The sequence below is a fragment of the Scyliorhinus torazame genome, chromosome 5 (assembly GCF_047496885.1).
Source record: "Scyliorhinus torazame isolate Kashiwa2021f chromosome 5, sScyTor2.1, whole genome shotgun sequence".
NCBI lineage: Eukaryota > Metazoa > Chordata > Chondrichthyes > Carcharhiniformes > Scyliorhinidae > Scyliorhinus > Scyliorhinus torazame.
This window is the reverse complement of record NC_092711.1, coordinates 294,362,397-294,506,575: the sequence shown is the minus strand read 5'-3', so window position 1 is coordinate 294,506,575 and position 144,179 is coordinate 294,362,397. Positions and strand designations below refer to the sequence as shown.

The 144,179-nt window shown below is 47.7% G+C and overlaps 1 protein-coding gene across 2 annotated transcripts; it reads left to right on the top strand.

Moving 5' to 3' along the window:
- Positions 1-42,645: 42,645 nt before the first annotated feature.
- On the top strand, positions 42,646-123,128 carry slc16a2 (solute carrier family 16 member 2). 2 transcript variants are annotated; one of them, XM_072505761.1, is made up of 5 exons: positions 42,646-42,810; positions 98,914-99,364; positions 104,045-104,188; positions 115,209-115,437; positions 119,460-123,128. In XM_072505761.1, the coding sequence occupies exons 1-5, from the start codon at positions 42,686-42,688 to the stop codon at positions 119,684-119,686; spliced, it is 1,176 nt and encodes a 391-aa protein (XP_072361862.1). In that variant the 5' UTR covers positions 42,646-42,685; the 3' UTR covers positions 119,687-123,128. The 2 variants fall into 2 exon arrangements, with proteins under 2 accessions (XP_072361862.1, XP_072361863.1); XM_072505762.1 differs by lacking the exon at positions 104,045-104,188.
- Positions 123,129-144,179: the final 21,051 nt, after the last annotated feature.

Sequence of the window (144,179 nt, the reverse complement as noted above, 5' to 3'; positions counted from 1 at the left end):
ACCTGACTTTGTGGAGAAAAGCGACATGTTACTTGAAGTTAAATTGATTTGAGTTACAGTGGTCTAAAAACATGGCAATGCTTGGTTGACTTGTTCCATGTCTTGTTTGGTGTATTGTGGAAATTAACAACAGTGCCTAGTACATTTTTTAATTGTAGTTCTACTATTTAATTGGCAGTTATTGCTTTAAAATCAGATTTTGCTCATTAGAATATTTTACTTCTGAGACCGAGTGTGTAAGCCAAATCCTTTTTTTGCCTTCTCAAATAAATGTAAAAGTTCCCCTGGCACTGTTGGAGAAGTTTCAAGGCCGTTATACTTTATCAAGCATAACATAAAATAGCTTATTAGTTACTTTATCTCAGTTATTTTTGAAGACCTTGAGTGCAAATTGGCTGCTGTGTTTCATCACATTGCAAAAGTGTGTCTAAGTACACGACTTCTGTAGTCAGTGCAACAATAATCAGTGCTTGGGATTCAGTTCTTTGCAGTCTGGATCAATGATTTAAAGAAAGGAGCTGAGTGTAATGTGTGCAAGTCTGCCAATGTTACAAAGCTACGTGAGAAAGTAAGCTACGAAGAGGATAGAAGGGTGGCAGAGAGACAATCGTCCCAGATGACCATAGACTGCTTTCCCCATTTGAGGGGGAGAGCTGACTGGTGGTGGTTTAACCTAGGATCACCGCACCTCAGGCAAGGGGAAAGGTTGAGAAGGAAGGGCCTTCATGAATAACCTCAGCCAATAAAAGAAATGAATCTATGCTGTTGGCCTCGATCTGCATCACGAACCAGTTGTCCATCCAACTGGGCTAAACTGGCCTCCAGAGAGTTGAACAGAGTTATAAATAATGCAAAATTAGGTGAGGTTATAGAAAATACAAAGATATGGAACTTAGATTTGGAGTGAGTAAATGCAGGCAGTCTGGTTCGTAAGGTTGATGAGCTGCTGGCCAACTCGCCACATGGGAGTGTGATGTAGTGGAAAAGGCCTGGCTCAAAAAAGGGGGAGATTAGATTCCCACTATTCTTGGTTGCAAATTATTCAGAAAAGATAGGGAAGTGAAAAAGGAAGAGGGGTAACCGGTTTTGATTAAGGAAGATATTACAGTGCGCAAAACATAGAATATTCTTCAGAGACCAAAGACTGAATCTATTTGTTTGGAGTTAAGAACCAATAAAGGAGCTGTTATGTTGCTTGGTGTATTTTATAAGCCACTGGACAGTGAGCAGGCAGTAGAGGAGCAGATTTGCAAGGAAATTATTGAAAAGTGCAAGAACCCCAGAATTCTCCGATCATTGCGATTCACTTTTCCCGCTGGCAGTGCATCTCCCACCTCCGGGTTTCCAGGCGGCCTGGGGTGGGGTTACAATGGGAAATTTTATTGACAAAACAGCAGGAGGCCGAGAAACACATGGCTGAGGGACCGGAATATCCAGCCCAATGAATAGTGATAAAGGGAGACTTTAACCACCATGATTGTACATAGGGCAGAGAAAGGGACGCATTTCTGGTGTATTCCGGAGAATTACTTTGATCATTGTGCTTCCCGTCAAATGAGGAAAGAGGCATTACTGGATTTAATCCAAGGGAATGAAGTGGATCAAGTGGAGAATGTCACTGGGGGGGAGCATCTCGGAAATAGTGATCATAGTATCAAGGTTTTGACACCATAATAATATTAAAGTGGAGGAGGGCTAATTTTAGTGAATTGAGCGAGATATAATACAGATAAATTAGACTCCATGCCTGCAGGCAAAAATGTAATGGAGCAATGGATGGTCTTTTAAAGAGATGTTTCGGATAAAGACTCATTACATTTCCACAAATATGAAAGAAGTAGCTACCAAAGCCAGAACTGTACGACAAAGGAGGTAGAGAGTAGAATGGAGCAGAAAAATGGGGCATAGGGCAGATGTGAGTTTGTAATGCAAAGGAGAATTGGGTTGAATATTAAAAAGTACATAGGATGAGTGAAGAAGGAAATAAAGGGGCAAAGGGACAATATGAGAATTAATTTGTGGATTGAGCGAGTTGGAGGCAAAGTTGTATTGTCACTGGACTAGTAATCTCGAGACCCAGGGTAATGCTCTGGGCAGGTTTGAATCCCACCACTGGATTCAATAATTTGAATGCACGAAACACCTGTAGTTAAGTCTATTGATGATCATGAAACTATTGTTGAAAAACCCATCACTAATGCCCTTCAGGGAAGGAAATCTGCCATCCTTGCATGACTCCAGGTCCACAGCAATGTGGTTGTCCCTTAACTGTCCTATAGCATGGTCTAGCAAGCTACTCCGTTCAAAGGCAATTAGGGATGAGCAACAAATGCTGGTGGTCTTGCCAACGACACCCACATCCCATCAAAATGTTTTTTAAAAGTACAGAGGAATTTGAAGGTTATATATGAAGATAGGCATATCCACAGTAAAAAGAGTGAGGGGACTGTTTAAGGATCAATATGAAGAACTATGAATGGAGGCAGAAGGCATATTTGAGGCATTCAAAAGCCAGGAAATTATACTAATATAAAATTAAGTTTTAAAAGGTTCAGCTCCAGCTGTTGTAAACCCCCCTTCTAGAATGGGCATACAGCCTTTACAGAAGAGATTTACGAGAATGGTTCCAGTGATGAGGGATGACAGATTAGTTGATGGATTGGGAAAGCTGGGATTGCTGTTTCTACAACAGAGGAGATTTGATAGATATGTTTAAAATCGTGAAGGCTTTAGGTAAGGTAAATAAAGATAATTTGTCTCCAATGTTACAATCCCAACAAATCTAAGACCAAGCTTGATTATTCAGCATCCAGTAACTTGCTTTCCAAGTTTCAAAATATCACCACAAGTTGCTGCTAATCAGCATCCAAAAACAATTTCTCCACATTTTGGAATCCTGCAAGAGTACCCCAACTTTACTACAATCCCAGTTGACGTTATAACTGGACGAGAAGATTCCAGAATAGAACCCTGGTTCAAAAGACTAACGTTTACTTTTTTTAAATAAAACGCGGAGGAATAGAGTCTCAGGATCACTAATTAGTTTTGATAACAAGAAAAAAACATATTAACATTAAAAAAGTTGGATTATGATACAATACTCCTTTTACCTCCTGCTTTGCTTACAAATACACACAGATTTTAAGGATAACACAGAATGTAAAATATTTATTTTTCTTTATTCATTCATGGGACCTGGGCGTCGCAGGCTGTGCCAGCATTTATGGGCATTTATTGCCCATTCCTATTTGTCCTTGAGGGGGCAGTTCAGAGTCAACCACATTGTTGTGGGTCTGGAGTCACTTGTAGGCCAGACCAGGTAAGGATGACAGATTTCCTTTCCTGAAGGACATTAGTGAACCATATGGATTTTACGACAACCGACATTGGTTTCATTGTCATCATTGGACATTTTAATTCTTGATATTTATTGAAATCCGATTTCAACCATCTGGAGTTGCGGGATTTGAACCTGGGTCCCCAGAGCATTACTCTGGGTTTCTGGTTTACTAGTCTAGTGACAATACCATTCCGCTACCCCGCCTCCTCTATAATGGTCTCAGGGGAAGTGAATTTAAAAAAAATTTTAAGCGCCCAATTCTAGCTTGGTCACTGAGGAGGGCGACAGCAGCACATTCAAGAGCCTCCCAATGTTGTTTGATACTTGCCGGTACCTTGACAAACCTTGTCCGCTCCTCCGAAATCACCCCCGGCAGACAAGCTCCAAATGATTTGGCAGCACCTTGGCCAACAGTTTAGCATCATTAACAAAGGAATAGGTTGGTACGATCCACACTCGGCTGGACCTTTGTCCTTTTTCAAGATCAATGAGGTTGAAACCTGCGCCAGCGTGGCTGGCAGAACCCCCCCCCCCCCAAGGCAAAGAGTCATTGAAGATCTCCAAAGCGGAACCAGCAGCCCAACAAACTGTTATAAAACACGACAGGAAATCCATCTGGAGCTGGTGCCTTACCCGTCTGCATTAGACGAATATAGCTCAAAATTCCCTCCTGCCCAATCGGTGCCTCCAACTCCTGCCTTCTCTCCCGCTCCAACTCCAGAAAGGTCAACTCTTAAAATTGTACACTGTCGATTCCTCCTCCAGAGGCTCAGACTGATATAGCCCACAGTTAACGGTCACAAACACCTCATTGACCTTTTCTGGGGCAGAAACCAACCCCCACGTGCATCTGAACTATCTCCCGGGAGACAGCCTGCCGCCACAGCTAGTGAGCCTACAAACGGCTGGCCTTCTCCCATACTCATAAAATGTTCCCCTCGTACGACGAAGCTGGTACACTGCCTTCTCCGTTGACAATTCAAAGGTAATCTGAAATGATCAGAACTGAACACAATACTCCAGATGTGGAGTATATACAATTGCAATTGCAACCCTATACAATTGCAACAATATTTCTCTACTTTTTACTTCAGCGCTTTTGTAATAAACTCTCACATTCCATTTGCCTTTCTTATTACATTTTGTACCTGCATACAGACTTTCTGCGATTCATGAGCAAAGACACCCAGATCCCTCTGCCGAGATGCATTTTGAATCTGCTTTCCATTTAGATAATAATTTGCCTGGTGGACTGAGCTTTGTCTTTCAAAATGTTGTCATCTCCTCCTTAATGATTGATTCCAACAACTTCCCCACCACAGAGGTCAAGCTAACCGGTCTATGCCTCACTCCCTTTTTGAATAGGGGTGTCACATTAGCATGTTTCCAATCCATCGGGACCTTTCCAGAAGCCAGGGAAGTTTTGAAATGTCATAACCAATGCATCCACTATCTTTGCTGCCACCTCCTTTAATACTCTCTAGGGTGCAGGCCATCAGACGTATCTGCCTTTAATCCCATGAGTTGATTCAACACCTCCTCTCTAGTGATGGTTATTGCACCAAGTTCCTCTGCATTAACTACAAGAATCGAACAATGATCCGCGAATCCAATTATTCCCCTAACACCGTTCCACCCTCCACCCACACATACACAAGACACAAACACAGTGGAGTTAGGAAGGATCAAAATAATGAGGATTAAACTGGGAAAGAGAGATGAGTATCTTAGCCCCTGAGGTTGTAGTTTTTGAAATTGGCGATCTTCCCGGGACGCAAAGTGTTGAAACCACCAGCTGGTTTGGAACTTCTGGCCAAAACCTTCATTTAGAACTCTCGGGTTGTAAGACAGTCACTTTCACTTCTACTGATGTGGGCCTTCACACAGGAGATTCCCCTCAAGTCTGTGCCTTCAATTAGAATTCGCAAGTGTAGAATTTCCTCTGGGGGGTCACTTTCACTTGACTGGCCCAGAGCAGATACTGAGACTATCTTAGAACTCTCTAACCTGAGTATTTTAAAGAGGGTTTACTGCCCACTCTGCCTATCGAATGCTTGTCTGCTCTTTTTGCAGAGGTTTTTAACTGTAGTGGGAAAAGGGGTTTTCCAAACCATTAGAGGTCTAGGAGAGAGCTATCAGCATTGCACCTTCCTCAGCCTTTCAAATAGAGGTTAGACTTTCACAGACCTTACTACAGAGACTGCTTGCAGCCTTTCAACCAGAGGTTAAACTTTCACAAGACTGGTTGGAGAGTGTTTTTAGATCGCCAGCCTTAGCTGATAAGAGTGTCCCCAAACTTGCTCCTTGCTGCCTTCCACCTCTAAGCAGAACTGAATGCAAAAAATTGAGATACCCTTCTTCCAAAAGCTTCTGAAGCGCCCTACCAACCAAAATTGAGAACTGAATAAGTCCCCGAATTTCAGAAGAGTTGATTGGCTGCTAGCCCAGTCCATCAAATGACATCACTGGACTATGCCACATAGCACTGCAGTTTAAAACCAAAGTATGCAGAATGGTGGAATCCAGCATAACGGGACATAAAGGGGATTACACAGGAAAGCAATGAGGATCCTTACATAAGATAATGCAATTGTCCTTTTTGCACTTTGTGAGGGAAGAGTCACAATTTCTGACAGGCGTCCAATACAAGAGTGCATGTGTGGACATCTATTGAGCACACGTTGGTCTTTGACCTCACTTTGTTGAATTGCCTGCTGTCTATTTGCTGTCTAGACCGATTAGAGTGACTTCACTGACACAACACACTGATATTCTAAAATGGCTTCTCTCCATATGTGCAGTGCCAGAAATGAGGAGATCCCGTGCTAAGTGCAGAGGAAGGAAGAAACTTCTAGAGAGAGTAGGAGAGAAATGATGATTAACTCAGCTCGCTCATTTCAAGATTGATGGTTACATCAGCATTGGGCCTCTGAAAAGCATGGTCACCTGCTGCCTGTCAATGAATTGCGCGTGGTATTAGGATGGGGATAAATAATCCTCCGATGTGATAGAGGGTGGAAAGTGGGTAGTGGTGGCCAGAATTTTATCTGGACATGTATGGCACATATTAGCCACAGTGCTCCTTTATCGTCACTCAAATCCCCAAAATTAAACATGCAATAATAACCTTAGATCTGCAATTTTAGATTTTGTTTTATTTTTTAATGAGGAAAAATACTCACTTTATTCATTCATAAGATGTGAGCATTGCTGGCAAAGCCAGCATTTATGGCCTGCTCCTGATGACCTTGTAGAGAAGGAGGTGGGTGGGTGGGGGGAGAGGGTAGGTCAGGGAGAGGGGAGCTGGAGGGGGGGGGGGGGGGTGGGGGGGTTGTAGGGATGATTGTACGCTGAGCCAGATGGCGACAGGCTGTAAATAGAGAAACCTAAGATGAAGCCTTTGTGCAATACTGTACAATAAACGAAAACGAACGGCAATGTATATAATTTTGAAAATGCAAAGTATTGGCGAAGGTACTGGCGGGTAGGCTGGAGGAGTGCATCCCGAAGGTGATAGGTGAAGATCAGACGGGGTTCGTGAGAGGGAGGCAGCTCTTTTCAAACATTAGAAGGGTATTGAACATCATTATGGCACCGGCTGAGGGGAAGGAAACACAGGTGGTTGTGGCACTGGATGCTGAGAAGGCGTTTGACCGGGTAGAATAGGGGTGCTTGATGGCAGTTTTGGAGAGGTTTGGGATTGGTCCAAGATTTGTGAACTGGGTAAAGCTACTATATAAGGAGCCGACGGCGAGTGTCCACACAAACACCATCAGCTCGAGATACTTTTCTCTCCACCGTGGGACTAGGCAGGTTTGTCCTATGCGCCCCCCTGCTGTTTGCACTCGCGATTGAGCCGTTGGCCATCGCATTAAGAAGTTTGGGATAGAGCATAGGAATAGTGCAGGGGGATAGAGCATAGGGTGTTCTTATATGCCGATGACTTGCTGTTATACGTGTCGGAATCGAGTGTGTCGATAGGGGGAATATTGGAGCTGCTTCGAGTGTTTGGGTCTTTCTCGGGGTACAAACTAAATCTAGACAAGAGTGAGTATTTTGTGGTGTCTCGGCCAGGGGGTGGGGGGGGGCTGCCATTCCATAGGTCAGGGACTCACTTTAGGTACCTAGGAGTGCAGGTTGCCCGGGAATGGGGGGGGGGGACTTCGCAGGTACAACATTTCTAGTTTGGTGAGGGAGAGTGAAAGCTGATCTGGCAAGGTGGGATGGTCTCCCTCTGTCACTGGCAGGCTGGGTACAGGTGGTTAAAATGAACCTGGTGCCGCGATTTTTGTTTATTTTTCAATGCCTGCCGATTTTCCTGCCAAAGGCTTTTTTCAGAGAGATTGAGGGAAGGATTACGTCGTTCACATGGGGAGGGAAGGTGGCCAGAGTTAGAAAGGTGCTGCTACAGAGGGGAAAGCAGGCAGGGGGTTTGGGTCTTCCGAACCTGATGTTTTACTATTGGGCGTCGAATGTGGAGAAGGTGCAGAGCTGTGTCGGAATGGAGGAGAGTTTGTGCAGGGGGTCAGGATTGTAAGCACTTGCAACAGCGCTGTTCCCGATAGCCCCGGGAAATATTCAGGGAGTCCGGTAATAATAGCTTCATTGAGAATTTGGAGGCAGTTTCGCCAACACCGGGTTGGGGGCAGGGTCAAGGGAAATGCCGATTCGGGGGAACCACAGATTTGAGCCAGGGAGGTGGGATGGAAATTTTCGGAAATGGGAGGAGAAGGGGATTAAGACACTAAAAGATTTGTTTCTTGGGGGTCGGTTTGCAGGACTGAAGGAGCTGGAAGCGAAGTATGGGCTGGAGCAGGGGGAAATGTTTAGATACATGCAGGTTCGAGATTTTGCCAGAAAGGAGATACAGAGCTTCCCGATGGAGCCGGCCTCCACATTGCTGGAGGAGGTGCTGACGATCAGGGGGACTGGAGAAGGGGGTAGTGTCAGCGGTTTATGGGGCTATTTTGGAAGAGGAGAAGGCACCACTGCAAGGGATCAAAGCAAAGTGGGAGGAAGAGTTGGGAGAGGATATGGAAGAGGGGTTCTGGTGTGAGGTGCTCCGGAGAGTGAATGCCTCCAACTCGTGTGCGAGGTTGGGGCTGATACATCTGAAGATGGTATACAGAGCAAACCTCACGAGGGCGAGGATGAGCCGATTCTTTGAAGGAGTAGAATATGTGTGTGAATGTTGCGGGGTGGGGTGGGGTGGGGGGGACCCTGCTAATCACGTTCATATGTTTTGGTCCTGTCCAAAGCTAGAGGATTACTGGACGGAGGTTTTTAGGTAATTTCTAAAGTGGTGCACGTGAAACTGGAACCAGGCCCCCGAAAGGCCATATTCGGGGTGTCGGACCAGCCAGGGTTGGAGATGGGTGTGGAAGCAGATGTTGTAGCCTTCGCCTTGTTAATCGCCCGAAGGCGGATCCTGATGGGTTGGAGAGCAACCCCTCCACCCTGTGCCCTGGCGTGGCGGGGGGACCTGTTGGAATTCTTGACTCTTGAGAAGGTTAAGTTTGAACTGAGGGGAAGGATGGAGGGTTCTACAATTCATGGGCATTATTCATTATGCACTTTCAAGAATTGGATAACATCGAAGATTAGTTGGGGGGGATGGGTGGGAGGGTTTGGGGGAGGGGGGGGCGGTGTGTGTTAATGATGACTATGGGTGATTCCTGATTCCTTTTTGTCATTTGTTTATGTGAACATGCGGGCTAATGTTTGGGGTTTGGTGGGAGGCTGGGATCGTTGTTATTGATATGGGGATTGACATATTTGTGACTGATTATTGTTTATTGTTGGTGGGTGTAAATGTGGGAGAAAATGTGAAAAAGGAGGAGAATAAAAAATATTTTATATAAAAAAAAACATTTTGAAAATGCCAATAAAAAGATTTTTAAATAGAATTACTCTAGGTCTGGAGCGATGTTGACACCAGAATGGGTAGGAATGATAGAGTTCCTTCCCTATAGGACGTTAGTGAACCAGATGGGTTTTTAAAAACAGTTCAATAGTTTAATCATCATCTTTACTGATGCTGGCTTTTTAAAAAAAAAAAAAATCCTTTTCTGAGTTACCAAGCCAGGGCTCAGAGTGTGGGTCAGGGGCAAACCCCTAAAACCCCTAATCCAGCTCCTCGCCTGCTCCAAAAAACTAATTCAAATTGAATCCAATTCATGGTCCCCACAAGAGAGACATACCAGATCTGAACCAAAGGCTTGATCTTAGCCAAAAGGCCGAGAAGCGATGATGCTGGCTTTTTTTAGTACACATTTATTTAACTGAATTTAAATTCCCCAGTTGCCGAGGTCAGATGTGAACTCATGTCCCTGGTTCATTAGTCCAGGTTGCTGAATTATTTGTTCAGCAACTTAACCACTGGGCTACCATGCCCTGAAAGCCTTAGTGGATCTTCTGTTGCATTTACAAAATTGGAAACATTTTGCTTTTCCACTCGTTTCGTGTGGCTAATTTCATTCCTGGTATTTTGTAATAAGTAAACTTATTTGCTACTTTTATTTATAAGTTACCAGACAGTACAGATAGGATCTATCAGCCTCAGATAACAAGTATTGACTGGAGTGTTTTGTTTTCCAAGTTGATTGAATTTGCAGTACAGAGGATGGTTTTATCTTTCAAAGGCTTCATTTAAAATATGGGCAACATTCTACCAAATGTCTGAGGAAAACAGCCCTTGCCCAGTGGGCAGGTCTAGTACATGGCCACAGTTCAAAATCCTAAAAATCATAGAATCCTACAGTGCAGAAGGACAATATTCGGTCCATCGAGTCCTCACCGACCCTCTGAAACAGTACCTAGCCCATACATCCCTGTGCATTTAGGGGCAATTTAGCATGACCAATCTGCCCAACCTGCAGATCATTGAACTGTGAGAGGAAACTGGGGCACTCGGATAAATCCATGCAGACATGGGGAGAACGTGTAAACTGCACACAGACTGTCACCCAAGACTGGAATTGAACCCGGGTTCCTGACGCTGTGAGGCAGCAGTGCTAACCACTGTGAATTCTCATTAATGAAGTAATTTAAAACAAAATAAATGCAGGAGGTTTAGAGATTTGCAGATACCTTGCAAGTGGGAGTCCTTCTTAATTACTAATGATTGCTAAAGATCAGGGGTGAAATTCTCCGTTATCGGCGCAAAGTCCGCCGATCGGCGCAAAAAAACGGCGCAAATCTGACTTGCGTCACGTCGGAAAAATGGTTCAAAAGTCTCCGGCCCGAAATGGGCTAGCAGCGACGTGACGGGATCCGCGCTTGCGCACGTGGTTCACGCCGTGCAGCGTCATACACGCCGCATGGCGTGACTGCTCATAAGGCCGCGCTGCTCCCCCCCACCCGACCGGAACACCCGACCGGAACACCCGACTGGATGGCTGGCCGCCGCTCAGCCCCGAGGTTCCAGTCACGGGATGTGGAGGCGCTCCTGGACGCAGTGGAGCAGAAGAGGGACGCCCTGTATCCCGGGCACGGCCGCAGAGTTGCCCCACGCCACAGCCGGCGTCTGTGGAGGGAAGTGGCAGAGGCCGTCACCGCTGTGGCCCTGACACCACGGACAGGCACCCAGTGCCACAAGAAGGTGAACGACCTCGTCAGAGCAGGCAGGGTGAGCCTCCCCCCCCCCCCGCCCGATATCCATATCCCCCCACCCCCATATCCCCCCTCCCCATATCCCCCCTCCCCCATATCCCCCCTCCCCCATATCCCCCCTCCCCATATCCCCCCTCCCCCATATCCCCCCTCCCCCATATCCCCCCTCCCCCATATCCCCCCTCCCACATATCCCCCCTCCCCCATATCCCCCTCCCCCAAATCCCCCTCCCCCATATCCCCCTCCCCCATATCCCCCTCCCCCATATCCCCCTCCCCCATATCCCCCTCCCCCATATCCCCCCTCCCCCATATCCCTCCTCCCCCCATATCGCCCCTCCCCCATATCGCCCCTCCCCCATATCCCCCCTCCCCCATATCCCCCCCTCCCCCATATCCCCCCTCCCCCATATCCCCCTTCCCCCATATCCCCCTTCCCCCATATCCCCCTTCCCCCATATCGCCCCTCCCCCATATCCCCCTCCCCCATATCCCCCCTCCCCCATATCCCCCCTCCCCCATATCCCCCCTCCCCCATATCCCCCCTCCCCCATATCCCCCCTCCCCTACATCCCCCCCAGCTCCATATCCCCCCCTCCCCCATATCCTCCCTCCCCCATATCCCCCCTCCCCCATATCCCCCCTCCGCCCATATCACCTGATCACTGCCTGCGTGTCTAACCATGCATGCTTCAATGTGTATCGCAGGAGCAAACGTCGAGGCACCCATCCCCGCAGATGCAGACCGCCCGCAGGATGCCCCTCGGAGGCCACGGGAGACGGAGAGACCCGGACCCTCCGGCATGCGACGCCCGCAGGATGCCCCTCGCACACCACGGGAGACGGAGAGACCCGGACCCTCCGGCATGCGACGCCCGCAGGATGCCCCTCGCACACTACGGGAGACGGAGAGACCCGGACCCTCCGGCATGCGACGCCCGCAGGATGCCCCTCGCGCACCACGGGAGACGGAGAGACCTGGAGCAACAGGGAGACGACACCCCCGTCACGTGCGGGGAGCGACGACGCAGGTGTGTGCCACCCAGCGACGAGGGGGGCAGCCACAGGACCCCGTCACATCCGAGCCAGGACACCACTACCCAGGACACCACTACCCAGGACACCACTACCCAGGACACCCCTACCCGGGACAGCATTACCCAGGACACCCCTACCGGGACAGCACTACCCAGGAAGACGAAATACCGGACAGTGACTCAGAGTGGATGGGTGGAGACGAACCCCCACCCCAAAGTGCCATGGACTCAGAGTGGGACGAAGAGGCACGACACAACGCCACTGCTGTCACCAACACCCTCCACCATCGCAGAAACACTCATCTCGGTTGGGCACTTTAGTGATGAGGCGTCTGGTACACTCACTGATGCGCACAACACAGCCGTCCCGGTACAGCAGGTGGAGGTAGGAGCAGCAGAGGGGCCGGGCGGTCGGAGGGCAGCCCAGCCCAAGCGAACATCTGCCGTCCAGATGAATCCCGGGTTCCTGGAGTTTCCACACCCACACATAGATCCGATGCAACCACCGACCCGGAGACGAGCGAAGAGGGTGACGGGCGGCTTGCGGCGGCTGCAGTCGCAGGTGGAGGAGTCCACCCGCGTCCAGGAGCTGGAAGTGGTGCCGGTCATGCGTGCCACCTAGGCCGACACCGCACGGGTGGCGTCCGCGGTGGAGGCAATGGGTGCGACGGTGTCAGACATGGGGAACGGTTTGCGAGGCCTGGGGCTTTCCGTGCAGGCGGCGTCTGTGGCCCAGGACATGGCTGCCCTCTCACAGGAGGCCATGAGCCAGTGCCAGCGCCAGATGGCAGAGGCGCTCAACACCATGGCCCAGTCTCAGCAGACCATAGCCCAGTCTCTGCAGGCCATGGCCCAGTCTCTGCAGGGCCATCGCTGAGGGGCATCGGCGCCAGTGGCCATGTGCGAGCCGGCGTCGCACTTTCACAGACAGGGTTTGCCAATCCCCTGGGGCTCCATGGCTACAAACCTGCAGACCCCTGTCGATACCAGCACGGGCCTCCAGGACTGGCAGCGCCAGATGCCGGGAGGGCGCCGGATGGCCAGTCCGTTCGCATCCCCCACCCATGTAGAGGCCTGGGGGCCATCGGGCACCCCGAGGGAGGAGGAGGTGGTGTGGTCCGTCCCGGGTCCCCCTGTAGGGGAGGTCCGGGAACACCGCGACACCTCAGACTCCCCCCCCCCCCCCTTCCGTCCCAGGTGCATTGGGTGGGCAACGGGCAGGACAGGCTGGCAGCTCGCCATCCCAGCCGCCCGGGCCGCAGCCTGGCCCATCTAGGCCAGGACGCCCCAGGAAACGGCCGCCAAAGGGATCCAGTGTCAGAGGGCAGGAATCACAGGAGTCCACCTCCAGTTCTGCTGTACCGTCTGGGGAACCACGTAGACGTAGTCAAAGGGCCCGTAAGGCCAAACAATTAGACACTGAGTAAGTTGGCACGGGTGCAGGGCACAGATGAGCTTTAGGGGCTAGGGCATGTGCATGAACTCGTTTGGTTATTAAAGTCAATGTTACACCTACAGAAGCTGCCTTTGTGCTCTGTCCAAAGCGTGCGGGGGTGTCATGTACGTTGAGCGCAAGTGTGTGTGTGAGGGGTGGTCTTACCTTCCCCCTGGGCCGCCATCAACATCCCCCCGGGCAGAGGACGGGACCGTGCGCTGCAGTGTCACAGCCGCATGCAGGGATGGTCCGGGTGGATGGTGGTACTGTGGCCATGGGTCAGACATAGTCCAACGCTGTGGAGCCAGGAGCTCACCGCAGGGCGGGTTGTCATCATCCTCCATGGCCTGCAATAGACACGCGTCCACCCGCAACTGTGTGAGCCCGGCTGTTGTGCCACAGGTGTATCGGCAATGGGGGGGGTGGTGTGCATGCGGGTGGGGTGGGTGGGGTTGGGGAGGGGGGTGAGGGTGCTGGGTGGGTGGATGGGTGGGGGGAGTGGGTAGTCGGCTGTTGCCATGGTGTGCGGTCTGTGGCCATACTACCCGATTCCCACGCCCATCTAGTCAGTGAAGCGGGCGGCTATCAGTCTGTCCCGTGCCCGCTGGGCCAGCCGGTAACGGTGGACAGCTACCCGCCTGTGTCTAGCCCGTCTGCCCTGACCATTGCCCCCATCCCCCTCATCTGGGGAGGACTGCGCCTCTTCCTGCTGCTCCTCCACTCCGTCCTCCTCTGCCTGCGGCACATCGCCCCTCTGTTGGGCTATGTTGTGCAGGACGCAGCACACCACAATGATGCGGCCGACCCTATCTGACCGATACTGGAGGGCGCCCCCAGAGAGGTCCAGGCAACTGAAACGCATCTTCAGCACGCCAAAGCACCTCTCTATCACTCCCCTTGTCGCTACATGGGCATCATTGTAGCGGTTCTCCGCCTCATTGCGTGGCCTCCGTACAGGCGTCATCAGCCACGATTGCAATGGGTAGCCCCTGTCGCCCAGCAACCGGCCCCTCAGCCGGGGATGGCGTCCCTCGTACATGCTGGGGATGGATGACCGCGACAACACGTATGAGTCGTGTACACTGCCTGGGTAACGGGCGCAGACTTGCAGGATCATCATGCGGTGGTCGCAGACCACCTGTATGTTCATTGAATAGGTCCCCTTCGTATTGGTGAACACGGCCCTGTTATCTGCAGGTGGCGGCACGGCGACGTGCATCCCATCGATCGCGCCCTGGACCATGGGGAACCCGGCCACGGCAGAGAAGCCCACGGCCCGGGCATCTTGGCTGGCCCGGTCCACAGGGAAGCGGATGTAGCGGTGCGCCATGGCATATAGGGCATCTGTCACTGCCCGGATGCACCGATGTCTGCGATATGCCGGACAGGTCCCCACTCGGTGCCTGGAATGACCCCGTTGCATAAAAGTTCAGGGCAACCGTAACCTTGACGGACACGGGGAGGGGGTGTCCCCCGCCAGTGCCACGCGGTGACAGGTGTGCCAGCAGGTGGCAGATGTGTGCCACGGTTTCCCTCCTCATCCGGAGTCTCCTCCTGCATTCCCGGTCCGTGAGGTCCTGGTATGACTGCCGGGGCCGGTACACACGGGGCGCCCTCGGGTGCCTCCATTGCCGTGGGGCCGCGACGTCCTCCTCCCCCTCCTCGTCCTGTCGGTCAGGTGTCCCTCCAGCCTGGGCGGCTGCCGCCTGCCCTTCTGCGGCAGCCTGCGCCACCTCTCTGGCACGCTCCTCCTCCTCCTCCTCATCCAGGGCAACGTGGACATTAGCGGCTGCCGCCACGGCGGCCAACATCGCTGGATGATCTGAAAACATGACGGCCTGGTGGGGTGGGGGAGGGGAACGACGACATGTCATCATTGCCCATATCCCCTCCTTCCCCCCAGCCAGGTGGCATGGACCGCATGGGTCCAACTGTTGGAGACTGGCACCTGGCCAGGTGGACCAACTCACTTGCCCCCCATCCACCTCCCCGGCACGGACCCCCTATCCTCCTCCCCAGCACGGACCCCCCCCCCATCCTCCTCCCCGGCACGGACCGCCCCATCCTCCTCCCCGGCACGGACCCCAACCTCCTCCCCGGCACGGACCCCCCCCCCCCCCCCCCCCATCCCACTCCCCGACACGGACCCCAACCTCCTCCCCGGCACGGACCCCCTCCCCCTCCCCGGCACGGACCCCCCCACCCCATCCTCCTCCCCGGCACAGACCCCCCCATCCTCCTCCCCGGCACGGGCCCCCCCCCCCCCAATCCTCCTCCCCGGCACGGACCCCCCCATCCTCCTCCCCGGCACGGACCCCCCCCATCCCCCTCCCCGGCACGGACCCCCCCCCCCCATCCTCCTCCCCGGAACGGACCCCAACCTCCTCCCCAGCACGGACCCCAACCTCCTCCCCGGCAAGACCCCCCCCCCCCCATCTCCCACCCCGGCACGGACCCCCCCCATCCCCGTCCCCGGCACGGACCCCCCCATCCCCCTCCCCGGCACGGACCCCCCCATCCCCCTCCCCGGCACGGACCCCCCCCATCCTCCTCCCCGGCACGGACCCCATCCCCCTCCCCGGCACGGACCCCCCCATCCCCCTCCCCGGCACGGACCCCCCCATCCCCCTCCCCGGCACGGACCCCCCCCCCATTCCCCCCCCCGGCACGGACCCCCCATCCCCCTCCCCGGCACGGACCCCCCCCCCCCCCATTCCCCCCCCCGGCACGGACCCCCCATCCCCCTCCCCGGCACGGACCCCATCCCCCTCCCCGGCACGGACCCCCCCCCCATCCCCCTCCCCGGTACGGACCCCCCCCCCCCTCCTCCCCGGCACGGACCCCAACCCCCTCCCCGGCACGGACCCCCCATCCCCCCTCCCCGGCACGGACCCCCCATCCCCCTCCCCGGCACGGACCCCCCATCCCCCTCCCCGGCACGGATCCCCCTCCCCGGCACGGACCCCCCATCCCCCTCCCTGGCACGGACCCCCCATCACCCTCCCCGGCACGGACCCCCCATCCCCCTCCCCGGCACGGACCCCCCAGTCCTCCTCCCCGGCATGGAGCCCCCCCCCTCCCCCATCCCCCTCCCCGGCACGGACCCCAACCTCCAGAGCAGGCATGATCAACCCCCACCCCCACACACCGGCCCTGTGTTTCTTAAATCTTTGGCCCAGCTATATCTCAGATCTTTGTTAGCTACAGCAGAAATAATTGGGTGTCATGAGCAGTGTTCTTGTGTGGCTGCATTCCTTTGATGAATTAAGAGTTGTGGGAGGTGTCCGTGAAACATAAAAATGCATTTCCAGCACTTATTTCTCGACAGCCACCTTCACAATCTTTGCTTCAATTGGTTTATGATGGCTAAGTATAAATTATTATGCAGTCCATTTGTGTTATGATTTTAATTCGATAGATTTGAGTTTTAGAAGAAGGTAACATGTGAGGTGATTAATATTTATAAACAGCACAAGGTGTGCATCGTGATATGGAATTTCTGTTTGATTGTGAAGGTAACCAGTGCAGAAGATCACAGAACGCTATGTACAGATATGTTCAATGCCGATCGAGCCTCTGCGATTGTCTTGTGTGAGTTCAAAAAATATCGTGTTATAAGCCGGCCCCACCTAAAAAAAAACTTTAGTCGCATCCCTAGGCTGCATTAATCCTATTTGGGAAATTCCATTGATTAAGCTGATTTGAAGAGCTTCAAGGAGCCGCCAAAATTTAAACCGATTCGTTGGGGCACGAGGGTGCATTTTAAGAGCTTTAAAACATTTTTAAAATTAACTTACCAAGACTGACTACAGTACCCCAATACTGTTGTTAGCTGTTAGTTTTAGAAGTATTTTCAGTTACTTAAACTGGGGTTATTCAGAGGTGGTGGATTGGCCAACAGATTAGAAATGAAGATTTCTGGACTTCCGGGTGCGGCGATGACCAGCTAAGTCGCACGTTTCGGCAGCTCCCGGTGGAACGGACTTTTGGGCTCTTAATAGGCGCCCCATCGGCAATTTTAACGGCAAATAACACTGTGCGGTAATCCAGAAGGGAATCTCCCTCGGACACGGATGGAAAAAAGAGAGGAAAGTAGCCGGATTGCGGTGGATCCTCAAGAGCAGCGGCCAGGAAGGCAGGCACAAAGCAAGATGGCGTCGGAAGAAGGCAGTTTAATATGGGGCCCTGACCAACAAGAGTTCCTGCGGCATTGCGTAGATGAACACAAAAAGGAGATGAAGAAGGAGCTGTTGGCCCCGATATTACAAGCGATTGAGGGGCTAAAGGAGGAGCAAAAGACCCAGGAACAGGAGCTTCGGGTCGTGAAGGCAAAGGCTGCTGAGAATGAGGACGACATACAGGGCCTGGTGGTGAAAACGGAGATCCACGAGGCACAACACAAAAGATGTGTGGAAAGGCTGGAGGTGCTGAAGAACAATGCGAGGAGGAAGAACTTAAGGATTCTTGGTCTTCCCGAAGGTGCAGAGGGGGCGGACGTCGGGGCATATGTGAGCACGATGCTGCACTCGTTAATGGGATCGGAGGCCCCAACGGGTCCGCTGGAGGTGGAGGGAGCCTATCTGGTTATGGCGCGAAGACCGAGGGCTGGAGAAATTCCTCGAGCAATAGTTGTGAGATTTCTCCGATACAAGGACAGAGAGATGGTCCTCAGATGGGCCAAGAAAACTCGGAACAGTAGGTGGGAGAATGCGGTGATCCGCGTGTATCAAGATTGGAGTGCGGAGGTGGCGAGAAGGAGGGCAAGCTTTAATCGGGCCAAGGCGGTGTTGCATAAAGGGAAGGTCAAATTCGGAATGTTGCAGCCGGCGAGACTGTGGGTCACACATCTAGGGAAACACCACTATTTCGAAACGGCAGACGAAGCGTGGACATTTATTGTCGCGGAGAAGCTGGAGTGAGCGGGCCAGAAGAAAAAGAACGTTTGGGACAAAAGTGGGGGGGTGAATTTGTGGGATGAAGGGGGGAAAAGGGGGAAGAGAAGACTTCCCAGATTGTTAAACCTGCGACCCTGTAACTTCTCTCTCTTCCCCATGTCGTGGGGTGGGGGTGAGGGAGGATGAGGAGCTGTGGGCGCCGGCCATTGGGGGCGGGGCCAAAAGGGGAAGCGCGGGCTTTGTTCTCGCGCTATGGTAATCATGGCGGGAACAGGGAAGCAGGAAGGAGGGGGCCTTGCACAGTGTGAGCCGAGGTCACGGGGGGAAGCCGAGGTCGGCCAGATATGATGACTTCTGGGAGTAACATGGGAGGTGCAATTACGCTATCTTGGGATCTAGCGGGGGGGGGGGGGTTAACTGGGTTGCTGATGCTGGGGAGAAGGGGGAGCTGGTATGGGAGGGGGGGGTCGGGGCGGGGGGGCGCCGCCTGGGGGGAATACAGCTACGTGGGAACCGGGTGAGGAGCTGGATTGAAAAAGGAAATGGCTAGTCGTCAAGGGGGGGGTAAAGAGCCCCCCAACCCGGCTGATCACGTGGAATGTGAGAGGGCTGAACGGGCCGATTAAGAGGGCATGGGTGCTCGCACACCCAAAGAAACTTAAGGCAGATGTGGTTATGCTTCAGGATACGCATCTGAAGCTGACAGACCAGGTTAGACTTCGCAAAGGATGGGTGGGGCAGGTGTTTCATTCGGGGCTGGATGCAAAAAACAGGGGGGTGGCCATACTAGTGGGGAAGCGGGTAATGTTTGAGGCAAAGACTATAGTGGCGGATAGTGGGGGCAGATACGTGATGGTGAGTGGCAAACTGCAAGGGGAGGCGGTGGTATTGGTGAACATGTATGCCCCGAACTGGGATGATGCCAATTTTATGAGGCGTATGTTAGGACGCATCCCGGACCTAGAGGCGGGAAAGTTGGTAATGGGTGGAGACTTTAATACGGTGCTGGACCCAGGGCTGGACAGATGGATGTCCAGGACCGGAAGGAGGCCGGCTGCAGCTAGGGTGCTTAAGGATTTTATGGTGCAGATGGGAGGAGTAGATCCCTGGAGATTTAGTAGACCTAGGAGTAAGGAGTTTTTGTTTTTCTCCTATGTACATAAAGTATTTTCACAAATAGATTTTTTTGTTTTGGGAAGGGCACTGATCCCAAAGGTGACGGGGACGGAGTACACGGCTATAGCCATCTCGGATCATGCTCCACACTGGGTGGACCTGGAGATAGGGGAAGAAAAACAACAGGTTCCACCCTGGAGAATGGACATGGGATTATTGGCAGATGAGGGTGTGTGTTTAAGGGTGAGGGGGTGTATTGAAAGGTACCTGGAAATTAATGATAATGGGGAGGTACAGGTGGGAGTGGTCTGGGAGGCACTGAAGGCAGTGGTTAGAGGGGAGCTGATATCTATTAGGGCACATAAAGGAAAGCAGGAGGGTAGGGAAAGGGAGCGGTTGTTGAAAGAACTGCTGAAGGTGGACAGTCAATAAGCGGAGGCACCGGAGGAGGGACTATACAGGGAAAGGCAAAGGCTACATATAGAGTTTGACTTGTTGACTACGGGTAAGGCAGAGGCACAATGGAGGAAGGCACAGGGTGTACAGTACGAATATGGGGAGAAGGCGAGTAGGTTGTTGGCCCACCAACTGAGGAAAAGGGGAGCAGCGAGGGAGATAGGGGGGGTGAGAGATGAGGAGGGGGAGATGGAGCGGGGAGCGGAGAGAGTGAATGGAGTGTTCAAGGCATTTTATGAAAGATTATATGAAGCGCAGCCCCCGGACGGGAAGGAGAGAATGATGTGCTTTCTGGATCAGCTGGAATTTCCTGAGGTGGAGGAACAGGAGAGAGTGGGGCTGGGAGCACAGATTGAGACGGAGGAAGTAGTGAAAGGGATTGGAAGCATGCAGGCGGGGAAGGCCCCAGGACCAGACGGATTCCCAGTTGAATTCTATAAGAAATATTTGGACTTGCTGGCCCCGCTACTGATGAGAACCTTTAATGAGGCGAGGGAAAGGGGGCAGCTGCCCCCGACTATGTCAGAGGCAACGATATCGCTCCTCCTAAAGAAGGAAAAAGACCCGTTGCAATGCAGGTCATACAGGCCCATTTCCCTCCTGAATGTGGATGCTAAGATCCTGGCCAAGGTAATGGCAATGAGGATAGAGGATTGTGTCCCGGGGGTGGTCCATGAGGACCAAACTGGGTTTGTGAAGGGGAGACAGCTAAATACAAATATACGGAGGCTGCTAGGGGTAATGATGTTGCCCCCACCAGAGGGGGAAGTGGAGATAGTGGTGGCGATGGATGCCGAGAAAGCATTTGATAGAGTGGAGTGGGATTATTTGTGGGAGGTGTTGAGGAGATTTGGCTTTGGGGACGGGTATATCAGGTGGGTACAGTTGCTGTATAGGGCCCCGATGGCGAGCGTGGTCACGAATGGACGGGGGTCTGACTATTTTCGGCTCCATAGAGGGACGAGGAAGGGATGTCCTCTGTCCCCGTTATTGTTTGCACTGGCGATTGAACCCCTGGCCATGGCACTGAGGGGTTCCAGGAAATGGAGGGGAGTACTTAGGGGGGGAGAAGAACACCGGGTATCTCTATATGTGGACGATTTGTTGCTATATGTGGCGGACCCGGCGGAGGGGATGCCAGAGATAATGCGGATACTTGGGGAGTTTGGGGATTTTTCAGGGTATAAACTGAAATGGGGAAAAGTGAGTTATTTGTGGTGCACCCGGGGGAGCAGAGCAGAGAGATAGAGGATTTACCGTTGAGGAAGGTAACAAGGGACTTCCGGTACCTGGGGATCCAGATAGCCAAGAATTGGGGTACATTACATAGGCTTAATTTAACACGGTTGGTGGAACAGATGGAGGAGGATTTCAAGAGATGGGACATGGTGTCCTTGTCATTGGCAGGTAGGGTGCAGGCGGTTAAAATGGTGGTCCTCCCGAGATTCCTTTTTGTGTTCCAGTGCCTCCCGGTGGTGATCACGAAGGCTTTTTTCAAAAGAATTGAGAAGAGCATTATGAGTTTTGTGTGGGCTGGGAAGACCCCGAGAGTGAGGCGGGGATTCTTGCAGCGTAGTAGGGACAGGGGGGGGATGGCACTACCGAGCCTAAGTGAGTACTACTGGGCCGCCAATGTTTCAATGGTGTGTAAGTGGATGGGAGAAGGGGAGGGAACGGCGTGGAAGAGAATGGAGAGGGCGTCCTGCAAGGGGACTAGCCTGCAAGCAATGGTGACGGCGCCGTTACCGTTCTCACCAAAGAAATACACCACAAGCCCGGTGGTGGTGGCTACATTGAAAATTTGGGGGCAGTGGAGACGGGGTAGTACAATTAAGAGATCTATTTGTAGATGGGACGTTTGCGAGTTTGGGAGCGCTGACGGAGAAATATGGGTTGCCCCAAGGGAATGCATTTCGGTACATGCAATTGAGGGCTTTTGCGAGGCAACAGGTGAGGGAATTCCCGCAGCTCCCAACACAGGAAGTGCAGGATAGAGTGATCTCAGAGACATGGGTGGGGGACGGTAAGGTAGCGGACATATACAGGGAGATGAGGGACGAGGGGGAGATCATGGTAGATGAGCTGGAAGGGAAATGGGAAGAAGAACTGGGGGAGGAGATTGAGGAGGGGCTGTGGGCGGATGCCCTACGTAGGGTAAACTCATCGTCCTCGTGTGCCAGGCTAAGCCTGATACAATTTAAGGTGCTACACAGGGCGCATATGACTGGAGCACGGCTTAGTAAATTTTTTGGGGTAGAGGACAGGTGTGCGAGATGCTCGAGAGGCCCAGCGAATCACACCCACATGTTCTGGTCATGCCCGGTACTACAGGGGTTCTGGGTGGGGGTGGCAAAGGTGCTTTCAAAGGTGGTAGGGGTCCGGGTCGAACCAAGCTGGGGGTTGGCTATATTTGGGGTTGCAGAAGAGCCGGGAGTGCAGGAGGCGAGAGAGGCTGACGTGTTGGCCTTTGCGTCCCTTGTAGCCCGGCGCAGGATATTGTTAATGTGGAAGGAAGCTAAACCCCCGGGGGTGGAGACCTGGATAAACGATATGGCAGGGTTCATAAAGTTAGAACGGATTAAGTTCGTGTTAAGGGGTTCGGCTCAGGGGTTCACCAGGCGGTGGCAACCGTTAATCGACTACCTCACAGAAAGATAGAGGGAATGGAAAAGAAGTAGATAACAGCAGCAACCCAGGGGGGAGGGGGGGGGGGGTGTGGGGGGGGGGGGGGAGGAATCGGACGGACTCTCAGGGATGTTATTGTATATGTATAGGTATTTGGTATATGTAATTGTATATTGGATTGTTGGACTGTAATTTTGGAGAGTATTTATTTTGGACAAGGCAGTTGCCATTTTGTTTTGTTTTTCTTTTGTTTTTGTTTATATATATTATTTATTTATTTGTTTAAAACTGGCCACGGCTATTTATATTGATTTATTGTTGTGTAAAAGAAACACTATGTATTGTTATGTTTGGCCAAAAAACTCGAATAAAATATATTTTAAAAAAAAGAAATGAAGATTTTTTTTGTGGTCAACCCATTTTTAGTCACATTCATCAAATTGCACCAAGTTACTGTTCTTAAATACATTAAGGAAGATATGATACATTTAAATGCAGCGCTTTGCACATTGGAACTTCTTAAATACCGCACTTTCTCAAACCCCCATTGCTGCTCAAGCTGTTAACATCTGGTGCAACTACATTCCTTTCAGGAACTGCAGTTGCGTCATCTGTGTGATCATGCATGACTATAAACTCACCATAAATAACACCCTAAGATTTTGGTGCTCTTAATGTTATTTTTTTGTGTCCTTGTACTCTCTCTATGAATTCTACAATAGTAGCCTCTGTTTGCTCAATAGTTGGGTAGTGAAATAGCCGAGAGTGCAGAACTTCCCGGTAGACAGAATACCGGAGCGATTTTGCACCTGAAAGCCATTGAACTTAGATATTCGTCCATCTGCCCTGCTAAAGTAGATAATAGCAATATCATCAATTATGATATTTCCTTACACCGCAGCAATTTAAGGTAGATTGTCATGCATGCAGCTCCACTAGGAGTAGAGACTTATTGGCTTTCGCTTCTATCTTCCCTGAATCGAAGAATACGGGCGGTCAGGGGGAGTTGAGGTGGAAGGACAGCCATCGCCTGAGTTATTGAATGGCGAAGCTGGCTCAATTGCCTGTGTGGTCTATTCCTGCTCCTAATGATTTTGTTCTTCTGTTTGAGCTGTTTACTTTAAGTTATTTGAAATGGATGAATGCCTTTGTCAAAATAGCAGTGACCAGAAAATATGTGCGAATACTGCAGGATGTGAAAATCCCAGACATCTTAGTTGTATCTCATTCTATGACCAGATCTATCTGACAAGCCATAATAAGACATGTAAAAATGTCCATTTTGACTCATGGTGATCACCATGGTGCATTGTGCTCACGCACAATCAGACACAACACATCTTTTTAAGGAATAGATAGTCCAGGGTAATCTGTAATTTTGATCGCTCCTCACCCCACATTGGGCCAACTGATAATCATCTGGGACTTGGTGTGCCTCAACCCTTTCAGCATACTAGCCATTATCCATAGGCTGGGTCACGGATGAGCTGGGAAGCAGGTACTCTCAATTGCGATTCCCTACCTCTGGAGCCGACCCAATGTTACCAGGGGTCACTAGAACTTCTTAATCTCACAAGACTGACTGGCAATTCTTGGAATCAGTGGAATAAGGGAACCCCATTGGACACGATAACGACAGGAGTCCAGCACAGCCTCTTAAGAAAATTGCACCTTTTACCCTCCGATTTTTGTCATCTCTCTCTGGAAAATTGATTCCACAGCTACCAGCTGACCTCCAAATCCAAATCCTAGCGACCATCTTCACGTTTTTTCTCTTGTTACACCACAATCAAATCCAATGGAAACATTACCAACTTCTAAAATCAGCCTATTTAAACTCTCAACATCTGCATATGACTCCTTTCTACAAAACTTTGTTTCCTGCTGTCATATTTTTGTCAGAATTTCATGTCAGATTTTCTCTCTCTCTGCATTTCAGTGCAGACTGTCTATATAAACATGTCATGTAGGAAGGGAGTAGGTCAATTAGCCCCTTAGGCTTGTTGCGTCATTCGGTTATAATTAGACCATGGATGATCTGATCTCGATCTATTACACCCTCCTCCTAGTTTTGGGAGTAAATAAATAATTGGTTGAATAGCAAGGCCACTGGAGGCTTATGTATATATTTGTATGTGTGATATCATTCAGCTTATTTGTTGTCAGAGATGTCAATTCATCTTTTTCTTTAAAAAAATATATATTTATTAAAGTTTTTTAACACAATTTTTCACCCTTACAAACAATAACCCCCCCCCCCGTAACAAAATAACAAGAAATCGCACAGAGCAAGATATACACATGGTAAAGTGTACATAGCTTTCTACACTGGCTCTCTCCCGCACGTGCCAGTTTCACCAACCCTTCATGTTATCTCTTGCTCATCGACCCTCCCAGGCAATCCCCCCCCCCCCCCCAGGTTGCTGCTGCTGACCGACCTTCCTCTAACGCTCTGCGAGATAGTCTAGGAACGGTTGCCACCGCCTGTAGAACCCCTGCGCAGACCTTCTCAAGGCAAACTTAATCCTCTCCAGCTTTATGAACCCAGCCATGTCGTTTATCCAGGCCACCACGCTGGGGGGGTTCGCCTCCTTCCACATTAGCAAGATCCTTCGCCGGGCTACTAGGGACGCAAAGGCCAGAATGCCGGCCTCTTTAGCCTCCTGCACTCCCGGCTGGTCCACTGCTCCAAATATTGCCAGCCCCCAGCTTGGCTTGACCCGGACTTTCACCACCTGAGATATTGCTCCCGCCACTCCTCTCCAGAACCCCTCCAGTGCCGGGCATGACCAAAACATATGGACATGGTTCGCCGGACTCCCTGAACACCTTCCACATCTGTCCTCCACCCCAAAGAACCTACTCAACCTCGCCCCCGTCAAGTGCGCTCTGTGAACCACCTTAAATTGTATCAGGCTGAGCCTGGCACATGAGGAGGAGGAATTAACCCTGCCCAGGGCATCAGCCCACAAACCTTCCTCGATCTCCTCCCCCAGCTCCTCCTCCCATTTACCCTTCAGCTCCTCTACCAGCGCTTCCCCCTCTTTCATCTCCTGGTGTATTGCCGACACCTTGCCCTCCCCGACCCTTACACCCGAGATCACCCTGTCTTGAATCTCTTGTGCCGGGAGCAACAGGAATTCCCTCACCTGTCGCCTCACAAACGCCCTCACCTGCATATATCTAAAGGCATTTCCCGGGGGTATCTTGAACTTCTCCTCCAGTGCCCCCAGGCTCGCAAACGTCCCGTCAATGAACAGGTCCCCCATTCTTCTAATCCCCGCCCGATGCCAGCTCTGGAACCCCCCGTCCATCTTCCCCGGGAAAAAACGGTGGTTACCCCTGATCGGGGACCACACCGATGCTCCCATTGCACCCCTGTGCCGTCTCCACTGGCCCCAGATCCTTAGCGTTGCCGCCACCACCGGGCTCATGGTGTACCTTGTCGGCGAGAGCGGCAGCGGTGCCGTCACCAACGGCCCCAGGCTCGTTCCTTTACAGGACGCCATCTCCATCCTCTTCCATGCCGCCCCCTCTCCCTCCATCACCCACTTGCGGATCATCGCCACATTTGCTGCCCAGTAGTAGCTCCTTAGGTTTGGCAGCGCCAACCCTCCTCGGTCCCTACTGCGTTCCAGGAACCCTCTCCTTAGCCTCGGGGTCCTATTCACCCACACAAACCCCATTATACTCCTACCGACTCTCTTAAAAAAGGCCTTGGTGATCACGATGGGAAGGCACTGAAACACAAACAGAAACCTCAGAAGGACCACCATTTTGACCGACTGCACTCTACCTGCCAGCGAGAGCGGTAACATGTCCCATCTTTTGAAGTCCTCCTCCATTTGCTCCACCAACCTCGTCAGATTCACTTTATGTAGGGCCCCCCAACTCCTGGCTATCTGGATCCCCAGATACCGAAAGCTCCCCTCCGCCCTCCTCAGCGGTAGGTCCCCTATCCCTCTTTCTTGGTCCCCTGCCTGTAATACAAAGAGCTCACTCTTCCCTACATTGAGCTTATAGCCCGAAAACTCCCCAAACTCCCTTAGAGTCTGCATGACCTCCACCATCCCCTCCATTGGATCCGCCACGTACAGCAACAGGTCATCCGCATAAAGCGACACCCAATGCTCTTCTCCCCCTCGGACCACCCCCCTCCATTTACTAGACTCCCTCAATGACATGGCCAAGGGTTTGATCGCCAATGCAAACGACAGGGGGCACCCCTGCCTCGCCCTCGGTACAGCCGAAAGTACTCCGACCTCCGCCGGGTCGTCACTACACTCGCCACTGGGGCTCTGCAAAGGAACTTAACCCAACTGATAAACCCTCCCCCGAACCCAAACCAACGCAGCACCTCCCAGAGGTATTCCCACTCTACTCGGTCAAAGGCCTTCTCCGTGTCCATAGCTGCCACTATCTCCGCCTCGCCCTCCTCCGATGGCATCATTATCACGTTTAAGAGCCGCCGCACATTAGTGTTTAATTGCCTGCCCTTTACGAATCCCGTCTGGTCCTCGTGGATCACCCCCGGGACACAGTCCTCGATCCTCGTGGCCAGCACTTTTGCCAGCAACTTAGCATCCACATTGAGGAACGAGATCGGCCTGTACGATCCACATTGCAGTGGGTCCTTGTCGCGCTTTAGGATCAAAGAAATCGTCGCTTCCGACATTGCCTCATTAAAGGTCCTCACTAGTAGCGGGGCCAACAGGTCTATGTACTTCCTGTAGAACTCCACCGGGAACCCGTCCGGCCCCGGGGCCTTCCCCGCCTGCATACTCCCCAAACCCTTGCTCAGCTCCTCCAACCCAATTGGTGCCCCCAAACCAGCCACCTCTTGCTCCTCCACCCTCGGTAATCTCAGTTGGTCTAGGAATCGTCTCATCCCCTCTTCCCCCGCTGGGGGCTGGGATCTGTACAGCTCTTCATAGAAGGCCTTGAATACCTCGTTTATTTTCGTCGCACTCCGAACTGTGGCTCCCCTTCCATCTTTGACTCCCCCTATTTCCCTCGCTGCCGTCCTCTTACGGAGCTGGTGTGCCAGCATCCGACTAGCCTTTTCCCCATACTCGTAGGTCGCTCCCTGCGCCTTCCTCCACTGTGCCTCCGCCTTCCCTGTGGTCAACAAGTCAAACTCCGTCTGGAGCCGTCGTCTTTCCCCAAGTAATCTCTCCTCCGGGGCCTCTGCGTATCTCCTGTCCACTCTCAAAATCTCCCCCACTAACCTCTCCCTTTCCATGCCCTCTGTCTTCTCCCTATGAGCCCTGATGGAGATTAGCTCTCCCCTGATCACCGCCTTCAACGCCTCCCATACCACCCCCACCCGCACCTCCATGTTGTCGTTGGCCTCCAAGTACCTTTCGATGCACCCCCTCACCTTCCCACACACCACCTCATCTGCCAGCAGTCCCACATCCAGCCGCCACAGCGGGCGTTAGTCCCTCTCCTCTCCCAGCTCCAGTTCCACCCAGTGCGGGGCGTGATCCGAAACGGCTATGGCCGAATACTCCGTCCCCTCCACCCTCGGGATGAGCGCCCTGCCCAGAACAAAAAAATCTATCTGGGAGTAGGCTTTGTGAACATGGGAGAAAAAAGAAAATTCCCTGGCCTGCGGCCTTGCAAACCTCCATGGGTCCACTCCCCGCCATCTGATCCATAAACCCCCTCAGCACCTTGGCCGCCGCCGGCCTCTTTCCAGTCCTTGATCTGGAGCGGTCCAGTGTTGGGTCCAACACTGTATTGAAGTCCCCTCCCATTATCAGGCCTCCTAACTCCAGGTCCGGAATGCGCCCCAACATGCGCTTCATGAATCCCGCATCATCCCAGTTCGGGGCGTATACATTTACGAACACCACCCACGTCCCTTGCAGCCTACCGCTCACCATCATATATCGCCCTCCATTATCCACTACGATAGTCTTGGCCTCAAATGACACCCGCTTCCCCACCAATATTGCCACCCCTCTATTCTTCGCGTCCAGTCCCGAGTGGAATACCTGTCTTACCCATCCCTTTCTTAACCTGACCTGGTCCGCCACCTTCAGATGTGTCTCTTGGAGCATGACCACGTCTGCCTTCAGTCCCTTTAAGTGCGCGAACACTCGGGCCCTCTTCACCGGCCCGTTCAGGTCCCTCATGTTCCATGTTATCAGCCGGATTGGAGGGGCTCTCACCCTCCCCGCTGACTAGCCATCTCCTTTTCTAGGCCAGTCCCGTGTTCGCGCCTCCCTCACCCTCCAGTCCCCCAGCCGGGGGACCCCCGCCCCGACCACCTCTTCTGTGCCCCATTGCCTTTCGGCCAGTGCAGCAGCAACCCCCTCCCCCCCCCCCCGCTAGACCCCTGTCTAGCTTTTTTGCTCCCCCATATCACTCCCGTAAGTCAGCTGACACCTGCTGACCCCGGCTTCCCCCGCCGTCCCATTGACCTCCCCGTGTGGGAGTGTCCCAATCAGTATGCGTTCCTTCGATCCCCTTCCTGCCTTTCTTCCCTCGCGCGGGAAAAACCCCGTGCTTTCCAAAGCCTGACCCGCCCCCTCTGGTGCAGCTCCTGTCGCGGCCTTGTCTCTCTGCCCCAGCCCATGTAACATTTCCTGCGTGTGATTGATCCCCTATATACAACAACCAAACCTCAAACATCCCCCCCTACCCTCACAAACCCTCAGTTAGAGTCCAACTTTACGGCTTGTACAAAGGTCCACGCCTCTTCAGGCGTTTCGAAGTAATAGTATTGGCCCTTGTATGTGACCCACAGTCACGCTGGCTGCAGCATTCCGAATTTTACTTCTTTCCGGTACAACACCGCTTTGGCCCGGTTGAAACCCGCTCTCCGCTTTGCAACCTCCGTGCTCCAGTCCGGGTATATTCGGATCTCTGCATTGTCCCACTTACTGCTCCGCCCCATTTCAGGACCCTCTCTCTGTCCGTGAACCGGTGAAATCTCACCACCATCGCCCTTGGCGGCTCATTTGCCTTGGGCCTCCTCGCCAGCACCCGGTGTGCCCCGACTAGGTCCAGCGAAGGGGCCTCCCCGCCCATCATCGCCCCGAGCACCGTGCTCGCGTATGCCCCGGCATCGGCCCCCTCCACCCCTTCAGGGAGACCCAGGATCCGCAGATTCTATCTCCTCGACCTGTTCTCCAGGCCTTCGAGTCTTCCCGCCCACCTCTTGTGTAGCGCCTCGTGCCAGGCCCAAGATCTCGTCCTCATTCTCACTGACTCTTTTCTGTACCTCCTGGATCTTTACCTCGTGGGCCTTCTGGGTCATCCATAGTCCTTCAATTGCCGACAGCATAGGCGCCAGCATCTCCTTCCGCAGCTCCTCGAAGCAGCGCTTGATGAACTCCTGCAGCTCCGGCCCGCACTCCGCTTTGTCCCTTCCCCACGGGTTGTCTTCGAAAAAAATGCCGTTGGGGCTCCTCTAACAAGGCCGAAAGTCCGTAATAGCGGGAGCTGCCGAATCGTGCGGCTTAGCTCCGCATAGCCGCAACCGGAAGTCTCCAATTCATCTTTTTCAACAGTCATGTTCATTGGTTTCCTTCTGCTAAGATGAGGCAGACCAATTTCCGTATTTCAACCATTTTAATTACAACAGCATCATTTTGACTGTGATCACGGGTGGCACGGTAGCACAGTGGTTAGCACTATTGTTTCACATCACTAGGGTCCCAGGTTCGATTCCCGTCTTGGGTCACTGTCCATGCGGAGTCTGCCCGTGTCGGCGCGGGTTTCCTTCAGGTGCTCTAGTTTCATCCCACAAGTCCCGGAAGACGAGCTTGTTAGGTGAATTGGACATTCTGAATTCTCCCTCAGTGTACCCGAACAGGCGCCGGAGTGTGGCAACTAGGGGATTTTCACAGTAACTTCATCGCAGCGTTAATGTAAGCCTACTTGTGACAATAATAAAGAGTATTATTATTATATATGCCAAAAATAATCTAGGAAATTGTGAAAACATTCTGAATTGGTTCAAATCTACATTTTTATTCTTGCAAAATGCTTTTGAATTTAAACGAAGGGCTCCAAAGACATGAGAAGCAGTGCGAGCTCCCACCCGTGCTGTGTCCGCAGGGGTCTGTATTAAAGTGTGTAAAGAACAAATTGTTCTGGTAAAGTTATATTTGTAAATTACAAACTGAAGATTATTAAGTAAAACCAGGCAGTGTGTCCTGAGTAAAAGTTTAACTATCTTTAGGACCTTGTACTTTTCAAACTACCACTGAACTGGTATTGCAAAAGCAGGGTTGACATTTGGTAGCCAGCCTTCACCTTTTTAGTGTTTGGCACAAAATTGGATTTAGATCATCACCAGGCAGCCTGTGTTCCCTTTCCCTCTCCTCAATTCCTTACTTGAACTCTTCCAGCTTTTATTCTCTCTGGGATAGGTTCTGCAAACTTTCTCCATAAACCCCAAAGATAATAAAGGAAAACATCCATCCTGAAACCTCCATTATTTAAGCTCAGCCAGTTGTATTCCTCAAACAACTTTCATGGTTGTCGCAGCATCATATTCATGGGATATTGGATCATTTGTCTGTACTTAACCATATTGTTATACAGATACAAAGTTTATAAGATAGTTAGTTATGGTTTGGGATTGTGCCTCTAATTAAGGTAAAACGGAGGCACGTGACCAGTTCTGAATTCTGTCCGACAACATCTTTATGTTGATAGGTTAAAGGGTTCCCAGGTTATTTTACTGGGAGGAAAGTACGAGCTATTCATGTCTGTAAACAATGACCAGGCAACTGTGCTGACAGTGGATAGACTGTTAATCTCCATGTCCCAGGAACATATTGGGAATGGCAGGTTTTGTAAACGGTTATATTTTAAACTGTCTAGCTAACATCAAGATAAAATAAAGTTTAAGATCTAAATGATAGCCAACTAGTATTTCTACCTGGATACAATACCCATGTGATTCATGCTGCCATGGTGATGGACATTGAGAGGGGAAAAGTCCAGAGGAAGCCATTCTAGGATCGGGCTGCAGGTTTTCCTAAAATATCTCTGAACCTCACAAACCGGAATAGTCTGCAAGAATCCCAAGAGAGAGACAAAGGCGAGACTTTTCTGTTTTTCACCACACAGGATGTAGGTGGAAGCTTTGTGCTTGGATTATAGAGACCAAGTTCAACAGGATTTAAATTGATCTGGAAGATTTGCCAAACTTTGGCTAGAGGGAAGGTTCTTCAATTTCACCCTCATCATGAAAGTTTGGAAAGTAGTATTTATCCAACAAGAAAAGAAAAAAAGTGGCTGAGAAGAGTTTTGGATTGGTTTCTGGAGAATGACTTGTCCACATAAGGGAAAGAGTAATGTATAATCATGGGAGGGAGATTTTTAGTCATCATAAAAATTAAATGGTTATCCTTTTTGCAATTTAGAGTATAAATTCTGTGAAACATTTTATTGACTGATTGACTGCCAGCCCCCCAAGGCAGAACTGCCTTCCAAGGGCGGACGGACGTATTCCTGCTTGTTTGAGGAATACATTCCTGCTGCCGATCAATGCTTAATTTAACGTGAAATGGCAGTGGGTCTGTCAGCGTTGGCAGGGACAGGGGTTACGCGCCGACTCTCCGCCCTTGTCATCTTGAAAACCCAAGCCGTAGTGTTTTGGGCACCAAATATTCGTGGCTGTTCCATTTATTTAGTTAGTAAATGCAAATCTCCCAGGATAAGCGTTCACCGCCTCATTTGCTCAATTAAGGTGATTAGTCCATCACTTAGTCTGTAGAGGGGACACTCCTCGCTAATGTGCAGCACATCTTGCATCTCTTCACAAATAAATTAGGGGTTTGTACAGAGGCCCTATACGGTGGAGGTTGGCTGCACAGGGGTCCTGGCCTGTCCTAATGTGTTTAACAAGGACCGCTGTCATCGCGGCAGTTCAATGTCTGCCATTTGACAGATGGGGTTTGTCACGAGGAACTTGCCCATTCCATAACCCCGGCACAAGGCTCTTTCCAAAACCATTAAAGCGCGACCAGGTTAGCATATTAAAATCAGCATTTAAGTATGCCGAGATTGTTTGAAGCTGGATTCTCCCGGCTCCTGGTATTCTCCCCTCCGCTGGCAGTAATCACGGCTGGTCTCCACTACTGGAGACCAGTCGCGATGAGCCCCGGGGGAGGGTACTCTGAGGACGTTGTAATCCCCAGGTGATCAGGGACGTGGCAGGGCAATGCCATCGTGTTTCCCCCTGCCACCCGGGCAATGCCAGGTTGGCACTGCCGAGGGGTGGGGCCTGAAAGCGATGAGAAATGGAAGGGCGAGGCATGAAGGGGGTGGAGAGATGAAGGGAAGGGGGTGGAGAGATGAAGGGGGGGCGGTGCTGGTCTGTTTAGGCACCCCCCTCAGTGTCGGTGCAGAACCTGGCAAAAACAAAATTCTAAGTGGGTGGATTACGATCTAGATTGCGCCAACCCACCTGGTGGGCATTGGAGACCACTTTAAATTTTTTGGAAGAGTTGCACCCCTTAATTTAAAAAAATTAATAAATTTAGAGTACCCAATTATTTCTTCCAATTAAGGGGCAATTTAGCGTGGCCAATCCACCGATCCTGCACATCTTTTTTTGGGTTGTGGGGGTGAAACCCATACAGACACGGGTAGAATGTGCAAACTCCACACGGACAGTGACCCAGGGCTGGGATTCGAACCCGGGTCCTCAGCGCTGTAGGCAACAATGCTAACTACTGTGCCACCGTGCTGCCTGCACCCCTTATTTCTAAATGGAATATTCTAATCTAGTGAGCGAATGCAGCTTTTCCTGTGATATAATGAATTTTAATGGAAGCCGCATATATTTGACTATGACCATGGATACAGTCCCTTGTGCACAAGTTTAGATCTGCCCCAGGCACCATTCATCTAAGTGTGTCACTTTAGGAAGGACTTGACCCTCTTTTTAAGACACTGCTTTGTACAATGCTTTAACTAGTACATGACTTGACAAGAAAATTAAGTGGAAATGCCTTGGCCGAATGTGAACTTCAATTATTAAGATTGTAATTCTTCGGCTGTGTTTTTGAATTTGCATGCTGCTGCAGCTTACTGAATTCACATGACAACAGTAGGAAGCCTTGAGCTGCTTAAAGTACTTAACCATTATGACTATGCTGTTGTTACACTACTCGTCTGATACAGAACATAGGTGAGCATTCACTACAAGTGCATAGTATCCAAAATATTATATCTGAGCCCCCTAATGCCCTTTGAAGGGGCAACGACAGTCTTATTTCCTTCAATTTTTCCCCAACATTCAGTTCTTGAATAAGGACACGGAGAGTCCACACCGAATAAACTAAGAACGTTTTATTTGCACAAACTAATATATACACTACCCGGTAGATCCCTGTCTGGTTCCTCACTGGTCGGCACCTTATCGGCTGATCTTGTATACATTGGTTAATTGACATACCCCCCCTCCCACACTAGGGGGGGGTGGGGGAACATGGGGAAGACTAAGTTTCCTACCCCGTAGGCGCCATGCGGTATGATAGATTCCTTCTCTCCCCCCCCCGCAAAAGACCACAGGCCTCGGTGAATGATCATGTGGGGAAAGGGGAGCAGGCAGGGGATGTCGGAGTCTCTTCGGCTCCAGCAAGTCACCGTGAAGTGGATAGGCTGGATCTGCCGGCGTATATCTCACTGGTGAACGCTGTCTGCGGCAGGAGGTGACTGAACTAATGTGTCGGTGTCTCAGAATACACAACTTCGGACATGTCGGCTTCAAGAGTGACTTGACGCGTCGCAGTAGGCTGGTTCAGCAATGGAGCCGGAGGATCCAGGATAGGCGCTTTCCGAGACACCGTACGAGGGAGCAACCCCTCCGTGAGAGAATGTGATCCAGGTGCCTTTCCATCAGTTGCCCCCAGACCGTAACTTGTTGCAAGACTGGTCCCGTTTGATGGACGACAATCCCAGAGAGCCAGTGAGTACCTTCGTTGAAGTTACAAACAAACACTTCATCGTCGGGTGCGAAATGTCGAAGAGGTCAGCGTCAAATTGGGCAACGCATTACAAATTTTGGTTATGGCCCACCTTTGCACCGATGTCTGGTAGGATCAAACTCAATGTGTAAAGCCTACGACCTATTAATATCTCAGCGGGGGCCACCCCAGTTACTGCGTGCACAGTGTGGTCCTGTACGAGAATACAAATCGTGCTAGTCTTGTGTCTACTGAGCGGATGTCTGTTTCCTAAACCCTTGTTTAACCGTCTGCACAGCCCTCTCTGCCAAACCATTCGATGCTGGATGGTACGGTCGGTGTGAACGTGGTAAATTCGTTTGCTCTTCACAAAAGAGGCAACTTGTCACTTGTGAAATAGACCCCGTTATCAGTCACGAGTACCTCGGGGATTCCGTGGGTGGAAAAAGAACTGGTCAATCGCTCGATGGTCACCCGGCAAGTGATCATCATCGCCATCTTATGAACCTCCAGCCACTTGGAGTGGGCGTTCAGCAGGATGAGAAACATTGAACCCAAGAAGGGACCGGCAGAATTGGTGTGTATGCAAGCCCAAGGGCACCCCAGCCACTCCAAAGGTGTTGGGGTGTTTCTGCCAGAGGTTCCTGGTGCTCTTGACAGATGAAGCACTACTGGGCCAACGTCTTGATATCCATGTCCAAACCCAGCCACCAGACGTAGCTTCTAGCTTGCTTCTTCATTTTGGACATGTCAGGATGTCTGTTGTGAAGATCCTTCAACACAATATCCTGTCCTTTCGCTGGGACAAAAACCCTGGTGCCTCACCCAGATACCCCACGGTCAGCTCTGACAATTTTGAGGAGAAACTCTACCCTGGAGTCACAGCTGTGCACCGTATCGCGCACGATGTGGCATCCTGGCAAGTACAGCGTCGGTTTGCATCCAGTCATGAACACACGAGACAGTGACGGGCAAGGAGTCCATGAAATTCAGGACAGCAATCATTTGTCTGTCATAGGAAGGTTCACTGATTTGATCTGCAGGGGAAGAGGGCTCAATGCATCCACATGCGCAATCTGGGCCCCTGGTTGGTGCTTAAAAGAGTATTCGTAAGCAGCCAATAACAGAGCCAACCGCTGAATCCTCGCAGGCGCTATTGGCGGAATCGCCTTGTCTTTATGGAGGAAGCTTAGGAGTGTCATGTGATCGGTGGCGATTAAAAAAATGGCGGACATAAACATTATGATGAAATCACTTAACACCGAATATCGCTGCCAGACCTTTTTTCGACCTGGACATATTTTATTTTGGCTACAGCCAGCATCAAGCAGGCAGAAGTGATCAGTCATGGCCGTCGCCATCCGATGGGACAGAAATGTCCAAATGCAACACAGTGAAGCATCTAAAGTGATGGATAATGGTTTTGAAGAGTCAAAATGTGTCAATACTGCTGAAGACAACTGCTGCTTCACCTTTTTAAACGCCACACCCTGGGCCTTACCCACGCCCAAGTGGAAAGGAGCTAGGACGGTAGACAAATGTGGAATAAATTGGTAATGGTAATGAATAAATTGGCCCATGGTAATTTACTAGTCCAAGAAAAGAGTAAAGTTCCGTGGCTGGCTGCCCAATCAGCGAAGCACATAGACCGAATAATGTCCAAACTTTCCAAATGCCAATGTTTGGTCTCAACCTTCTCTGCCATAGCATTACCCTGGATAAGTGGCCAAACGAGCGGCCGTGTAAGCCAAAGACAAGTCTGCATCGCTTGTTTGATAAGATCAAAAGTGCTCTGCACCACCACAGATTCGGTTGCTCCCCTTCCATCTCCATTTGGAGTATATGAGCATTCACTGGTATCGGAACACGAATAGGGGCCACATGGGGTGCTCCCAAACAGTTCAACTGCATCTCACTCTCATCCTTTGCCTATTATGGGTCATCCAGATGCAAGGCCTGGCCCTCGGCCAAGATGCCTGGAGCGCTGGCCCTCCTGCCTGCGGGTACGCCAGGTCCAACGTCCACTTATTGCACACAGGCCGGAATCGCCTTCAGCTGAGTTTGGGAACGTTGCACGTTTTGGGTGGCCGGCTCTTCGTCCAGAGGCCAGAGTCACACCGGCGTTCGGTCCGGGCTGCGGGTATACCATGGGATGGGTGGGGAGGGGGAATTTTCCAAAATGTTCACTTACATTCCCTTTATCTCCTGCACTTCACGTTCCGTGCTTTCTTGGGACAGGGAAATCTGTAGCGCCCGCTGAAAAGTTAGGGAAACTTCGCCCAAATTGTTTTTCCGAGTTTCCATATTAATGATCCCACAATGATCCCAAGCGATCGCGGAGCATATCGGACAAAACAGTTCCATACTTGCAAAACTCGGCTGTCTTCCGTAGCCGAGATACAAACTCGGTGATGGAGTCACTGGTGGACCTCTCTGCATTATTAAAACAATATCTTTGAATGATTATCCATGGGGTTGAGTTAAAGTGTTATGCCACAAGTGCCACGAGCTGGTCGAATGACGGAGTATCTGGCGTGGCCGTTTACGTGAGACTCTGGATCACTCCGAACATTTGCGGTCCACAAGCGTTCGTTCTCCGTGATACTGTTGGCCCGGACGAAATAACACATTAATTCAGTATATTGGTTCCAGTCTTCAACACAGGTGCCAAATACATCTCACCACCCAACAGAGGCTGGAGAGTTAAAGAAATCCAAACCTGTGTCCAGAAAATCAGGGAGGTGGCTCTGCTGAGTAGGCCACAGCGTCCACAGCAAACCACTCGTCGCCAGTTTAATAAGGAAACGGAGAGTCCACACCGAGTAAAATAAGAACAAAGTTTTTTTTTGAACAAACATCACCTAGGAGATCACTGTCGGGTTCCCCTCTGGTTGGTGCTTTACTGGCTGACCTTATATACAATGATTGATTGAGATACCCCGCCCCTGGCGGGGGAGCTCATACTCGGCACGGGGAAGCCGAGCATTCCCACCACAATTTCCTCATGTCCCAAATGGAACTCACATATCATCATAGCTAAAACTGGTGCAAACTTAGTTAACCCCCTGATACCATTGCCCCAAACACTCATTTTCTCCGCAGCAACTCATCGCTTTCTTAAAAAGCTCAAGGCATCCAAGGTTTGAAATGTGTTTGAGGAGACTCTTGCAACCTCTGTGGCATTCTTGACTGGAAGATGACAAAAAGGTTGATGTCCGACCAGCTAGGCTCCTGGTTAAGCAATGCCTCAATTTTAAAATTCACATCCTTCTTTTCAAATTGATCGCTGGTCTCGCTCGCCCGCCCCATCTCTGTAATCTCCTTAATGTGGCTTGGAGTTAAACTGCCCTTTATAAGGTCCCTGTGAAGCACTTCAAGACATTTTATGACTTCAAATTCATATTGCTTTTAAATTCATGATGGGATGTGTCTCATACAGTGGGTGCACATACTGCCCTTTGCAAGAACTGAAACGTGAACAAAGAAAGGCAAATGCCAGAGTTTCAAGCTGTGTGGACCTGCTGGGCAGCAGAGGTGCACCTGCAGTAGCCCAGCTGCAAGTCCCATGTACAACCTTGAACACAAGTGGGAGAAATGCACACTAGGATAACAGCCGGAGAATGTTCTGGACTGTTGGTGCCTAAAGTGGAAAATGGAAGCCTGTGGAAACAAATAGCACTCTGTTGGAAGAAAAGTTTTCCCATTTTGTGCAACAATGGACTTGTTCCTGACATTAAGAGAAAAGCCATTCCATTAGCAGAGTGGAAGCAGCCAGGGCTGATTATTACTTGGCCTTTGATGAGGACTTGGAAACACATAATCAAATTCCTCTTCAGCCTGAGGCTTTTAAGATCTTGGAAGCACTTTTTGCAATTAGTTGATGAAAAGCCGCTATACTCTGCAGACAGCATCCTGCTTGAGCCCCCCTGCTGGATTGTTGAACCGAACAATTCATGCAAGACTCTTAAGTTGAACAAGGACAATTGCAGCTCTCTGGACAATGCGCAGTTGGCCTGTTCAGATTTCACATTTCAGGAATTAGATTTCTTTCTGGTTTAGTTGTGTGTGTGTGTGTTTTTTTGAGGTAATTTGTTTATATCTTTTCAGCCCAACTTAGCACAAAAAATGCAGATACTGAACTTGTCCTATCTAATGTTGCACTTAGTAATGAGGCACAAGCATTGCAGCAAAGACTTTCAGCAGATTTAAAGCTGCCCTTTCTCACTTCCCCAATGCCCCCTACCAAGAAGTTTTAACCACTAAAGTACTGAATCAAATATGGAAAACCCGAACCACACTGCCTGACCATCACCCAATTCTCCTGACGAAGAGTCATCCAGACTTGGAAACGTTAGCTCCCTCCTCTCTCCACAGATGCTGTCAGGCCTGCTGAGATTGCCCAGTATTTCCTATTTTTGACCCAATCCTAAATGTCAAAGAACCAGATTTTGAAAGATGTTGGGGTGAATTCTCTGCTGACGGGAATCTCTGTTCCGCCGGGTTTCCCAGTGGTGTAGGATGGCTACAATAGGAAACACATTGGCTGGCACGGGAATGGAGACCGTCGCTGCCGGTGATGGCACGGGGCTGAGGAACACCTGGCTGGGAAGGCGGCGAATTTCCTTGGCATTTGCTTCATATCTGTGGGTTGAAGCAAACTGTTCCAACTCGCTTTTTAACCATGAAGGTAGATAGTAATATTTAGTAACGAGAGCCTACTTTTCTCTTTCTGTAGTGTTGAAACAGATTTGCAGGAGTAAATTACTCTTCACTATGTCCAAGATTTAGGAGCTGTCAAAGGAGGCCAGGTCTTGCTACTCTTTAGCACTTGGAAAATCTTGCAACACCAAGGCTGCCATTGTGGCCTTGTCCAATGGGATGCCCAAGGATATATATTTTGACACCAAGCTGTAATCAGTAATCCTTTTCTGATATCTTGGGCCACAGCCTGGCCCTTCAGCCGTAGCAACCCCTCCAAGAACGTCCAGGCACCTCCTTTCTAGTTGCTTCTTTTTTTAACCACGTTTGAATTTCATAAATGACTGGAAACCTCAATTCAAAACCTACTAGCTTCATGACGTGCACCTCAATGGCCCACCGAGAAATACTCCTGATCTTGGTGCTTATTATGTTATATTATTCAGTAGACTTACCCGAAATTAGGATCAGTTCATCCTTTTAATGGGCTCACCTTTGATACAGTGTAATATTTATACATTTTTGAAAATGTAGGTGAACAGCAGCAGGTCTAAGGACGAACCTTGAGATTTAATTACATTATGTATTGCTATCTTGGTTTATCCCGAACCCACAAGGCATGTTATTAAAACAGCGTGTTAAAGCACATTTGGCGACCCAGCTGCCACATTCCCCCAAACACTAAGTGAAATGCTGCATCATGTCAGTTGCATAACCTTAAATCTTAAGAAAGATTCATTGTTTTCCTGAAGGCCGTCAATCTCGGACTATTTTGCTACACAAAGTCATCGGGACAAAGGGCTACCAATTTAAGTGGACTTTTACATTGGACACCGGAAAATCATCGATAACCAGTTTGAATTGCAGATTTGATTTCTCCAACACTTTCTTTGCTCTTCCCTGGAGATCTCACCGACATATAGGGTATCTTGAACTATGTTCTGCTCAACTGTCACCTCTGTTCTGATCAGCCTCCACTGACTTTTCCTTCCTAAATAATTGATGTTAAAATTCTCTTCCTAGATTGTTGGACTTTTGTAATCTTCAACAACATTATGGACCGAGATTTTTATCTTTGAGGCGTGCGATAAATGCCCAAATTTCAGATATATTGCATTATATGTATTTGGTGCAGTAAGGGTTAAAGGCCTGGGTTATAGTGCAGTAAGGGTTAAAAGCCTGGGTTGGAGTGTGTATGACTGCTGCAGTAGTATTTTTAAAGATCCTGGTTTGAAAGATGGCTGGGCTTTTGCAGCCAGAGGTGTAATTAAAGCATTGTAAAGTTTGGGCTAATGGACTTTTATCTATATTAATAAGGTTCCCAGCAGAGTAGCTAATTAGTGACACTGTGTTCAGCGAACAGTTAAATGGAGGAGCCAGGGATTGAAGCAGTCAGGTGTTGAGATTTTCAGAGTTAGCTTTTGGCTGGAAGGTGAACTGAGAAGGTTTATGAAGAAATATAGCCAGAGATTCTGCATTATTCTGCATTATGACAGGGGGCCAGGCCTCTATCTTTAAGCAGTCTCAAAAGATCTCTCTTTCTCAAAGTGGAGTATTCAAGACATCTTTATACAGCAAATATTCCTGAGTGCTAACTGTATTTCAAAGTGGATTGGGATCAGAGATGGTTTTGTTGTTTGAGTGGGAATAAAGATAGCAGTTAAGGGTTATGTTACGGTATTGATCAGCATTGTTTAAGGGGTAATTATATGCTATTTTCTTATGTGATGTTAAAGATATTTTAATACTTTGTCAGTAATAAAGTAAATAAAAATAAATAATAATAAAAACAATAATTAAAATAACAATTTTTTTTTTAAATTTAAAAATAAATAAATAAAATAAACAACCTAATTGTCACAAGTAGGCTTACATTAACACTGCAATGAAGTTACTGTGAAAAGCCCCTAGTTGCCACATTCCGGCGCCTGTTCGGGTACACAGGGAGAATTCAGAATTCTCAGCTGGTACAGGAATTGAACCCACGCTGCTGGCCTTGTTCTGCATCACAAACCAGCTGTCTAGCCCACTGAGCTAAACCAGCCCATAGTTTGTTTTAATATATCATATCCCCATTTTGCGTGAAATCGTTCCTGGAGTGAGGTATCCTTTCCACACATCTTGCAAAATTAAAATAAAATACTCTGTCCAGTATCCTAGCCACCTTTGGGGTCTTGTCCCAATCGTAATAGGCAAGTAATGGGAGTAAGAAAATTTCCTAGGTCAGTGTGCTCAGCTAGGGAGAAACTGTCAGCAAAGGCAGAATTTTTGTTTTGGGAGGGGATGGTTACCCAAGAGAGTTCAGAGGCAGCCAGAGGAGCTGCCCATTGTTGAGGTGGGCTGTTTAAAAGGCCCACCATGGTGCTCAATAATGGGTGCCTGGGCTCCCAGACAAGAATGCATTATAAGGCTTTAGCATGTAGAATATGAGGGACCACGGGAGGCGCATTGCTTGCATATGAGGCATGCATAAAACCGTTTGAACATATCTTTCAAAAAGTCCCCTCTCCGGACAATAATTCGAAGTACCTCTGAGATGCCGTGAACCACAAGTCCTTTAAAAGCTAGCCCGACTCCTTGAAAATCCCAAGGACTAGCAGATGCCTGGTGGAGCCAGCCAGGTGGGAAGTGCAGGGTGTGAATCTGCACCAGTCCACACCTTTAACAAGCACTGGTGAAAATTGTGGGTGCTGAAAATGGGGTCTGAAATCTGGAACTGGGTGAATACAGAGTGGACAGTGGGTGAAAGGGCATGGAAGTCCCGTAGCTGGGCACGGAGGAGATGAGTGGCCATGGGGGTGGACCGGGTCCCGGGCACCATTTTTTACACCTCCACGGCTGTCTCCCTGCCTCTGTGATTATCTAGCATTATCCCTTCCTCTCTGCTGAATCTGACCCACTCTGTGATCCATGCATCCCATTGCCTCCAATCAACATGCACCAGCATTCTGGAATCCTCTCCACCGTGCTCCATCTCTCCTCAAATGTAGCTGTTGACCACACCGTTGCTTATCCCACCACCATCCAATTCCTTTTGATTTGTGCCTCTTATCCATTCTCTCGCTCATTGTGAAGTACCCGTAAATATTTACGGCGGCAAGTTGTCATTGTTACAACATATTAACCCATTTGGCTCTTCGTGCCTGACCCACCCGCCTCCGAGCATTGCAATAAATCATGCTTGATCATCTACCTCACTTCACCGCCTTGCAGCGTCCCCCACATCCCTAATCTAAAAAATGTCGGTCTTGAATATACTCAACAACTGAGCATTTATAGCTTCGTGGAGCAGAGAATTCCAAAGATTTACAACCTTTTGAGTGAAGAAATTCCTCCTCTTCTCAATCCTAAATGGCCAACTCCTTTATTTTGAGACTATGATCCTGGAGATGCCGCAGCCAGGGGAAACATTTCCAGTGAGCGGCGAGGCTGTGGAGCAGTGGGATAAGCGGTGGGAGGTGCCATCAAATCCTACAACCGATTAAAACTATTTTCCTGTTTCCTTTTTCCTTGCAGCTTGGGTAGGTGCAGTCTCAATGGGGATGATTTTCTTTTGTTCTCCAATTGTCAGCATTTTCACTGACTGGTTTGGATGCAGGAGGACGGCAATGGGCGGTGCAGCAATGGCTTTTATTGGACTTCTTTCCAGCTCCTTCACAAAGTAAGAACGGATTTTTGTCTCAATACACACACACACACACACAATAGAACATAGATAGAACATAGAAAAATACAGCACAGAACAGGCCCTTCGGCCCACGATGTTGTGCCGAACTTTTGTCCTGGATTAAGAACAAATTAATCTACATCCCATCATTCTACCGTAATCCATGTACCTATCCAATAGCCGCTTGAAGGTCCCTAATGTTTCCGACTCAACTACTTCCACAGGCAGTACATTCCATGCCCCCATTACTCTCTGGGTAAAGAACCGACCTCTGACATCCCCCCCCCTATATCTTCCACCATTCACCTTAAACCTATGTCCCCTTGTAATGGTTTGTTCCACCCGAGGAAAAAGTCTCTGACTGTCTGCTCTTATCTATTCCCCTGATCATCTTATAAACCTCTATCAAGTCTCGCCTCATCCTTCTCCGTTCTAATGAGAAAAGGCCTAGCACCCTCAACCTTTCCTCGTAAGACCTACTCTCCATTCCAGGCAACATCCTGGTAAATCTCCTTTGCACCTTTTCCAAAGCTTCCACATCCTTCCTAAAATGAGGCGACCAGAACTGCACACAGTACTCGAAATGTGGCCTTACCAAGGTTTTGTACAGCTGCATCATCACCTCACGGCTCTTAAATTCAATTCCTCTGCTCATGAACATGAGCACATCATAGGCCTTCTTCACAGCTCTATCCACTTGAGTGGCAACTTTCAAAGAACTATGCACATAGACCCCAAGATCTCCCTGCTCCTCCTCATTGCCAAGAAACCTACCGTTAACCTTGTATTCCGCATTCATATTTGTCCTTCCAAAATGGCCAACCTCACACTTTTCAGGGTTAAACTCCATCTGCCACTTCTCAGCCCAGCTCTGCATCCTATCTATGTCGCTTTGCAGCCAACAACAGCCCTCCTCACTATCCACAACTCCACCAATCTTCGTATCGTCTGCAAATTTACTGACCCACCCTTCAACTCCCTCATCCAAGTCATTAATGAAAATCACAAACAGCAGAGGACCCAGAACTGATCCCTGCGTTATGCCACTGGTAACTGGGCTCCAAGCTGAATATTTGTCATCCACCACCACTCTCTGACTTCTATCGGTTAGCCAGTTCGTTATCCAACAGGCCAAATTTCCCACGGTCCCATGCCTCCTTACTTTCTGCATAAGCCTACCATGGGAAACCTTATCAAATGCCTTACTAAAATCCATGTACACTACATCCACTGCTTTACCTTCATCCGCCTGCTTTGTCACCTCCTCAAAGAATTCAATAAGACTTGTGAGGCAAGACCTACCCCTCACAAATCCGTGCTGACTATCCCTAATCAAGCAGTGTCTTTCCAGATGCTCAGAAATCCTATCCCTCAGTACCCTTTCCATGACTTTGCCTACCACCGAAGTAAGACTAACTGGCCTGTAATTCCCAGGGTTATCCCTATTCCCTTTTTTGAACAGGGGCACGACATTCGTCACTCTCCAATGCCCTGGTACCACCCCTGTTGACTGTGAGGATGCAAAGATCATTGCCAACGGCTCTGCAATTTCATCTCTTGCTTCCCATAGAATCCTTAGATATATCCCATCAGGCCTGGGGGACTTGTCTGTGCTCAAGTTTTTCAAAATACCCAACACATCTTCCTTCCTAACAAGTATCTCCCCGAGCTTACCAGTCAGTTTCACACTGTCCTCTCCAACAATATGGCCCCTCTCATTCGTAAATACTGAAGAAAAGTACTCGTTCAAGACCTCTCCTATGTCTTCAGATTCAATACACAATCTCCCGCTACTATCCTTGATCGGACCTACCCTCGCTCTCGTCATTCTCATATTTCTCACATATGTGTAAAAGGCCTTGGGGTTTTCCTTGATCCTACCCGCCAAAGATTTTTCATGCCCTCTCTTAGCTCTCCTAATCCCTTTCTTCAGTTCCCTCGTGGCTGTCTTGTATCCCTCCAGCGCCCTGTCTGAACCTTGTTTCCTCAGCCTTACATAAGTATCCTTCTTCCTCTTAAGACATTCAACCTCTCTTGTCAACCATGGTTAAACAATGCTTAATATAATTTATTGTTAGGGCGACACGGTGGCGCAGTGGTTAACACTGCTGCCTCACGGCGCCGAGGACCCGGGTTCCATCCCGGCTCTGGGTCACTGTCCCATGTGGAGTTTGCACATTCTTCCCGTGCCTGCGTATGTGTCACCCCCCACAACCCCTAAAGATGTGCATGGTAGGTGAATTGGTCATGCTAAATTGGCCCTTAATTGGAAAAAGAAAGAATTGGGCACTCCAAATTAAAAAAAACAAAATGATTTATTGTTGAATTATGGAAGTGCCTCTCAGTGAAAGCTGTTTGGAAACCATGTCCGCAGCTTTGATAACTGAATGTTCAATCTCACCATGTCCTTAACAAGAGGCTGAGATGTTACTGGAAACTTGAAAGTTAGCTAAGTGGAATTTCCTCCACTCTTGTGTGTTGTTATTATACATCTTCTTATTTAAATCCATCGCTGATGTCATCAGTAAGTGCTGTGCTATCATGATATCCTTTGTTCTCTGTTGTTGCCTGTGTATATTCCTATTTAACTGTTGTTAGTTCCAATTCTGATAGTTATTTCTATATTTAGCTAGTTGCTCCCGTATTTTAAACATCATTACTTTTATATATTAAAGAAGATTGTCTTTATTTATTAATTTCATTAACAACGTGTTTCAACTACCCTTTTGTGGTCAAGTTACCATTGGCGGGATTCTCCGTCGACCGATGCCGAAATCGCGAAAAGCAATTGGGCAGAGAATTGGTTTGGATGCAGAAAACGCGGCAGGCGCCGTGTTCACGCCAAATCGCAATTCTCCGGTGCCTCGACAGTGGTATCAATGCATTCTATTCTGCATGTACAGTAAACTGTATCATTAGTGGGCCTGACTTGGTATTCTCTAGATACTCTGTGATTCTCTGCCTCCACTGGGGGGAATTCCCGACGCCGATGTTAACTTGGGCTTTTAAAAATTTGGAACCAGGCACTGACTGATGAGGGAGGGAGAAGAGGTAGGACATGCTGAGGCGCAACCTTGGACTGCCGGTCCTGACACTGGCCAGGCTGGCTGGGGGTGGGCCCTGCCAGGGCCGGCGGGGGGTGGGGGCCAGGGTGACTCCCCAAGCGACTGGGGCGATGTCCAGGCACGGAACGACTTTGCCGCGACATGCAAAGCAGCCACCTTGCTGCGCACCTCACTGACCACCCACCTTGGTGCCACCGGCTGTATGGTTGCCCCCCAAACGGCTGCCACCCGCCAGCAGGGCCTGATGCAGCCCTCCCAAGGGCAAAGCCCACAGTAGCCTCTACAGGGGAGTGCCGGACAGGGGCCATGCAGTGTAGAGCTGGCAAGGGCTGTGTCAACTGGGGCCACTTGGTATTCTCTGGATACTCTGCGATTCTCTGCCTCCACTGGGGGGAATTCCCGACGCCGATGTTAACTTGGGCTTTTAAAAATTGGGAAACGGGCGCTGACTGATGAGGGAGGGAGAAGAGGTAGGACATGCTGAGGCCCAGTGGACATGATTGGACACGGTGGTACGCACCATGCTAACATGTCAGTACCTTTCACCACATGTGAATGCAACCAGCAATGGTGACCTTCCACCTAGTCACCGTAGACGTGGGGATGCCCTGCAGCTCTATGAGCTGGAGCTGATCGAGGAGGAGGGAGATGCATCAGGAGCCTTCCCCAGAGTAACAGGAGGCAACCGGTGAGGATGGAGAGCCAGCTGTCCAAAAGGCCAAGGAGTGGGAGCAGCAAAGCAGGTGCTGCATGAGACCTCACATGTACCGGCAGCACCTGTCACTCGAGAACCTGCCGGACCGGGCACGCCGATGAAGGCTCCGGCTGAGCAGGGGAACAGTGCGACATATCTGCCGGATCACGGTGCACCTGGCACCGTGGGGGAATGGGGGAGGACACCTGCCGTCAAATTGATGGTCGCCCTGAACATCTACACCAAATGGTCCTTCCCAGCGCTGACAGAACTCCGTGCACAGCTCTTTCCAGCTGTCATGAAGACCCTATATGCCAGTTGGCACACTACATCCATTTCAATGTAGAACAAGCCTACCGGGATTCCCGGGCAGCTGAGTTCACTGCCATTGCCGAGAGATCCGGTGTCCAGGGGGTGATTGATGGGATGCATGTCGCTCTACGAGCACCTGCAGATGACAAGCCGGTCTTCACAAACCCAAAGGGGTTCCACTCGTTGAACATGCAACTGCGCATTATGCACGTCTGCGCCTGATACCCGGGCAGTGTGCATGATGCCTTCATCCTGGCATACTCTACGGTTCCTGGCCTCTTCGAGGCGCAGCCCCGGCTGGGTGTTTGGTTCCTGGGAGATGGGGAGTTATCCACTGCGGTCATGGCTGATCATGCCTCTCCAGAGGCCATAGACCGACATGGAGACCTGCTACAACGACACCTTTGCAGCGACCAGGGGCGTGATCGAATGGTGCTTCAGCATCTGCAGATGCAGTTCAGATACCTGGACCACTGTGGAGGGGCCCTCCAGTATAGCGCTGGGCGGGTCGCCATCATCATGGGGGCCTATTGCAGAAGAGGGGCGATGTGCTGGAGGTGGAGGAAGATGAACGCGGGGCCTTGTCGAACGAGGAGGATGCAGGGGAAGGGCTGGCATGGGAGACCGCGCAACGTGTGTGCCACGGGTCGCTCTGATTGCATCCAGGTTCGCCGGGGGGGGGATTGGCCAGGGGCACGGACACTGCATTCCACCTCCATCCCCCCCCCCCACCCAAAGCTCCCTGCAACCCCTTCCGTGATACCTGCCTCGCTACTGGGTGCGAGCCCTGAATTGACAGTAACAGCGGGTATGGTCCATGGGGTGGAGGAGGATGACAAGTCACTCCGGGATGAGCTCTGGTACTCCACATTGTTGCACAACGTCTGACTCTTGCCCACGGTAGCACTTCCCATATTTCACCTGGCTGATTCCTGCATGCGAGCTGGCAATTCCATCGCGCGGTCCTATCGATTCCCGGGGGTGGAGGCGGTGGGAGGGGGTGGAGGGGGCATTGGGTCACCGGAGCGGTGAGCGCTGACTGAACCGTGGTCCCTGGGCCAAGCCAATCCCCAACGTCCGCCCATTCTCACCTGCACCCCCTCTGCGGCCAGCCCAGGCCAGCCCACCCCTCACACCCTTCTGACAGAGCACCGAGGCAGGTTGTAACGTTGTGCACAGGTGTTTAATGTGAACAAATGTATACAGGTTTCTGCCCTAGCCCTTATTGCTAAACTGCACCCTGCACCCGTGCCAACTTAACTGGTGTCTACCTTTCTGGCTACGTCTAGGTGGATCCCCAGATGTTACATCAGGAGTGGAGGCGGACTGCTGTGATTCCCGCCCTGCCACCTGGGTCCCCTGTTGCGGGGGTCTTCTGGGGCAGTGGATGGATCCTGCTGTTGCTTGGGTGTCCCAGGTGGCATGGTGCTGCCTTGTTCTGCCCATGTAATGCGCCAGGGACAGGAGGGAGGGGGTGGGGGATCCAGGGTCCGAGGTGCTGCAGTGTTCCAGCACCTCCCCTGCGGGAGTCACTGACGTGGGCCCCATTGCCACCTCCTCCCTTGGGGCCTTTTATGACTCCTGGGCTATTCCATGGGATGGGGGTGTGAGCGGTGCTTTCCCCTGAGGCTCCCCTGCCACCTGGCACTGCCAGTCATGTAGGCCCGCTGCAGCCTCGGTCAGGATCTCAATGCTTACGGCCATGGAGCACAGGGAGTGGACCACCTCCATCTGGGACTGCGCCACATCACGCTGCAATTGTGCCACCACCTTCTGGGTCTGTACCACATCAACCAGTGACTGTGCCATCTCCCTCTGGGAGTGGGCCACCTCCCTGCCTGTGCTACATTGGCCAGCGCCTGGGCGATGCCGCCGCCGATCTCAGGCATGGCCCGCTGTGACTGGGCCACGCTCAGGAGGTCTGCTGCAATGTCAAGGTGGCGTTGGGGGGAGGTGGGTGTAGGAGTGGTTGTGGTGGTGGAGCAGAGGTGATGTGGGGAGGGTTGACAACATGCCATGGGGAATGGCTACCCAGCGGGGTTTCACTTCCATTGCCGGATGCCGACCTCCACTCCGGCGACACTTCCATTTCTTCAGACCCGCCACTTCCAGTGCCCTCTGCTCTGCTGCAGTGAGGGGTTGCAGCTTTGGGGGTCCCCCTCCAGTCTTCTCCTGCTCCCGGAGGTTATGTGTGGCCTTCTCCTGGGGGGGGGGGGGGGGGGGGGATGGGAAACAGAAAATGCACAAGTGTTAGAGAGTCCAATGTCTGCAGCCCAGGGGGGTGGGTAGATGGTGGATTCATTGGCCAGGAAACCTGGCCAAGGTGGCCGGCATGTGGTGCAGGGTGGGGGTGCAGGGTGGGAGTTCAGCGGCCCTCCAGATGTGGGTGGGCCAGGGTTACGTGTTTGTGGGGCGGTGGTTAATGCCAGGGGCAGAGTGTTGCCAACTCACTGTGGCCAAACTGAGGAGGTGGTGCAGTGTTTTCTTGCACTGCAGGACGGCGTTGCCCACGGCATGGGCCACCTCTGACACCTGCGTCCAGGCCCGGCGAACGGCGGCTGGCAGTCTCCTTCCCACCCCAGGGTATAGCCTGTCCTCCACGGCATCTAGCAGATTCTCCAGTTCCATGTCGGTGAACGTTAGGGTCGCAGTCTTGCTGCCATCTTGTTGGCTGGGATGGTGTGTGTGGGGAGTGAAGTGGGTATATGCTGCCTCCCGAGTGTCAATCACTGACCTGGCGAATCCGGCACCGTTTCGCATTGGAATAGATTGCGTTCCACGTGGCACCGGTGCTAGCCCCTTAACGGTCACTGGATCGATCTAGGTGTGGCGCCTGTTCTTAATGTTACTGTGCGCATCTGTGGGATTACAAACTCCGCATTAATCAGGTTTCCAAGCTGGATGGCATTGCTGAGGGTAAAAGATATGTTCTCAACCTTTGCAAGATGTTTTCAAAACTGGACATGAGCTAGGCCTATCAACAACTTATTATTTGACAACTCAAAGCAGTATGTGATCATCAACATGCATAAAAGGTTGTTCAACTATAATCGTTTAGTTTTTGGTGTATCCTCCAGTCCGACGATCTTCCAAACGAGAATGGAAATTTCTCATGTTGCAGTTTACTTTGATGACATTTTAATTTTGGGTCAGACTGAGGAGGAGCATCTCAGCAACCTGGATTGAGTTTGTAAAAGGTTTTCAGAGGCGGGACTGTATCCGAAGCAGAATAAGTGCATTTTTCAGGTACCGAGTGTAGAGTATCTAGGCCACAGAATCACTGCACAAGGCCTAACCGATTATTTGACCAATTACAGAAGGTCTAGAGCCCAGGCTCAGGCCATCTGTAGGTTTGATGAACTATTATGAAAGTTTTTGCCAGACTCGTATACAGGGTTGGCTCCACTGTACTTACGTCTGCACAAAGAAACCAAATGGAAGTGGGAGTTTGCAGAGAAGAAGGCTTTCAAAGATGTGAAAGTGCAGTTTCAATCAAAAGATCTGCTAGTCATAGATTTCATATAATCGCGACAGTGCAGAAGGAGGCCATTCAGCCCAACGGGTCTGCATCGATCCTTTGAAAGAGCACCCTGCCTAGGTCCACTCCTCTGCCCTATCGCCATAACCCAACCTAACCTGCACGTTTTTGGACTGTGGGAGGAAACCGGAGCATCCGGGGAAACCCACGCAGACGGGGAGAACGTGCAAACTTCACTCAGACAGTCACCTGAGGTCAGAATTGAACCCGAGTCCCTGGCGCTATGAGGCAGCAGTGCTAACCATTGTGCTACCCATTTTGATCTCGACAGGGAACCTATTCTGTCATGTGATGCCTCGCCCTACGGTGTGGGGACGGGACTTTCTCATGTAATGGAGGACAGATCCGAAAACCCATTGGTTTTGGATCTAGAATAGTGACAAAAGGCTGAAAAGGGATAGTTACAGTTCGACAAAGAAGGTCTAGCTATCGTCCTTGTGCTAAAAGGATTCTTTGTGGTAAAAAGATTCCATCAGTACTTCTATGTTCATTTATTCACCATGTGTACCGAGGGTCGTTGTGAGTCTTTTCAGCGAGTCAAAGTGTATTCCTTCCATGCCCTCAGCAAGAATACAGCGCTAGGTGTTTACAGTGTCAGCGTATCAGGACAGCATAGTGTACAGGGCAGGAAAGGACAATGCTAACAAGTCGTTTCCCTTTACTGGATTGGCCAATCCACGTATTGTATCCTCCCGAGACTATTTTCTTACGAGAGAGACTTGCCCAATCTGCTAAACAAAGTAAGCAGTGGCCGGACAGAGATTCTATTCTGTCACAAGTTAGAAGATTTCTGATGCAATGATGGGAATCTATCATAGAAGATGGTGGGTTGAAGCCTCATGTGAGGAGCCAAGGCGAGTTAAATGTGCAGGATGGTTGCATACTGTGGCGATCGCGAGTGGCTGTTCCATCCCCTGGTCATTTGCTAGTAATGGATGAAACTCATGAGGCTCAACCAGGTGCCTCTTGAATCGTGAGTCTAGCCAGGTTGTATGTTGGTGGCCTAATGTGGACCAGCATTTGAAGATCAAAGTGAAATCCTGTTCTGCATGTCAATCTAACTGGACGGTGGCACCACTAGCACCATTAGATCCTTGGGATTGGCCTGGTCATCCTTGGTTGAGAATTCATGTGGATTTTGCAGGCCCTTTCATGGGCCACATTTTTAATATTTGTGGATGTACATTCCAAATGGTGAGATGTATACATCATGAGCAACATTACAGCTCCCAGTACCATAGAGGAGCCATGCCAAGTGTTTGCAACTACTGTATTAACTTGTTTCCGATAACGATATAACATTTACAAGCAAATTGTTTCAAGAGTTTATGCAAAGGAGTGGAATACACCAAGTGCGTAGCATGTCTTTTCATCCAGCTTCAAATGGTTTGGCAGAGCGAGCTGTTCAGACATTGAAGGAAGGATTGAAGAGGATGGCAGGCAATACTTTAGGGCCCAAGCTCTCAAAGTTCTTATTTCAATATCGTATCACACCACAAACAACCACGGGACTCTCACCAGCTGAATGATGGGTAGAAGACCAAAGTCCCGCCTGGATCTGCTACATCCAGGTGTCAAAGCAAAAATGGGAAGGAGACGAGAAAAGCAGAAGGAGAGACATGATTATAATGAAACCCGAATTGTGTTTACTTCTGGTATTTTGGCAGTAACCAGCATTGGCTACCTGGAGTTATTCTTAACTCAAGTGGTCCAGTATCTTTAGTAGTGAAATTGAACAATGAAAGAGTTGTTTGCAGGAGCTAAGATCATATTTGTCTCTGCCTTAACTCGGACACAGCGAAAGTTCCAGATAACACAATAGAAGGAAATGGGCTGTGAAAATTCAACAAGAAACGGTTCCTGTTGTACCAGGACTTCAGGAGAGGCACACTCATGCACAGATACTCAGTCTACTCCTGCGTCCACAAGTTCAGTTGAACTAAGTCCAGCAACACCAGAGTTGACAGGGTGCCAGTGATACTGCGAAGACCGTAGCATAGTCGCAAAGCTCCTGAATTAGTTTCATTTTATTTCTGTCTTTAAAAGGGGACTAAAATTTAAGGGGGGATGAAAAGGGGACTAAAGTGTAATGGGGGAAGAAGTGTTATTATTATGCATCTTCTTATTTAAATCCATGGCATGATGTCATTAGTAAGTGGTGTGAAGTCATTTGATATTGTTGCCTGTGTATATACGTATTTAACTGCTGTTAGTTGTAATTCTATTCTGTTACTGTTACTTTGATGTTTAACTAGCTGCTTCGCTTTTGTGACCATACTGTATTTTATATATTGAAGAAAATTAACTTCAACTTTTTTAACAACGTGTTTCGACTACCATTTTGTGGTCAAGTTACCACACTGGTCAAGTTATCCTTTCTGAACATCCACCTGATCTACTTAAGTTCACTACACGTTATCATCCATCCAACATAATACTATCCCAAGCAGCCTTTGTATCTGAATACCCAACTTGGCCGTAGTACTTTATTTCTAACCAATATAAGTTCATATGTAACTTTTCATGTAATTATCTTTAGGTGGTCTGTGTATTATTCGTCATCCCTGGGCAATGCACACCCTGCTTTCCAACCTGCAGAGTGCCACTCAAAACCAGCTATCAAGAAATGCTTTAAAGCAATCTGAGATAACTTGCCTTCTAATGTTTTCATCTGAACTTGTGCATTTGACTTGCGCAATGGCTCACCCTGCAGTAATATCGCTTAATGAAGAGAAAAGGATTGGGGACATGAACCCATTTCTTCCTATTTTGTGTTCCTTCATACTAATTCTCCAGTAACCCTTCCCAGGTGCTGGGCTCAGATAACTTAACTGATTATATTTTTTGCTAATAATTAACAAGCTGGGCGACCCGTGTTACGTCAGAGGATTAAGAGGACAATATTCACCCTTTAGGCATATGGACTAAATGACATAGCACTAAAGCTGAAAATCCGACCACAAAAGTGCTTCTATGAAGTAATTTATTTTCAACATTTCTTTTATCCAATGGATTTTGTACAACAATTCACTTAATTACCTTCTTTCGCACAATTATTTTAATTGATCATTTTAATCCCACAAATGTGAAAGCAAATATCAAAATTATACTCGAAACAATATTTCACATAAAATATTTTCACAGTGAATATACATACTTTAATTTGCTTTATTTTATTTTACTTGACTCTAGTTTAATTAGATTTACAATTTTTACTTTGCGATCTTTACTAATCATTCTCTATAGCCTCAGTGTCACTCTCAAAATGCTCAGGGTTGTAATCTAAATCTGCACCTGTTTCTTCCATGTTTGTTAATACTCTGAATATTTCATTATCCTGTCAAAGGCAACATCTGCACCATCACTCTGTACATTTTCCTTTTTAAAAAATAAATATAGAGTACCCAATTCTTTTTTTCCAAGTAAGGGGCAATTTAGCGTGTCCAATTCACCTACCCTGCACATCTTTGTGTGGGGGCGAAACCCACGCAACACGGGAGAATGTGCAAACTCCGCACGGCCAGTGACCCAGAGCTGGGATCGAACCTGGGACCTCGGCACCGTGAGGCAGCAATGCTAACCACTGTGCCACCGTGCTGCGCTTACTCTCTACATTTTCAATGTCACTCTGCATTTTCAGTGTTTGTTGAAACTTTAAATATTTAATGATAGACCACATTCAAAGTTCTTTCTTGAGCCTAAAGAAAGTAATTTCTTGGCAATACTGTTACATTTTCTGATGGTTTTTCAAGAAGTGTTTTGATTTTGATGTTGTCTCAAAAAAAGAACTTTCATTGAGTCTGACGGCTCATTTAAGAGGGGGCAACTGTACGTTGCCATTTTTGATGTGAAAACCGATGTTTACCACCTTCATGTCGCCCTTGCAAGCATCCTTTAAACAGAGTTTTGAAAGCCCTACTGGCTCCGGTAAACCCACCGTACAGAAAATCCTTGGATACAAATCTTTGTTTCTATCCTGTAAACATGTCCAAGCCCAGTAAAGTTGCCTCTGCTTGATTGGGTGCTTGCATAATTGGGAGATTTGTTTTTGGCAGGCTTGCTGCATTTTGTGTTTTTATCCTTCTGGAAGATCCAAAAGAATATGCTGCAAGCAACAAAAGTAAAGGTGTTGAGCTTCTCTTCTTGATAGCTGTTTACGTTGTCAACGTTTGATAAATGTACTACAGTTGCCTGGATTCTGGCAGTGTGTATTGTCATGTGAGAGTACCTTTAATAAATGGGTACTAAAGAAATGTACCTTAAGAAATGGGTGTTTATCAGTGATGTCAGAGTGTGGGTGAAGCTGGGCTGTCTGTCAGCTTTTTACTTTCTTTTTTGGCTGTTTGCTGCAGGGTGTGTTTTAGTTTTGTTTTCAGAGCTGGATAGCTGCAGTCACAGCCAGAAGGTGTATTAAGAGTCTCTCTCTGTAATCTAAAAAATGTAAATCGATCCTTTGGTGATTTAAAACTAATAACTGCTCTCAGTAGTGACTTTAACCTGATGTGCTTCTGTTAAAAGTTATTTTTTAAGTCTTAAGGATGTTAAAAGGACAGCTTAAGAATTACTTAGTGTTGTATTCTTTGGGGGTTGTATTTGAATTAATGGTTGCTAAGATGTTCCTGTACGTTTTAAAAAGGTTAACTTGAGTCCATAGAATAAACATTGTTTTGCTTTAAAAAGTACTTTTCCATTTCTGCTGTACCACGCCTGTAGAGTGGGCCGTGTGCTCCCCATACCACAATCTAGTAAAAGTTGTGGGTCAGGTGAACTCCATGATACACTTTGGGGTTCTCTAAACCCTGGCCCATAACAATGTCCACTGTTTTACAGGTGATTTCCAAGACTTTAGAGTCCAGTCATTTCTGATAATTTGGATGGTTTTTGCACTTGATCTATAATTCCCACCTTTTGGCTTTCACTGCAGCATCAACAAAAGGATTAGCAGCTGCCTTCTCCTCAGCCACCTGCCACTCCACCTGAGAGTAGGGATGAGCAAAGAGCTCCCGCTCGCAGGAGGCACCCACAACACAGCGTCCACAGGCAGAGGATTGGTTTCTGGACATGACCGAGCACCAGTATCTCGGGACGTTTTCCATCAGGTGGTTCCTGACACTTGCTGCCTCCAGGCAGGAGACCACCTCCCAAGTGGAGCAGATGGGCACACATATTTCCAATGTCGGCCAACATCACCACAACCCTTAATTTCTTCATCTCTGGTTCATTCTCGGGATCTGCTGGTGACATTTGACAACACTTCTATTCTGACCCTCACAAAGTTCTTTCAACAATGGAGCTGAAACAGGCTGCAAAGTCTCTCATTGTGGTGGCCAGCTCTAATTGGTCGCAAAAGCAGGAGGTTGGATATAATGATCGTGGGTGGGTTGAAGAACCAATGACAAACACACTGTTGAATATTCCATTTTTCTGACACCGAGCCAAGCTTCCCAGCTGTGAGCTGGTGGAAAGTTACAGGGTTTGATAGGTTAGATGTAAAGAAAATGTTTCCATTTGTGGGGGAGCTAAAAATAGGGATCATAAATATAAGATAGTTACTAATAAATCCAATAAGGAATTCAGGGGAAACGTCTTTAGCCAGAGTGTGGTTAGGACGCAGAATGGAGTAGTTGAGATGAATAGCATAGGTGCATTTAAGGGTAGGCTAGATATGACTCATAAGGTTAAGAAAATTAGGTTGGAGGTATGTGTGGAGCATAAACACCGCTATCGGCTAGTTGAGCTAAATGGCCTATTTCTGGACTGTATTTTCTCTGTAAACGTGATGACAATACCTCATTAAATGTAACAAGCATCCCCTGTAAAATCTTGCCAGCAGAGTCAGATCATTGGGGGGCACAAACTACCTCAGGGAATCCTGGGAGTCATCATTATGTGAATCAAATAAAGAATATGAGAGCGGAGAAACACAATAAAGGACAAACTGCTTTTGGCCATTCTAAGCTCAGTTTTGTTATAAGTCATTGGCTCAATTATCTGACAGCATTTCTTTTTGCTCCTTGACCTGGAACTCAGCAGATAGGTTTTCATATCTGAATTACTGGCAGGGAAGGAAGCCACAGTGGACAGCTAGGGATCTCCATAATTTTACATGTTTTTGATTATTAGACTCCCATTTGTTTTATTGAGTTAATTATTTTTTCAATAGGAAAGCAATGAAACCAAATAAAATTTGCGATGTTACCATTGTCCATTTTACAGAATGCAATGAAACAAGTATGAAATTTAACAAACTACAGCGCCTGCCAGCATTGTATGCAAATCATTTGAAAACCTGCCATTCCTTTGAAATTTGCATTTGAAGGCACTGTGCAATTAAGTTGTTACATAAACCAAAAGCGACCTACGATACATCATATTATTCGATACCTTCTTTCATTAGCTGCTTTTATTTTACAGAGAACAAGTGAACATACAGAGTAAAAGTCACCACCAATTCCACTTGTCTAATGTAATCTTGTTTCTGCCTTTTCAGTAACAGGCATAACTAATAAACCATGTGCCACCTCGCTTTTGAGGAATGATCGATTTGTTACCTTCTTTTGCAATAACTTCTAACGGCAAAAACAGATGCTCTCATTTCAGTTTCACTTGCCTGGTCCCCAGCCTGTACTACATAATCTTTTGTACATCCCCAGACTCCCTCTGTATCACTTTATCCGTTTCTTCATGTTCCCAGTCAGAGTGGGAGGGTGTTGTGGGGAGGTGTAGTATTAGGGTGTTCTGGACCATAAGGGTTAATGTGAGACTGGAGAAATAGCACCACCCACATTTTGATGTAGAGTCACGAGGGAGTATTAGAGATAGGAATCAGCCTGGCAGAAATGAGCATGGAGTTAGCATCTAGTCAGGACTGTATCCCATCTGAATGTAATTTTTAATATAAATTTAGAGTATCCAATTCTTATTTTTCCAATTAAAGGGCAATTTAGCGTGGCAAATTCACCTACCCTGCACATCTATGAGTTGTGGGGGTGAGACCCACTCACACACGGAGAGAATGTGTAAGCTGTGAGGCAGCAGTGCTAACCACTACACCACCGTGCCGCCCCATCCTATATAAATGTATGTGTTATTAATAAGTAGCCATTATTGAACCGTAGAAGCTCTGGACATCTTCATGAGCCAAGGTTCAACCTTACAACAGTTGGTGCTGGCTTTCTGTCTGTTAATGATTCATCGACATGCATATCAATAGTCCCATTGGTGTATTGATGTAAAGAACACATCTGTTGCTCTCCTCAAAATAAATGGTAGCTATCCTGATTTGGGAGCGTCGAATGAAACAATTGCCTCCATGAATTGCACTTGGAGGAAGCACTGAGATGACAAGGGCACAGAATGTGCTCTGCATGGGGGACTTTAAACATCCATCACCAAGAATGGCTTGGTAGCACCACTGCAGGCCGAACTGGTTGAATCCTAAAGGGCATAACTGCTCAAAGGGACTGCGGCAGGTGGTAAAGGAACAAACAAGATGGAAAAACATACTTGACCTCCACCTCACCGCCCTGCCTGCTCCAGATGTGTTTGTCTATAACAGTATCAGAAGGAGTGACCACTGCAAAGACCTGGAGGCAGTTCTGTTTTCATGTTGAAGATATGAATCCAAATGGCTCTACCATCGTGTAAAATGGGATAGACCCTGAATAGATCTTGCGACTCAAAACTGAGTAACCGTGAGACACTGCGGGCTGTCAGCAGCTGCAGAATTGTACTCGACCTTAGTCTGTAACCTCATGGCCCTGCATATCTCCCACTGTATCATTATCATCAAACCAGGGGATCAACCCTGGTTCCATGAAGAGTGCAGGAGAGCATGCCAGGAGCAACACCAGACCTGCTTAAAAATGAGGTGTTAACCTGTTACAAACCAGCACGACTTGTGTGCCAAACAACATAAGCAGCAAGTGATAGACAGAGCTAAGCAATTCCACAATCATTGATCAGATCTAAGCTCCGTGGTCCTGTCACATCCAGTCAGGAATGGTGATGGACAATTAAGCAACTCACTGGAGGAGGAAGGTCCACAAACATTCCCATCCTCAATGATGGGGGAGCCCAGCGCATTAGCAGATAAGGCTGAAGCATGTGCAACAATCTTCAGCCAGAAGTGCTGAGTGCATGATCCAGCTCTGTCTCCTCCAGAGGTCCCCAGCATCACAGATGTCAGTTTTCAGCCAATTCGATTCACCCCACATGATGCCAAGAAACAGCTGAAGGTACTGCAAAGGCTATGGGTCCTGACAATATTCCGCAAATAGTACTGAGGACTTGTGCTCTAGGAATTGCCGCATCCCTTGTCAAGCTGTTCCAAACTAACCCACTTACCCGGCAAAATTAAAAATAGCCCAGGTATGTCCAGTACGTAAAAAGCAGGACAAATCCAATTCGGGCAATTACCACCTCATCAATCTGCTCTTGGTCATCAGTAAACGGATGGAAGGAGTCATTAGCAGTGTTGTCAAGTGGCACTTGCTTAACGGTAACCTACTCATCGCCGCTCAGTTTGGGTTCTGCCAGGGCCACTCAGCTCCTGACGTCATTACGGCTCTGGTTCAAACAAGGACAAATGAGCTGAACTCTGGGAGTGACTGCCCTTGTATCAAGGCAGCACTTGCTCAGCCAACCCCAGCCAGCTCGCAATAATGGCACCCAGGAGACCGGCCCCAAGATTCGGGGATGCTGACCTAGACATGGTGGAGGCCAGGAGGGATGTCCTGTTCCCCTGAGGGTCCCGGAAGGTGAGCCACAAGGCAGCCAGTGCTGCCTGGGATGAGGTGGCGGTGGCTGTCAGCTCGGGGAGTGTGACCAGGAGGACTGGCCTCCAGTGCCGGAAGAAGGTCAACGACCTACACCGAGCAGCACAAGTGAGTAGACACCAACCCCCCCACCCAGGGATCATCCACACCCCAACTCCCCATGTGACCCTCCCTTCACACCCCACCACTGTGAACCACGCGTGTGGCTAACGATGCCCTCTAGGTGTCTCCACAGGAAAAGCTCCCCCACAATTGGCAGGAGAGAGCCCAGACTGGTGGTAGGGTGCCAGACTTAATAATCTTCACCTTCAAGGTGCGTGAACTAGAGATGACTGGGGTGGCTGAGGACAGATCGATCACCCACGCAGAGGCTGGCGAATGCCGCAGAGGTGAGGAACCACTGGGCTCCACCTGGAGGACCTGTCAAACGTGAGTACTAATCGCCTTACTGACTGACCCATCCCTCTGACTGACCACATGTCCATTCTCCCGCAGGTCCCCCACCCGACGGCGCCGGCCCATCTCCGGCGGCAACCCCTCCTGACTCTGAGGAGAGCTCCGAGGATGCAACTGTTATATTGTCGCGGCACAGCTGTCATCCCCACTCCCCACCAGCTCTGATACACACACCTCGGTGGGAAATGTTAGTGGTCAGATGTCTGGGACACAATCTAGTGAGCACCACACTGCTGATGATGAACAGCAGGTGGAGGCAGGAACTCCATGTGAGACAGCTGGATCTCAGCCTGATGCTAAGCCTGTGGTACAGAGACGATAGGGTGCGGCCGGGACATTTAGAGGAAGATGTCAGCGTCACTCCAGCAGGCCCAGAACCGATTGGAGGAATCCCAGAGGCTACGCCGCAGGAGATGTCGCTGGCAATGCGTGGCACCGAGGCCATCACTGCTAGGGTGCCAACCGCAGTGGAGAACCTGATGCACGACGTTGGCAGCATTAGTGATCAGGAGTGAGGTATTGTACCTCACGTTAAACATCGTTTTGCACAACCATTATGATGCCTCTGTCACTTCCTTCTGCAGTACGGCTGACCTCCGGACTCTTTGCCCATCTACCCAGGCATTCCCTCCCCATGGCACTCACCCACCCTCCGGCCGTGGACATGTCCCCATAGCTGTGTCCCATCCCCTGGGTGTTCAGATGTTGCGTGTGTGGTTGCCTTCCACATTGTTCAATCACACAGCCCAGGCATCAGGGTGTGATTGGGATGCTCTGCAATGACCATCACATGCTACATGACCCACTCACCCACGGGAATCCACTTGGCATGTGTGAAGTGCTCAATTAACCACGATTGCCAATTCCCTATTAGCGATAGCCTTCAGCCCGCATGGCCAGAGGCCTCAGCAGTCGGTGGGGGTTATGTGTGATCGTTGGAGCAGACAGGCAGGAACAGATATGCCCCCAGAACGGGTACACACGATCGAGGGGTTGGCATGGTGGTGCCCTGAGCCGTTTCTCTCCCCCCCCCCCCCCACCCCTGGTTGCCCCCTCTGCGCCTCACCCCACCCTCTCATGGCGGCCCGCCCTTGCAGAGGGTCTCCCACCCACAGCCGAGGATCCCTCATCCCCCCATCGAGAACTGGGGTGCAAGCCCCAAGCCCCTTTGTGCCCTTTGACTGTGAGCAAACGTGGCTACTCACCTCCTCGGCTCCCCACAGAAGCCCTTCCGCCAGGTTCACGTTTTTCAAAAGGTGTACTAATCGGAGTCAGCGTGACCACTTGCTGGGGAGGCCACTGAATGACAGGAGGCCGTTGGATATTAGGTGGCTCCCATTAATTGTATGGAAATGAGACTTAAGTGATGATAATTGGTTTCTTGCCACGCTACGGCAAGATCCCGATTTTGTCTATGGGAGCGAGCCGGTTGCATCGCAAACTGTTTGGGACCTGGTGCGGATCCCGTTTTTGGCCTCTCCCTCTATTCACCGGCCTCGTTTCACTCGCACGAGAGCACAGTGAGACCGGAGGATCGCGCCCCAAATCTTCTTTCTGGTCCACACAGACCGTGACCTGGCAAGGAGGCAGGCGAACTGCAACCAAGCTTTTGCGAACATGCATTATTGAGGAGTTCACTGATCCGTTGTTGTAAATGGAGTTCCGTTTGAATGAAGTGCAGGTTGGAGAAGCCTCAACACAGTATTGTAGCCTATTTCCAACCCACATTTGAGTGTGGTTTCCTGTTGAGTGTGCAGAATCTGTGAATTCATTCCAATAACTCAATTGCAAAATAAAGTGCACAAGAAGCACCTTTTGAGTCAGTGTGCCCATTCTTATGTGGCAGCATTCGATCTATATACAATGCATCACTACAGCAACGTGACTTAGCAGGGAATTATGTGTGGGAGAGGTTGTGTTCCCTTCTAGTCAGTGAAATGTTTCAGTATTCGATATCTTGGCAGTTATTTATATTACAGCTAAAACCAGCTGCATGTTTCTCAGGGGCGCAGCATTCGCTGGTGGGCGGGACCCTCTACTCCTGCTGCTTGTTAATGGGATTTCCAATTGAAACCATTCCACGCCGCCGGGAAACCCATGGACAGGGCGTGCGTTGGTGGCAGGAATAGGGAATCCCAATGACTGGAGAATTCTGAACAAGATCTCATAGAAATCCTTTCACTCCCATACAGTGCTGCCTTAGCTATTGAATTTATTTGTAAGTGAAGATTTCAGACGGTTGGGAAGAGGGCGACTCGATCCTGAAGTTCGCTCTTTCTTTCTTACCGGTGATTATAGACTACTCCTGCGCCTCTTGAGCTGGGATGGCTCCAATTGGTGATAGAATCCCGACAGTGCAGATGGAGGCCATTCAGCCCATAGTATCTGCATCGACCCTCCGAAAGAGCACCCACCTAGGCCCATGCTCCCGCATGGTCTTGCAAGCTCCACACAAACAGTTAACAAAGTTGGGAATTGAACCCGGGACCCTGGCACTGTGAGGCAGCAGTGTTAACTCAGCAGTGCTAACTCTTAAAGCCCTCCAGCTTTAAGAGCTCGCCTGCCGTTTGGATGGCAATCCTGCCTTCAGGCATCAATTGGCTTTGGGGAAAATCGTAGGCGACTGACTATTTCCACCCCTCTGGGTGGGTTTTGGACCCAGAAACAGGCTGAACCGCTGTTTCTTGCCCCAGAGGGGAAATCCAGCCCCAGATTTCTGACAGGAAAACACTTAATTAAGGGAGTGAAGTAAAATATCTTTTATTGTGTTTTTTCTCTTGTTGCCTCTCGCCATGCCGCATAGCATCAATTCAAGCAAGGCCTATCCCTAAACCTTCACTAACTGCTAAAGATTAGTCTGTGAGGAGAAGTGACTGGTTTATAATTCTCCCCATACCTCCATTCCTGCTTTCCCACCACGACCACCCTTCAATTTGGTCCCGATAAGAAACTATTTGTCTTCCCTCTCGGTGCTTGTCTCCAATAATACAGCAAAGGTTACGATCTCAAGTTCATTTCCTATCCTCCTGTGACGTTGAATGTTGCCACGGTGATGCACATGGTTATTACTTAATCATTCAGGGCACTAGCCCCACACTGAATGGTCAGTTGTTATGCTGCAGACCCCGAAAGCCTTTACCTTGCAGTGCGATGCACATATTCTGACTTATTATTGCCTCAACTGTTACACAGTCCTGTGAATGCCGCTGCTGCAGCAACAAGTCCTTTGCTTTGTAAACAAAATGTCCGGCTTAGCAGCCAGCAAGTGATTTATACTTTCCTTTCTCTTCCCCCAAACTGGCCTCTCACACACACAGTAGCTCAGTCTACAAAGCACTTCCTGGACGCTTGTTTTTGTAAAATCCTTTGTAGAGTTTTAACTCCTGGTTACCAGGAAGGCTCTTTAACTAAAGATTTATCTTATTGCTGTCAACTACTTACCAACACAGAATGAGGCGAACTGTTTAAATGGACAAAATGTAGGTCATGCCCAGCCTATTGCCCAGCCTATTGCCCCTCTGCTTGTCCGGGAATAGCAGTTTTTAAAATTTGGTTGCACAGCTATCTTGCAAGTAATGTGCACTGGAGCTGATGAAATGAAAATGAAAATGAAATGAAAATCGCTTATTGTCACAAGTAGGCTTCAATGAAGTTACTGTGAAAAGCCCCTAGTCGCCACATTCCGGCGCCTGTTCGGGAAGGCTGGTACGGGAATTGAACCGTGCTGCTGGCCTGCCTTGGTCTGCTTTCAAAGCCAGCTATTTAGCCCAGTGTGCTAAACCAGCCCCTTGTGTTTAATGGTGATGCCAGCGTGTTCATATTTAATCATTTACCCAACGCTACCCAATTGTATAGTTTGTCATCCACCTGAATCTGCTGTTAAAAGTCTGAGAGGAGCTATGTCCTAGAGTCTGACCACAAGAGATGCTGGTGCTGAAACGACTCTACCAGGATTTTAAAAAAAAATCTTTATTGTCACTTCAAGCGCTCTGGACTTGTTTCCCTAAAGGGCATTAGTGAATCAGATGGGTTTTTATGACAATGGTCATCCAGATTTATTGAATTCAAATTTCTGCCATTGTGGGATTCAGACCCAGGGGCGAAATTCTCCGGAAACGGCGCGATGTCCGCCGACTGGCGCCCAAAACGGCGCCAATCAGACGGGCATCGCGCCGCCCCAAAGGTGCGGAATGCTCCGCATCTTTGGGGGCCGAGCCCCAACATTGAGGGGCTAGGTCGGCGCCGGACAAATTTCCGCCCCGCCAGCTGGCGGAAATGCCCCGGAGCCCGCCCGCGCCGCCTTGTCCCGCCGGTAAGGTAGGTGGTTTAATTTACGCCCATCCGGGCCGGAGAATCGCCGGGGGGGCCCGCCAACCGGCGCGGCGTGATTCCCGCCCCCGCCGAATATCCGGTGCCGGAGACTTCGGCAACCGGCGGGGGCGGGATTCACGCCAGCCCCCGGCGATTCTCCGACCCGGCGGGGGGTCGGAGAATCTTGCCCCTGATCTCCAGAGTCTCCTGGTTCTCTGAATCACTTGTCCAGCGACGATAACACTCCGCCCATGCCTCCCCCTTGTGAAGACAAAATGGTCACTACCACAGCAATGAACACACAGCTACAACCCACAATGAATTGGGAAACTGATGATATTGTAGAGGCATTTGAGAAGTTTAAACGGAACAGCAGACTGACATTCCGTATCTTCCTAAAAGATGCCAGTGAAGAGGAAAGGATCAGCTACAACTTTTCAGGGGCAGGAGAATAAGGGTTCAATTTGTTTAATAGCCAGGAGGTGACTGAGGACGAGTAAAACTCCAGTCAAAAGTTTTGTAAAATCCAGAGCATATCTCCAGTCAAAGACAAATCATATCCACCGATGTGAATTTCCAAAACCTGAGGCAGGAACAACAAGCAGGGCCTGTGGACAGTTTCTTAACGAGATTGAAAAACGCAGCCAGAAAATCAAGCAAATAATAATATAGTAATAATTGAAAGGCTAATGGATCAAGTCATTTGGAGTGCTACACGTCCTGATGTGCAAAAGGACAAATTCACAATATCACAGGCTGTAGACATTGCCAGAGCACGTGAAGCCACAAGTAGACAAAGATTCTGGCCACCCAAACGGCTAACTCAGTTAAGTCATGAGAAAGGCAGCGGGGCCAATCCAGGAGCAACAAGGCATGCATACCATAATAATAATAAATAATCTTTATTATTGTCACAAGTAGGCTTACAGTAACACTGCAATGAAGTTACAGTGAAAATCCCCTCGTCGCCACATTCCGGCGGTGTACACAGAGGGAGAATTCAGAATGTCCAATTCACCTAACAAGCACATCTTTCGGAACCTGTGGGAGGAAACCGGAGCACCCGGGGGAAACCCACGCAGACACAGGGAGAACGTAAAAACTCCGCACAGACAGTGACTCAAGCCAGGAATCGAACCAGGGACCCTGGCGCTCTAAAGCAACAGTGCTAACCACTGTCCTACTGTGCCGCCCAAACAGGGAGTAAGATCTGCAAGAACTGGACAGCCATTTCAGTTCATGGACAGAAGCATTTGGATTAAACTGCAGACTGTAAGGAAAAACCCAATCACTGGGAAAAGATATTCAGAACAAAGGAAGAAAATGGTAAATGAGGCCGAGCGATAGGACAAATGAGAAGTAAAAGAAAATGGGCGCGATAAAACCAGAATCTGTTCTGGGTGGAATTAGAGGAGTCGTTCTGGCGCTAACCTCACTTTTTTGGGGGCCTCAACTGGTGACGTCCTGCTGAGGCCGCACTCGGGCATATTTCCTGCACTGAGGAGCCGGCTCCTCAGCACCGCAAGAGAAATGGCACTCTGATCAATTGACTCTTTCTCTGCCCCCCCCCCCCCCAATGCAACACCTGGAATTCCCCAACACCCAACTCACCTTTTGGGGGGTCCTCAAGCCCCCTGCACCCCACCTCATATGGGCAGGGCACCCCTGCGCCCGATCTCCAGCGTGGGCAAAATTCCACCTGGGCAACTTGGCACTGCCAGCCTGGCACCCTGACAGTTCCATCTGGGCACCCTGGCAGCGCCAGACTTGCAGGATCTACCGATCGCGTCCCATCCCGATTCCGGCGGGTGGTAAGTCGTGCCCAATAAAACTTCCATAATCGGGAAGATGACGATGAATTTGAAAATTCAATAGGCATCGGTACCATACAACTGCATGAAATGGCTGGATGTGACGGTTCCCAAAGAAAATGGATTCACACAATCATCCAGTTCAGGGAGAGGGTAAGAAATAAGTCGACACGAATAAATCTGAACCTGAAACTTGATGAAAAACGAAATGAAAACCGCTTATTGTCACAAGTAGGCTTCAAATGAAGTTACTGTGAAAAGCAAAAGCCCCTAGTCGCCACATTCCGGCGCCTGTTCAGGGAGGCTGGTACGGGAATTGAACCGTGCTGCTGGCCTGCCTTGGTCTGCTTTAAAAGCCAGCTCTTTAGCCCTGTGCTAAACCAGCCCCTAGTGGAAGACAGAGTTGGTAGCAGAAGACAGAGTTTAAATAAATATTTCATGGAATTTGGTCTTCGCTGGCTAGGTCAGCATTTATTGCCCATTATTGAGTAGGACGCTGATCCCGAGAGTGGAGGGGACGGAGTATTCGGCCATTGCGATTTTGGATCACGCCCCGCACTGGCTGGAGCTGGAGTTGGGGGAAGAGAGGGGCCAGCGCCCGCAGTGGCGCATGGACGTGGGATTGTTGGCGGATGAGGAGGTCTGTGGGCGGGTCCGGGGGTGCATTCAAAGGTATATGGAGGCCAATGACAACGGGGAGGTGCCGGTGAGAGTGTGGTCTGGGAGGCGCTGAAGGCAGTGGTCAGAGGGGAGCTAATTTCAATCAGGGCTCACAGAGAAAAGAGGGAGAGGACGGAGAGGGAGAGATTGGTGGGGGAGATACTGAGGGTGGTTAGGAGATACGCGGAATCCCCCGAGGAGGGGCTGCTGAAGGAGGGCCGGAGCCTCCAAACAGAGTTAGACTTGCTGACTACGGGGAAAGCTGAGGCCCAGTGGAGGAAGGTACAGGGTGCAGCGTATGAGTATGGGGAGAAGGCGAGTCGGATGCTGGCGCATCAGCTGCGAAGGAAGGAGGCGGCTAGGGAAATTGGGGGAATCAGGGACGGGGGGGAACATGGTGCGGAGTCCAGCCAAAATAAATGAGGTCTTTAAGGACTTCTATGGGAACTTGTACAAGTCAGAGCCCCCGGAGGGGGGGAGGGGGGGGGGGGTGGGGTGGGGGATGCGGCAAGTCCTGGACCAATTGAGGTTTCCTAGGATGGAGGAGGGGCAGGTAGACGGTTTGGGGGCCCCGGTCGGGATGGAGGAGCCGGTTAAGTGGTTGGGGAGCATGTTGGCGGGCAAGGCCCCGGGACCAGATGGGTTCCCGGTTGAGTTCTACAGGACGTTCTCGGAACTGTTGAGCCCGTTGCTGTTGAGAACCTTTAACGAGGCGAAAGAGAAAGGAATTCTTCCCCCGACGATGTCGCAAGCTCTGATCTCGCTTATCCTCAAGCGGGACAATGACCCGCTGCAGTGTGGCTCGTATAGGCCGATTTCGCGCCTCAATGTGGATGCCTAGTTGTTGGCGAAGGTCCTGCCCACTCGGATTGAGGATTGTGTCCCGGGAGTGATACATGAGGATCAGAAGGGGTTTGTGAAGGGCAGGCCGCTGAATGCAAATATGCGGAGGCTCCTGAATGTGATTATGATGCCCTCGGAGGTGGGGGGGGGAAGCAGAAGTGGTGGTGGCAATGGACGCGGAGAAGGCCTTTGACCGGGTGGAGTGGGAGTACCTGTGCGACGTGCTCGGCAGGTTCGGGGAGGGGTTCATACGGTGGGTTAAATTGTTGTACCAGGCCCCGGTGGTGAGTGTATCGAAGGTGGGATTCGCTGGCAGAGTCTTCCTTCCTTCCTGCTCTGGTCTGTCTTCGAATGGTCAAAGTCGCTTACCACGTCGGGTCTTCACTATCAATGTGCCCCAGGTGCCTATTTTTATCCTATTTTCCTTCGCGTCCTATTGCCACTTCCCCAGGCCTCCTGCCAATGAGGCCTCGGGAGGGAGTCCCGGCACCCAATGGTCCACTTGACGGCCTGTTGACAGGACACCTGTGCTCACCCCATGTGTCCATTTTTGATAATGCGGCCTGCAAATAAGGTAATGGCGGGAACTCGGAGCGCCCAGAAGTCTGGCTCAATCTCTGCTGCGGACTACAGACTGGTGCATATCAATAGGGTGCGATGATCTCTTGATGGGCGATTGACAGGTCCAGACATGCCCAGGCAGCCTGTCTGAGTTCTTTGTATTAAAACTTGGCCAAGACCGAATTCCCAGCAGTCCATTTGCTGGATCTGACTAGTTTAATTTAAAGTGTCCAATTCTGTATGATGTCCAATTTTATTCAGGCTCAAAACTAGGCCCGCTAGGTCACCACAACAGTAAACACAGCCAGCAATGAGGCAGTACTGCCCTATCAGAGGTGACATCTCACTGGATATTGGTGTTCTAGCCAGATCCAGAATAATCTCAAACCCAAAACGATGTGAAAGGAATTTCTCCAGAAGATGCATGAAGGCCACATGGGAATTGAGAAGTGTGAACTCAGAGCCAGATCAACTGTGTACTGAGGAGGCATCTACAAAGATATTGAAAGGATGGTGTCTATATGCAGTGTATGCCGGAAGGACAAAATTACACAGCAGAAAGAGGAGTTGGTAACTGCTGAAGTACCACCCAGAACATGGCATACTATGAGAGTTGATTTATCAATACACAATCAAGAGTAGTATCTCATAGTTACGAACTAAAGGTGCCTTTTATCCAAAAGGTAAAAGATTTGAGAGCTACCACAATTATCTCAGTTGTATGAGTTTGCTGAGATGATGATAATATTAGAACCCAATTCACCTCCAGAGAATTTGCTGAACAGTCTGGGATTGGCACCATCGCCTCATCACATTATCCAAGGGGTTATTGGTTTACAGAAAGATGCGTCCAGACAGCCTAAAGAACCCTTGCGAAATGCAGTGAGACAAAGGAAGACCCAAACCTTGCCTTATTGTCACTCCGATCGACAGTCTCAAGGCTGACATGAAATCGCCTGCAGAGTTATTGAATGAAAGAAAGTATAAGACAATTTTGCCAAGTAAGATACTTCCTCCCAGTAACCAGGGGGAAATAAAATGACAACTCACTGATGCGCAGGTAAAAAGAGTTCAACATTTCAACAAGCATGCCAAATCCCTGCCTCAGTTGTTGAAAGGATAGACTGTACATGTACAAAATCCAATCATGACAGCCTGGAATCTAGCAACAATGGTTGAAGTTGAGACTACCAAGTCATACACCATCTTGCCCTCATCAGGACAAACACAAGAATGCCAAATTTCAAATGATCACCCCAATTTATACTACAGGAGAAAAGAGTGCTGACAAGATAGTTGACAAAATTACTCTGATTGGTTGAGGCATTGCCATGGCGAAAGCAAGAGGCTCCTTAGGAGAGTTCTGGATCTGGGAGCATAGCTCCTGCACCTCCAGCTCTACATAAAAGAACTTGCTCTTTATTGATAGCTGCCGGTTAAGCTGCAGCAATCACTGTAAATTCCGTGCCCACGCACACTTTGCTCAGCTCAGTTGTACAGTGCATAAGCAGACACTAACCCTCTCATGAGCAGAGGCAAGGAATCCAACATGTGATTAAGGTGGGCACAGAGGCACCTAAATGTGCCGACGGGCGCATTCAAACGGCCACCATGCGCCCAAAATCAGCTCGCCTTGGCGCAGTATGACCGATGGAAGCCGGGAGACACCCCCCACCCCCCTTCGGGGTCTACCTGGCTCGCAATGCCTCGCAAGATCTAACGTGATCTGGCACACGTGGGGGTCTCCCAGAGGATCGGAGGCCCCATTGCTGCATGCCCTTAGGGCAGGGTGGTACCCTGGCACTGCTGATGCCACCTGGGCACCCACACAGTGCCTGCCTGGCACTGCTAAGGTGTCAAGCTGGTATTTTTTGTGTTCTGCCGATCAGGCCAGGGGTGCCCTGTCTGGGTGTTGGGGGATGCGGGGGACCAGGGGAGTGCGGGGTGCTGGGGGGCGCCCTGCCCGGGTTTTGGGGGAGGTGCCCTGCCCGGGTTTTGGGGGTGCGAGGGGGTCGGGGTGCGGGGACCCTCCCATAGTGCGTGGGAGGTAGGGGGTCACTTCGGGGGCCTTGGAGATTGGGTGCCATTTAAAATTAGTGTCCCAATCTCTCGCTACAGTGATACGTTACGGTGAGCAGAGCTCCTCGGTGCACAAAATGGGGATACGTGCGGCCTCGGCCGCACATTCCCAGCTGTAGCCTCTTTAACGCGAGTGGTGTTTTACAACAGTGCCGGGAAACATGCGGGTAAACGTGCTCGCCATGGGACATTCTTCTTTTTTTAGCTAAATTGCGTGCAACAGATATATTTCAGATGCTTTCAGGATGTGGGACATTACCTGGTGGAAATGGTCAATCGTCACCCAGTTTATTTCCGAGAAACATGTGGTCCATGTCCTAGGCCAGTGTCTCCCAGCTAGGTGTTTTCAATTTTGTCTCAAATCTAATTTTCTTCCATGAACGTGTCAACAGTAACCATGCGTTAAAAAGTGGGACAGACTTCAAAGGCATCAGCAGCATGTGCGACAAATTGATGGGCAATGAATGCTGGGTGTGCCAGCAACGTTCACATCTTATAAACAGATTAAACAATTTAGTGCTGTGATTTACTGCTTCAAAAGCCCCCAGTTATTGCTGGTGACAATGCACAGTCACACAGCACACCTCAGTTTATTGTAGTGCCCATGTCAGTGCTCTGTGAATCAACAGTATTTAGATTAAAGGATTGAACTGCCAATTGAAACAAAGGATGAATTATGTTCTTAGGATTTCAACCACTTCCTAAAATGTTTCGGCTTAAAGCTTTGAATGTCTCCATTCTAACTTATTGCACACAATTCATCACCACTGATCAGTTGCACACCAAAAAAGAAGACAAATCTGTTTACGTAGGTCACAGAGGCTGAATAACAGTACAATCTAGTAAACTAAAGTTCAGTGAGCCAGGGCAATGAAGGAATTGATGTTGAGTCACAAGGTCTTTGCCTGAACCGAGAGTCTCCCTCAACATTCTGGACAACATCTATTAAAAAATAACGTATACACAACCACAATTCTGCTGAAGTGATTGTTTCTGTGATAGGAATCGTAGAATCACGGAATGGTATAGCAGAGAAGGAAGCCATTTAGTCCAACATGTCAGTCGGCCCTTTGAATGAAATATCCAATTAGTCTCGTTCCCTCACTCTTTCCCCACATAGCTCTGCAAATATTTCCTCTTCCCATCACATTCTCTTTTAAAAGTTATTATTAAAGCTGCTTCCATGATTCTTCAGGCAGTGTGTTTCACATCATAACAGTCTGCTGTGTTTTAAAAAAAAACTTTCCTCATTCCACCTCTGATTTTATTGCTGGTAATTTTATCATTTACAATGTGTAACTCTTTGTGTAACTCCTTTAGTAACTCTGCCACCAGAATTTCACTCTCAACTCCATTTAATTGAGTCTCTTTAATCAATTGCTTCATTGATTCAAATATTAATTGTTTGTGGAATATATTTAAATCTGATAGCAGCAGACAAAGATTGCTGATAAGGTTTAACAATCTACCAATTGTAAGGACTCTTGCTGTCGATTCCTTATTTCCCACGTCTTTTACTTTGTTGTTATCATTTTTGATCCATGGATGTTTAATGGACATACACCTTTCAGTCGAGCAGAGGAAGTCAGGATCTCAAAAGTTGCAAAATAGCAACTTTTCTGAGATTTAGATTTTGAACAGAAGAACTCAAACTTTCTGGTACATGATGACCATACCTGAAAACAATGATTAGAGCCTATTGCCATGAATATCCAAGAGATTGGGACAAGGGATTGGATTTTCTACTATTTGCCACCTGAGATCCTCTGAGTGAATCTACAATTAATGCATTCACCTGAGGAAGGAGCAGTGCTCTGAAAGCTAGTGATTTGAAACAAACCTGTTGGACTTTAACCTGGTGTTGGAAGAATTCTTACTGTGAATCTACTGGGTTTAGCCTATTTGACTTGGTTAATGGCCATGAAATACGGGGGTCCATTAAAATTGAGGAAAGAGAAGTTTCTGAAACAACAAGATTTTGTTTATTTGGATTTGTTTATTGTCACGTGTACCGAGGTACAGTGAAAAGTATTTTTCTGCGTGCAGCTCAAACAGATCATTTGTACATAAAAAGAAAATACGTAATAGGGCAACACAAGGTACACAATGTAAATACATAGACACAGGCATCGGGTGAAGCATACAGGAGTGTAGTATTGATCAGGTCAGTCCATAAGAGGGTTGTTTAGGAGTCTGGTTACAGCGGGGAAGAAGCTGTTTTCAAATCTGTTCGTGCGTGTTCTCAGACTTTTGTATCTCCTGCCCGTTGGAGGAGTGAGTAAGCCGGGTGGGAGGGATCTTTGATTATGCTGCCCGCTTTCCCCAGGCAGCGGGAGGTGTAGATAGAGTCAACGGATGGGTTTGTGTGATGGACTGGGCAGTGTTCACGACTCTCTGAAGCTTCTTGCAGTCTTGTGCCGAGCAGTTGCCATACCAGGCTGTGTTGCAGCCTGATAGGATGGAGAGCATTTAAAGCATTTAAAAGTTTCAGGAGCAAGAATGAGATTGTGGGCAGACAAACATGCCAGGTCCATAACATTCCAGGCTGGAAATGAGGTACTAGTATTGTTGCTGTTGCTGGGTGAACCTCTGAAAACAAAATTCAGTGACCCCTGTAAGGTAGTGAATAAGGTGACTTACTTTAAAAAAAAGTGTTTTATTGATTTTCACATTTTATGTTTGACACTTCAGTTCATAAGTTAAATTACATGTTGCATACCCACGCAAAAAAGGGGAAACAAATTAAGGAAAAGAAGACAAAAGGGAAGACAGAGACATACAGAAGTCCTCACGTATATTTACAGGCCCTTGTCTCCCTCCCAATGTGGCCGTGGTCCCCCTTTAGCCAGTCTGCTTCTGTTATACTCCCCAGTGTGGCCCGAGTGCATATTTACTGGTACGTCTTTACTGTTTACTTTGGTTTCAGAGTGTGATTGGGTTTGTCCCCTGCCGTTTTGTTCCTTGTCACTCTCTCTCGCCTACTTTGTGTGCTTTCGCTGCCCCCCCATCTTCCCTTTGTCCCGTGGCTTTTTAGAGACCCCCCCCTCCCCTCCCCCCTACTCCTTGTTACTGGCTATGAACAGATCTTGGAACAAGTTGGTGAACAGCTTCCATGTCCTGTGGAAACTCTCTTCCGATCCACAGATAGCAAACTTTATTTTCTCGAGCCTGAGAAATTCCGCCAGGTCGGGTAGCCAGTCTGCAGCCTTCGGTGATGCTGCCGATCGGCAGCTGAGCAGGATTCTCCGGCAGGCGATTAGGAAGGCTTGCGCATCGGTCCACTTCCCCATAAAGTGTTCTGGCTGCTCTGAAACCCCAAATACCTCCACTTCTGGGCATGGCTCCGCCCTCCCCTCCACAACTTTGGACATTGCCTTGAAGAAGGTCATCCAGAACCCAACAAGTCTGGAGCAGGCCCAGGGCATGTGGGTGTCATTGGCTGGCCCTCCCTGGCATCCTCCACCTCTGGATAGAACCCGCTCATTCTTGTTCTGGTGCGCTCTGTGCACCACCTTTGCTGCGTTAGGCTCAGCCCTATGCATGTGGAGGTGGAATTCGCCCTGTGTAGTGCTTCGATCCAGAGTTTTCCCCCCACCTCTATATCTAGCTCCTTGTCCCATTTTTCACCTTTTTTGTCCAAGGGGGAGCATACTTCTTCCAACAGTCACCCGTACAGGACCTCACAGTTCCTCAACCAGCGAATGTCCTGGTACCTGAGGGTACAACGTCGTTTCCTTACAGAGAAGGTTTTTTAACCTGTATCTTAGTTTGTTTCCTTTTGCTGTTGGAACCTCACCGTGAGTTCCTGCAGTGTCGCTACTCTGTCATCTGTGTACGTGCCCCTAACCGTCAGTGTCTCCTCGTCCTGTCTCCACTTTTTGAAGGTGGCGTCCATTATTGTGAGAGTAAACCTGTGGTTGTTGCAGACGGGAACCATAGTGGACATTTAGGTTAGCCCGAAGTGCTGCCTCATCTAATACCATGTTTGGAGCGTGGCTACCACCACTGGGCTTCTTGAGTACTTGGTCGGTGGTGAGTGGGAGTGTGGTTGTGACTAGGGCTTGGAGGGATGTCACTATTGATAGAAATTGACTTTTCTAATCAGCTATAACCTTGAGAGTAAGGGGAGATGATAGGACTGTATATATCATTGAGAGTGGGAGATCAACAAATAGAATTTCTTATTGATCCTGGAGCTGAATTAACCTGTCTTCCCCAAAAATATGCAAACTTGTTTCCCTTAAAAAGACAGGTGATCGAAGTTTATGCAGCAGGAGGTGATCCATTAACCCTTCAACAAATAGAGCCCAGGTTGCTTGAATTTGGCCCACATGAACTGGCTGCCTCCATCTGGATAGGCCCAGTAACTCAGGCCCCTCTGGGCATGGTGTTGACTTCTTTATTTCTATGTGAACCACAAGATGTTTCTTATATTGACCGAATGACCACACAACCAGTATATTAGTCCAAAAGACAGTTTATTAACAAACACAAGACTTATTTCTATATGCAATGATACCCACGGCTACGCACTAAACTAAAGCTAATAACTAAGATGACCTTTACTTAACTTTGGGGTGACCGGCTCTGTGCGGGAGATAAGGCCTTTATCTGTGTCCACGTGGGTCAGTTGGAAGTCTTCAGGTTCGTCTCGGCTGGGCTCATCCTTCAGGTAGCGATCGCGGGTCCTTGAACTTGGCTGGTTGATATGCTGCAATTTGTCGCACACAGGCACGTCCAAAAGAGGCCGATCCCTCGTGCACAGGGCTTCTTATCCTTCTTCTCTTTCGCGCCCTTTTGGCCAGTCCTAACTCCAGCTCCAATGGATCGATAGGGTTTTGATCACCCTCATTGATCCTGGCCAATTAAGGGGCGGATACCTCGGTGGCTGGGCGGGTCCTAGCTGTCATTGTTCCAGGCACGTAGGCCTTTCTAAATAAGGGGAAGTGGTGCCGTTTAGTCTGCTACTGTTGTAGTTCCTTGATTAGAATTCTATTGTCCTTGGGGAAATGGTGATTGACTTTTAATGGGTACATGTTTCTGGCTTCTTTGCCCAATACACAGGCTGTGTACTTGCCTGTGTCCAAGTTGACCACAATTCCCATCGTCCTTTACAGGTGGCCATTTTAGATGGCTACATTGGATATACTAGCCCAATTAAATTCTCTTAATTTTGAGAATGGAAAAGTCACATGGTCCATCAGACACCTCAAAAAGATCCAACTTGAGCACCACACAGTTTGGGCCAAGGACAAAAATGACTGTGGCCTATTAAACATGGAACCAGCATCCTTCACTGGAGTAGCACCACCATGTACCAAACAGTACCCCATTAATCCCTCCTCAATTGAGGGAATACTACCTAGAAGCAATTGGAAGACAGAGGAGTAGTGGTGCGAGTTCATAGTTCCTCAAACAGTCCAGTGTGGCCTGTCAAGAAGGCTAACGGCACATGGCGCCTGACTATTGACTATAGAAGAGCCAACCAATGCATTGTCAGAAAAGCTCCTTTGGTAGCCGATCCATCTACCATCTTTAATGCCTTTACACCAGACCTTCAGTTATAGACATGGCCAATGGCTTTTGGTCAGTTCCACTGACAGAGGAGGTGCAACCATGGTTTGCTTTCACCATCAGACAACAACAATACACGTGGACCAGACTACCACAAGGGTTTCACAACAGCCCTACTGTTTCTCACATGGCTCTACAGGACCAGCTGAGGGAACCACCTGATATGCCCTCCACCATTATCCAGTACGTAGATGACATCCTGGTGGCCTTCATTGATGAAGAAGACCATGAAAGAGACATCTGTGTCCTTTTAGACCACCTTAGCTACAATGGACACAAAGCCAGCCTCGCCAAAGCACAAATTTCCCTAGATGAAGTTGTCTACTTAGGTCAGAAAATATCTAAAGGCAAAAGAGAACTTACCCAGGACAGAACGGCTGCAATCAAAGCCGCCAGAGAGCCTACAACTGTCCAGGAGATGAGATCCTTTTTGGGACTATGCAACTTTAACAGAAATTGGATGATTCATTTACTCAGATGGCTCAACCATTAAATAACCTCTTAAAAGGCAACCGAAAATCAAAAGACAAGGTTGACCTCACAACGGAACAGAGTCATTCTTGAACCTGAAACAGGCCTTGTGCTCAGCACCTGCTCTCAGAATTCCAACCAATGAAAGCCTTTCACCATGTTTGTTCATGAGAAAGAAGGGTACATGACAGCAGTACTAGCCCAAGAACATGGTGATCAGCTAAGACCAGTAGGATACTACTCCGTCAAACTGGACAACATGGCCCTGGCATATGGCAGCTGCCTCAGAGCCATGGAAGCCACATGTCGAGCTGTTATGGCTACAGCAGGCCTTGTCCTAGACCAGCAATTGGCCATCAAATGTCCCCATGCAGTCCATTCTCTACTCTCCATGAACAGTGTGTCACAAGTCACATCAGCCAGGTGGACTAGCTGGACAGCAGTTTTGGAAGCACCTAATCATTACTTCCACCGTGCAAGCCCTGTAAATCCATCATCTTTGCTCCCAAGGAGCAAAAGGGGGAGAAGAAGAAGAACATGCCTGTGTGGAAGTAACAGAGGAAATGGAGGAGGCACGCCTGATAGAAGAACCACTACTAAATCCAGATTTGGTTCTATTTACAGATGGTTCCTCCTTTATTGACCAGGGTATCCGAAAGACTGGATGGGCAGTCACTAGCCTGTATAAAATTATGGCAAAAGGAAGTTTGCCCCCAGGAACATCAGCTCAACAGGCCAAATTGAGGGAACTAGCAGAAGCATGTCGTATGGCAAAAGATCAAACAGCTAACATCTATACAGACTCCAGATACAGTTTTGGAGTAGCCCATGATTTGGGCCACTTGTGGAGAAAAAGAGGATTCCTCACCACACAGGGCCACCTATCCAAAATGGGAAGGAAGTACAAGACCTCCTAAAAGCCATAGCTTTGCCAAAAGAAGTATCCATTCTAAAGTGTAAGGCCCATACAAGCACAAGGAAACGCCCTTGAAGACCAAGCAGCAAAGGAAGCTGCCTCCCAGTGGGATTCTTCAGCAGAGCCAAGACACATCTACAAATTGGGGGTGACCAATTTATTACAAGATCTACGTGAAATGCAACGTAACTCTTCACAAGAAGAGAAATGGTCATGGGTAGACTCGGGTATCCAGTTGTATGATGATGATATTTGGAGACAAGTTCAGACTGATAAACCAGTTGCACCACAAGCACTGAGCATTTCTGGCCCAACAGGCCCATTCATGGAGACATTTATCCCCTCAACAGATGATGGCTCGATTCCAGAAAAGTTGGTGTGACAAAGGATTCAAAAAACATGCACAATTGGTATCAAACCGCTGTGTAACCTTTCAAAAGAACAACTTAGGACCTATAACATCAATGCCTCAGCGAAAAGTTCCTGCCCCTGCGGTACCATTCCAGAACATACAGGTCGATTACATCACCCTTCCTGCATGTCAAAGATACACTGACGTCCTTGTAATGGTGGATAGGTTCTCTACATGGGTAGAGGCTGCTCCAGCCAGGAGGGCTACTGCCACCCATACAGCCAAAGTCCTATGCAAAGACTATATTCCCAGATGAGGAGTACCAGCTAGCATTGACTCCGACAATGGAACCCACTTTACAGGTGCTGTTTGCCAGGAGGTATGCAGGTTACTGGACATCGATTGGAATCTACACTGCCTTTATCATCCAGAATCGTCAGGACAATTGGAACGTATGAACCGTACTTTAAAATAACGGTTGTCCAAATACAACCAAGAAGGCATGAATTGGATTCAAGCCTTGCCACTAGTTTTGTGGAGTACCAGAGCAACCCCAAACAGAACCACAGGCCTAAGCCCATTTGAGGTCATCACTGGCAGACCCATGTCCCTGCCAGGAACTATTGACTTAAGAAAGGCAGACTGTCATCTGTTGAGTGATGATTTACTCAGTTATTGTCAAAACTTAACAAATGCTGTCAGTTTTGCTTCCCAACAGGTGTGGGCGGCGTGGGGCGCCCCTCCTGAGGGGGGCCACGACTTGGTGCCCGGCGAATCGGTATACGTAAAGAAAATCCAACGCGAACCGTTAGGAGCCAAATGGGAGGGCCCCTATCAAGGGTTACTCACAACCCAGTTAGCTGTGAAACTCCAAGGATGAAAGCCTGGATTCACGTGTCACATGTGAAGCGCGCATACCAAAATCAGAATCTGTAAAAATGTTTGCCACAATATTGATTTTCAGTTACATGTAAAATACAGATGGAGGGTGAGAAGGTAAAATCAAACACTAGTGTTTTGTGCTTAAACAAAGGAGATTACAATGGGATGAGAGAAGAACTAGCTAAGGTAGACTGGGAGCAAAGACTTTATGGTGAAACAGTTGAGGAACAGTGGAGAACCTTCCAAGCGATTTTTCACAGTGCTCAGCAAAGGTTTGTACCAACAAAAAGGAAGGACGGTAGAAGGAGGGGAAATCGACCGTGGATATCTAAGGAAATAAGGGAGAGTATTAAATTGAAGGAAAAAACATACAAAGTAGCAAAGATCAGTGGGAGACTAGAGGACTGGGAAATCTTTAGGGGGCAACAGAAAGCTACAAAAAAAGCTATAAAGCAGAGTTTATGAGAGTAAATTTGCTCAGAATATAAAAACAGTTAGTAAAAGTTTCTACAAATATATAAAACAAAAAAGAGTGGCTAAGGTAAATATTGGTCCTTTAGAGGATGAGAAGGGAGATTTAATAATGGGGAATGAGGAAATGGCTGAGGAACTGAACAAGTTTTTTGGGTCGGTCTTCACAGTGGAAGACACAAATAACATGCCAGTGACTGATGGAAATGAGGCTATGACAGGTGAGGACCTTGAGAGGATTGTTATCACTAAGGATGGGCAGGCTAATGGTGCTAAAGGTAGACAAGTCTCCTGGCCCTGATGGAATGCATCCCAGAGTGCTAAAAGAGATGGCTAGGGAAATTGCAAATGCACTAGTGATAATTTACCAAAATTCACTAGACTCTGGGGTGGTCCTGGCGGATTGGAAATTAGCAAACGTGACACCACTGTTTAAAAAAGGAGGTAGGCTGAAAGCGGGTAATTATAGGCCAGTGAGCTTAACTTCGGTAGTAGGGAAGATGCTGGAATCTATCATCAAGGAAGAAATAGCGAGGCACCTGGATGGAAATTGTCCCATTGGGCAGACACAGCATGGATTCATAAAGGGCAGGTCGTGCCTAACTAATTTAGTGGAATTTTTTGAGGACATTACCTGTGCGGTAGATAATGGGGAGCCAATGGATGTGGTATATCTGGATTTCCAGAAAGCCTTTGACAAGGTGCCACACAAAAGGTTGCTGCATAGGATAAAGATGCATGGCATTAAGGGTAAAGTAGTAGCATGGATAGAGGATTGGTTAATTAATAGAAAGCAAAGAGTGGGGATTAATGGGTGTTTCTCTGGTTGGCAATCAGTAGCTAGTGGTGTCCCTCAGGGATCAGTGTTGGGCCCACAATTATTCACAATTTACATAGATGATTTGGAGTTGGGGACCAAGGGCAATGTGTCCAAGTTTGCAGACGACAGTAAGATGAAGTGGCGAAGCAAAAGGTGCAGAGGGTACTGGAAGTCTGCAGAGGGATTTGGATAGGCTAAGTGAATGGGCTAGGGTCTGGCAGATGGAATACAATGTTGACAAATGTGAGGTTATCCATTTTGGTAGGAATAACAGCAAAAGAGATTATTATTTAAATGATAAAATATTAAAACATGCTGCTGTGCAGAGAGACCTGGGTGTGCTAATGCGTGAGTCGCAAAAAGTTGGTTTACAGGTGCAACAGGTGATTAAGTAGGCAAATGGAAATTTGTCCTTCATTGCTAGAGGGATGGAGTTTAAGACTAGGGAGGTTATGCTGCAATTGTATAAGGTGTTAGTGAGGCCACACCTGGAGTATTGTGTTCAGTTTTGGTCTCCTTACTTGAGAAAGAACGTACTGGCACTGGAGGGTGTGCAGAGGAGAATCATAGGTTAATCCCAGAGCTGAAGGGGTTGGATTACGAGGAGAGGTTGAGCAGACTGGGACTGTACTCGTTGGAATTTAGAAGGATGAGGGGGATCTTATAGAAACATATAAAATTATGAAGGAAATAGGATAGATGCGGACAGGTTGTTTCCATTGGCGGGTGAAAGCAGAACTAGGGGGCATAGCCTCAAAATAAGGGGAAGTAGATTTAGGACTGAGTTTAGGAGGAACTTCTTCACCCAAAGGGTTGTGAATCTATGGAATTCCTTGCCCAGTAAAGCAGCAGAGGCTCCTTCATTAAATATTTTTAAGATAAAGATAGATAGTTTTTTGAAGAATAAAGGGATTAAGGGTTATGGTGTTCGGGCCGGAAAATGGAGCTGAGTCCACAAAAGTTCAGCTATGATCTCATTGAATGGTGGAGCAGGCTCGAGGGGCCAGATGGCCTACTCCTGCTCCTAGTTCTTATGTTTGGCCGAGCAGGCCTTACCCAGGAGTTCAGTGTTAACACTTTCCTTTACATGTCCTATGCTTATGCCGAAGACTTTAACATCTCTAAGTCCTGGGAGTGTTCTTCTATCCCTACCAATTCCCAAGCTGGTATCCCACTGTAGCCTGTTCCTTTTACTTTATCCCAAATGGCAGAATGGTACATTTTCCAAAATCACGACTCTGCCCTTCCCCAATGTGGAGACACCAGAACCAGAAAAATGATAAACGATGAGGTTACGAGACGGAGATCTGCAGGCCGCCCATTAAACACTTTCAAGGGAGGGTTCAACATATCTATGATCGGAGACAGAAACCACCCCAAGTAATCCTCCCAACTGCTCATAATCATACTGGGACCATATGTTTAATCAACTAGTTATAGAGCAGGGAATGCGGGATACAGTAAATGTAAATATTATTTGGATGTGAGTAACAGTAAAATGTGCATTTATGACACAAGAAAGGTAGTGGTCTACGGACATGAAAGGAATCCCATTGACTTTAAAGGGCTACCTAATTACACCGATGGGACAAATTTTACAGAACATTGGTACCCACAAATGGTTGCCCAATATTCAACCTATAATGGCACCTATTACATCTGCGTAATACTGCATACCCTTGGCTCCCAGTGAGCTGGAGAGGAGTGTGCTATTTAGGATTCATTGTCCATCCGTCATTCCCTTTCCCTTTCCCAAGCCGATGCTATAAACGCAGACTCAAAACATGGACATCTCACCCCACAGTTTGAGAGATATCAACCTACCACTATCATCAAAAGGTCTAAACGCGAGATCACCAGGGGCTGAAAAATTATTTTCTGTTCTCATCCCTGCGAGAGAATACATCAAATTGGCTGCAGCCTTAGAGAAAATAGCCAATGACACTGCCCGAGCCCTAAGTAGCATTTCAGCCGAGTTGCTAGTCATTCGAACTGTGGCTTTACAGAATCAGATGGCACTTGACTATTTGCTAACCGAAAAAGGTGGCACCTGTGCCCTGATTGGTGCAGAGTGTTGCCCCTACATCCCAGATAATTCAGAAGAAATCAAAAGCTTGGCAACACATATTCAAGAAGAAGTTAGGAAACTTTCCCAACCCTCTGACACCACTCTTTGGGGATGGCTCTCTGGATGGATGGGTGGCACAGGAATTTCCATCATTCAGGGACTTCTCTTATTTTTCATATTTGGGCTTGTCATTTACATAGTGGTCTTGCTGATCAGATGCATTGGTCAATGTATGGCTACCCATAATGCCCCACCAATCAAAGTGGTTCATAGGGGTCCAACTGCACCACCAGCCCATGACATTTAACAAGGCTCATACTATTGAACTGTTATTACTGCATTATTATTGCATTATTACCTAATTATTACTGAATCATATAATCAACTTCCATTATTACTGAATTGTTATTGTACTATATAATCACTCTTTTTGAATAAAATACTTCCAGAATGCTTGTAATAATTGCAAAGCTTTGCCCGCTCCATTGTTGAAGGCTGTTCTCAAACAAGTGAACCATTAAATACAATGTGAATGAGTTCCTCCCCGCGCTTACTTCTAATCTGTTGCATTTCTTCCTTACTTCCTGATCCTGTGTATTTTTGTTATTTTGATTCATTATATTAATCATTAGAAGAATCAAAAGGGGGACTGATAGAAATTGACTTTTCTAATCAGCTATAACCATGAGAGTAAGGGGAGATGATAGCGGTTTAATTGAGAACTCATTAAGAATAAATTAACTATAATCATATTAGGCATTATTTCAGTGCAACAATAGCTGGGAATCCGCTAAGGGTTAATCCAGATAATGCTCTCAATTTCTCACATTTTACAAGTTGCTTGAGGTTGTAGTTACAAATTACTCTCAATTTCTCAAATTTTAAAAGTTGCTTGAGGTTATAAGCTCAGTCAACTAGCTAAAAGGCCCCATTGTGTTGTAAGAACTGGTAGTTCAGTTTCTATGGAAACAGCCCGTCTAGAGATACTTTCTGAACGAAGATTGGCAAGCGATGGTGTGGGAAAGTTGCACCAAGATATTTAAATACATATATCTCTTAAAATTGATAGACAGACAGTTTGACCGAATTGAGTGAATTATAAATTAGTTAAAGACAAACAGAGGTGAAAAGAAGGCGAGACCTTAAGATAATTATCTCCTTAAGAATAACTTATTCGGGATGGAAAAACTCATTCCGTAATGACTCTCTCTCTATTTGTCTGGAACCTATGTCTTTGCTGCTTGCCTTTGCTAATCGCCATCTTTCTTTTGTTTAAATCACTTAGTTATGTTATTCTGTGTATTATGATTTGAAGAATTACCATGATCTGTATTTTAAAACTCAATTACTGTATTCGCTAAAGACAATCAATCTGACGAGCTTGCTAAAGGGCTAGTCGGAACTCTCTTAATGTTGTACTGAAAATAAGTTTACCAGTGGGCACTACAGCTGACTAATAAAGTTCAAGTGGACTTTGCCAAAAAGCACAGACTTGACCTCTGTTATTTGGGAACTGAGAAGGGATAACTGATATCCACGGGTTCCGAATAGACACAGAGATCCTTCACTATGCAGGAACTCTCCTCCATTCTCACCCATTATTCTGATTCCTTCACCCATCCCCTCACTCTTTCTGCTGTGGCTGCCCAGCGGTAGAACTGTAGGTTTGGCAGGGCCTCTCATGTTTCTCCTCCTTTGTAGGACCTACTTTTGGATCCTCACGTTCTTCCCTCGCTTCTCTTCCCCCCCCCCCCCCCCCAAAAACCCAAACGGCATGATAAGATTGACAACTGTGTTAAAGATGGCCTTGGAGACATAGATCGGAAAGGGTCTGAACAGTACGAGGAACCTGACCAGTACGTTCATTTGATCGTCTGCAATCTCTGTCAGCGAGAGCAGGAGTGTATCCCACCTCTGCAGGTCCATTTTGACTTCCTCCACCAGACTCGTCAGGTTCCACTTGTGGATCCGTGTCCAGTCACGGGCTATTTGGATCCCCAGGTAACGGAATTTGGTTTGGTTTGGGCTTGTTTGAACAGTAGTCCCTCCAGCTCTGTCCCTCCCCCCTGTGGGTTCACTGGGAAGATTTCACTTTTTCTCGGGTTGAGTTTGTAGCCCCAGAAATTCCTTTAGGAACTTCCCCTTAATCGGAAAAATTTGGAAAAAATCCTGGTAAAAACCATGGCTAAACAGGGAAGTGTGGCTCTTTCAATGATATTTCCAGCCTCTCTGTCCATGTGAGCCACTGAACCCATCGTTAAGTTAAAAATAGGAAGTGCTGGGTATACTCAGCAGATCATGGAGGCAGCGTATGTGGGGAAAGAAACAGAGTTAACAGTCAAAATCTTCTGGACTTAATAAAACTCACAGGTGTCAGGACCATATCCAAATCCTGACCCCGATCATGTCAACAGTCCCGCCTCTGGCACAATCTTATGGGAGGCAACCAATTAACAAGCCATCTGCACATCTGCCATCCAATTAGGAATGGCTTGTGGGGCAGCACGGTGGCCTAGTGGTTAGCCCTGCTGCCTCACGGCGCTGAGGTCCCAGGTTCGATCCCGGCTCTGGGTCACTGTCCGTGTGGAGTTTGCACATTCTCCCCCTGTCTGCGTGGGTTTTGCCCCCACAACCTAAAAATGTGCAGGGTAGGTGGATTGGCCACGCTGAATTCCCCCTTAATTGGAAAAAATAATTGGGTAATCTAAATTTATTTTTAAAAAGGAATGGCATGTGGGGCATCAGGTTGACAGCGCAAGTGAGAGGGCGATATTTAAGAATTGATGAAGAATCATTTATTTGGAACCCTTTTATTCTGTCTCAGGATTCCAGCTGATTTATGCTGTATCGCTGTTGAGGAAGAGCATGGTACTTGATACTTTCTACTAGTAATAACGAGGAAATCCTTTTATTACATTAACCCCCCTAACACTAACATCTCCCCTTGACATTCAATGGCATTATTATTGCTGAATCCCACACTATCAACATCATGGAGGTTACCATTTACCAGAAACCGAACTGAACTAGCCATTTAAATATTGTGGCTGCACGAGCAGGTCGGAAGCTGGGAATTGTGTGGTGACTAACCCAGATCCTGACTCCCCAAAGCCTGACTCTGTCTACAAGTCAGGAGTACGATGGAGTACCTTCCACTTGCCTGGATGAATGCAGGTCTAACAACACTCAAGAATCTCAACACTATGCAAAACAAAGCATCCTGCTTGATTGGCACCCCATCCGCCAACCCAAACATTGACTCCCTCCATCGCTGATGGACAGGGGCAACGATGCGTACTATCTCCACACGGGGTCACCAAATCTCCTTCGACAGCATCTTCCAAACCCACAACCTCTACCACCTGGAAGGACAAGGGCAGCAGATACATGGGAGCACCACCACATGCTAGTTTCCCTCCATGCCACACACCGTCCTGACTTGGAACTACATTGCCGTTCCTTCACTGATGCTGGGTCAAAATCCTGGAATTCTCTTCCCAACAGCACTATGGGTATACTTGCACTACATGGACTGTAGCCGTTCAGGTTACACTGTACAGGTACCACCTGCTCGCCACCTCGCCCAAGTGGTCTTTCTACATGCATGACCCTGGACAATATCCAAATATGAAGGGGTCATTATCACCAAGCCCCATACCGTGTTTACCGGAAATCCACATACGAGAGTATTTGGAAGGGGTTATTGCACAATAATCCACAGCAGCCCAGCCTGGCTGACACTGTTTTTAAGCTGAAGCTATTATTGAAGAATGAATCCACACCCTCCTATTTTTGACTTTCTGTGCCAAAACCCCAGGTTCATTGACAGACAAAGGGAGCAAAGCCCTTGCTCTGCCTTAACGATGACACCCAGTGGCTGGAAGAGGAGTTTCCATATTTTGACAATAATAATATATATCTTTTAATTGATTGTTTCTGATGTGTGTTTAGATTGTGTTCATTGTTTTGTGTAGGCTTCACTGATTTTCTCCTGCAAGATTTCAAAAAATAATTGAGCAAAACAGAACAAACCGAAATACGTTTTGGAGTCGAGAAGACGCGGCTAGAATTCTCCAGTCCCGCCCGTGGCAGGTTTGGTGACAGGCGGGAGCAGACAGTCTAGTGAGAGGGGACAAATGCAGAAATCGTCTGGCGTAAAATCGCATAGCAATTCTCCCAAAAGCAGGCTAATGCGGATTGGCCTTCCCGCTGGCATGACGTTATCTGCATGCTCATTAAAACAGGGACCCACCAGCATCCCGTCTTGCCAGCATTAAATTATGTTGGTCTAAAACCTGATTGCTAAAGAGTGGCGTGCACAAAGTGGTCCTCTGTTGGCAAGAGGCATCTGGTTGAGTGCAACAACGTCCTTCCTGCCATCATGCTGCTCTAGATGGGCTGTGCACAACACTGCCAGAGCAGACCGGTTCCTGTCCTCCATCCCCTAGCCAGCACGGCAGCACAGTAGTCAGTGCTGTTTCTTCACAGCACCAGGGTCCCAGGTTCGATTCCCGGCTTGGGTCACTGTCTGTGCGGAGTCTGCACGTTCTCCCTGTGTCTGCGTGGGTTTCCTCCAGGTGCTCCGGTTTCCTCCCACAAGTACCGAAAGATGTGGGACTGGATTCTCCGATCTCCGAAGCCAAAATCGCGTTCGGCAACGGGGCGGAGAGTCCCCTGAAAAGCAGTGTACTCGAGGAGTACGCCGCATACCGTATCCATGACCTCAGGCCATTGCCTGATGTTAAGTAATGGGTTAAGAGTTAAGTAATGCATTAAGAGACATTGCAATTAGTTGTCTGATTTATGTTAAGTATCCAATGATTGATACTGATATGTAAAGGGGCTTCAGGTGGCCCTTGTGTCAGGTGGTGTGTTGTTAGAGATTTGTGCAGAGGCTGTGGAAGTGAAATAAATGGTGTTTGGTGAAAAGGAACAGGACTTTTGACTCTTCATACAACGGTAACTAAAACGTATAATAATGGTAGCAGAGGATGGTTGCTGTGCTAGAGAGCAACATGGATAGGCTCCTGATTTTGACAGGAGTTCAGTTTACGGATGAGGATACCTTATTCGATCAGATGACAAAAGCTTTAAAGAAGATTCTGGGGAAACATTCGATTCCGATGTCTCTGATGACTCAAATAGGTCAGTCTGCTATAAAGCAGAATATGGAAGGTACACTACTAACAGGATGGCGAAATTGTACGGCTACGAACAGGGCTATACAAGACTATAGAAGGAGATCGAGACAAGAAAATTATGAAGACAGAAACCCAGTTAGAACTTACAGTAGGAAGATGAACCCCAGAAATGCACGGGCCATGATAAATCGATGTTTTTGATGTGACTCTCAATACCATTATGTCTTCAACTGTCCAAAACGTTATGATAGAGTGTTTGAAGCGACACATGATACGGAAGAGTCAGAAGAGGAAAAAAATAGTGTTCAGAGAGAAGACATTGTCCTATTAACAAGCAGTTTTACGCCGGTAATGAGGGTGTTGGTTGCAGAATCCTTCAATTGTGCTGTATTGGACAGTGGCTGCACATCTACTGTGTGTGGAATTGACTGGTTAAAATGTTACCTGGACTCCTTGAATGCTGAAAGTCGTAACAAGGTTAGGAATATGAAAGTTCCACAAGTTTCAGGTTTGGGGATGATAATACTCTGAAGTCGCTGAAAAGAGTGGTGATCCCTTGGAATATTGCCGGAGTGAATCATTTCATTAGCACGGATGTTGTCTCAAGTGAGATACCTTTGCTCCTGAGCAGACCGTCGATGAAGAAAGCACACATGAAACTGGATATGGAACAGGATAAGGCAACAGTTTTTGGAAAGACGGTGTGGTAATACCAGGTATTGCAGTACCTGAGAGGTGGATGACCATTGGCTAGACCTAGGAGTCTACCATTGGCTAACGTACATAGCTCCGCCCTGAGAGGCAGGGTATAAGAACCAATGCCGTCCTAGCAGCCTTCACTTTCAGTAACGAAGCTGCTGGGTACAGTTCTAGCTGATTAAAGCCTATTAGTTATGACTCACCTTGTCTCGAGAGTAATTGATTGTGCATCAGACGGTAGACTTACAATTACACAGTCGGGACACTATTGTATTCCATTACTGAAAAATAATATTTCAAGTAGAGTGGTTAAGGATGTGTTAATGGCAGTTGAAAATGGGACTTTTGCTGATAAAAAGCTTGTTGTATTAACACTGCATAGGCAATTTACACATCTGTCTCCTCGGAGGCTGAAAGATTTATTAAAGGATGCAGGGGTAAGGGATGAAGACTATACAAAACTGAGAGAACAGGTTAGTGATTGCTGTGAAGTTTGTAGGAAGTACAGAAGTTCACCAGCACGACCGATAGTAACCCTACCTTTGGACAGGGATTTTAACGAGACTGTGGACCTTAAGATCTGGGATAAGGCCATTTTTCTGAAAGGACAACTACCAAAAGTTGGTACAAAGGTGACATACTTGCCTGAAGGGTCTAGTCAATGGAAGGATGCAACTGTTATTAGAGCAGGGAAGGCAACTGGAAAGTATAAACATTGGTTGAATGTACAGCATTCAGGGGAGGGAGTTAAGACAATGGATTGGGAACACGAAGTTCAAAAATGGAGGTCACAGAAACGCAGTGCCAATTCAGATAGTACATTGGTTAGTGAACAGGTCCGCAGGAAAAGGTCGAGAATTTTGAAAGGACATCCCACAGCAGATAGGAAAGATCAAGCAGTAGCAGTATAGAACAAGTTACCAGGCGGGAGAGGGGAAGTAGTTTATCAAGGTCTCGGAACATGAGTAAGACTACAAATACTAATAGGAGTAGAAGCCCACATGCACGTGAGATTTTGGTGGCTTCCAATAAATTATATGAAAGGCTATCAAAGATGCTATACAGCAAGAACTGCATAGTTGGAGTGAATTTGGGGTATACACGGAAGTACCGGATAGGGGACAAAGAGCTCTGTCCCACAGATGGATTTGCACGGAAAAGGTTCTTCCGGATGGAACGGCAAAGGCCAGGCTTGTGGCAAGGGGATTTGAAGAAAGCTTAGAAGATCAGGATTGAAGGGTAGATTCACCTACAGCAGGAAAGGTTAATTTTAAAGATCTTCTTTTAGCCACAAAGGCATGGGAATGCAAATCTATAGATATGAAAGCTGCCTTCTTGCAGGGGCATCAGCTCCAGAGAGACATTTTTCTCCGTCCTCCTAAAGAAGCAGCTAACAGAAGGGGTATTCTGGAAGTTGAACAAATGTGTATGTGGTTTAAATGTTGCATCTAGAATCTGGTATTTTTCGGTAAGGTCAATTTTGTTAAAGTTAGGCTGTTACCAGTTGAAAGTAGATCCGGTAATGTTTTACTGGCACTATAAAGGAAACCTTTCTGGCATCTTTATGATAAATTTTGTGGGGTGGGACTAGTGCTTTTGAAGCTTTTGTAATCTCTGGTTTGAGGAAAGAATTCAGGGTCGGAAGTCAAGCTTCCGGTGCATTTAAATATATTGGACTGGAAATGGGACAGACTAAGTTAGGGGCAACTTTACGTCAGCAATCTTATTTGGAAAGCATCAGACCAATAGCAATTAGTCGTGGTTGGGTTTTCACAAAAAGATGCAAGGTTTTAAAGATGGAAAAAGAGCAACTGCAAAGTTTAATTGGGCAACTGAATTGGTTAGGTAGACAGACTAGACCGGACGTGAGTTTTGATGTCTGAGAGTTGAGTACAAAAATGAATGATCCCAAAGTGGAAGACATAATAAGAGCAAATAAAGCGTTTGGCCAAACTAAAAATGCAGGAGTGTGTTTTGAGGTTCCCGGTTTTAGGTGACCGTAGGCACTTGAAATTCATAGTTTATAGTGATGCGTCCTATGCAAATCAAGCACAGGAGGTTTTATAATTTTCCTCTTGGGAAACAATGGTAAATGTTGTCCTCTTGTGTGGGAAACAAAGAAAATAAGGAAAGTGGTCGAAAGCACTTTGGCTGCTGACATGTTAAGCTTTGTAGAGGTGGTGGATATGGCCTTTTATATATCTCAGATATTGACGGAAATTTAACTTTTGGATATTGTTAATGACTGTTTCTGTGACTTGTTTTTTTTTCTTCCAAAAAAAAATGTGGAAAAAAGGGGGGTAATTGCATGTGTGTTTTTGAGTTTCTTTAAATTTTGTTTTCACCTAATTCTTTTTTTCTCTAAGGAATGTTAAGTAATGGCTTAAGAGTTAAGTAATGCATTAAGAGACATTGCAATTAGTTGTCTCATTTATGTTAAATATCCAATGATTGACACTGATATGTAAAGGGGCTTCAGGTGGCCATTGTGTCAGGTGGTGTGTTAGAATTTTGTGCAGAATTTTGTGTGGAAGTGAAATAAATGGTGTTTGGTGAAAAGGAACAGGACGTTTGACTCTTCATACAATGGTAACTAAAACGTATAATACCTGAGGCCCGCCCCAACCCGCGATGCTCCGTTCCCGACCGGCCGAGTTCCTGGCGGCGTGGAACATGTGTGGCCTCATCCGTCAGGAACTCAGCGTGGCGGCTGCGGACTCAGTCCAGCGTCGCCACAGTCGGGGGAGGGCCGATCTGCGGTCAGAGGGGATATTATTCGGGGATGGGGTCACTGTGGCGGGGCAGCCTGGAGCGCGCGAGCTGGCCGAAGGGCGGGACTATTTTTGCGGGCCGGGTCCGCGAGAAGAATCTGCCATGAAGCACGACGCAGCCGCTGCAGGCCGCCGCCATGCGCATGCGCGGCCACGGACCAAGCAATGCTCCGGGCCACATCGGCAGCTAGAGCTGGGAGCTCTACGCTGCCTCCCTGCTAGCCACCACCCCTACCCCGAGCAGGGAATCGGTGGCCATTTTGCGCCAGGTTTCCTGGCATAAAACACCACCGTTTTCACGCCGGCGTGGGGACTTAGTCTCCCAAACGGAGAATACAGCCTCTGCTGTTAGGTGATTCAGACATTCTGAATTCTCCCTCGGTGTACCCGAACAGACGCTGGAGTGTGGCGACTAGGGGCCTTTCACTGTAACTTCATTGCAGTGTTCATGTAAGCCTACTTGTGACACTAATAAAGATTATTATTATTCGGCCAAGCTGGTCTCCATGGTCAACACCATTCTGCTGGACCAATGGACTCTCCTGTGTCGCTGTCTCAGATTGCCTGGGGTCGGGCAGTATAGAGGGCTCCTTGCCCCCGGTGCCACACACCAGTGCGTGTCTGGGCAGCACCGTGCTGTGGGACTCATGTAGTTGAGGTTTGACCAGGGGTGGGCTGCAAGGTGAGGCCAATGGGGGGGGGGGGGGGGTCTAATGAAGACGGGGCATGGGGGGGGGGTGGGGGTGGGGGGGGGGATGGGAAGGATGGCAGGTAGCTGGATGAAGAAGCCTGAGGGCAGGGAAGCTGGACTCTGACAAGGCTGCATGAAAAGCTCAGAAACAAGGGGGGTCAAAGGAATACCACATTGTTCACCGGAAGGGGATGCACGAGAACTGCAGAAGCGGTGGTAGAGGTACAAGTGGGGTATGGGCACCTCACAGGTGATGGACTCTGGAGGAAGACAGTTGAAGGAAGGAACAGACTTCTTCTCGAGAATGGTAGCCTTTTTCCTCTGTTTTGCTGACATCCTTCGTGCTCTGGGGAAGGTAGTTGGGCTGGAAATAGTGACATGTGTGCGCTGGATTGATGTTTAAATATGGCACGGGACCTTTGAACACACCAGCTGACGGTGGACGGACAGCCAGCTTCCTGCCCGCCAGGTGACTCAGAGGGGATGTGCCTGTGCATAATTAATGAGATTCCAAGCACAGAATCCCGCCATTTTGACCAGCAGAAAAGGCACCACTGGAGCCACCCACCATCGCACTTAGTCTCAAAATGGGAGAATTCCACTCCTCGTCTTTCAAATCTGATCTGATTCATCCAGATTGTAATGCCTGATCACCTGGTGTTTCACTTGATTCACTTAAAGGATGAGGAAGAAATTTGACTCAAATTTACCTTCTTCCATCCTGAGGAGATTGGATAAAAGTTCAAGCTGCCTTGATTGTTGACTTATGATATTTAATCTTTTCTTATCTTTCTCACTTCTTTGCCTTTCAAAGAGGAAGAATTAGTATGTCAATATGTAATAAGTTGTTCGGACTGCAGTACTTGGGCCGAAATGTTACTGCTGTTCCCGCTAGCGGTATCTTCCCATCTCACCAGTGGCAACCCCTCGCTATTGATTCCCCAGCGGCGGTGTGTGCGAACAATGGGAAAACCCATGGCTCCCGCCGCCACAAGACACATCTGGGGGGGGGGGGAATCCCATTAATTTTTTGTTATGCCTGTTTAATTTATGTCAGTCCTTCCAATTTGCACTGATGGTTCCAACACAAATGCAGATACTTCATTGCAGCACTGATGTGGGTGTTGCATTGCTGGAACTGTGGCCCTTCCCTTCAACTGAGATATTAAATAAAGCTTCATCTGTCTGGTCAGAGGACACAAATATTGAACGATTCTAAAGAGGAGTAGGAGGTTCTCCTTACTTTCTGGCCAACATCAACCCTCAATCAACATCAGGGAGGATATATTTTCATTGGAGACGGTACACCATATTGTTCCTGGATGAGAGGATTGTCCAGTGAGGAGAGGGCGACTAGAATGGGCCTATATGCTAAAGAGTTCAGAAGAATGAGGGGTTATCTCATCAACATTCTGAAGCAGCTTGACAGGCCAAACAGTGAGTGGTTGTTTTCCCTGGCTGGAGAATCTAGAACTAGGGGACTCATCCTCAGGATAAGGGATCAATCATTTAGGACTGAGATAAGGAGATATTTCTTCACTCAAGAGATTTCACTCAAGGATGCTACATCGAGTATATTCAAGGCTGAGATCAACAGATTTTTGATCTCTTGGGGAATTGAGGATATGGGGAGTGGGCAAAGAAGTGGAGTTGGGGCAGGAGATAAGCCATGATTATATTGAATGATAGAGCAGGCTCTAGGGGCCTTGTGGTCGAATCCATTCTATTTTTTCTGTTCTTATGGTAATGCTGTTTTTGGGACCTTGTGCCCAAATTGGCCACCACGTTTGCCTATAAACCAACACTGAGTGCACTTCAGGGGCAAAATTCTCCGGAAAGGGCGCGATGTCCGCCGACTGGCACCCAAAACGGCGCCAATCAGACGGGCATCGCGCCGCCCCAAAGGTGCGGAATGCTCCGCATCTTTGGGGGCCGAGCCCCAACCTTGAGGGGCTAGGTCGGTGCCGGATGAATTTTCGCCCCGCCAGCTGGCGGAAAAGGCCTTTGGTGCCCCGCCAGCTGGCGCGGAAATGACATCTCCGGGCGGCGCATGCGCAGGAGCGTCAGCGGCCACTGACAGCTTCCCACGCATGCACAGTGGAGGGAGTCTCTTCTGCCTCCGCCATGGTGGAGACAGTGGCGGAGGCGGAAGGGAAAGAGTGCCCCCACGGCACAGGCCCGCCCGCGGATCGGTGGGCCCCGATCGCGGGCCAGGGCACTGTGGGGGCACCCCCCGGGCCAGATCGACCCCCCCCCCAGGACCCCGGAGCCCGCCCGCGCCGCCTTGTCCCGCCGGTAAGGTAGGTGGTTTAATTTACGCCGGCAGGACAGGCATTTTAGCGGCGGGACTTCGGCCCATCCGGGCCGGAGAATCGGGCGGGGGGGCCCGCCAACCTAATCTCCGGTGCCGGAGACTTCGGCAACCGGCGGGGGTGGGATTCACGCCAGCCCCCGGCGATTCTCCGACCCGGCGGGGGGTCGGAGAATCTCGCCCCAGAAGTGTACATTCCCAGCAAGAAGTGGAGGTTGGGTCATTGAATATGTTAAAGGCTGAATTAGAAATATTTTGATTGACTGGGGAAGGGGGGTGGTAAGGGGGGACAGGAAAGTGGAGTTAAGGGCACAATCAGATCAGCTGCAATCTTATTGAATGGTGGAATGGGCTTGAGGGGCCAAATTGCCTACTCCTCCTATTTCTTATATTTGTCTTCAAGCTGTGTAAACATTCCCTGCTGGGTTAGGTGGATTAGTCATTCTTGGAGCTCAGCAAGGCATTATAATGAGGCCATCTGGCAACTGCGTCAACTGAAGTAGACATCTGTTTTTTCAAGGAAGGCATAAATGGAGAAATGTGCCCTCATCCTCCACCTTAGGTGGCAGGGAGAGTCTATAAGGTCCAGAATGAAAGAGGCAGCAAGCGATCACACTTCTGTAGATACCTGAAGACAACATTGTCATTCTCCCCCAGGCCCACAGCTCTGGAATGAGCACATCTGGTCCATGGACATGCACTTCCCCAATTCTAAAGTTAACACAAAATCATAGCTAAGTTTCAAATTGCGGTCTAAATAAGGTCTTGCACAATTTCAACATTGTCTCCTTACATTTGTTTTTTTGCTCTTCTAGATAAAAATACCAAGGATTTCAATTTACCCTTTTTTGTGGCCTTATCTTTGAGCTGTGAAACTGCACCCGAAAACCTCATTAATCCTCTGCTCCATTTAAAATCTAATCGAGTACGTTAGTTCTGAAATGCCTGAGCCTTTATTTTTCTACTCCCCTAATTTGGTGCCATTAGCAAATCGTTGCTCTCTTGATTCCTAAATCCAGGTTGTTTAGATAAATAGTAAATAAGAGCAAAGGCCCCTATAGAACACGGCACTACTAACCATGGCTTTCCAGCTTCCCTTCACTCAGATACTTTGCTTTGTGAAGTTTCCTGTTGTCCCTTACTCATGACAGTCAGCTGATTTGGAGTCCATAGTTTGTCAGTGGCATTTAAATGAGTCCCAAAGCCAAATTTGACTCTGGCCTCAGACCGAGTGTGGAGCCGTCACTCTGCAGACATTGCACTCATTTTGGATGCAAGTTAAATCTCTCCTTCACTCCACATGCCATTATATTTGCCATACGTTTTTTAAAATGGTGCCATATGAAATATTATAAAATATCTCTAAACCACATCTACTCTATTTCCTTTATCATTCCTCTGTTCTTCAAACATTTGTTTCCCAATGCAAACCCTGCCCTACTTCAGGCCATTTTATTCTCCCATTAACACATTCTGATATCTTACCTTTGTGTAACTACAAACACCGTCTCCTGCCATTAACACTTCCTCTGCCTCGTATCCTACACATCTTTGTTACAATCTTTCCAATCACTGACTGTCTACTTTGCTCCAGCTGCTCCATCCCCTCTTAGACCCTATCTAACCTTCTCCCTCTCTTTAGCTCCAAAGAAGAGTCATGTGGACTTGAAGCGTTAATTCTATTTTCTCCCTGCAGAGGTGCTGCCAGACCTGTTGAGTTTTCCCAGCATTTTCTATTTTTATTTTGGAAAACTGTGTTGACAGGCCCCAACTAAAATTAATGTTCATCCAAATATTTAGCAACTTCATCCTGACTTTGTTGGGTTACTGAGAACTGAAGTAAGACAAACTGGCGTATCATTTTCTGGCATATTTGTCTCCTTTTTTTATCAAGGTTGAACATGAGAGCGGGGGTAGGCCAGTCAAGCCTACTCTGCCATGCAAGTAGACCATCTTTGATCCTCTACTTCAAAACCATTTCCCCGCACTATCCCTATATATCCCTTTATATCTGTAATATCTAGAAATGTATCAATCCCTGTCTTGACTATACTCAATGACTGGGCCTTGATTTGCACACATTCTGATAGTTTTGCAAAATTGTAGCCAGAGCCTCCACCATTTCTTCTCAAAATTCCTTCAAGATGCTAATACTTCTGTGTCTTTCTGACAGGAGGAAATAGTTTGTCAACAAATTGTTTGAATTACAATACATAGAAGAAACTCACTTTTTTTTGTCATGTCGGTCTCTACTATTTATTCTCTAACTTCCTTCAAGATCCTCGGACTGAAATGATAAACTCCATAAACTGTACATGGTTTAGTTCTAATATCTATTTCCTCCATCGCAGACGAAGAACATGATCCATTTAGTATTGTTGCCATTCCTTCTCTCTGCACTGCAGAAACTACAGAAATAAATGAGATCCCCATTCTGATGGTATTTTGTTCTTGAAACGAGTTTTATTACAGACTGAAAAAGGAGAGTGTGAAGTTTTTGGTTCTTAATTGCAGTGTTCTTAGTAAGACGATTACCATGCAGTAATGTCTGGTTTGGAATTGGCATCTAATTTTACTTTTTTTGCGCCAAAGCTCTAAGAAACAGCCTCAAGGGATGCCGTTTTCTTCTCACACCAGAGAGAATAGTGGCAAACGTCCAGCTAGCCACTGGAAGGGAGCAGCTGGAGTTCTCCCTACACATGACTTGCTAATCCGGGGCTGTTTTTGCCTTTTTGACAAAGTTTCTATGAGCAGGGTAAAAGGCACACTGCAGAGTGACGGTTGAATGAGTTGTCTGCTAAAACCACAAAAGGTAGTGGAAGTTGAGGTAACATTTGTAAAAAAATATTTGCAGAATACAACTTGTCATCATCCCTATAGGAATGAAATCCATGAAATGCAGCATGTCTATTTGGTTATGATGGACACTATTCTTTTTTTAACTCAGTGTTAACTTTTGTCTGATTGCAGCTTGGGACATTTTACTACATTAAAGGTGCCATATAAATAAAGGTTGTAATGTTAGTCCGTTGTACTCAAAATGGTAGAAGTAGTTAATGCTCCATGTTTCCCTTCAACATACACATACTCTAAGCTACAGATATGGGAGATTTGAAAGCTTGTGGTGATGTAAATTTACGTGATTTTTTTCAAATGACAATATATTGAAAGGACGACAACAAGTAAAATCTCTTGAATTGATGGCACTACTTCTGATGATACAGCTTCAATGACAGGAGCAAAGAATCCCATTCTGTCCAGACTAAAACCAATAAATCTCACAGTTAACACTATTGGATGCCTTTCTTATTTGCCAGATATTCACAGTAAAGCAGGCACAAGAGGTTACAATACAAGAGGTTGTGTTCCACATGAACTGTGTAATGTCGGAAATGCAGCAGCCAATTTGTGCACAGGAAGATCCCACAGACAATATGGCGAGGTCATTTGTTCTTAGGTGCTGGTTGAGAGATAAACATTGGCCAGGACGCCAGCGACCCCCCCCCCCCCCACCCCCACCCCCCAAGCTCTACTCTGACATTGCGCCAGGGGATCTTTAACATCCACCCTATAGGCAGATGTCTCATCTGAAAGACGGCACCTCCAAAGTGCAGCATTCCCTCAGCGCTGCACTGGAGTGTCAGGTTAAATGTACTGAAGTCAGTCTTAGTATTGTGTTGTTTGGAATTCATCCCTGACTTTGTGTGGTGGTCTTAGATACTTATGCTTTAAGTAGTTACTCCTTTGGATGAACCAGTTTCGCGAGTGTTTCAAGTGAACATAAGTTCAGTGTAATTAAGTGCAGGAGATGTTAACTAGTAGTAATGAACAATGTTAATATCCTGCCTGCACCCTGAAGGATAACTCATCTTGCAAGACAATGGGTGCGATTCTCCTGCCATGTTGTCGCTTGAGTGCAACGCGGCCGGAGAATGCCGGGAGAGGTTTGCAGCGAGCCCCCTGATTGGTTCCCTGCCTCCCAGGATTCTCCGAAGTCCAACGAGAGGTCGGAGTCGGAACCCTGCCCCAAAAGGGCGGGACCGAATAATGCTCGCGGAAGGAGGTCGTAAACCTACTTATGACCTACCTGAGCGGGATCCAACAGCCTCCTTCAATTAACCGGCCTCCCCATGGAGGTTGCATCCGGGCACCGATCAGTGGACCAGGCGGAATGGCTCCGGGGGTCTCCCGGGCCATCGGAGACCCCAAGATGGTCAGGATAAGTGCAGGGTGGCTCCTTTGCCCTCTCGCTGGAATGTGGGTACCTTCGCACTGCCACCCTGGCACTGCCAAGGTGCCCAAAAGGCACTGCCAAGCCAGCAGGAACTCTGCCTGGGTGCCATGGTACAGTGCAAGGGTGCCGGAGTGGCCCTGCCAGGGGGGCCATGCCCATGAAATGAGGATGAAGGGTGGGGGAGTGCAAGGCAGGTAAGTAGGGGCCTCTGGGTGATCAGTGGGGGGCCTAGAACGGAGGGGCTGTTGTAATGGAGCTAGTTGTTGTTACCTAAGCAAATAAATTGCCCAGCAGTTGAAATTTAAAATTTGCAGTTCATGATAAATATTAATTCAGAGTTTTTAATTATCAGTACCAGAGGCAGTTAAAATATGTCTCCCACTGCTGCTGCAATTATAAAATAGAGGGTTTTTTTGGTATAAAATACCCAATATTGCGTGGAATAGTGATTAGTACAACAGGCACGGTGGCACAGTGGGTAGCACTGTTGCTTCACAGCGCCAGGGACCCGAATTTGCTTCCTCTTGGGTCACTGTCTGTGAGGAGTCTGCACGTTTTCCCCGTTGTCTGCGTGGGTTACCTCCGGGTGCTCCGGTTTCCTCCCACAAGTCCCGAAAGACTTGCTTGTAAGGTAATTTGGACATTCCGAATTCTCCCTCAGTGTACCGGAACAGGTGCCAGAATGTGGCGACTAAGGGATTTTCACACTAACTTCATTGCAGTGTTAATGTAAGCCTGCTTGTGATATTAATAAAGATTATTACAGAATAAGATAATCTTAGGGATACAAGAACTGCCACAGAAGAGAAAGGACCATTCAGCTCATCCAAGTGCCGCCTAGAAGTTGGAAGTCCATAATGTGTCTGGCTCCACTAACTGTTGGGACGGATTATTCAATGATGAGCACGCTGTAAATTTATATTTCACTAATTTTTATCTATATTTACATTTTTTGGTCCTGGAATCTTAGCTTACTCCAAAGCATTTTATCTTCCCATTTAAGAACTTATGTATTTCAGTGCCAAATCCCCACTCCTTTATCTCTGGAACTAAAGGTTCAAATCCATATTCCCGGGAAAACCTGTTCAAATGTTTGTTACCATTATAACTTCAGATGGCAAAGGAATAAAATCCTGGAATGTATGCCCCAGTGCCCCGTGGATGATTTTAATACCATGGATTTCACCTAAGTTCTTCATCTTCTTTAATAGTTCACTCTGAGAGACACAAATTGATGATTCCATTATCCTGCGCTGGAGTCAATGAAGATTGTGTGTTGTATTTAATGGTTACACAGTGAAGAAGTATTTCATAATTTAATCACACAGGTACTTTCAATTTGGGCACTTTGCAGAAACATTCTTTATTTTATGTATCCTGGCTATCTGGTTCAAGTGGAGTAGGACAGTTGGGGTCAGTCTCCTCCTTTTCCCTGTAACTGAATGGGTTCTTCATACAATTCGATAAAATGAAATCTGGAGTTTTAGTAAGTTTATCTGGTGGAGCTCGTGACCTTAAATAGGAGTGGAAGCTTACATATAAGGAGTCAAGTTATCTGCTGTAATACATTTTTCCATTGTCTCCAACAGGTCCCTGGAACTGAGGTATTTCACCTATGGAATTGTCTTTGGTTGTGGATCTTCTTTTGCCTTCCAGCCTTCACTAGTCATTCTTGGTCATTACTTTAAACGTCGGTTAGGCCTCGCTAATGGAGTGATGACAGCTGGCAGCAGTGTGTTTTCCATCACCATGCCTTTTCTCTTTAAGAAGATTGAAAAGACGCTGGGCCTAGCTCATACGCTGCAGATTCTCAGTGTATTCATGTTCATACAGATACTTTTATCCTTGACATATAAACCTCTGTTACCTTTGCCTTCTGCTGAAGAAACAAGGACACCTGACAAAACTGAAAACCTGAACTGCCTTCACCAGTGCAGGAGACACCTAAATCTGAGAGTATTCAGGAAGGTAACATACAGGGTTTGGGCCTTTGGAATCGCCACTGCAGTCCTAGGTTACTTTGTGCCATACGTTCACTTGGTAAGTACAGCAATCTTGCTACTGTTCTTCTGTAATGAACTAAAACAGCACGGTAGCATTGTGGATAGCACAATTGCTTCACAGCTCCAGGGTCCCAGGTTCGATTCCGGCTTGGGTCACTGTCTGTGCGGAGTCTGCACATCCTCCCCGTGTGTGCGTGGGTTTCCTCCGGGTGCTCCGGTTTACTCCCACAGTCCAAAGATGTGCAGGTTAGGTGGATTGGCCATGATAAATTGCCCTTACTGTCAAAAATTACCCTTAGTGTTGGGTGGGATTACTGGGCTATGGGGATAGGGTGGAGGTGTTGACCTTGGGTAGAGTGCTCTTTCCAAGAGCTGGTGCAGACTCGATGGGCCGAATGGCCTCCTTCTGCACTGTAAATTCTATGATAATGTAAATTCTATGATAAACCTTTTCGAAATGGTTCTTGGCACAGAAGATCTAGTACTCTTCTGCCCAATTGGATGAATGACAGACACCGCCGATCAATACTTTAAAATGTGAAAACATGATTAATCTGCACACAACATGAGGGACCACAATGTGGATTTGCTTTAACAGATGTAATGTGACACCATTTTTACTTTGCAATGGCTGCAGTAAAATGCTAGCGGATTCAAAGCAAACTTAGTTTTTTTATGTGTTGATGACTATTCCTTGGGCTCTTTGTTAACATTAACTAGACAAGTGGGCAGAACTCCACATGTGTGTAGACACTCAATCCCAAATAAACTTGGAGCTGAAATTGTGAATGCAGCAGCTAATTTGCATGTGGTAAGGCCCCACAACAATGAGATACATAATCAGATATACTGGCCGGGATTCTCCGCTCCGCCACATTTCTGCCCCGACCGGCCGGCGGGGTCCTCCGTTTCGCCGGCCGGTCAATGGGGTTTCCCATTGTGGGGCAGCCCCACGCCGTCGGGATACCCCCGGGCACCGGCATAACGGAGAATCCCGCCGGCAGAGAATCCCGGCCGTTGTTTTTGTGGCGTTGGATAAATGTTGATCTTGAACTAGCACTATGGATCTTTCACTTCCATCTGAGAGATGGTGGATGGAGCCTCAGTTGAATATCTTACCCCCAAAATAGTACCTCTGCTAGTGCAACACTGATGTACCAGCTTGGAAAACGTGCTCACATGTTTGGTATGGGGCAGAAGACTGAGATTTTTGTGTAACAAGGATGTTAAATATGAGTTTCCACAAGAAATAATGTTTAAACCTCGCAGAGATCCACAAAACATTAACAGATACATTAGCATCTTTATCACGGCGGTAATCCTTTAACTACAGGATTTAACTAGCTATTCTTTCACCAAAGGCTTTGACAGAATCAAATTTCTCTCTCTGGAGAACCTACATAAAGCTGTCATAACATCGTAAGGCACAGGAATACACAAATTAGGAGCAGGAATAGGCTGCTCGGCCCCTTAAGCCTGGTCTGCCGCCTTTCAATACGGACATAGCTGACCAGGGCTGTGGCCTCAATTCTACTTTCCCCCCGACTCCAGAATCTTTTGACTCCCTTGTTAGTCTAGAATCTATCCAACTCTGCTTTAAAAATATTCAATGATCCTGCCTGGGGAAGAGAGTTCCAGCGACGCTCGACTCTCTGAGAGAAAACAGTTCTCCTCACCTCCATCTTAAATGGGAGACCCCTTATTTTTAAAATGTGCCCCCCTCATTCTGGCCTCTCCTACAAGGGGGAACGTCTTTTCAACATCCACCTTGTCAAGATGTTCAGGATCTTATATGGTTTAATAAGATCACCTCTCATTCTGAACTCCAATGGATGCAAACCCAGCCTGTCCAACCTTTCTTCATAAGGTAACACCCATCCCAGGTATTAGTCACGTGAACCATCTCTGAACTGCTCATAACACATTTATAACCTTCCTTAGATAAGGCGACCAGAATTGTACACACTACTCTCGATGTGATCACACTGTACAACAGTAGCAAAACGTTCCTACTTTTACACTTCACCCTCTTTGCAATAATGGATAGCATTCCATTTACCTTCCCAATTACCTGTAACATTTTGTTACTATGTACAAGGACATCCTGATCCCTTTGTACTGTAGCATGTTGCAGTCTCTCCATTTAAATCATAGAACCATAGAATCTCAACAGTGAAGAAGGTGGCTTTTCGGCCCATCGAGTCTGCACCGACTCTCCGAAAGAGCACCCTACCCATGGTCACTACCCCATCAACCCTGCTCTATCCCCGTAACAAAACCTGCACATCCCTGGGCACTAAGTGGCAATTTAGCATGGCCAATCCACCTAACCCGCATATCTTTGGACTGTGGGAGGAAACCTGAGGACTGGGAGAAAACCTACGCTGACTCGGCGAGAAAGTGCAAACTCAACACAGTCACCCGAGGCCGGAATTGAACCCGAATCCCTGGCACTGTGACGCAACAGTGCTAATACTGTGTCACTGTACTGCCTTAACTGTTTCTGCCCATTTTAGCCTGATAGTTATTCTGAAAGAGTTAGAGGGAAACAAAATCATTTTTAACCGGGGCAACTATTTAAAAAACCCAGACCCAGCCTTGCACGGGACACCCCCAACAAACATGGCCCATCACTCCACCTCTGGCTTGCACCCCCTTTCCGGTACCGACTCCCACCTTCCGGTCCGACCTCCCCCCCCCCCACCCTTTGGTCCGACATGAACCCCCCCTTCAGTCTGATGCACATTACCCGACACCCACCCCTCAAACTGAATGTGAAATTCTGTCGTTATTATCATTCTTGCCTGGAGGATCCTTTACAATGAGATCATTAATTAACATTACACATGTCTCATTACACGACTAGGTCTACATTAGCCTGTTCCCTGTTTGGTTCCAGAACATATTGTTTTAAGAAACTGTCGCAAATACACTCTATAGCTGGAATTCTCCGGCCGTTGCGATTCATTTCCCACCGGCAGCGCACCTCCACCCGTGGGTTTCCTGTGGGGTGGTTTCAATGGGAAATTCAACAGACTTCTTAGGCGCTTTTAATCACAAAAACAAGCTTTATTCTAAGAATTTAGTTAACATTTGTATAAACACACACAGCAAGAATTTTTATCAATTACGCACATTAAAACCCCACACAGCTGCAGTAATCTATGTATAACCCTTAATGAATTCCCCCTTAACTGTTCCAATTCAATAACAAAATCTAAATAAACCAGAAACCCCTTTTCAAAGGCTTAGCCCTGCACACTGCATCCTCACTGGTATAAGACTTGTTATTGATAATCTGTTCCCCTTTTCAAACAGCAGATTTGAATTCCTTCCAGAAAGCAACTATCTCTTTTAAGTTACCAAGCAGTCTGGAAACAGCTTTTAAAATGTAGAGAGACACTTCTTTCAACCTGTGTAGTTCAAACCAGTCCAAACTCAAAAGCAAAAGTGAAAACCCACAGATCCACAGCCCAGCTCCACCCACACAATGGCATCACTGAAGCCACGTGATAAGAAAAAACATTTCTTAAAGGGATACTCTCATGATATAAGTAACAAGCTGTATTGAATAATTTCCCCCGATACTTTGCCACTCTTAGTCAATTATTAACCAAACACTTGACCATCTTGTGCCATCCCGATTACATTCCATTCCCATTCCTCCCATTAATCCCGTATCATTCCTGATAGAAACAATCTCTCCTGGCAGCATAACTTTATTGTTGGGTTCTCCTTCCCTTTGTTATTTTTGGCATCCCCACCCCATCACCACTGCCAACAACATTTGACCTTTGCAACATTCACTCCAATCCCCAGTGTGCCTCACGAGCCTCCGTGTGCGCCTGGCATTTCTACCAACTAAACCAGCCAACAGTCACGGCCCTTAAATTGGCCAATTAAAACAGCTTGGACAGACAAAATGAGTGTTGTTATGTGTTACATATTTATACATCTTTAACCAAAACATCTATATTCTGTTGTATCAAAAATTAGTATCCTTTCTTAATATTGAAATAATTTGACTCTGAAACATGGGAAGAGGATAGATAATCTCTCTAGACTTGGTCTATCTAGTGACGTATTAGCAAGGTTGGAAACCCATGCAGACACAGGGACAAAGTGTAAACTCCACACAGACAGTCACCCAAAGCCAGAATTGAAGCTGGGACCCAGCCGCTGCGAGGCAGCAGTGCTAACCACTGTGCCACCGTGCTGCCCACGAGCTTGAATTATCCAACATGGATTGAGTTCATTCTTGTTTTCATTTTGCAAACTTACTAAAAGATTAGCATGATCAGAAAGCTAGTTGAGAATTGAATCCAAGTAGATGGGCAGATTCCCAAAATGAAGTATAAATGAATTATAATTAGTTGTATGAAATAGATCCCAATGCCTCCATCTTTTCTAACGCCCTTTACTGGACAGATTATGCTTATGAATAACAAGTGCAACTAATAAAAACATATAGTGGCCTAGAAATTAATGGATGTTCCTGGATATCCTGCTAAAAACAGAAGATCAGTGAATCGCCTGACAAAGCAGTGCCAAGAACAGCCTCTTATGCCATTTCCCTCGGGTTAAGGCAAAAGCCTGGAAGAGCCCCCACATAGTGTGCAGACATTATCACCTGGACAATATGATCGCTGAGTTTGTCAGAAGCCCCATAGTAGCTTGTCATATTGATTCTAACATCCTTTGCCTGATTTGGCGGCAGATAAATTATGTCAAACAAGAGTTCAAAGAAACAGAGAAAGATTGGATACTATTGGTCTGCATTGGAGCTTCGTCTTGTGTTGGACGTCTGGCTTTTGGGCAAATTGGTGACAGTATCCCTGGACCCAAGAAGATCTACCTGCAGGTAAATCAATCCAAACCAAATGCTTCATTGTTGGGAAGAAGAGTTAAATTTTCTATTCTACAGTGTATATATCTCCAATGTTCATCATTACAGAGCTGTCTGCATTTTCATGGTGAAAATTTAAAGAACCCATTTATGTAAATTAATCCAGATCGGAAAGTCATGAGCCCATATCCTTTTTTTTTTAATAACGCTCCAATTAAAGATATATTAGCAAACTGGCATCCACAAAATCATTTAAGTCAAAGATGTAAAAGACCATAGAACGTCGAAAATACAGCACAGAACAGGCCCTTCGGCCCACGATGTTGTGCCGAACCTTTGTCCTAGATTAATCATAGATTATCATTGAATTTACAGTGCAGAAGGAGGCCATTCGGCCCCCTGAGTCTGCACCGGCTCTTGGAAAGAGCACCCTACCCAAACTCAACACCTCCACCCAACACCAAGGGCAATTTTGGACACTAAGGGCAATTTATCATGGCCAATCCACCTACCCTGCACATCTTTGGACTGTGGGAGGAAACCGGAGCACCCGGAGGAAACCCACGCAGACACGGTGAGGACGTGCAGACTCCGCACAGACAGTGACCCAAGCCGGAATCGAACCTGGGACCCTGGAACTGTGAAGCAATTGTGCTATCCACAATGCTACCGTGCTGCCCTTAAGAACAAATAAATCTACACTATATCATTTTACCGTAATCCATGTACCTATCCAATAGCTGCTTGAAGGTCCCTAATGCTTCCGACTCAACTACTTCCACAGGCAGTGCATTCCATGCCCCCACTACTCTCTGGGTAAAGAACCTACCTCTGATAACCCTCCTATATCTTCCACCTTTCACCTTAAATTTATGTCTCCTTGTAATGGTTTGTTCCACCCGGGAAAAAGTCTCTGACTGTCTACTCTATCTATTCCCCTGATCATCTTATAAACCTCTATCAAGTCGCCCCTCATCCTTCTCCGTTCTAATGAGAAAAGGCCTAGCACCCTCAACCTTTCCTCGTAAGACCTACTCTCCATTCCAGGTAACATCCTGGTAAATCTTCTTTGCACCTTTTCCAAAGCTTCCACATCCTTCCTAAAATGAGGTGACCAGAACTGTACACAGTACTCCAAATGTGGCCTTACCAAAGTTCTGTATAGCTGCATCATCACCTCACGGCTCTTAAATTCAATCCCTCTGTTAATGAACGCGAGCACACCATAGGCCTTCTTCACAGCTCTATCCACTTGAGTGGCAACTTTCAAAGATGTATGAACATAGACCCCAAGATCTCTCTGCTCCTCCACATTGCCAAGAACTCTACCGTTAACCCTGTATTCCGCATTCATATTTGTCCTTCCAAAATGGACAACCTCACACTTTTCAGGGTTAAACTCCATCTGCCACTTTTCAGCCCAGCTCTGCCTCCTATCTATGTCTCTTTGCAGCCGACAACAGCCCTCCTTACTATCCACAACTCCACCAATCTTCGTATCGTCTGCAAATTTACTGACCCACCCTTCAACTCCCTCATCCAAGTCATTAATGAAAATCACAAACAGCAGAGGACCCAGAACTGATCCCTGCGGTACGCCACTGGTAACTGGGATCCAGGCTGAATATTTGCCATCCACCACCACTCTCTGACTTCTATCGGTTAGCCAGTTCGTTATCCAACTGGCCAAATTTCCCACTATCCCATGCCTCCTTACTTTCTGCAGAAGCCTACCATGGGGAACCTTATCAAATGCCTTACTAAAATCCATGTACACTACATCCACTGCTTTACCTTCATCCACATGCTTGGTCACCTCCTCAAAGAATTCAATAAGATTTGTAAGGCAAGACCTACCCCTCACAAATCCATGCTGACTATCCCTAATCAAGCAGTGTCTTTCCAGATGCTCAGAAATCCTATCCTTCAGTACCCTTTCCATTACTTTGCCTACCACCGAAGTAAGACTAACTGGCCTGTAATTCCCAGGGTTATCCCTAGTCCCTTTTTTGAACAGGGGCACGACATTCGCCACTCTCCAATCCCCTGGTACCACCCCTGTTGACAGTGAGGACGAAAAGATCATTGCCAACGGCTCTGCAATTTCATCTCTTGCTTCCCATAGAATCCTTGGACATATCCCATCAGGCCCGGGGGACTTGTCTATCCTCAAGTTTTTCAAAATGCCCAACACATCTTCCTTCCTAACAAGTATTTCCTCGAGCTTACCAGTCTGTTTCACAATGTCCTCTCCAACAATATCGCCCCTCTCATTTGTAAATACAGAAGAAAAGTACTCGTTCAAGACCTCTCCTATCTCTTCAGACTCAGTACACAATCTCCCGCTACTGTCCTTGATCGGACCTACCCACGCTCTAGTCATTCTCATATTTCTCACATATGTGTAAAAGGCCTTGGGGTTTTCCTTGATCCTACCCGCCAAAGATTGTTCATGCCCTCTCTTAGCTCTCCTAATCCCTTTCTTCAGTTCCCTCCTGGCTATCTTGTATCCCTCCAATGCCCTGACTGAACCTTGTTTCCTCAGCCTTACATAAGTCTCCTTTTTCCTCTTAACAAGACATTCAACCTCTCTTGTCAACCATGGTTCCCTCACTCGACCATCTCTTCCCTGCCTGACAGGGACATACATATCAAGGACACGTAGTACCTGTTCCTTGAACAAGTTCCACATTTCACTTGTGTCCTTCCCTGACAGCCTATGTTCCCAACTTATGCACTTCAATTCTTGTCTGACAACATCGTATTTACCCTTCCCCCAATTGTAAACCTTGCCCTGTTGCACGCACCTATCCCTCTCCATTACTAAAGTGAAAGTCACAGAATTGTGGTCACGATCTCCAAAATGCTCCCCCACTAACAAATCTATCACTTGCCCTGGTTCATTACCAAGTACTAAATCCAATATTGCCCCTCCTCTGGTCGGACAATCTATATACTGAGTTAGAAAAGCTCCCTGGACACACTGCACAAACACCACCCCATCCAAACTATTTGATCTAAAGAGTTTCCACTCAATATTTGGGAAGTTAAAGTCACCCCTGACTACTACCCTGTGACTTCTGCACCTTTCCAAAATCTGTTTCCCAATCTGTTCCTCCACATCTCTGCTACTATTGGGGGGCCTATAGAAAACTCCTAACAAGGTGACTGCTCCTTTCCTATTTCTGACTTCAACCCATACTACCTCATTAGGGTGATACTCCCCGAACTGCCTTTCTGCAGCTGTTATACTATCTCTAATTAACAATGCCACCCCCCCACCTCTTTTACCACCCCTTATCTTATTGAAACATCTATAACCAGGGACCTCCAACAACCATTTCTGCCCCTCATCTATCCAAGTTTCCGTGATGGCCATCGTAGTCCCAAGTACCGATCCATGCCTTAAGTTCACCCACCTTATTCCTGATGCTTCTTGCGTTGAAGTATACACACTTCAACCCATCTCCGTGCCTGCAAGTACTCTCCTTTGTCAGTGTTCCCTTCCCCACTGCCTAATTACACGCTTTGGCGTCCTGAATATCGGCTACCTTAGTTGCTAGACTACAAATCCGGTTCCCATTCCCCTGCCAAATTAGTTTAAACCCTCCCGAAGAGTACTAGAAAACCTCCCTCCCAGGATATTGGTGCCCCTCTGGTTCAGATACAACCCGTCCTGCTTGTACAGGTCCCACCTTCCCCAGAATGCGCTCCAATTATCCAAATACCTGAAGCCCTCCCTCCTACACCATTCCTGCAGCCACGTGTTCAACTGCACTCTCTCCCTATTCCTAGCCTCGCTATCACGTGGCACCGGCAACAAACCAGAGATGACAACTCTGTCTGTCCTGGCTTTTAACTTCCAGCCTAACTCCCTAAACTTGTTTATTACCTCCACACCCCTTTTCCTACCTATGTCGCTGGTACCAATGTGCACCACGACTTCTGGCTGCTCCCCCTCCCCTTAAGGATCCTGAAGACACGATCCGAGACATCCCTGACCCTGGCACCCGGGAGGCAACATACCTTCCAGGAGTCTCGCTCGCGACCACAGAATCTCCTATCTATTCCCCTAACCATTGAATCTCCTACAACTATTGCTTTTCTATTCTCCCCCCTTCCCTTCTGAGCCCCAGAGCCAGACTCAGTGCCAGAGACCTGGCCGCTAGGGCCTTCCCCCGGTAGGTCATCCCCCCCAACAGCATCCAAAACGGTATACTTGTTTTGAAGGGGAACGGCCACGAGGGTTCCCTGCACTGTCTGCCTGTTTGTTTTTTTCCCCCTGACTGTAACCCAGCTATTCTTGTCCTGTACCTTGGATGTGGTTACCTCCCTGTAACTCTTCTCAATCACCCCCTCTGCCTCCCGGATGATCCAAAGTTCATCCATCTTCAGCTCCAGTTCCCTAACACGGTCTTTGAGGAGCTGAAGTTGGGTGCACTTCCCGCAGGTATAGTCAGCGGGGACACCAATGGTATCCCTCACCGCCCACGTCCTACAGGAGGAGCATGCAACTGGCCTAGCCTCCATCCCCTCTTACCTGACAGAATATAGCTGCCCTGTGGACTAACTAGATCTCCGCCCTCCGACTCTGCTCCCAGTCAGCTACACTTTCTGTAAACTCCTGGCTCTCTTCTCACTCTTTGCGGAAATGTCGGAAACAAAATGAAAGGAGCACTTTACTCCCTCCTCACCTAACTCCCTCGGTCACCAAACTCTTACTATAGCACTCAAAATGCACCCAATTCAGCACTCAGTGCAAACAAAGTCTGCACTGTAGGGGATCACTTTTAAAAGAGTTGCACCTCACACAAAAACTGAGTGAAGAGGAAGAGATTGGGGCAGCATGGTGGCACAGTGATTAGCACTGCTGCCTCACAGCACCTGGGACCTGGGTTCAACTCCAGCCTTGAGTGACTGTGTGGAGTTTGAACATTCTCCCCGTGTCTGTGTGGGTTTCCTTCCGCCAGTGCTCCGGTTTCCTCCCACGGTCCAAAAATGTGCAAGTTAGGTGGATTGCCGTGCTAAATTGCACGTTAGTCTCCAAAGATGTGCAGGTTAGGTGGGCGACAGGATAGCGGGTATAGGGCAAGGGCCTAGGTAGGGTGCTCTTTCAGAGGGTCGGTGCAAACTCGATGAGCCAAATGACTGCGCTGTAGGGTTTTATGGTAAAGTTGCTGGGTCCGAGTACGAACAAAGTGAATATAAAAATATGACTGGGGCTCCAGGGCAGGGCCTGAATAGCCATGGGACCAGCGTTCAGTGATTTTTGCGAAATTTGGTGGCTTTAAAAGGGTTCTAACTGTACCAAGCTGGGATCAGTTACTATGTTTTTCACCAGAGAGTATGTTAGAACAGGAAATATCATCAACTTCCTGACACGAGAATTAATATATGTATAATATATAAATAGTTTTAGAATGTTGAATGGAAAATCATCAAACTCATTCAAGCAAGAGTAGATTCAGTTATCAATTTAACAAACTCCACCCCAGATTGTAATCAAGATCACATGTTCAAAGTCAGTGTGATAAGTCAAGAACAATAAGCGTAGTGAAATTCTTACAATGGGAGCCATTTTGAAAGTCAATATTCATGACTTTACAATCCCTGTATAATAATAATATAATAATTGCTTATTGTCACAAGTAGGCTTCAATGAGGTTACTGTGAAAAGCCCCTCATCGTCACATTCCGGCGCCTGTTCAGGGAGGCCGGTACGGGAATTGAACCCGCGCTGCTGGCATTGTTCTGCATTACAAGCCAGCTGTTTAGGCCACTGTGCTAAACCAGCCCAGACCATAAGAATGCAAGAATCAAAAGCAGGAGTATACTCCTTTTCATTTGAGTCTTCTCCACAATCCAATCCGATTATGGCCAATCCTTTGCCTCAACTCCACTTTCCTACTCGCTACCCATTTTCCTTGATTTCCTATTTGATTTCCTATTTCCTAAATGTAGTCGGTGCAGAATTATTAAGGTGAAATTGCTAGTTAAACTTTAAGATTTTTGATTTCTATTGCAGTATTAAAATTGTAAATACAGACAAATCCCATTTTTGATGGTATCATTTTACCAAAAATGCCGGTTTTACGGAATGAAGGTGATTGGGTTGTGAACTGAGAGTGGGCACTGGCTGTTCCCCTCAACCACATGAAATCACGAGAACACGCTTCCTTGTTCAATAATTTGTGGCGAGAAGCAGGGAGATGCGTTTTCATAAGGATCACCCTCATGTTGAACAGGAGTGAATTCCTGAATAGGTATTTTCCAAGTTCGATCAGATAGAACATAGAATTTACAATGCAGAAGGAGACCATTCGGCCCATCAGGTCTGCACCGACCCTTGGAAAGTGCACCCCACTTAAGCCCCATACCTCCACACCTCCACCCTATCCCCAGAACCCAGTCTAACCTTTTTGGACACTAAGCGCAATTTAGCGTGGCCAATCCACCTACCCTGTACATCTTTAGACTATGGGAGGAAACCGGAGCACCCGGAGGAAACCCACACAGACACGGGCAGAACGTGCAGACTCCGCACAGACAGTGACCCAAGCCGGGAATCGAACCTGGGACCCTGGCACTGTGAAGCAACCGTGCTAACCACTGTGCAACCATGCTGAGGTGATCTCTGAGGTGAGAGTGATTAAAGACATAGATGGGGAAAAATGATTGGCCAATGATAATCTAGCTGTGGAAGCACGGGGCTGGGAAATGAACAGATCTTGACAGAAGATTTCATCTACTTACCACTTAGTAACATCGACCCTGGGTCCCGCATTGCTAAGTAAGTAAAGTAGACTTTGGAACTTTGGCATAACCACTGTTTCAGGTTAAAACTTTTAGGTTATTTTATTATTATATATTTTTTCTTTTAAAAGATGCAATCACTGTCTTTACAGAAAAGTAAAAAGAGCTTGGTTCTGGATCCTTCTGGTTGGTTGAAGGGACCTTCAGGCCCAACTTGACAATCAATCTTCTTTTAAAAATCTGGTCTTCTTTAGATGTATTCGCTGGTTAGCTTGGTTGCTATGTACTATCTTTCCCATGTACCGAGCTGTGAGAGCTGGCTCTGCTGGCTGTCTCTGAGCTGACTCTGACTCCTCTTTAAATTCTGGTCTTCTTCAGATGTATTAACTGTTTTAGCTTGGCTGCTTTGCCCTGTCTCTTTCCCATGACCGAGCTGACTGTAAGCTGACTCTGCTTGCTTCTCTTGTTCCTTCTCTGCCTCTCTGCCCCTTTCTCAGGGTTTATATATTTTTCTAACAGTTATTAAGTTTTTATGACTTTATTGTAAAGTAACTTTTATTTCACTTGGATTGTAAAAGGTACCTTTAATCTGAATTTTTCTAACACGACTAAGTATTCATTTTGGGCATGGCCTCAGCCCATAGATCGTATTACATTGTTTCCTTTGTGATGTTCAAAATGCTTTGATTTCAAGAGAGGTGTGAATTTAGGTTCCTGGCATTTCTATAGTTTTATTATCGAATTGTGTCCCCCAGCTCATAATTTTGACTTTGATTTGGGTCTAATTTGTGTTCTTGTAGACAGGTTGTCTCCAGTTTTCTTTAATTTACCTGATTTCAGCAGAGCTTCACACCTATAATTGTCACCTAATTCAACTGACCCTTTATCCATTCTTTTCCATCTGCTTACTAAGATAGTTAATTTCAATGAAGGTGTGAAACATTGCTTTTAGCTGTATGCCAAATTCCACTTGGTTATGACTTGAAAGACCTGCCTGTTTTAAACATTTATCACCTAATTCAACTGAAAATTTTATCCATTCTTTTCCTGCTGCTTACTTGACTTCAGTGAAGGTGTGAAATATTGGCTTTTAGCTTTATACTAAAGATTCACTCGATTGTGACTTGAAAGATCTGCTGTTTTGTTTGCTAAGCCTGTTTGACCAAGGCTATCTGCATTTTACAATCCTCTCCTGGCAGCTGCTGTTAACCCTTCGTGGGATTTTTCCCTGTATCCTCTCATGTTTCTCTCAGACCAGATATTGCCAGACTTCCATGTTTCAAATGACACATCTTTCCATATTTTCAATTATAACCCCCACCCCCTTCCCTTCATATTTGGATCCGTGAGAAGGAATTGTCAGCACACATGCAGGGATCATAATGGCGGACAGTGGAATGTTATCTTAAAGACTTTGTCAGACAATGAGGAGCACCAGAGCTCATCTCACAGAAAGTTGTCATCATCCTCCATCCCATGGACAAGAACCACTGATACTGTCAACCCAGGGCCAACACCCTGTGGTGATGCTCGTAGGATACTTGGAGGGAGTGGTGTGGTAATGGGAAGGAGTGGAAAGATAGGAGGAGGGAAGGGGTGGAAGGACTAAGGTAGAGGGAAAGGTGTGATGGGGGGGGGGGAAGACTATGCACAGGATGGTGGAACTGCTGGTGGCCTGGCCTCCTAGTTGGTAATTCGGGAGGTGATGAGGTTGACCCGTTTGTGGCGGTCCTGGATCACACATTATGCGGACTAACATGCCAGCTCGGGAACCTCGCCTGGATCTTCCTGGAAACCATCATCATCCTCCTCGTCAAATGAGGCTTGCCGTTCTTCCGTTCTTCCTCCTCTTCTAGCATGTCACCCCATTGCTGCACGACGTTGTGGAGCATGCAGCAGACCACTATGATGCTCGAGACCCTCTGGATCGCCCCACCGGAGTGGTTCAGGCATCAGAAGCGCATCTTCAGAACGCCGATGCATCACTGGATGACTCTCCTGGTTGCTGAGTGAGCGCCATTATAACGGTTCTCCGCCTCAGTATGAGGCTTTCTCACAGGTGTTGTTAACCATGACCTCAGTGGTTAACCTTTGTCGCCCAGTCACCAACTCCTCACCCGAGAGATCGCCTCGAAGGTGCCAAGAACTGATGAGTGTGGCAGGATGTACGCATTGTGCAAGCTATCTGGATATCGATGCAGACATGCATGATGTGCAGTTGGTGGTGGCACACCAACTGCGCATTCATGGAGTGGACGCCCTTCCTGTTAATGAAGGGCACCCCATGCCGAACCAGTGCTCGAAGGGTGTCATGTGTGCCACCAATCGCCCATGGACCTGGGACATATCAGTGATGGTGGAAAATCCTGCCTCTCGGGCATCCTGTTGGGCCTGGTCCAGGCTGAAGGTAATGTATGTAGATGTCCGGTGCATAGGGCATCCTGTATAGCACAGATGTACCTGCACGCGGAGGTCCCACACAGGGTCTCTCGCGAGTCTTGGTTTGAGCCAGGTGCATATAAGTTGAGGCCGCCGCCCCCCCCCCCCTTCCCCCGGGGTCCCTTTTGAGATGATGTAGTCTATATTGCATCTCTGTGATGTGGGGAGCTTCTCTCCTCATCACCCAGCCCTGCCAATTGAGGTACCGGTGGCTGCTGCAACTGGTGGTAGCGATGGTGTGGCCCCTGCTCTATTTCTCCCAGTGCAGCCGACTGTGGGTCTACTCACTGGGTGAGCCTTGTGCGCTCCCGCCAGAATGGTGGCAACTGGTTGTAAGGTGGAGACGTTCGTACTGTGCAGGCATGTGGCGCGAAGCTAGGAGACTGATCTGGGGGTGAGTGAGGGATGTGTGCGCTTGCTGGGACCTTAGCTGTGGTGTGATGTGTAGCCTGGGTTTTATACATACAAGTTGTGACAGAGAGCTCATCCGGCTTCTTGGCCGGCGACGGGATGGATGGATGGGAACAGGAGTGTGGTGGACCTGCAGGGCTTGGAGTCAGCTCATGATCCTCAGGAGTGGGCTAGCTGATAATGTCACTGGTGAGGTAAACATTCTGAGAGGGGCTGTGAGCCAAAGAGGGTTCCAATGGCCCAGTGCATGTGTCCTTTTTTGGGGCTGAGCTATGCTACTTCCCTGCTTCCTCTGTTACGAGGCTGCGCTTCTAAGGAGTGCATGGAGAGTCCAACACCTGGTGGGCTGGTGTCTGAGCACAGCCATGCCCAAGCCTTGATGATGCTGCTGGGGTATGAGGGCGTCCAGAGGGGAGGGCAGCGTGGGTTGCCACATGACCAGTATCCCTCAGAGCATTTGTAGGGTTCTGTGAGCAGTTAGTAGTCTCAACGCTGAGGAGCCTATAAGCAGCTAAGTGAGTGGGATGGGTTTAAATGAATTTATAGTATCAATGGGGGTCTCAGCCAAGGTATCCTGATCCCAGGGGAACACCCATAGTCCACACACTTGCAACCAACTTGTGTCCCACTACTCCCTGAGGTACAGGCTTACACCCCCCACCAAGCCCAAAAAGTTTCAAAAGTTTGTTTTCCTTCATTCTCCCCCTCAACTGCTGTGGTGCCTGGGTCCCGCTTGCAAATACTTGCACCAAATCATGCCCGTGTGACTCCTGAGTGTGAGGTGGTAGAGCATAACTGGAGGGGGGGGGGGGGGGGGGGGGGGAGAGAATCGAGGTTCCAGCCGTTAATCAGATTTAGATACATGGAAATCGCTGCCATTGACGACGGAGGATCCGAGCATCGCAATGGGTTTGGCACCTGGTGTCGATCCCGTTTTTCAGGCAACGCTCCATTCTCTGCCCAAACAGGAATCCCAATACCCAAGTCGGGCAATTGGGAACCCACCTCCAGATTGGCACAGGATCAGCTGTGATCCCCGATAAAATCAAATAGCTTGCCAACATTTACTTTTTACTAGTTGTTGCAGTAGCAGAGATAGCATAAAAGGTGCTGTGGGTATAAACTGTTGAGAAATATTATAAACCTTGTCAATTGTTAGTGTGAATGAGCCAACGTGAAAAAATATTGTACAAGAAAAAGCTATAAGTTAAAGTGATTGTTCAATGAAAGATCTATGCCTCAATTCTTTTTCTTGTCGCTTCCATGCAGCACAGACTTTTGTGAAGGTGCTTTATTAAGTGTATAGCTGTTTAATGATAATGTACCGTACTAATTTGGCTATTATTTTTAATCTAAGATGTTCACTTTAGTACATTCATTTCTGATGAATAATGGCTTAACTGGAAGTAATTCTTTTGTTTCCCACTTGTAGGTGGCATCTTTTTGGATGTTAGGACTTATGTCCATCACAATACCACTGTGCAATGCTTTTGAAGGTGTCATTGTTGTCTGTATTTTCCTGGGACTCTGTGATGGCTGTTTCATCACCATTATGGCCCCTATTGCTTTTGAGCTTGTTGGACCTCTGAAGGCATCACAGGCTATTGGCTTCCTTCTGGGACTTATGGCTATTCCTATGACTGCAGGACCACCCATTGCAGGTTGGTGACAAACAGAAGTGGCATTTGTTTCAACACTTATTTCTTGATAGGTAGCCTAAGACGAGTGTAAAATTGAGATACATTTAGGGTTGGAGTAAAATCTAGGGTTGGAGTAAAAAGACACAAGATATTCACATCTTCTGTTACATTTTTTTTTAAAGTTCTTAATCCCCATTTTCTTTTTAACACTCAAGTAGAATCCAAAAAATTTAGGTAAGATTTATTTAATCTGAAATGCCCAGGCATCATTTGAAGGAATTTCCAATCTCTGTATTTGGAATTTAAGCTATTCCACGAACCAATGATAATGCCTCAGAACAAGAATGGAAGCTGCTTTAAGATTTTGTACATTGGTTATTCACTTAAGTAACCATGAAATTATATAACACCTTCAATAGAAACAGAAAAGGCTGGAGGTCAAGCTTGAGCTACTCGTTCCTAAATCCTGACACCCACTTGAGCAGGCAGGAGGGGGAAACAGAAACTGCTGGAAACACTCGATGGGTTGGGCAGCCTTTGTTAAGGGAACAGGTAAACTAATGGGCCAGATAATAATAATCACGTATGGTCACAAGTAGGCTTCAATGAAGTTACTGTGGAAAGCCCCTAGTCGCCACATTCCGGCGCCTGTTCAGGGAGGCCGGTACGGGAATTGAACCCGCGCTGCTGGCATTGTTCTGCATTACAAGCCAGCTGTTTAGCCCACTGTGCTAAATGTGGCTGAGAAAATAATGGCACAGGAACAATGCCCTTAATGAGCAATTCAGTCAGCAGGTTGTGCTGAGGGAGGGATGACCCTTGAATTGTGCTGGCCAGTTTGCATCACTCCATTATTATCTTTTCAAAACAGCATCTCATCCATAACAACAACACGATTTTCATGAAGTTGCTGATTTGCGCATTAATTGCCCGGTTAACTCACCACAGGAAGTTATGTCCTGTAATTAATAGCATCCTATTAACATGACAATTGTCAACAACTGCCAATCAACCTCTCTTCACCAGAAAATGTTAAATTATAATGGGAATCTCGTTCCTTCAGGTTGTGACTGGTTATAGATTTTTAAAATGTCAGATCTCTAAAAGTTGAGAAAACGTTCTCGCTGTCACATTTCTCATTCTCTTTGAATGCAACTTTTCCTTTTCCTCAGTTTAATTTTCACTTTAATTGACCATCCTTCTCAGTGCTTCGTCTGTTTATTCCCCATTCCTTTCAACCCCCCTTGGTAAAGGAGATACCGTTTGGGCCGTTGTTCATCAGTGTCACTGCTGACCTGTTCTCGCTGCGTTGTTATCACATCGCACTTCCAGAAATTGCTAGGAGCAAGTCAGAGAAACAGCTGCCCTGTTCCAGCCACATCTGGCCTGTTGTTTCCAAAGGTCCATATGGCTGAAATCCGAACATCCGTTATCTGTCCGATCTGTTTTGAGTGCGAGCAATATATTTCCTGTTCTTGTCTCGGATTTCCAGCATCTGCAGTCTTCTTTGCTTCGTTGTTGGGTATCTATGTGGGCTGTCTGCAGTGACCCAAAAAGACAGCCTTAGGAGAGAGGGCAGTATCATGAAGGTGAATTCGAGGCACCCCATTTGTACTGGGGAGCATCTACACAATTCAAGTACCATTTTAAAGTCATGGTTCCGGTCCTTATTTTTTATAGAATATTTGATTATACGCTTATAGCCAAGTAGCAAAAGTTACAACAATTTGGGAATTAGAGAACTAGAATTGGTTATAATCTAGGACATACAGGGCGGCTCGATAGCGCAGTGGTTAGCACTGCTGCCTACAGCGCTGAGGACCCGAGTTCGATCCGGGCCCCGGGTCACTGTCTGTGTGGAGTTTGCACATTCTCCTTGTGTCTGCGTGGGTTTCACCCCCACAACGCAAAGATGTGCAGGTTAAGGGGATTGGCCAGGCTAAATTGCCCCTTAATTGGAAAGAATATAATTGGGTACTCCAAATTTATTTTTAAAATAAATAATCTAGGACATACTCTTGAAAAATTTACTTAGGCAACTTCCCTTCTTGGAGGAGAATGGAATAGGCATGTTAAAATTGGCCTTTGACAGGAATGAAAGAGTGGCCAATTCGAATTAGCCCACATTTTTACAATGCACCACATTCCATTTTCTAGCCATTAGAAAAGAAGATCGCATAGGGTACAAAACGGGATTCACTATTGTCCACTTTGCACTACTACCAAGAACTAACTTCGCTCCCAAGAATTTCCAATGGCAGGCACACAGATGGATGTAAATACACACACTCCAAACAGTGAGGATGGTCAGACTCTGTCACCAGTGTGATATAGAAAACAAAATCCACACTGAAACAGCCTATCCATTCTTCTGGAAAATTGCCTAATTACTCAAAGTAGAGGAATGTCAAAGGTTACGGGGAATGTGCACGTGTAGAAAAACAGCGGCACCAACATGGAGAGGCTGAATGACATGTTTCATTGTAGGATTAGCCACGTCTGATGCACATTTAAATACGCTTTAAAAATCCATTGGCTGCAATGTAGGATCGGTATAGGAATGGACAAGGTGTCTCATTCGTCCTCCTTGCCTTTGAGGCAGGGACTAGACTCCATTTGATAGCATGCCCAATACCCAGGAATTCATCGTGTGGGAGCAATCACAGCCTGAATCTGTGGTGCGGAATGGCCAGTTCTACCAAATTTTAATGTTCATGCAATTGGTCTAACTTCCAGCAGTAGGCACCCAGAGTAGAATCTAGGTACGTCCTTGGAGGAAATAATAAAAATAAAATAGTTTAATAGATGAAACATCTGAGCCACTCCCACAGATATTCCATCAGCTTTATTTCCAGAACACTTACATTTTCCTTCGTTCACTTTCGTTCTGTAGAAGTGTTACGGGCCAGGGTTTAGAGAATCCCATAGTGTACTATGGAGTTCACCTGACCCACAACTTTTAATAGATTGTGGTTATGGGGAGCACAAGGGCCTACTTTACAGGTGTGATGCAACAGAGATCTAAAGTACTTTTAAAACAAAACCATGTTTATTTATGAATCCAGTTAACACTTTATAAACCCACAGTAAATATGTTAACAACTATCAACACCAATAATCCCCACAGATACAATATTCTATAAGTAACCCTTCATAACCTTCCTAACAACATCCCTATATTAAACCCTTTTCAAAGAAAGACAGCAGGTTTAAATTCTCTACAGAAACAGGTATGACTTTGAAATCCTCAAATGAGCTGAAGACAGTCTGTAGCTTTTAGAGAGAGATTATTATACAGCTGCTTGCTTTGCCTGCAGCTATCCAGCTCTGAAAACGAAACTAAAACACCCTGCAGCTGCCTGCTCAAAAACGAAAGTGAAAGACAGTCAGCCCAGCTCCACCCACACTCTGACATCACTGCAGCTATTTGATAAACACCCATTTCTTAAAGGTACTCTCACATGACAGAAGAGTCGTAGGGACTCAAAGTGTTACCTCAGTTTCTATATCCACAGATGCTGCCAGACCTGTTGAGTTTATCCAGTATTTTCTGTTTTTGTTTAATTTTCCTGGTCATTGTGCTGTTTCACCTTTTCATTCAGGATTTTAAGTTTTTTTTAATAGAATAAACAACTTGTAGTTACGCCTCTTATTCTCTTTTAAGCTTGGGGAAAGATTATAGGTCAAATTAACCGACAGGGAAAAAAAAACTTTGTTTTCAGTGAACATTATCATTGTTGTTTTTTTGCAAAATTATTTCAATTTGACAGATGCAATGTTTTATGGTTCCATTAAATTGAGTATCAGTTTTACATCAAATTCAGTGCTCAGGACTGAAGGAACGGGGAACGGGGGGGATGATCACTGATATTGTTTGGATTTGTATAGACCCCGCCAGCTCACACATTCATTACTTGACTAAGCAATGTTGCCAGAACTGTGTCTTTCCAGATAGATTAATGGATTATTAAATTTAAGCTCCAGCTTTGATGTTGAAGTTTAATACTAACTTGCTTAATCTTTGGCCTGTTTACTCCATGCAGGAATTCTGTTTGATTGCTTAGGCAACTATCGAATGGCCTTTTACTTGGCTGGAATTCCACCGATCGTCGGGGGATCAGTTTTGTTCTTTGTCCCTCTAATCCACAACCGGATTCGCCAGAGACAAGAGAAGGAAGAGCCTGGCACTGACAGGATGTTGTTGGCTTCTGAAGGTGTATTAAATGGGGAAGTGCTCCCTGGCAACTCTAATACAGACGTGCCTGCATAGACAGTGATGCCAACCTACCCTCTCCTATTCCAGAATGGCATCCTTACCAGCACACACCGTGATATTTCCATTCAACATATTTATGTAGTCCAAAATAATGTTTTCCCACATTTACAATGTGAGGATTAGATGTACAGCATAACAAACGCCATGAAGGCAGGAGGGTGCAAATCTGAAACTTGGCTAAGGTGTTTAAAGATAAGGCACCAGGTTTATACCTGCATTGTAAGTGCCACATTGAATTTAGTCACAGACTAGTTGCGGTGATAATAATTAGCGAGAAATTATTCCAGCAGATACATTGCAAAATCCATGGAATTAAAATCGTGTAGTTTAAGAAAAAAGTCATGATGCATGATCATAAAAAACTAATTTTTAAATATTTTTCCTTTTAGCAGGAGCTCTTAAAATTAATGAGTGCTCATTATAGTGCATGGGGAAAGAGCAGATTGTAAAGGATTACAGTTTTCGTACCTTAATTGGGTACCATCCTCGACCACTAGAACTTTTGGGGTTAGGACAGGAGACAGCACAAGAGTTGTTAATAAGAGTAAATTTGGTCATTGAATATTCAACTGATTTCTTGGTCAAATGCTCATTTTTGTGCCTACTTTCCTGTCTGAATGGTAGAGTATACAGGACAGTTGCACACCTATACAAATCATTACTGCCCCAATCTTCTTGCAGTAATGTGTTTGACCAATTGCTCCTGGCAACAGCTGATATGACTCTGACTCAAGCAGTTTCACCTCCTCAATGTCCATTACCTCTATAACACCACTTCCCAAACTCCTTTCTGTCAGTCTTTGCCAGCCTCTGCCTGTGTCAAGTCGGCGCACCAACATCCCGCGCCCGCTTGGCACTTAAAAAAGTATTTTCCAATGCTAAAGAGCACTGTGTTCCCCGTGCCGTTTGGTGGAATTAATTCAGTGGATCCAGGGCATTCCCATCAGTGCCTCAGGATTGGGCAGTCTCCTCCCCACCGTCGCCATTGCTGCTCAGGAGAGGGGAAGTTTGCGATCCCAAATGTGACCTCTGCCCCCATTCTGGGGGTCGTGACCCACGGTTTGGGAACCACTACTTTATAGGGTCCTCCAGTATGTGGTGACTGCAAATAAATAAGAGCTTGATCAGCATCTTTCTTTATTCGTCCTCCACACACACCACAGTCTCACCTGTCCATCAAGCAAAACACTGTGATCCAGCATGTGTGATATTGAGTCCCTTGGCATTCAGGATTCTTCTATGTGAAGCACCACAACTCAAATTGTTGTAGGCTTCCCAAAGACTGTAGGGAGTGTGTAATGGACTGTGTTAAAAGACTTTTCTTTTGCAATTGAATGCATGTATCAATATTTTGTATCGAAGCTCCTATTCTCAGTTTGAATAACATTCATGAACCACATACCTACAAACAGGATTGGAATTCAAAGGGGTGAAAGTTACAGCTTTAGGGGCTGTTTAGCACAGGGCTAAATCACTGGCTTTGAAAGCAGGCCAGCAGCACGGTTCGATTCCCGTAATAGCCTCCCCGAACAGGCGCCGGAATGTGGCGACTAGGGGCTTTTCACAGTAACTTCATTTGAAGCCTACTTGTGACAATAAGCGATTTTCATTTCATGTTACAGTTGTACAAAAGCTCTGGGTAAACAGCATCTGGAGTACATTCAGTTCTAGACACCACACCTTAGGAAGGATACACTGATCTTGGAGGGTATGCAGTGCAGATTCAGCAGAATTACACCAGATTAATAGATGACCAGATGCATAGACTGAGCTGGCATTTACTTAAGTTTAGAAAATTAAAGTATTACCCACTTGAGATCTTTAAGAATATTAAGAATTTAAGAGGTTAGATGGAGATCAATATTTTCCCCCTTATCACAGTCTTACACCTCCATTCAATCTCCTCCTATAGCTTCTCTAACCCTTGAGCATTTGCTGCTAGCTAAGCAAATATCCTGCACATTCAATTGATATCAGTTCTCCACAGTTGTGATACTCGATTGAAGACATATCTGTGCTGTGCCAGTTATGTTTCGTTAGCCCGGTTGCTTGTCATTTAATTTTTTTTGTCTTTTAGTGTGCTATTTCATTGTAAAGCAGGGAAAGGCAAGATCAGTGATCACTGCACAATTAGCGCACAAATCTCTGGAGAATCAGACTACATCAGTAAAATGATTTTGACACGCATGTTTTCTTTGTCAAGGAATATCCTATTTGTTTTGTTCACAAATAAGTATCAATTATTTTATACCTGAGCTCATTAAAATATATGAAACTTCCCATTGGATCCACACAGACAGTGACCCAAGCCGGGAATCGAACCTGGGACCCTGGAGCTGTGAAGCAACTGTGCTATCCACTATGCTACCGTGCTGCCCACAAGTCGACTCTGGTGGGATCCTATTCCGTTAGGCGTAACTTACCTGACGTTTGTGGATCTAAACAGTCGGCTTTTGTGCCAGTTGTAATTTTGTGGGCAGATATACTAAAGCTATTGAAACTTTACTTCTAGGCTGCAGGTGTAAATTCACAGCCACTAAATTTTGCCTCCGCTTTGAGGACTATTCTAAAAACTCTGATACTGGATATCAGATTTTGGTGCCATTTTGAGTCAATCCAAACCAATAACCTGGTGGCACAAACTACAAATCATCCAATGACACAAGCTGCTATTTTTAATCTGTGGCCAATAGTACTTTTGACGATTTTGCTTCTGTCGGACATATCAAAGGCTTCCAGTTACTGATTATCTCAATTCCAGCCAATCACAGCTGACATTACAATTGAATTGGAATATCCCAGCACAAACAACAAAGTGCGAATGTTGCTGAAAACCTGATGAGGGGGCAGGAAGAAAAGTAAGTTTTTACTGCAACTAATTCCCGAACGCATGCAAATTACGCGTAATATGGGAAGCGTCCTCGCCAACTGTCCCAGTAGCTGTGTCTCAGCTCATTTACCTCTTTTGGATATGTTTGTTCCGCAAGAAAGACTCTTTTATTCCTTTTCCTTTGTTTGAGATATATCTCTCCCGCTTTTTATTTGATCTCCACATTTATTTCCAAATGTCAGAACAGGTGAAATGACTAAAGCCGGTTTTGTATTGGAACCAGCTTCTAGGAGATTTATCTTGATCAGTTCCCTTTCACTTCCCACAGTAAAGCATTGATGTTGGTGTTCAGCTTCCTCTTGCTCTAGCTGGAATCAGAGGATACTCACCAAGCATAGAGTTCTGACTTAATAAGTGGTAGCACCGTCTAAATCCTTTGAATGTGTTATAAATAACTTTTTGCACAGAGATTTATAGTATTTACATCTTCCAAAACAAGTTGAAAATTCTTCACCAGTATTTATACACAAGTGAGATTGTCAAATGATGATTTAAGGATATCTTTATATAAAGTACAAAATAAACATTGAAACCTATAAAATGAAATGATTGTGTTTTATTTTACACCTTCAAATAATAGCCCAGTTGCCACTTATATTTGACACAATAAACATTGACTGTAGTTATTAGGAATACTCAGCTACAAATTCTGAGGGTCAGGCCAAAGTGAGTTGTGGGGTGCGATTTTCCCACCACGAAGCACCCGGCGCCGATCCCGTTGTGCTGGGTGCACAGCCGGAGAGGTTAAAAACAGGTTTCAAGCCAGCGCCAAGCCATGCACGATGCACCCGACCCACCTCCCCCGGCGTGAATTAGTACCGGTCTCCAAAAACGGAGACAAGATGTGATGGCCACACCGGGGAGTTCGGAGGCCATTGGAGCCTCGGATGGTTAGAGACAGGGCAGGGCAAATCCCCGGCAGTGCCTCTGGTACACATGCAGTACAAGCATTGCACCCCTGGCAGTGCCTGGCTGACAGGTTGGCACTGCCAAAGGATGGGGCCTGAGGGAGTCCATGCCATTAAAAGGGGTGTGGTGGGGGGGGGGGGGGCAGTGAAAGGGGCTTATGAGGGACTTTAGGTCCCCACTGCAGAAAATAAATTTTAAGTAGAATTCTCCAGGGGAAAAATAATTCTTTACTCGTTTATGGATGTGGCCATCGCTGGCTAGGCCAGCATTCATTGCCCATCCCCGAGGGCATTTAATAGTCAGCCACATTGCTGTGGATCTGGAGTCACATGTAGGCCAGACCAGGTAAGGACGACAGATTTCCTTCCCTAAAGGACATTAGTGAATCGCGTGGAGCACAATCGATTCCAATGAAAAACGGTGCGGGATTCGCCGGGTCTGTGGTCGACACTCGGGAGGCTGACAAGCTGCAGCCGCAAATACACATTGCACTCCCCACACACATTACAATCCCCGCACACACTCATCCCGGCCAACAAGATGGCACTGGTTCTGCTGGAGCATGGCCATACAGCTCATGGGTCGGCAGGGGCCAGAGGGCACACAGGGGGGTGCCCTGGAGGGACACCTATACAACCCGTGGCACTAGGTTCAAAATGGGCTGTTAGCGGTGTGCGCAGCTGCATGGCTGCCTTGCCGGCTGAGGCAATGGTGTTCCCTGCCCGGCCACACCGACCCCACCTGCTGGCTACCCCCCACCACTGATGTTGCATTCCTTCAGGAAACGCATCTTTGTGTGAGAGATTGCGCAAAGCTTAGGTTCACCAGGTGTTTTACTCCAGTTTTGACAGCAAAGTTAGAGGGAACTGTAATTTTGATTAACAAAAGAATACAGTTCTCCTCCTTAAATATAATCACAAACCCTGGTGGATGCTATACAATAGTTAGTGGCACACTTTTTCAAACCCCTGTAGTTTTGGTGAACATTTACGCCCCTAAGTGGGATGATACAAAATTTATAACATCTTCCCTTCCTAAACTAGACACCCGCCATCTTATTTTCAGAGGTGATCTAAGCTGTGCAATAGATCCAAAGCTGCATCGCTCAAGTCCAAAGATTTTGGCCCTCTCTGGCGTTTCCACAGCTCTTTCCACCTTTATGACTCAAATGGGTTGTGTGGACCCTTGGCGTTTCCTCCACCCGGTCACAAGGGACTTTTGCCTACTTCTCTTACTTTCAGTGTTGGCTTTTCTCGACACTTGATCGTCACACAAGCAATGTGACCGGGTGATAAATACTGCAATGAGTATTCCTCTCCTTGTAAAGAACAGTTGACCAAGGATCAAAGACAATTGGATACTTCTTCCAAACGCAACAGAATTCAAGGCTACATGGCAATGTTTTTAGAAGCTTCATTAACATTAGGATCCTGAACTTTGGTGGGTTCTCCTGTTTTAGTGCCGTATCTTTGGTTGGAGCTCCTGGAGAAACAGCTGTCAACGGAGGGTTGTGCCGAAACTATGGCGGATCAGTTGAGCTGATGCAGATATTTCATTTGAGCAGATGTGTATGAGTATTCTAGGACTACGTATTCTTTTTTTAAATAAACAATTTTAATGAGGTATTTTTGGCATTACAAACAGCAACAGTATAAAAACAATGTTCCAAAGAACAATAGACAGCGCAATCACCGATTCCCATCCTGCCAAGACCCGCCTAATTGACCCCCTATTCTAGGCTATCCTACCCCCCCACCCCCCCCCCCCCCCACCCCTCACGCTGACGATTAATTCTCCGCGACAAAGTCGATGAATGGTTGCCACCTCCAGGCGAACCCTAACAGTGACCCTCTCAAGGCGAACTTAATCTTCTCTAGTCCGAGAAAGCTCGCCATGTCAGTTAGCCAGGTCTCCGACTTCGGGGGCTTGGAGTCCCTCCAAGCTAGCAGTAGCCGTCACCGGGCTACCAGGGAAGCAAAGGCCAGAACATCTGCCTCTTTCTCCTGCTGGATTCCCGGGTCTTCCGACACCCCGAAAATCGCTACCCCTGGATTCATTGCCACCCTTGTTTTCAATACTCTGGACATGACGCCCGCAAACCCCTGCCAATATCCCCGAAGTTTTGGACACGCCCAGAACATGTGAACATGGTTCGCTGGTCCTCCCGCCCAAAGAATCTACTCATCCGGGCCACTGTCACCTGGGCCCGGTGGACCACCTTGCATTAGACAAGCTGAGCCTTACGCATGTTGTGGTCGCGTTGACTCTGCTCAACACGTCCGCCCATAAGGCATCCTCCATCTCACCATCAAAGCTCCTCCCACTTAAGCTTCAGCTCCTCGGTCTGCATCTCCTCCACCCCCATGAGTTGTTTGTAGATGTCCGAGACGCTCCCCTCCCCCATCCATCCCCGAGACACTACCCGATCCTGGATCCCCCTTAGCGGCAGGAGTGGGAAGGATGATACCTGCTTCCGCAGAAAGTCCCGCACCTGTAAATATCTAAATTCGTTCCCTTTGCCAACCCAAACTTCTCCTTCAGTGCCCTCAAGCTAGGGAAGCTTCCCTCTAAAAACAAGTCCCCCATTTTCTCAATTCCTGCCCTTCGCCATACTCTGAACCCCCCACCCAAGCTCCCTGGGGCAAACCAGTGATTGTCACATATTGGGGACCAGACCGATGCTTCCACTGCTCCAGTGTACCTCCTCCACTGACCCCAGATTCTCAGGTCCGCCACCACTACGGGGCTGGTGGAGTACCTCGCCGGCGGGAATGGCAGAGGTGCCGTTATCAATGCCCCCAGACTGGTGCCCTACACGAATCTGCCTCCATCTGTTCCCAAACCGACCCCGCCCCCACAACCCACTTCCTTATCATGGCTGTGATAGCCGCCCAGTAATAATTGCTAATATTCGGCAGCGCAAGCCCCCCCCCCTCCAGCCAATCCACTCGAGCATCACCTTCTTCACTCGCGGGGACTTACCCGCCCACACAAAGCCGAGGATGATTTTATTAACCCTCTTAAAAAAGGACCGCGGGATGAAAATTGGGAGACACTGAAATCCGAACAGAAATCTCGGTAGGGCCGTCATTTTGACCGTCTGTACTCACCCAGCTAACGTCAGCGGGAGCGCATCCCATCTCCAGAACCCGCCCTTCATCTGTTCAACCAACCGGGACAAGTTCACCTTGTGTAACCGGCCCCAATCGCGCGCCACTTGTATCCCCAAGTACCTGAAACTGTCCCCTAACAACCTAAACGGTAGCTCCCCCAGCCGACCGTCCTGACCCCTCGCCAGGACTACAAACATCTCACTTGTCATATTCAGTTTATACCCCGAAAACCGTCCAAATTCCCCCAAAATCGCCCATCCCTGCCCCTGGATCCGATACGTATAAGAGCAGGTTGTCCGCATACAGCGAGACTCTATGTTCGACTCCCCCCTGAACTAGCCCCTTCCAGCCCCTTGAAGCTCTGAGCAATTGCCAGCGGCTCTATAGCTAACGCAAACAACAGTGGGGAGAGGGGGCACCCGTCTTGCCCCGGTACAGTCTGAAATAGTCCGAGATCATCCTATTCGTCCTTACACTAACCTCTGGGGCCTGGTACAGCAGCCTGACCCAGTCGATAAAGCCCCTTCCGAACTCAAATCGTCCCAGCACTTCCTACAGATAGTCCCACTCCACCCGCATCCATTACCACAACTACCTCACCCTCCCTACCCTCCGGGGGCATCATAATCACGTTGAGCAGCCTTCTTATATTGGCCACCGACTGCCTGCCCTTGACAAACCCGGTATGATCCTCCATAATCACACCCGGCACACATTCCTCAATCCTGGAGGCCAAAATTTTGGACAGCAAGTTGGGATCCACATTAAGCAGGGAGATCGGCCTATATGACCCGCATAACTCTGGGTTCTTGTCCCGCTTCAATATCAATGAAACAGTGGCCTGTGACATTGTCAGGGGCAGCACCCCTCTATCCCTTGCCTCATTGAAAACCTTGACCAGCAACGGCCCTAAAATCCCCGAGAACTTTTTATAGAACTCCATCGGGTACCCGCCCGGCCCTGGGGCTTTACCCGACTGCATTGCCTTCAAGCCCTTGACTATTTTTTCGGCCCTAATCGGGGCCCCCAGCCCATCCACCAGCTCCGTGCCCACCCTTGGGAAGGACAGTCCTGTCCAAAAAGCGTCTCATCATCTCTGGTCCCATAGGGAGTTCAGAGCAATAGAGCCTGCTGTAAAAGTCCCTGAACGCCCGGTTTAGCCCTGCCGACTCCCCTACCAAGTTCCCATCCCCATCAACCACCCTCTCTATTTCCCTGGCCACCTCCCTCTTCCCAAGCTGCTGTGCAAGCATTCTGCTGGCCTTCTCCCCATGTTCGTAAAACGCACCCCTCGCCTTTCTAAGCCACTCCACTGCCTTACCTGCGGACAACACCCCGAACTCAGCCTGCAGCCTCCGACATTCCCTTAAGAGCTCCACCCCCGGGGTCACCGCATACCTCCTGTCTATCTGTAAGGTCTCCTTAACTAGTCGGTCTGTTTCTATCCTATCTGTCCCTATGAGCCCGGATCGAAATTAGCTCCCCTCTCACCACTGCCTTCAGCGCCTCTCAGACCACTGCTGCTGAGACATCCCCTGTGTCATTAACCTGCAGATAATTCTGCATGCACTCCCTCAGCCTCTCGCACACCGCCTCGTCCACCAACAACCCCACCTCTAACCTCCATTGCGGGCACTGGAAGCTCTCCTCACTAACCTGCAGTTCCACCCAGTGTGGGGCATGATCCGAAATAGTGAAGGCCGAATACCCCGTGTCCACCACCCCAGCCAGCAGATCCCTGCTCAAATTGAAAAAGTCTATCCGGGAATAAACCTTGTGAACATGCGAATAAAAAGAAAACTACCCCCCCCCCCCCATTGGCTCCATGAACCCTATCAGTTCCATAGATTAACCATAAGCACACCTCCCACTTTGCTTCCGTAGACTGGCGCACCCAGCTAACCTGGTGGCCCTTGCCTCTGGCGCCAAGAAGTCTCCCACCTATTGTTCCCTCACTCCCTTCCCCCCCCCCCCCCCGCCCATCGAAACCACTTCCCTCATCAAACCGACCCCAAACATTCGCCCAATTAACATGAGACAACCCAAAAAGAAAAAAACACAGAAAACCCCCCCAATAGTGTAAATCAAATTAATACAAAGTAAAAAGCCCCACCAGCCACCCCCACCAAAACACCGCAGAAACCGAATAACTTTTATTTTCCCCTTCTTCACCCAAACTCAAATACAGAAGAGAAACGACAATAGAAACATATAAACATCATGCAACTTAAAACAAAAAAAGTTCTCAGTTCAGCACCAGCCCTTTCCTCTTAGCAAAGTCCATCGCGTCTTTGGGCGACTCAAAATAATGGTGCTGGTCCTCGTGCGTAACCCAAAGACGCGCCGGGTATTACAGTCCAAATTTCACCCGCTTCTTGAACAGGATCGCCTTAACTTGGTTAAAGCCTGCCCTCCTTCTGGCCACCTCCAGGCTCAGATCCTGGTAAACACGCAAAATGCAGTTGTCCGATTTGCAGCTCCGCGTACGCTTTGTCCACTGGAGAACACACTCCTTGTCCAGGAACCTGTGGAACCGGACCACCATCGCCCTTGGGGGGTCCCCCGGCCGCGGCTTCCTCGCCAGCGCTCTGTACGCCCTGTCCACCTCTAACGGTCGGGGAAAAGTCCCCTCCCCCAGAAGCTTCTGAAACATACTCGCCACAAACGCGCCAGCATCAGCCCCCTCAGGGAGACCGACAATACTTAAGTTCTGCCGGCGAGCTCTATTCTCCAGGTCTTCTACCTTCTCCAGCAGCCTTTTTTGCTGATCGTTCAGCATCACCACCTCCAGCCCAACCACCGTTTGGTGCTCCTCCTGGTCCGCCAGCGCTTTCTCCAGCTTCTGAATCGTCCGATCCTGGGCATCCAGCCGGTGCTCCTGCAGATCGATCGATTCCTTTATCAGATCAAGGCAGTCCCCGTTTCTGCCTAGCGAAGCCCTCTTGAATGACCCACATCAGCTCCTCCATTGATGGTTGGGCCGTCATGGCAGGGGTCCGAACATCAGCCATATTGTCTTCTGCCGCAACCTCCACCCAGCCCTTGCTTGTCTTCTTATTTCTCCCTTTTCGATCCCTTGGGGTTCTTCGTTCCACACACCAACGTGTGGAACCAGTGCCAGATTGACTTCGCCTTCAAAGTCAGCGCTCAAAACCGCAAAAACGTCCGGGGGGCGGGGGGAAAGGTCCAAAAGTCCGGCCAGAGCAGGAGCCACCAAATGCGCGACTTACTCCCTCATAGCCGCCACCGGAAGTAGCCGCCACCGGAAGTAGCCGCCACCGGAAGTCGACTGTACGTATTCTAAGTGTGACATGAACCTGGAAATAGAATCTACGATAATGCCAATTGTGATTAAATCTATCCTTGGGAGGTTTTATCACATGACCTTCCCCCATGCTCCAGCCATGGTCGGCCAACATATTTATCCTTGTGACGTACGTACTGCCTACTACACCAAACGGAAAGCACAAAGACGCAACACCTGATTGGATTATGCTTGATTGTCTGCCAAACAGCCATTTTATTTTTCATTTTCAATATTTTTACATCTGGTAAAGAGAAATGTTGAAAGGAAATGACAAAAAGCGACAATTTGTTTTGATTTCCTGATGATTTTTCTCCAAGATTGCACACAGCAGTGTCCTGGAGATGGATCGTCAATTCTTGGGAGACTTCAGACCAAACCTGGAGGGTTGGCAACCCGACAGGAATGTCCGTCATATATCTAATAACTGTTTCTTCTTATATGCTCCTGTTTCGCGATGAACATATTATGTTAAAAGAAATGGAAAATCCTGTCATCTGCCTTTGCCTAAGCATCAAATGTACAAGTTCACAGCAAGTTTGCCATAATGGCAAGTAAACAACAATAGCCCCAACCTGAAGTATCCCAAACAAATCCATCTCCACTACTTCCTCTGCTTCAACCAACTTTTAACCCATTACTGAAGCGTTCCACCTATATAGTGCCCTCCAGCATCAATATCAACCTCCAATGTGGCACTGTTTCAAACGTTTTGTTGAAACTTAAATATCCACTCAATTCCCCTGGGCGGAAACGCTATTTGTCTTTGTACTTGTTGATCTACCAGCGGATACTGGGAAAGGGCTGCTGCCAGAGTCGAAAGTCACAATTACAACTTTGGACATTTTTTTTTTTTGAAGCAACTACTCAGGGTTGCTGGGGCACTCTGAATTCTATTCCTGTGAAAATTATGTGAATAAAATTAAGCAGTGCTTTGGCTATTTGATTCTGCAGTTTGTGTGTCAGTGAACTGGATGGAGAATTAGCACCTTCCAGTCTCCACCTTGTGGCACAAGCTTGCTTAACAGTAGCTGTGCAATGATTGCTATTTCCAAGTTGTAGCCGCTTTCATCTGGAGTAAGTCCCCAGCGCACCTCAGAGACTAATACCTGCTGAACCTGGACAGCAAAAAACAGCAAGGCACTTAGCAAAAGTATTACAAGATGAAGATCGAAAGAGCTGAATGCCATACAACAAAAGATATACCGGCTTTTAAATTCAATTGCTGTGTTCCACTTTATCTCCTTCAGTGCATTTCCAAGGTATCATTATGCAAGCGATCACCAGAGTTGTGGTCACACCCACTTTGGCAGGACTCAAAGCATCATCTTCCCCAACCCTCAATACACCGTTCTTTCAACATCAGCCTTACAATCACCCAACCCAACAGCCTGCCACCACCTCCTAAATAGAAACTAGGAGCAGGAGTAGGACACTCGGCCCTTCCAGCCTGCTCCACCATTCAATGTGATCATGGCTGATCCTTGATCCTAATGCCATTTCCCGCTTTCTCCCCATACCCGTTGATGCCACATTAAAATCTAAAAACTATCCACCTATTTTTTGATTACATTCCGAGACGTGGTCTCCACACTCCTCTGTGGTAGAGAATCCCACAGGTTTGCCACCCTTTCGAGTGAAGAAAACCTTCCTCATCTCAGTCCTAAATGGTCTACCCCATTTCCTGAGACTGAGGGCGCGATTCTCCTAAAGTTTCTAAGTTCATTTGTGGCGAGTTGTTCAGAGTTTCCTGCTGGCTCTGCCGACGAGTTCCCCACCGCTAATCAATGACACTCAGTCACATTTTTGGGCCCTGTGGAGTTTCTCACCGGTTTAGCCCACACTCTAATTTCCTGAACTCCGATCGGGTCGCCATTTTGAACGGGTGCCCCGTTCTCCAAGTGAGTTTGTGGGTCCCCCACACCCCCACCCAGTGCTGAACGGGGGCTGGCAGCTACCCCGCTGAGGAGGCCGGTGGATCCCGGGTAATTTCACCAACGCCGTTTGGTCAAGCCCCTTGTGGGCGTGTTTCTGACTCGGACGCCTAGTGGGGCCCCGTGAGGCATGAAGACTGCCGGGAAGCCCACGAGAGGCCTCTCCCTGCATTCGCCAGCTGCACCAAGACTTTCGAATGTGAGCGCAAGGCGGGCGGTGGATTGCGGCCTGTGTCCCCAGGTTCTAGATTCCCCAGCCAGGGAAAACATTAACCCTGCATCTAATCAGTCCAGTCTCGTTACAATTTCATACGTTTCAATCAGATCTCCTCTCAACCTTCTAAACTCTAGTGAATAGATCTTAGAATTTAAAGTACAGAAGGCCCAGTCAAACTAATCTCCCCTCATAGGACAATAAAGGCAACTTCGGGATCTGCTGAATGAACCTTCACTGCACTGCCGCTATGGCACATATCTCCTTTCTTAGGTAGGGAGACCAAAACTGCACACAATACTCCAGGTATGGTCTCGCCAAGGCCCTATATAACGGCAGTAAAACATCGCTACTTCTGAACTCAAATCCTCTTGTGATGAGGTCATATAAAAGGAATAAAGACACCAGTTCCATGTGAATATGCATTGGTGCCTAAAACAAAATACTTTATTACTTTGAGTGGATCTCCTAATGGCACCAGCTCTCCTCACTAATAGAACAATAAAAGTAATTGAGTCATTGGAAGTTCATTGTTCTAGTTAACCAAAATTCTCCCATTATAATATCACATGGATTTTTGAATAGCTCTAATGTTTATGTCTTTAAAAATAAATAATAAATATTTGGGGAAGGTATATTTCTTAAGATTTTATATTTTAACAAACAATGCAACAAAACCACAAGAATGATACCGCACAGCAAGCAAAGAGAAAAGGCTCGCCATCATGGATCCAGAACAGCGGTTTAACCAGCTCGATACAATCATTAGACATAAGTAGGTGCCTCAATAAACCCAACTAGAGAACAAGGGAAAAACAAGATAGGGCCATGACAACATGGTAAAATGGCACACTTCCTTCCACGCAGCGATTGCCGCGAGAGTTCAGAATAGATTTTGAGCCATGTTTGGGCCGGCACCAATATATAATAATAATAACCTTTTATTGTCACAAGTATGAAGTTACTGTGAAAATCCCCTCGTCGCCACATTCCGGCACCTGTTTGGGTAAGCTGGTACGGGAATTGAACTCGCGCTGCTGGCCCTGTCCTGCATCGAAACATCTCCAGCACCAGAGGCACCAATGACACCCCGCAACCTCCTCGGATAACAGACCCATCTGCACCCAGGCAGGAACCAATCTTGGATACTTTACAGCCACACTTTTTAAAAAAAAAAGAACGATACAATGAAAATACACAAGAACCCAGCTCAAAAAGTGTGTCAAATATAAATCACACAACACAACATAACCCCAGTTTCAGGCCCAGAACAGAACCAACATCATTCCACATATTTATACAGAGAGGGCCAGCAGGGACATGTTTGGAATATGATCATTGCTGTCAACACCTCCCAAGAAAATAAAAAGGAAGGAGAACTGGAACTAACAAGACTGGATCACAAGATAACAAAGAATCAGGACCTCATCGTGGGCCCATATTCCCAAGGCACCCGCCCATCACCCATTAATGGAGAAGAAAACAAGCTGCTCATTCAAACAAGAAAGCGTCCTGTCCATTAGGGGGGCGCCAGGATATCAACCGAAGTACAGGACTCAGCTCAACCCTAGCCCCCCCCCCCCCCCCCCCCCCCCCCCCCCCCCCCCCCCCTGCAGGAAGCCATACCCAGCCTCTCAAGTGCCTTCAAGACGGGACATCCCAAGCTTCAGGGGCAACAGGACACCAATCACAGCACCGGACCTGTCCTCGCTCAGCACATTCTTGCACACAGGAGTCACTACCCCCAAGGGCCTCCAGCACATCCCAAAACCTACAGCCCAGCCGATCCCGCACCTCACCAACCACACCACACTGTTTCCACATGGAAAACCCACCCACAATGAGGAGGACCTCAGGAAAGTACTATGTAAGACCTCTTGGCTGGAGGGCACTAGCTCCCCATCAAATCTATGCCCACACGAGAGGAGTGGTCCAAATGTAGCGGCATGGCAGAGTCTCTGGGCGCGATTCTCCGGAAACATTCCTAAGTGTGGTAGCGACCAGGAATACCGCAAGCTTCCTGGTGCTCAGCCCAGCCAGGCCAGCAAGTGAATTGATCCACTTAACGAGACCTCATGGGCTTCTCGTGCCAAATGACGGCTCACCAGCTGATTCACCGGGAACACGCTCATCAGCCCTCCCGCTAACAAGGTTGAGCAGCATTCCCATAATTGGCGGGAGAGGGCCCAGACTGTCAGTAGGGTGATGGACTTGAGAATCCTCACCTCCTTCGAGAGGCGGACCCTGAGGTGACTGGGGTAGTCGAGGACAGGGCGGTCACACACACGGAGACTGGCGAAGCCGCAGCAGTGAGGAACCACCAGGCTCCATCTGGAGGACATGTCAAACGGGATTACTGATCACCTCACTGACTGACCCAACCCTCCCACTGACCTGCGGGTCCTCCAGCCGACGGTGCCGGTCCATTCCAAGCAGCATCCTCTCCTGACCCGGAGGACAACACCTCGGAGGAGAGCTCCTAGGATGCAACTGTTATAGTCGCGTCAGAGCTTCATCCCCACCCTGCACCAGCGCAGATACACACTCCTCGGTGGGAAATGTTAGTGGACAACCTTCTGGAGCACAATCTGGTGAGCACCACACTGCTGCTCTTACACATCTGCTGAAGGCAGGAAGCACCAGGTAGACAGCAGTCAGATACCTGCTGGATCCCAGGACCCAGCTGGGTCCCAGCTTGATGCTGAGCCTCGGGAACAGTGTTCCTCAGAGCTGATGGGAACAATAGGGAGTGGCCGGGACATTCAGAGGGAGATGTCAGCGTCACTCCAGCAGATCCATAGCCGATTGGAAGTGTTTCAGGGCGCAGGAGATGGCGATGGCAATGAGTGGCACCGAGGCCAACACTGCTAGAATGGCGACTGCAGTGAATGCAGTGGAGAGCCTGATGCATGTCGTCGGCACCATGAGTGAAGGTGTCCAAGGCGTGGCTCAGCCAGTGACGGCCATGGCTGAGGGTTTCGGCAGAATGTCCGCCTCGCTGGAGGATGTGACCCAGTACCAGGCTGACCTCGACAAGGTTCTCCAGGACATGTCCTGCTATCAGTTGAGCACGGCCAAGGCACTGCGGAGCTTGTCCCAGTCACAGGTGGGCATTGCTGAGGTGCTGCAGAGTATGGCCCAGTCACTGAGGAGCTTCGCCGAGGGCATCGATACCCTGGTGCAGACATTGGGAAACCCGAAGTGTTGGCAGAGCCAGACGATGCAGGGGCAGCCGGGGCTCGAACCAGTTGCCTCTCCATCCTAAGGTGGACCCCAGGGCTTTATGGGCACTCACTTGGAGGAGGAGGCGCTCGGTACCTACCCGGATCCAACCCACGAGGCGGCGACTGAGGCCACCAGCTCGCCCGAGTTCCACTCCTCTGATGACGCCACATCACGGGGTCTGCACATGGGACAGGGCGGCTGTGCATGTGCCATCGATAGAGCCACTGATGGACGCCCGGCCGGGGCATCGAAGGCCACGGGACATGGTAAGCAGCTCGCTGACTCCAGCTCTGATGTGCATCCTGGGGAGACACCTAGATGTGGTGGTAGAGCTAAGAGGACCAAGCACATCGAGGATCACCGAGGGCACCGGGGGAGGGGGTATTTGGAGGATGGGGGTTAGGAGAGACGGCACCATCGAGAGAGTGGAGACCTGTATTGAACAATTAACACCTTGGTGAAAAACCAGTAGGATGCCTCTGTCAATTTCTTCTGCAATGCAACCCCTTTCTGTTAGCATCTGGCACCCCAGATGGCCCAGGGCGACATGCGTGGCATCCATTACCCACTGGACCTGGGGCATCCCTGCGGTGGTGGAGAAACCTGCTGCACTGTCATTTTGCTGATCCTACTCGTATGTCAAAGACGATGTAGATTGTGGAACAGCAGCGCTCAGCTCTCTGTGGGCTATCACCACCACTCCTGCTCTCGACAGTGACCCGCTGACAGTGCCCACACAGTCCCAGCACACTGGGGTGATGTGACACATATCCTGGGTGGGTGGGAAATGGGGGTGGAGGGTGGGTGGGTAAGGTAGCAATAATGGACCAGACCAGGTCCTTAGTGAAGTGGCCCTCCTGGCTGTCGGATCCTCGTCCTCGGAAGTAGCCACATGTCCCTCGTCACCAACCTCTAGCTTGCCGCCCTGCTGCTGTGCGAGGTCGTGGAGGGCACAGCAGACCACCACAAAGCGGGCGATCCTCGGGGCGGTGTTCTGGAGTGCACCACTGGAGTGGTCGAGGCATCAGAACCGCAGTTTGAGGAGTCCGATGTACCACTCAATGACAGCTCGGGTGGCGACATGGGACTCCGTACTGGCATCAATTAGCCAGGTCCTCAGTGGATACACCTTATCCACCTCCAACCCCTCACAATGAACATCGAGAACAGGATAACATAGAGCCAGTGGTCAGGGGGGGACCAACCGACCCCTGGCCTCGAAGACCAGATATTCTGTGCTCCATCGAACCGGAAGCCCCCAACCTCCAGGTCACAGTTACGAATGAATGGCAGCCAATTTTCAAACTCAATCAGGAACTTGCCTTCGACATCTCGCCAGGACCGGGCTCACAGACACTCCTTGTCCGGTTCCTACCTCCTGAAACTGTCAGGATGGATGATATACCATGCAGCAGGATCTCAACGAGTCGATGGTGGGCCCTCACCAGGGAAGGTGCTCTATCGAATGCAGGGATTTACTCCTGCATCTCCACCATTCTCCTACAGATATCTCCCGGTTCCTCAAAGTGAGCTCCAAAGACCTGCACCATGGAGCCGAGATCCTCATCCAGAACAGCATTCTTAATGGTGGCACCACCCTGAAGCACGCAGCACAGCCGAGGTGAAGGCTCGCTCATCGACAACAACGCCACTGCAAGATGAGCCTCAGCCAGCCCATTCCAACCTCCATGGTCAAACAAGCAATCTCACCACAAATCTCCAGTCAGGATCAGCCAGGGGCATAGTGCAAGACATATATCCCAAAAAGGACAAATATGAAATGTGCACGAGGATAAAATAAAGGATTACAAGACGGGTATTGCCAGAGCTTGTACAAACACACCCACCCATTCCTGCGCTCACATCATATAACCCCCCCCCCCCCATTTATTACTTTTTAAAAGTTCTTCCCAATATTGGTTTCAAACTTACTCTTCAGTAATTTATATTGACATCTTCTGGATCAACGTGCCTGGCTTAGTTTGAAATAACAATACTTTGTCAGTTTGATTTAGTTACTTTAAATCTCTGAATGACATATGGCCAAAGTACCAGAACAAATCATTCAAGTTGGGAGAGTAATGGGAAACGGTGCTGCACATTTTTGGAATTATTCTGCAGCCATTCAATACTTTACAAAAATATACATAAAAACAGAATTTGCAGAAACAGAGCACAAAGTGGCGAGTTAGGACAAAATGTGAACGTTGGGAACTGTTATCCTTCAGGACTGAGGTAGATGTTTTTGTAAATCAGCAGATTTGCCTGTCTCGCTGATTTTCTAATTAGGATACAGTGTGTCACTGATTGCTCGATGTTACTTTTCAACTATACAAAAGCTTAAGAATTAAGAATTGTTACCTTTGGAAGACAATTTGGCTCAAATATTTCATCACAATCAGCACTTTGTTCCTCTTTCTGCAATGTTGATATCAGTAGGTCATGATCTTCTCTCCCTGGGACATTGAAAACCTTGCTTTGCTCAATTCCCCTCAAAGTCTCTTGGAAGTTGAAGCCCAGCTGTAACTTCTTACCTTCATACATGTCATCAGCATTCCACCCTTGCATCAGCTTGTTACTGTTCACAAGAATGAAAATTAGCTTTTCCCAGCTGTGCTTGAAGGTTGTATTCAACAACCAATTGGGTCAGGTGAAAGTAAGCTGTCCAACGCAGTCTGATTGGCTGGAAGGTAAAACACTCCAACAGACATCATTTTCCCCCCAGTGCTCGTTGGTTGCACAAAACCTTGAGAGCAAACATTTCAGATAAACTGAAATTTCTGAAGTCTGTCCGTTGATGCGGTGATTATTTGTTCTCCTATCTTATACACAAAGTTTAAAAGTTTGTTTTTAAAAGGGTGCTTTTCTGATTGGAGGGCTGAGACTAGTGGTGTTCCGCAGGGACCAGTGCTGGGACCTTTGCTGTTCGTAGTATATATAAATGATTTGGAGGAAAATGTAACTGGTCTGATTAGTAAGTTTGCAGACGACACAAAGGTTGGTGGAATTGCGGATAGCGATGAGGACTATCAGAGGATACAGCAGGATTTAGATTGTTTGGAGACTTGGGCGGAGAGATGAATTGCCAAGTCATGTTTCAGTTGTATAGAACCTTAGTTAGGCCACACTTGGAGTATAGTGTTCAATTCTGGTCGCCACACTACCAGAAGGATGTGGAGGCTTTAGAGAGGGTACAGAAGAGATTTACCAGGATGTTGCCTGGTATGGAGGGCATTGGTTATGAGGGGAGGTTGATTAAACTTGTTTTTTTCTCACTGAAACGACGGAGGTTGAGGGGCAACCTAATAGAGGTCTACAATATTATGAGGGGCATAGACAGAGTGGATAGTCAGAGACTTTTTCCCAGGGCAGAGGGGTCAATTACTAGGGGGCATAGGTTTAAGGTGCAAGGGGCAAGGTTTAGAGGAGATGTACGAGGCAAGTTTTTTTACACAGAGGGTAGTGGGTGCCTGGATCTCACTGCCAGAGGAGGTGGTGGAAGCAGGGATGATAGTGGATTTGAAAGGTGCTATTGACAGAGACTAGGTGAGTTGCTGCAATACATCTTGTTGACCAGGTACACAGCTACCACTATGAGCGGTGAAGGGAGTAAACGTTTATGGTGGTGGTAGGATGCCAATCACTTGGGCTGTTTTGTAGCATTCTGTGAATTTGAAAGCTGGTTTGACTTTACCTACCAGTCCATTGTGGTATTTTGTTTATTGCAAGTAGCAAGGGAATTAATCTACAATTTTCTTGAATCAAAAGTCATCTCATAGAATTTACAGTGCAGAAGGCGGTCATTCGGCCCATCGGGTCTGCGCGGGCTCTTGGAAAGAGCACCCTATCCAAGGTCAACACCTCCACACTATCCCCATAACCCAGTAACCCCACCCAACCTTAAGGGCAATTTGGAACACTAAGGGCAATCTATCATGGCCAATCCACCTAACCTGCACATCTTTGGACTGTGGGAGGAAACCGGAGCACCCGGAGGAAACCCACGCACACGGGGAGGATGTGCAGACTCTGCACAGACGGTGACCCAAGCCGGAATCGAACCTGCGACCCTGGAGCTGTGAAGCAATTGTGCTATCCACAATGCTACCGTGCTGCCCAGAATGGTCATGATGGTGAAAAATGAGTGACAATACTTAATGAGAATACTTGATTCCAAAAATCGCACTGGAAGCAGTTAGGCCATCTTAAAACACTGACATCAGCAGCTAAATAGCTCATTTTATTTCCAGCACAAGAATTATTGCAAATAATACATCTCCCCAAAAAACTAAAATGACAAAATAGTCGGTCATGAGAATGTCACTTTAAGAAATGGTTAGCTGCTCGTGTTACTGCAGTGATGTCAGAGTGTGGGTGGAGCTGAGCTTTGGTTCTGCTTTTTAGTTTCACTTTGAGAAAAGGTTGGGTGTGTCTGTCTTTTTGATTTCGTTTTTCAGTGTGTTGCAGCTGTACTGTTGAGCTCTCTGCCATGAAGGACTGTCTCTTGATCATTTGGTGAATTCAGAAATTTAAATGTTTTCAGTATTGATTGTAAACCCTGATGTGCTTCTGTTTAAAGGTTAAGTTTTTTGGCTGTTAAAAGGACAGCTTAAAGCATTACTTAGTGTTGTATTCTTTGGGGGTTACCTTTGAATTAATAGTTGCCAAGATATTCACAGTTTGTTTTAAAAAGGTTAACTTGAGTTGATAGAATAAACATTGTTTTGTTTTAAAAAATACTTTTCCATTTCTGCTGTACCACACCTCTAGAGTGGGCTGTGTGCTCCCCATACCACAATCTATTAAAAGTTGTGGGTCAGGTGAACTCCATGATACACTTTGGGGTTCTCCAAGCCCTGGCCCATAACAATATTCAAAGATTCATTGAGAAATATTAAAGAATGCCTTGCGTTTTATTTATATTTCTTAATCCCATGATTTAAAAAAAAGGTTAAAATGGAATGTTGGGCATCACAGCGCAGAGTCAACTGATTACTTTTCAAATGCCACCATAACTTGTAGGCCCAAAAAGAAAAACCCAGATAATTGACACATCAAGACCCCACAAAGACAAGTGAATGGCCAGTTGACGGAAAAATGTTGCCCAAGACACAAGGAGAACCCCAGCCCTGCTCTTCCTTTGACTAGTTCCACTGCATCTTTTGTATGGTCTAGAGCTGCCAGGCTGTTTAGTTTCCAAATACACTACTCAGTACTGCTCGGAGGTATCGCTTTGGACAGTCTTCTGACTCGAGGTGTTAAGTGTCACCAATACTACAGGGTAATCAGGAGAGAAGTACAAATGTACAGCACGTTAAGTCATAAACTTGAAGGGATGAAATATGAACTAGGTGGGGCAAAGAATGAAATCACAAGAAAGGAGTCGAAGAGTAGTAAGATGCGAGAGGGCATCGACTCCACTTTTAATCACAATCTGCTGAACATCATTCAACAGCAGCAGTGGGTGGAGACCATTGGACAAGATATATACACACATAGGTTGTACATGGCTGGAATAATAACATTTCTGAAAACCATATAACTTTCATATTAATTAATCTCACTGATAAAATACATTTTGTCAAAGCTTTTCATCTTGCACTGATCAGGATAAACACAACAGTATCAATGTCAGGGTAGCAACAACTATATTGTGTATGCGAAGAGGACATTTGCATGTATTGGAAGTTACATATATTAATACACAAGGCACTTTACTTCTGTAAACAGAAAGAACATGTAAAGTCATTGTACCTGTTTCAGCAGGCAGCACTGTGGTGCAGTGGTTAACACTGCTGCCTCACGGTGCCGAGGTCCCAGGTTCGATCTTGGCTCTGGACCACTGTCCGTGTGGAGTTTGCACATTCTCCTCATGGTTGCGTGGGTTTTGTCCCCATAACCCAAAGATTTGCAGGCTAGGTGAATTGGCCATGCTAAATTGCCACTTATTTGGAAAAAATGAATTGGGTACTCTCAATTCTTTTCAAAAAATTGTACCTGTTTCAGCTAAATAAAATAAGTGATAGCCATTTGCTAATTCATTCCACAGGGGCAATGCCTTAACTTAAGTCAAGCTGCCTGGTTTAAATTTCAAACAATGCTTGGCAGTTGACTGTCAGTTAACATCAATGGGTGTATTCTCCATGGCAACAACTCCACCAATCACTTGCCACCCAATCGGCACCCTCTTCTCATACAGTATAAAGTTGTTGTTTCCTCAACATTGGTATTCTTGTGATTGTCTCAATGAGTGCAAGACAAAAAGCTTTGACGAAACATGTTTTTTTAACAATGTTGGGCAGCACAGTGGTTAGCCTCACAGTTCCAGAGACCCAGGTTCATTTCCGAAATCGGATGACTGTGTGGAGTTTGTACTTTCTCACCGTGTCTGAGTGAGTTTCCTCCGGGTTCTCCGGTTTCCTCCCAGTCGAAAGATGTGCAGGTTAGGTGGATTGGCAACAATCAATTGCCCCTTAGTGTTCAAAAGGTTAGGCTAGGTGGGGTCACTGGGTTAAGGGGATAGGTTGGGGGCCTGAGCCTAGTTGGGTACCCTTTTAAAGTGTCAGTGCAGACTCGATGGGCCGAATGGCCTCCATCTTCACTGTAGTGATTCTATAATATTTAAGTTCTGGACTATCAAATTAATCTATAAATTTAGAAGCAGTTAATGTGGGTTTGCAAGTACATTAGTGTCATATTAGATCCACAAAAACATATCTATATCAACAAACGTTAACAACCGTAAATTTGGGCACACTTCATGGCAACTTTTCCACTATTATTACATTTCTGTTTACACTTAAAATTAAAGCAGCCTTTGTAAACACTTCAAGGTGCAATTAAACCTTTCCCCGGTGGTGTGAATGCAGCATGTAATTACCGTGACAACTTTAATGAAGAAATTTCTATTACAAATGTGGACAGAGACACTGGTAACAGAAATATGCATGAAAAAATAAATTTATAAAACAGTAAATTAATTACGTAAATGTTATGTCAACATTTCCCATTATCTCCTGTCACACAAGGTAGAGGCTCTGGCTATAAGGTTTCTGAAAACCCTCTTCTAACTTTGTTGCCATCTACTCATTTGAAATAAGCATTACCTTTAAAAACAATCTGACCACGAGCACAGTGATTTATTGGTTTCGCTTAAAACTGGGACATATATGAATCATCGTATAAACATTTAAGTCAAGTTTATTTTGGAAATGCTGTTGCAAGTGTATTAAATATCACATTCTATTTAAAACTGAAATTAATTTGTTCTCCTGTAAACATAAAACAGATTGGGCTAAATTTTCTAAGTGGCGATCACCGATAGATTGTCATTTCGCTGCCATTTACTTACCTTGTATTTGTCACCCTGACCTCCGAACTTGGCCTCCTCAGAAATGTGGAGCGTTGAGGCCTTCTTCAGTGCAGGATTGCCAGGGGAAATCCAGCTTTTTATGACACTATATCTGCTTTATTCCATTAAGCTAAAAGGTCCCAAAACTACTTTGAGAAACTACGAAGAGAAGTTAAACGTGTTGGGTGAGCGAGTGAGGGGTGGGAGGGCAGCAGGCGCAAAGAGAACAGGAGGTAGTCAGCAGCATTGAGAAGAGATATCCAATAGAGTCCAGTGTGCGTCTTCAGAGCAGATACGTTGTGAAAGAATTTAAAGTGTAACATCACAGGAATACAGATAAGCGATTGGTGGTTGAATATTTTGCTCATTTATCTTCAAAACTCTGTAATTTATGAGTAATTTGTAAGGTTTTCCTAGTTGTAGTAAAGTTTGCTAGCAGTAGTAAAGGTCATCGGGAGTAGCAGTATTTATTAATTATAAATTAAGAAAAATAAGCTAACGTAATAAAGATGGCAGGGCTGCAGAATGTGGGAGCTCCTGGACAACCGGTGTGGTTGAGGACAACACATCTGCAGAAAACATCTGTGGTTTGAGGAGCTTTGGCCCAGTCATAGAGTTGGAGGCAGAGCTGCGGATGCACCAGGGAGGGGTAAAGTTACTTGGACACTTTGTACCAGGAGGCAGTCACACCCCTAGGAAAGGGTCCTCTGATTTGGTCAGGGGCAGGAGGGTGTGACTGCGAGCGTGGCATGTACGGGGGGGGGGGGGGGGGGGGGGCCAGAAGTCAGAAGTCGACGAGCCTCAGCCTTTGCAATCGTCCAACAGGTTCAAGGTTCTTACAGCCTGTACAGACGAAAGCAGTGGCTAGATGAACAAACTGACCATGCTGTGTCATGGTACAAGAAGCCAGTCCATCAGGGGAGTTAACAGGGATATAGTGGTAAGAGGGGATAGATAATTCAGGGGGATAGACACAGTTCTCTGCAGCTGAGAGTGGGAGTCCAGACAGCTTTGTTGCCTGCCTGGTGGCATGATTCAAGACATCTCCTCAGGGCTGGAGATGAACATTCAGTGACAGGGGGAGGATCCAGTGGGTATGGTCCATGTAGTTCCCCATGAAATAGGTAGTACTAGGAAATACATTCTGTCGAGGAAGTATGAGCAGCTCAGTGTTAAATTAATAAGTTAAAAACTCAAAGGTAATATTCTGAATTATTAGCGAGTGTTGACAAATTGGCTTCGGGTAAATCCATTTTAGAGTTAAATGCGTGACTCAAAAGGTTGGTGTGAGAGAATTGGGTTTCAATTAATGGGAACAGTGGGAGCTGTACCATTGCGATGGTCTTCATCTAAACCACAATATCAGTGTTCTGGCGAGTTGTATAAATAGCTAGGTCGATATAGAGAGTTTTAAACTGTCCAGTGGGGGCAAGGGATCAAGTTTGGAAAGATGTGATGAGTTAGATAGTGAAGTATTCGAATCCCGGTTGAGAACCCTACCATTTGCAATTTATAAAACATTGAGGAAAGGTGACTGCACCACAGGA

Bases quoted from the DNA above. Each gene is read 5' to 3' on its own strand.
- slc16a2 (XM_072505761.1), top strand. From the start codon at position 42,686: ATGGGGATGATTTTCTTTTGTTCTCCAATTGTCAGCATTTTCACTGAC. The intron at 99,365-104,044 runs GTAAGTACAGCA...ATTTGGCGGCAG, and splicing joins TTGTGCCATACGTTCACTTG to ATAAATTATGTCAAACAAGA. The intron at 104,189-115,208 runs GTAAATCAATCC...TCCCACTTGTAG, and splicing joins CCAAGAAGATCTACCTGCAG to GTGGCATCTTTTTGGATGTT.